The sequence below is a fragment of the Scylla paramamosain genome, chromosome 44, assembly GCF_035594125.1.
Source record: "Scylla paramamosain isolate STU-SP2022 chromosome 44, ASM3559412v1, whole genome shotgun sequence".
In the NCBI taxonomy this organism is placed as follows: Eukaryota; Metazoa; Arthropoda; class Malacostraca; order Decapoda; family Portunidae; genus Scylla; species Scylla paramamosain.
Window position 1 is genome coordinate 9143771 of NC_087194.1, and position 144179 is coordinate 9287949.

The 144179-nt window shown below is 40.1% G+C and overlaps 2 protein-coding genes, 1 long non-coding RNA gene and 1 pseudogene across 4 annotated transcripts; 2 read left to right on the plus strand and 2 right to left on the minus strand.

The window, feature by feature from the left end:
* Window positions 1-21339: 21339 nt before the first annotated feature.
* Window positions 21340-35087, minus strand: LOC135093867 (uncharacterized). 2 transcript variants are annotated; one of them, XM_063993456.1, is made up of 5 exons: window positions 33200-35087; window positions 33004-33099; window positions 32839-32922; window positions 32584-32747; window positions 21340-21991 (listed from the first exon to the last, which is right to left on the minus strand). In XM_063993456.1, the coding sequence occupies exons 1-5, from the start codon at window positions 33381-33383 to the stop codon at window positions 21875-21877; spliced, it is 645 nt and encodes a 214-aa protein (XP_063849526.1). In that variant the 5' UTR covers window positions 33384-35087; the 3' UTR covers window positions 21340-21874. The 2 variants fall into 2 exon arrangements, with proteins under 2 accessions (XP_063849526.1, XP_063849527.1); XM_063993457.1 differs by lacking the exons at window positions 32584-32747; window positions 32839-32922; window positions 33004-33099; window positions 33200-35087 and adding an exon at window positions 22153-22300 and having other exon boundaries at window positions 21342-21991.
* Window positions 35088-36367: 1280 nt separating this feature from the next.
* On the minus strand, window positions 36368-109559 carry LOC135093967 (glutamate receptor ionotropic, kainate 5-like). Its single transcript, XM_063993648.1, has 10 exons — window positions 109443-109559; window positions 100006-100106; window positions 89350-89440; window positions 84987-85145; window positions 80950-81032; window positions 77655-77779; window positions 55728-55942; window positions 38135-38296; window positions 36760-36763; window positions 36368-36576 (listed from the first exon to the last, which is right to left on the minus strand). Exons 1-10 carry the CDS (start codon window positions 109476-109478, stop codon window positions 36368-36370), a joined length of 1185 nt encoding a protein of 394 aa, XP_063849718.1. The 5' UTR covers window positions 109479-109559.
* Window positions 49978-54644, plus strand: LOC135093920 (uncharacterized). Its single transcript, XR_010263524.1, has 3 exons — window positions 49978-50080; window positions 50545-50679; window positions 54574-54644. It is a non-coding gene; the product is annotated as an uncharacterized LOC135093920 (long non-coding RNA).
* LOC135093940 (cytochrome c oxidase subunit 1-like) lies at window positions 50720-53635 on the plus strand (annotated as a pseudogene).
* Window positions 109560-144179: the final 34620 nt, after the last annotated feature.

Below are 144179 nucleotides of genomic sequence, written 5' to 3' on the forward strand. Positions count from 1 at the left end.
ATTCTACAGTAATGAGGTACGTGTTGGATATCAAAGAAGTCTTTATAGGATTTGATATTCTTAAGGACAGAACTGTTGGAGGTGTAATAGTGTATATTTAATAATTTGGATAGATACAGTTTTATTGAGAAACTTGTAGCACAGACGTATGTTGAGGCAATGGTGATGGCATCCCACTTCAATGGTGTTCAAGTTTAAGTAATAGAAAAGGCACCAGCAGCTTCATTTACTTACTGATATGCTCATAAGTTAAATCTCGTTCTCAGACAGCAAAATGCATACCTGAATGTACAAACTTTTTTTCAAAACCAGTGAGACACTTGCCTCATTCTTCCATCATTCTGTAAACGAACACAATTTCTTAATGAGATAGAGAGAAAACACATTCCAAAGGAAGCACCAACAAGATGGAGTTCGAATTCAAAACTAATCCAGACTATTGTACAATAACATGGTGACCTTTGCAAACTCTTCAAAAGTATGATTATTAATCCTATGTTGTGGGATCCAAGTGCTATATATATATATATATATATATATATATATATATATATATATATATATATATATATATATATATATATATATATATATATATATATATATATATATATATATATATATATATACACACACACACAATCAGTTACCTTCTTATCATCGAACTCAGGTATCAACTTCAAACTCCTCACCATCTGGCTTTCTACTGTATCTTCCTTAACTCCTTCTCCTCTCCTCAAGCCATGAAGTGAATTAACTTCATTCCTAGTCTTTTCCAACTCAAATATCCTATACTTTTCAGCCTCCTCCCTCTCATACATCATCGTCTTTTCGGCTTCAAGCAACCTTCTCCTTGGCCTCAAGTAGCCTCATCTCTTTTTCTTTCTCAGCTTAAAGTAATCTGGTCTTCTCGGACTTAAGCCTCTCGGCTTCTCTACCCTTCTCAGTTTTTAATATACTTTCCTCACCTTCTAATTCAAGTATTTTCAATTCTCTCTCCCTCTCTGACTAGCTCTCTTCTCATTTCCAAATTAAATATCATCCCCTCAGCATGCCCTCAGTCTGGGAGAAGCCACAAAGTCTTTGGGCAGGACTAACACGTCCATTTACGCCATGTGTGGGACTAGGTGTCCTCACACTAAACTGGGTTAAATCTACGCTGCCACTCCCAGCAGAGGCAGGGGACTCAGGTCGCGAGTCACCTCTGCTACCAGCCTTGTTCTCCATGGTTTACAATAAATGTGGGCACACGCAAGACAACGAAACAAACAACGAACTGTCTCCTCCCACGTGCCAACGAAACATCCAGCGATCCACAAATCCACAAATCCCTGCCTCTTCACAAAGCTGCCGCTCCTGGACTAGCTTTCCTAAACCACCTCCTGCGTGGACTCAGTGCAGTGTTCAAATATGGGTGTATAGGGTCCCTTGTGATTCCTGCAACAGATCATAACACCAGGTCACACTGATTGAGGTCGCCTGTCTGTTTTACCTACCTACAAACAAGGAATATACTCTAACAACACTTAGCACCCACAGCTGTGAAACGATCGGCAACCATGTCTAGGAAGAAAAGATTATAACAAGCAATAACACGTTTATAGTCAAGGTATAGCACCTCACTGGACAATCACCCTCAGCAACAAATCCACCGACTGTTCAACAGCGTGTTATAGCCTCAAGACTAGTAGTGTCGTTTACTGTCTCCTGGGCAGCAAACCTTATCAGGACCTGAAAAGTTAATTACTTAAGTCCTCTGCGGCTAAACAGCCTCAGCCAACAGTAGCATTTAACACAAAACAAGCTCACTATCGAGAGACATGACTAAAAACAAGTGCCCACGAACACAAAGGAGGGTCATTCACCGCTCACTGTGCAAGAGCTCGGCCTGCACACACACGCACCCAAGGAGTCACTTCTCTGGGTATGGAGTGTATTATACGCAACTACCCTCTCCGGAAGATTACTATGGAGACTCCTATTTTATATAAGTAGACTGGAGCGTATGGGTGGTAATGACTCACTTAAGGCAACTGACCCAGCTAACTCTTATCCAGTCTCATTCTCCGTCAGATATTAGTGCTCGTCTCAATACGTCTACTCTGTCTAAGCGCTAGGTAGTGATTGTGGGAAAGCGTGGCAAACACTCTCCCACTCTGCTACAAGGAGGGGTGGTACAAGGAAGCAAGAGGGGTGTGGCGACACACATACATACGCACACCCGCCCACACTCTTCTACCCGCGCTGTCTTTACATGAACAAAACACTTTATTTCTGAAAATTCTTATGATTAAACTAGGGGAGTAGATGAATACTGATTTCTTTATTGTCAACGGCATCTCTTGTACTAAAAACTGAACACTTAGATTCACTGGATAAGGGGAAGTCAGGAAATTTACGTGGGGAATATGAGTGATTGCACAGATAAATATCATTATAAAAGCTTCAACCTTGGTAGCTCCGTGTCCGGGACACGTCCAAGCCTTATCCCTAACCTCCCTTCTCTCTCTCTCTCTCTCTCTCTCTCTCTCTCTCTCTCTCTCTCTCTCTCTCTCTCTCTCTCTCTCTCTCTTATTCTTTTCTCATTCGTTCTTACTACTTTCTTCATTTTATACTCGTATCGCGTTATCTCGCTGCACACAACAAAAAAAAAAAAAAAAAAAAAAAAAATAAATAAATAAATATATATATATATATATATATATATATATATATATATATATATATATATATATATATATATATATATATATATATATATATATATATATATATATATATATATATATATATATATATATATATATATATATATATATATATATATATATATATATATATATATATATAGGTAAGAACTGTTTATGATAATCAGAACGATCTTTTTTTTTTTTTTTTTAATAAGTTCAGGCATGTTAGATGGATGATGTACTCCAGATTCTTTTACAGTAAATAAGTGGATATATATGTGCCTAATAAAGGCTTCTAAGCACTTCACATGGCAGGATATCTCTTAATATGTACAACATGACAGTGCTTCTTGAGTGTATATATATATATATATATATATATATATATATATATATATATATATATATATATATATATATATATATATATATATATATATATATATATATATATATATATATATACACACACACACACTCAAGAAGCACTGTCATGTTGTGCATATTAAGAGATATCCTGCCATGTGAAGTGCTTAGAAGTCTTTATTAGACACATATATATCCACTTATTTACTGTAAACAAATCTGGAGTACATCATCCATCTAACATGCTTGAACTTATTAAAAAAAAAGAAAAGATCGTTCTGATTATCATAAACAGTTCTTACCTTTTACACACCATCCCTCTCTTTAAAAACACACACACAAAAAAATAAACTTTAAACTCCAAAAAATAACTAAACTTTCAATTGCAAACTGTATGAACAAAAATCAGATTAGTGCCTCACTTCTTCCTCATCAACATCCCACACGGCATATAAAGACCAGTTCTGCCTTTCATCTAATCGCCATACTCTCTTCCGACACACCATAATGTATCTGTGACCTTCGATTTGAATTTTCCTTTCCCAGGATATCAAGAATGTTTAAAAAACAAACTTAATCATCATATGCTGGATTCTTATTCATTGTTATCTAATGAAATTCCCATTTTCTTCATTCTTATCTAACATCATCTTCCTTCTACTTCTTCCTTAATAAATAACCGATGTATTTTATCGTCACCCTATAGACATTGATTAATTTGTTTAATACTAGTTTCCTATGTTATTTAATTTGCTTTTCAGTATATTCTTTTTTCTTTATTCATTTTACTTTCTTCTTGTTATTTTTTCTTTATTGTTTATTGTTTATTATTTTGCTTAGTTTTCTTTATTTATTGTACACTGTATTCTACTGTTACAACTATTATATTTTCTAATTGGTGTTTACTGCTTTGTAATTTGCATATTCGTTATTTTATTAATATTATTGTATTATTAATATATTTTATTTATTTTTTTTATTTATTTTCTTTATAGAAGGGACACTAGCCAAGAGCAACAAAAATCCAATAAAAAAAGAAAAAAACCCACTGAGATGCCAGTCTCAGAAAAGGATCCAAAATAGTAGTCAAAAAATGAAGGATAAGTGTCTTGAAACCTCCCTCTTGAAGGAATTCATGTCAGAGGAAGGTAGAAATACAGAAGCAGGCAGGGAGCTCCAGAGTTTACCAGAAAAAGGGATAAATGATTAAGAATACTGGTTAATTTTTGCATTAGAGAGGTGGACAGAATAAGGGTGAGAGAAAGAAGAAAGTCTTGTGCAGCGAGGCCGCGGGAGGAGGGGAGTCATGCAGTTAACAAGATGAGAAGAGCAGTTAGCATGAAAATAGCGGTAGAAGACAGCTAGAGATGTAACATTGCGGCGATGAGAGAGAGACTGAAGACAGTCATTTAGAGAGGAGCTGATGAGACGCAAAGCTTTTGATTCTACCCTCTCTAGAAAAGATGTGAAGCATACTCCATACATGGACGGATATGGCCCTTGTACAGAGTAAGCAGCTTTGGGGGGGGGGGGGTGAGAAAAACTGGCGGAGACATCTCAAAACGCTGCTTTAGCTAGAGATGAGATGAGATGATGATAAGTTCACAGCACCGTCTGACCCAATGCTTTAGACCTCACTGGGAGTAATTATCGTTTCGGCAGGTGCCTACTGCCTCCTCCTTGCAGTCAATCAGGATTGAATACTGAGTCTTGGTCATATTCTTTTAGAGATTTTGGTGAAACTTTTGCTTTTGCCTTGGACACATCAAAAGCTTTTGATAGTCTGGCACAAAGCTTTGATTTCCAAACTATCCTCCTACGGCTTCTATCCTTCTCTCTGTAACTTAATCTCAAGTTTCCTTTCTGACCGTTCTATTGCTGCTGTGGTAGACGGTCACTGTTCTTTTAAATCTATTAACAGTGGTGTTCCTGAGGGTTCTGTTCTGTCACCCACTCTCTTTCTGTTATTCATAAATGATCTTTTAAACCAAACTTCTTGCCCTATCCACATCTACGCTGATGATACCACCCTATACTTTTTCCTCGTCTTTTCACAGACGTCCAGTCCTTGAGGAAGTAAACATTTCACACAGGGAAGCCACAGAAGACCTTACTTCTGATCTTTCTAAAATTTCTGATTTGGGTAGAGCAAACTTGGTATTGTTCAATGCCTCAAAAACTCAATTCCTCCATTTATCAACTCGACACAACCTTCCAGACAACTATCCCCTCTTCTTCAATGACACTTAACTGTTCCCATCTTCTACACTGAACATCCTCGATCTGTCATTTACTTATAATCTGAACTGGAAACTTCACATCTCATCTCTAGCTAAAACAGCTTCTATGAAGTTAGGCATTCTGAGACGTCTCCACCAGTTTTTCTCATCCCCCCAGATGCTAACTCTGTACAAGGGCCTTATCCGTCCATGTATGGAGTATGCTTAAAATGTCTGTGGGTTCTACTCACACCGCTCTTCTACACAGGGTGGAATCAAAAGATTTTAATCTCATCATCTCTCCTCTAACTGACTATCTTCAGCCTCTCTCATCGCCGCAATGTTGCATCTCTAGCTATCTTCTACTGCTATTTTCAAGCTAACTGCTCTTCTGATCCTGGTCTTCTGATCTTGCCTCCCCTCCTTCCGCGGCCTCGCTACACAAGACTTTCTTCTTTCTCTCACCCCTATTCTGTCCACCTCTCTAATGCAAGAGTTAACCAGTATTCTCAATCATTCGTCTCTTTCTCTTATAAACTCTGGAACTCCCTGCCTGCTTCTGTATTTCCACCTTCCTATGACTTGAAATCCTTCAAAAGGGAGGTTTCAAGACACTTATTCTTCAATTTTTGACTACCGCTTTGGGCTCTTTTATAGGACTGGCATCTCATTGGGCGTTTTTGTTTTTTATTGGATATTTTGCTGCCCGTGGCCAGTGTCCCTTCTACATAAAAAAAAAAAAAACTTTTTATTAACAGGCTGAATATAGGCAAATTTCCAGCAAGAAGGAGAGGTAGATGTTGACAGACAGAGCTGGAAGAGTTTGACTAGGCAAGTTGCAAGCACGAAGGCACAGTTTCAGAGAAAAATAGGAGGGACCCCATTAGGTCCATAAGCCTGCCGAGGGCGGAAGAGCGAGCGAGGGCGTGGAAAACATCATTGCGAAAAATTTTGATATGTAGCATGAAGTAGTCAGAGGGTGGAGGAGAATCGTCCAAGGTAGAGTTTTTAGCAGGGGTTTGAACGAAGAATTCAGCTTTAGAAATAGATGTGTTTGCAGTGGTGCCATCTGGTTGAAATAAAGGAGGGAAAGAAGAAGAAAATTTGTTGGAGATATTTTTGGTTAGATGCCAGAAGTCACGAGTTTTTGGCTAGTTGGAGAACAGACTTGTCATGGTTCCGGGCAGAAATATAAAGTGCATGAGAAGGCTTAAGTACCTTTTGTGGGCCACTTCTCTATCATATACAGCACGAGAACAAGCTGTGTTAAACCAAGGTTTGGAAGGTTTAGGTCGAGAAAAGAGTGAAAAATGTACGCCTCCATGCCAGACACTATCACTTCTTTTATGCGTTATACACAACGACGCGTGTATATATATATATATATATATATATATATATATATATATATATATATATATATATATATATATATATATATATATATATATATATATATATATATATATATATATATATATATATATATATATATATATATATATATATATATATATATATATATATATTAAAACATCTCATTTCTCACCATCACTTCTCACCATACACTAAGTAGAGTAGGGTCGCCCCTGTCAGTCATGGTGCCTTAAGAATATCCTCCATTCTTCTCTGTCCGCATACGCCTATACATCCACAATATGTTGCAATGTCTCTCCTCTTGCAGCCACTGTTTCATATATTCCCTCTCTCAATCACTGGCGTGGTCTTCCGGTGGGTCTCTTGCTGGCTAGAGTCTATTTGTAGTACTTCGCTTGTGCTTTGTTGTCACCCATGCACATGACATGTCCGTACAACCTTTATTAGGGTCTTTCAATAAAGCACATTATCGGTTCCACGTCCAAGTCATCTCTTATATCATCATGCCTTAGTCTATCTCTTCGTGCCACTCGCTTTATGACTCTGAACACCCTTTTCTCTGCTGCCTGCGCTTTGCTTTTCAGTCTTGTTAGCACCCAGCATTCACACCCGTATGTTAGTAATGGTGCCAGTATACTTTTGTAGGGTTATTACTCTGGGACATTTAAAAAGAGGGTACATTAGTCTGACATTGTGAATAGTTAGCTACACGATTATTTATTTCTAGCTCAGCGTTACATTTTTCATTAATCGTTACTCCTAGATATTTGAAGTTATTTACCAGTTCCAGTATAGCATTATCCAGTCTCTCTGCCTACCCACTATTATTACTTGAGTTTTCTCTTATTTATCTTCATACCAGCCCCCCGTAATTCTGAGTTCCATTTATTGAGTACCTCTTGTAGTTTTGTAACTGTTTTGGAGACTACAGCCACATCGTATATGCCAAACTCAGAGCCTCATCCTCCTGCACATGAATTTTCCTAATAATATTGTCCATGTATGTTATAAATAATAGGGAGGGATAACAACCCCACCCTTGTTTAATTCCTGCATCCACCTTGAATTATTTCTCTGTACCTTGAGACCTAACTGCACTCGTACATTGTCGTTACATATTGCTGATGGCACTTATCAATGGTGGCGGTACTTGGTATATTGGATCTCTCAGGGCATTCTAGAGTTTGTCTCTTGGCATGGTATCGAAACCCGTTTCATGGTAAACATCCTGAATTCGTCCTTTGCCTATTCCCAACTCTTTTCTATTATAATTTTCATAGTAAATATCAAATCAGTTACACCTCTGTTTGGTCTGAAAACATTGTAACATTCTTCCAGTCTCTCCTCTTGCAGCCACTGTTTCATATATTCCCTCTCTCAATCACTGGCGTGGTCTTCCGGTGGGTCTCTTGCTGGCTAGAGTCTATTTAACAACATTCCTAAGTCTCCTCTCAAAGATGCTTTCATAAAGTTTTCCGGTGTGAGAGAGAAGTGATATTCTTCGGTAGTTTTTACAACGACTTTTGTCTTCCTTTTTGTATATGGGACAGAGTATTGCTTTTCCCCAATCCTCAGATCCATTTCCTTCATTGCACGCTACCGAGAACAATCTTTGAAGCCAGCCAACCATGTCTTCACCTGCGTTTAGTAACTGAACTGGTATCTCACCATACCCTGGACTTTTACTTTTCTTCATATCTTTCAGTGCCGCTATTATCTCCCCTTCTGATCTCACTTTCGTTTATAACTTCCACAACGCACAGTGTAGCGCCGTAGGCGTTCTTCGGAGCAGCCGCAGGTCGGGATGTGATCCAACCTTCCTCCCTGCCCCTAACCAACTCCACCATTCAGTAACTAGTATAAGCGCAAAAAATAAATAAATAAATAAATAAATAATAATAAATAATAATGATAAATAATAAATAATAATGATAATAATAAATAATAATGAAAATAATAATTATATATATATATATATATATATATATATATATATATATATATATATATATATATATATATATATATATATATATATATATATATATATATATATATATATATATATATATATATATATATATATATATATATATATATATATATATATATATATATATATATATATATATATATATATATATATATATATATATATATATATATATATATATATATATATATATATATATATATCCTCAGTCTCAGGTCAGGGTTCCTAGTGAACGGACGTGTTTAGTGAGCAGTGACCTGACGCTAATATAGCTCGCTAGTGTAGACATGGCGCCTTGTGTTGCTGAGTCGACTGGTTGTGTTAGTTCTCCTGTTCTCGAGGCTTTCGTTGCGAAGGTCTCAGAGGTGGAGGCTGAGTTCCATCGAAGGATCTCGGAGGTGCAGGCTGAATTTCATGATAGGATCTCAGACCTGCAGGCTGAGTTCTATGAGAGGATCTCAGCACCTGTGGGAAGGTCGTGCCCCAACGTCACCTTACCTAGTAAGGCGACGGAGGAGCAGTGCGTCGCACTGCTCCTCCGAAGCAGTCCTCAGGGCAATTTGCGTGGAGACGAAGAATCCCTTCATTGTGCTGGAGGAAAGGAAGCAGAAGGAGGTGGACAGGGCGGGAGGAGGCAAGAAGGAGGGGGCAGATGCAGTTACCCTGCCGCAAGGTAGAATGCTTGTGTTTGGTGATAGTCAGGTTAGGCACTTAGATAGTGCGTTCTGTGCTAGGGATAAGAAGCGTAGGTCGAGAGTGTGTTTGCCAGGGGCCGGGATAGGGAAGGTAGCTGATAGGCTAAACACGTGCTTGGAAAAAAATGGGACCAAACACATTGTTTTTCTCAGTGCGGGAGGGAATGACCTTGGTAAGGTCAGGAGTGAGGAGCTTATCATGAGGTTTCGACAGGCTTTGGACAGGATTAGGGACAAGGGAGGGATCCCCGTGGTATGTGGTGTCTTGCCGAGGAGGGGAGTTGGTGCTGAGTGGCTGTCCAGGGCTATTACAGTGAATCTGCTCGCGAGTCATTGTAGGAGTAATGGATGGACGTTCATCGACAACTGGGACCTTTTCTATGGTAGGGACACCTTTTACGCCAGGGAAGGAGCGCATTTGTCACGCCAGGGTGTTCATGTTTTGGCCGAAACACTCGAGCGGAAGGTAACTGCACTCCAGCACTTTTTTCCTTAGTCGGGAGGGAAGAAGGGGTAGTGAGGAGAAGGCGAGAGGCAAATTAGTTAAATCTAGAAAGGTAGCTAGCTTAGGGATGGTGAGAAATAGCTTTAGTGTTTACTACACAAACTGTAGAAGTATTCTGAATAAAATAGACATGCTTAGAGGAATAGCGAGCGTAGAAAAATTTGATATCATTGCTTTAACTGAAATTTGGTTAGATATGTCAGGAAAAGTATTTAATCCAGAGGTTAAGATAGATGGGTATACAATGTTCTATAAAGATAGAGAAAACAGGAGAGGAGGAGGCGTCGCGTTATACGTTAGGGACACATTACAGTGTTGTATGAACAATAGAATTAAAACAGATAACAAAGCAGAGTCGATATGGATAGATATTAAGGAAGGATCGCAGTCAGTAGTACTAGGGGTAGTTTACAGACCACCGACCAGTACAGAGGAAATTAACACCTCACTGTGGCAGGAATTAAATAGAGCAGGCAGGTACAGTCAGGTACGAGTATGTGTGGTAGGAGATTTTAATTTTAGGAATATCGACTGGAGTCTGATTGTGGGTAACAAGGAAGCAGAGGAATTTAAGGTAGTTAATTTAAGGAATTTAAGGAATTAAGGTAATTCAGGATAATTTTTTAAAACAGGTAGTCGTAGAACCCACAAGGGGGAATAATATTCTAGATTTAATTCTTACTAACAGGGAGGAAGCAGTCACGCAGGTAGAGGTTGGAGGACAGCTCCACAGTGACAGTGACCATAGAGAAATTAGGTACAATTTAGAATGGGAAGAAACTGTTAGAAACAAAAGCACTAGTAAAATAGCTGACTTTAGGAGAGCAGATTTTGAAGAATTAAAAAGGTACCTCCAAGGAGTGGACTGACAAAGGATGCAGGGTGAGGTCAGGTCAGGAACGGAGTTCAGAGAGATAAGGCAGGATGAGAGAGGTGAGGTGAGGCTCCGGAAGGGAGGAGGAAAGAGGAAGGGGGGAGATAGGTGTTAGTATGTTGGAATGTCAGGTCATGCTGAAATGAGAGAGGTGAGGTCGAGGCGAGTAGATGAGGGAGTGGAGAGCATGGTAGGGGACGAGATGAGAGGATTAGGTGAAGTAAATGTAGATGAATTGTATAAATATTTCGTAGATAAAGTTCATACAGGTCAGTTAGCAAATATCCCGTATAGAACAATATCACAAAAAAATGACCCTAAATGGATGACTGCTAGGTTAAAGCATTATATAGGGCGTAAGAGAAGTATATATAAAAGATTAAAGGCAGGTGAAGAAGTTTTAAGGACACAATATAATGAATTAGTTAGAACAGTCAGGAAGTTAACGAGGAAAGCTAAGGACAATTATGAATTAAAGGTAGCCAGCCAGGCGAAGACGAACCCCAAGGGATTTTATCAGGTATACAGGACGAAGAATAAGGATACTGTAGGTCCATTAAAGGCAGCAGATGGGGAGCTGGTTAGTTCTGGGGAGGAGATTAGTAAACTTCTGAATGATTATTTTTTAACTGTCTACATCCAGGAAAACGTGCAGGATATGCCAGATAGTGAACAGGTGTTTAGAGCAGATGAGAATGAGAGGCTGACAGATATTTCCATAACTAGGGAGATAGTGGAACAGGAGATAGATAGGTTAAAAAAGTTCAAGTCACCAGGACCTGATGAAATATATCCCAGAGTACTTAAGGAATGTAAAGAGATTATTAGTGAGCCGTTAGTTTCTGTCTTTAGGAAATCACTGGAGTCGGGTGAGGTACCAGGAATGTGGAGGCAGGCTAATGTAGTACCCATCTTTGAGAAAGGAGATAAAACTTTAGCGTCTAATTATAGACCTGTCAGCTTAACTTGTAGGTAAAATGTTAGAGTCAATAATAGCGAGGAACATTAGGGAACATTTAGACAAAGATAACTTGATAAATCAGTCACAGCATGGCTTCACGAAGGGGAAGTCTTGCCTGACAAACTTGTTAAGTTTTTACAGTAAGGTATACGAGGCAGTAAATAATGATGATAGTTATGATATCTTATATCTGGACTTTAGTAAAGCATTTGACAAGGTACCCCATCAAAAGCTCCTGAGAAAAGTTAGGGCACACGGGATAGATGGGAAGGTGTTAGGCTGGATAGGGTCATGGCTTAGTGACAGGCGACAAAGAGTGGTAATAAACGGCTCGAAATCTGAGTGGGGTCATGTAATTAGTGGGGTGCCACAGGGATCAGTATTAGGGCCATTGTTATTTCTAATATATATCAATGACTTGGATAGTGGAATTAGTAGTGATGTTTAGTAAATTTGCGGATGACACAAAGATAGGTAGATTAATTAGGTCAGAATCGGATGCCATCGCCTTGCAGGCAGACTTAGATAGAATGAATGAATGGACGGATAGATGGCAAATGCAATTTAATATCAATAAATGCAAAGTGCTTAGCGTAGGTAGAGGAAACCCACACAATAGGTACACATTAAACAACCAAACTCTGGTAGGTACAGGGTACGAGAAAGATTTAGGAGTTATAGCTCTGAACTCCGTCTAGGAAAACAATGCATAGAAGCCAGAAACAAGGCAAATAGGGTACTAGGAATAAATTTTAGGAGTGCTAAAAGTAGAAGGCCGGAAGTAATATTAAAGTTATACTTGGCGCTGGTCAGACCTCATCTAGCCTACGCTGTGCAGTTCTGGTCCCCACATTACAGGAAAGATATAGGTCTATTAGAATCAGTACAGAGGAAAATGAATATATATATATATATATATATATATATATATATATATATATATATATATATATATATATATATATATATATATATATATATATATATATATATATATATATATATATATATATATATATATATATATATATATATATAGGCAAATTGTAAGTGATTCTTGGACGATGCATAACAGCCCGTGAATGTGTGTTTATCAGAGAAATCTGATGAAGCTATTATAGATCGTCGAATAGAGTCGAATGGGTGCGCAGGGTGAGACATGAGAATAGTCGCGGCTGACAACTATCAAGTAATCTTTACGGTGCAGGGTGTTCCTTCGCAGTGGGGACTTCTGCACCTTACACCACCCCACCACTTCCCGTGACCCATCTGCGACCTAACCCTTGCCTGAGTCCACCAGTCTTACCAACTGCCTCGACACTTACACGTCCTCCTTTATATCACCCCCACCACCCTCCAGTGACCCAGTTTGCGACCTGATCCCTGCCTGAGTCCGCTACCCTTATCATCCTCTTCCACCCACCTAGCAGCCACCTGACACCACATGCGATTCCTGCCTCTGCCTCGCCGTCCGCCCACCGCGACTGACAGTGCTGCTAAAGTGTGCCCCAGCCTCCAGGGTTTTCCTCCCACCGCCCACACCTGCAGGACCAACCCTGGCGTGGAGGTACCTCACACCACTAGGCTCATTTAATTTCTCTCAGTTTTCATTGTAAAACACTTCTACTTGTCATTCTAATTCACAACTTTAATACGAATATGTATATTTTCAACCTCAGAATAATTATTACTACTCCTACTACTACTACTACTAGTACTACTGCTACTACTACTGCTGCTTCTACTACTTCTACTACTACTACTATTACTACTACTACTACTACTACCACCACCACTACTATTACTACTACTATTATTGATATTATTATAATTATTATTATTATTATTATTATTATTATTATTATTATTATTATTATTATTATTATTATTATCATTATTATATTTCTTTATGTAGGAGGGGTATTTTTTTACGTAAGACTTTTTTTTTATGTAGAAGGGGCACCGACCTAAGGCAACAAAAAATAATAATAATAAAAAAAAAAGACCCACCGATGTGCCGGTCCCCGAAGTCAGTCGAAAGCGTTAGCCAAAAATACAGGATAAGTGACTTGAAACCTCCCTCTTGAAAGAGTTCAAATCATAGGAAGGTGGAAATACAGAAGTAGGCAGGGAGTTTACCAGAGTTTACCAGAGAAAGGGATGAATGAATGATAATCCTGGATAACTTGCATTAGAGAGCTGGACAGAATAGGGGTGAGAGAAAGAAGAGAGCTTTGTGCAGCGAGATCGCGGGAGGAGGGGAGACATGCAGTTAGCAAGATCAAAAGAGCAGTTGGCATGAAAGTAGCGGTAGAAGACAGCAGGTGATGCAACATTGCGGCGATGAGAAAGAAGCTGAAGACGAGGAGAGGAGAGAAGTTGATAAAAACGTAAAGCTCTTTATTCTAACGTGCCTAAAAGAGCGGTGTAAGTGGAATCCCCCATAGATGTGAAGCATACTCCATCCATGGACGGATAAGGCCCCTGTACACTGTACGGTTCAGAACACCTAACTTCATATAAACTGTTTTAGCTAGAGATGGGATGTGAAGTTTCCAATTCAGATTATAAGTAAAGGACAGACCGAGGATATTCACTGTAGTAGGGGGGACAGTTTAGTATCATTGTGTCATTGAAGAAGAAGGGATAGTTGCCTGGAAGGTTGTGTCGAGTTGATAGATGGAGGTATCGAGTTTTTGAAGTATTGAACAATACTAAATTTCCTGTAGCCCAAATTTTAAAGAGATGAGAAGTCAGGCGTTCTGTGGCTTTCCTGCGTCAACTATTTACTTCCTGAATGGTTTGACGTCTAGGAAAAGACGTGAAAAAACTGCAATATCATCAGCGTAAGACAGGATAGGACAAGAAGTTTGGTTTAGATCATTAATGAATAATAGGAAGAGAGTGGGTGACAGGACATAACCCTGAGGAACACCACTTTTAATAGATTTAGAGCAGTCACCGTCTATTATAGCAGCAATAGAATGGTCAGAAAGGAAACTTGAGATGAAGTTAAAGAGAAAAGGATAGAAGCCGTATTAGGGTAGTTTGGAAATCAACGCTACTACTACTACTACTACTACTACTACTACAACTACTACTACTACTACAACTACTACTACTACTATAACTACTACTACTACTACTACTACTACTACTACTACTACTACTACTACTACTACTACTACTACTACTACTACTACTGCAGCTGCTGCTGTTGCTGCTGTTGCTGCTCCTGCTGCTGCTACTACTACTGCTACTGCAGCTGCTGCTGTTGTTACTACAGGGCAGAGGTCTTACATACACTTTATCAAACTTAGTCTTGAGATGTGAACCCTTAGGGAAGGCAAGACTGAGGATTGCTGGTCCGAGGAATCCGCGGGATACTGTGTAGATTGTACACTTACCTGTCTGCAAATACGGGGGAAAAATGTTAAGTTGCCTCCTTAATGTAACTATTGCTTCAATCTAACTTTTTTAACGTAATAGCTCAACAATTGTTCTTCGACCTTATCTTCAATAATAAATAAAATATGTCAAAAGCTCTCTACGTCAAACTACCTCTAACAGGTTGTATTTAATACCGAAATGCACTGAAATGCACCCAAAAACTATCAAACGCACCGATATGGAACCGAAAATTACTGAAATGAACAGAAACGAAGCCAAAATCTAATGAAATTCACCCAAACTATCGAAAAAGTACCAACATGGAGCCAAAAACTAACAAAATGCGGCCAAAAACTACCGAAATACACACAAAACTACAGAAATGCACCGAAATATACCCAAAACTGCCGAAATGTACCGAAATGCAGCCAAAAACTAGTAAAATGCACCGAAATAAGAATATAAGAAATAAGGGAAGCTGCAAGAAGCGTCCAGGCTTACACGTGGCAGTCCCTGTATGAAATATACTTACCTATTTCCACCTATCATCCCCATCCATAAACCCGTCTAATCTTCTCTTAAAGCTTCCTAATGTCCTAGCACTAACATGATTAGAGTCCGTTCCACTCATCTACCACTCTATTTGACAACCAATTTCTTCCTATCTTCTTCCTAAACCTAAATTTTTCAAGCTTAAACCCGTTATTTCGTGTTCTACCCTGGTTGCTGATCCTAAGAATTTTGCTTACATCCCCCTTTTTATGACCCTTATACCACTTAAAGACTTCTATCAGGTCCCCTCTTAACCTGCATCTCTCTAAAGAATATAAATTTAACTGCTTCAACCTCGCCTTGTAAGGAATACTCCTCATCCCCTGTATCCTTTTAGTCATTCTCCTCTGTACTGATTCTAATAGACCTACGAGTATATCTTTCATGTAATGTGGGGACCAGATCTGCACAGCGTAGTCTAGATGAGGTCTGACCAGCGCCAAGTATAACTTTAATATTTTTTCCGGCCTTCCTTCTTCACCTGGTTGGCTACCTTTAATTCATAATTCCCCTTAACTTTCCTCGTTAACCTCTTGACTGTTCTAATTAATTCATTATATTGTGCCCTTAAAACTTCTTCACCTGCCCTTAGTCTCTTATATATATTTCTCTTCCGCCCTATATAATATTTTATATAGTCATCCATTTAGGATCATTTTTCTGTGATCTTATTGCCCTATAAGGGATATTTGCTAACTGATCTGTATGAACTTTATCTACGAAATATTTATACAACTCATCTACATTTACTTCACCTAATCCTCTCATTTCGGCTCCTACCATCCTCTTCACTCCCTCACCTACTCGCCTCGACATCACCTCTCCCATTTCAGCATGACCTGACATTCCAACATAATCACACTTATCTCCTTCTCCCTGTTTCCTCCGCCCCTTCCGGACACATTTTCCCTCCTCTTGTCTTACACCCTCACGCCTCACCTCATCCTGCCTTATCTCTGTCAACTCCGTCCCGGACCTGACCTCACCCTGCATCTGTTGCCAGTCAACTCCTTGGAGGTACCTTTTTAATTCCTCAAAATCTGTTATCCTAAAGTCAGGTATTTTACTAGTGTTTTTGCTTCTAAAAGTTTCTTCCCATTTTAAACTGTAATTTCCCTATGGTCACTGTTACCTAGCTGTTCTCCAACCTCTATCTGCGTGACTACTTCCTCCCTGTTAGTAAGAATTAAATATAGAATATTATTCCCCCCTTGTGGGTTCTATGACTACCTGTTTAAAAAAAAAATATTCTGAATTACCTTAAGAAATTCCTTTGTCTCCTTGTTACCCACCATCAGACTCCAGTCGATATTCCTAAAATTAAAATCTCCTACCACACATGCCTGACTTTACCTGCCTGTTCTGTTTATTTCCCGCCACAGTGAGGTGTTAATTTCCTTTGTACTGGTCGGTGGTCTGTACACTACTCCCAGTAGTAGCCAAAAAGCTGAAATTAACCGAAATGCAACCACAAACTGACAATATACAACGAAATGCAACCAAAAACTATTGGAATGCACCTAAATGCAGCCAAAATGACCAAAATGCATCGAAAGGTAGCCAAAAACTAGCGAATTACACCAAAATGGTGATCAAAACTACAAAAATGCACCAAAAACGCAGCAAAAAACTACCGAAATGCACCGAAATGTAAACAAAAATTACAGAAGTACACCGAAATAGAGACCAAAGTTACTGAAATAGATCTGAAGACACACCATAGGCATTTTTTACTACAGCCACACTCCACTAACCTAACCATTTCCCTATGAAGCTTAAATAAAATATATCGACAACCGAAATTAGATATTACTTTGTTTACTTCCTTGGAAAAAGGTTAGGTTTAGTTATGTTATGTGTCTGATTGTCTGCAGTCGCTGCTAGACGAACATTTGAAACAGCTCAAACTGCAATAAATGCATTGAATTATTTACTTCTTTATTTTGACCATTATGGTATTACATTGGGATGTTAACCCTTACCATTTAATTTATCCTTTTCGGAAAAAAAAAAAACTCATGCAGTACATAAGGAATTTTGTGCATTTTTTCACTATTAGTTTTGTTTATTGACATATATATTGTTATTTTCCCTCTAATCTTATTGCCACCTCTTGCTCAGTAACACTTTAGGCCAATCAAGATTGGCTTACCTTCTTAATAATTAAATGCTCCATTTCGGCTCGTTTCAATAGGTTGGGGGCTCTATTTCAGTACTCTTGGCCTCCATTTCGGTAGTTTTTCGTTGTATTCAGTGCATTTCGCTAGCTTTTGGCTATATTTCGTTGCATTTTGTCAGTTTTATGACTGCCTTTCGATGTATTTTGGTAGTTTTGGCTGCATTTCGGTGCATTTCTGTATGCTCTGGGTACATTTCGCTGGATTTCGGTAGTTTTTTGGCTACATTTTGGTGCATTTTGGTAATTCTTTCGGCTGTATTTCGGCGAATTTCGGTAGTTTTTGGATACATTAGTGCATTTTGGTAGTCTTGGCTGCATTCGATCCAATTCGGTAGTTTTTAAGTTCATTTCGTTGCATTTCGGTATTTTTTTGGCTGTATTTTCGTGCATTTCGGTAGTTTTGGGCTGCATTTTGGTGCATTTCGGTAGCTTTTGGCTGTCTTTTGTTAGTCCTTTCCATCGTTCCTTAGAACTGGTCAAATCGTTCTGTTCCTTGCCCACAGCAAATCTGTATTTGAGAAGGATCATCTCTCCAATTTTTAGGATTACCGATGTATGCTTTCGATTTCTAGACTTTTCCCGGCTTTTGAGTAGGTTCTCAAAGCGACGAATCTTAAGCTTGTACTTGATCACATATCTTTCCGATCGTTAGTATGGTTTTCGTGTAGGACAATGCATTGACGATCTTCTAGTTTTCCTTCACCCACACTTGCAGTTACACTTTGCAGTTACTTTAAACATATCAATAGCAAATGCTAGTTTGTCATTATTCTTAAATTTCTAAGCTTTGCTCTTGCGATTTCTGTCTTAAATAAATCTTAAATTTCCAAGCTTTGTTCCTGCATTTTCTGCTATTTCGTGCTAAAATAACTCCATTAAGGTGGGTCTTCTGGGTCGCTCCCTCTAGTTTATCTTTTCTTTTGAGATGTTTTATCTGTCCTTATATGGAGCTTGCCTCCCATGTACTCAAGTGTTCCCAACGTGGAGACGTGGCGGCGGGGCTTGAAACCTGATCGGTAGCGCCACCTTCTCTGATGGCTCGCCTATCACTGGAGGATCGATGTCCGTCGGCTCAGTGGACCATGCGCTCCCTCTTCTGCGCCGTATGACAACGATGTCATCAGCCAATTAAATATGTTAAGCTCAACGCATGCAGCATTACTGAGCACAGTAGTAAATAAGTATTTGGTTTTCCTCCGTTTTCCTCTTCAATGTATCATCTTCTGACGTTATTTCCAAGCTTAATGTTCTTAACGAACAACTGCTTGTTTTTCTCCTTCCCGTGGCCTCGCTGCACAAGACTTTTTATTTACTATGTCCACCTCTCGCATAAAAGAATTAGCCAATATATCCACTCTTCCATCTCTTTCATCGGTAAACCCTATAACTTTGCCTCTGTCTGTGTCTTTCCTTTCCTTCCATGTAACCTGTCTCACAAACTAAAAATACTAAAGCATTCTAAAAATCATGTTAGAATACGTTTGAGACTATTTATATCAATATTCTGGGGGCGGCAATTTTTTTTATTTATTTATTTATTTTCAGGTATTTTTTTTCTGTTTATATATATATATATATATATATATATATATATATATATATATATATATATATATATATATATATATATATATATATATATATATATATATGTATATATATATATATATATATATATATATATATATATATATATATATATATATATATATATATATATATATATATATATATATATATATATATATATATATATATATATATATATATATATATATATATATATATATATATATATATATATATATATATATATATATATATATATATATATATATATATATATATATATATATATATATATATATATATATATATATATATATATATATATATATATATATATATATATATATATATATATATATAAACTATCCACTAAAACTATCCACTGTATCTGACCCGCACAAGTGGTGGTCCACGCTGAAGTCAGTTGTCTTTGGTTTGCGACCATCTCTCCCTGCTCTGCTTTCTGATACTGGACAGCTGATCACAAGTCCAAAAGGCAAAGCTGATCTGCTGATGAAACACTTTGACTCCAAGCTCTGTCGAGCTCCAGCCCCCACCAGCGAGTTGCCTCCCGCCATGCCAGTCTTGACAAAACTGGCTTTTAGGTCTAAGGAAGTCATGAGACTACTTTTAGCACTCGACTCCCATGGCGGCACGGATCCGCAGTAGTTGGGAAATTGCCACCAGAGTCCCCATCCTGAAATGGCATGCCGCCCAGGTCGCCATTGCATGGCGACCTGGACGGCATGCCATTTCAGGATGTGGACCCTGTTGGCAATTACCCGGAGTGGCGATCCATTTCAGGATGGAGACCCTGACTGTAAATAGAGTGTTGGAGGATGGGAGAGGGAGGGAGGGGGGGGGGAGGGGGGGGAGGGGGAGGGGGGGAGGGGGATCCCACCCCCACCCCAGGAGCGACTCTGATGGCATGCCATATTGTGAGTGTGGGTTGATCAAGTTGCAATGGGGAAACCTGACAGCAATTTTCCGTAGACTTCAGTGGCAGTCCATGACAGGATGGAGATCCAGGCTTGGGAAAGGGAGGATGGCGATTCACGACGGCAACACCAAGGGGTGGGGGGGGGAGGGAGGGGGGAGGGACGGTGACGGCGACACTGACGGAGAGGTGGGGGGGCGTGCGTCCTTATCCTTCGGCGACGATGGAATGACTAAATGAATCAATGATGGTGGGTGGAAAATAATTGAGTGAAAGGAGGGGGGAGGGTGTGGACTGGCGGCCAGACGTGGAAGTCGCCACACACACGCGTGGCTAGGGGACTGTGACGGCAATGCCGTGTAGGTCGCCCTTTCACGTCCCCCCCCACCCCCAACCCACCCACCCAGGGGCGACTCTGACGGCAAGCCATATTGCGATGGTGATCCTGATAGCAATTTTCCATAGACCCATGCTTGGGAAGAGGGGGGTGATTCACGACGGCAAACACCAAGGGGGGGGGAGGGGGAAGGGGGGGGAAGCGGGACGGTGACGGCGACACTGACGGAGAGGTGGGGGGAGGCGTGCGTCCTTATCCTTCGGCGACGATGGAATGACTAAATGAATCAATGATGGTGGGTGGAAAATAATTGAGTGAAAAGGGGGTGGAGGGGGGAGGGGAGGTGGGGGTGGGGGGGGGGGACTGGCGGCCAGACGTGGCAGCCGCCCGCCACACACGCGTGATTAGGGGGACTCTGACGGCGCATGCCATAGAAGTCGCCCTTTCCCTTTCATTCACGGAATCCTGGAGGGTGGGGTGACTGAGTGTTGCCATCACGCGTTCCCTCCGACATCTCAATACATCCCCTATGGTCAAGGTCGTCGCGACAGCCTCACGAGGTTCCGTTACCTGTCCATCCTTTTTACCTGGAGAAAGCGTCTGTGACGGCCAGGGCGGAGCGGCGGCCTCTTCCACTTTCACCGACCGCCAGCGGCATGGCTGACGTAATACTTATGTCGGATGGCGGTCTTATTACTATCATTATTATTATTATTATTATTAATATTATTATTATTATTATTATTATTATTAGAAAGGTTATGCAGAGTCGATGGAACATTTTATTTTTATTAGGACAAATACAGCTCATTGCTTATTAGGGCAAATACATCTCTTTCATTCAAAACATTTGCGAATTGAAGGCGAAGAGATCATCGTCATCGCTGTCAATGACGGGCGTAGTTTTAATAACTCTAGGAACCAGCTTCTTACGAGGGGCGGCTGGAGCAACGGGGAGTTTTGGTGTGCTGTCGTCCTCTGGCGTGTTAGGGGGAATATTTTTTTTTTTTCTGTTTTCCTGCGACTTCTTCTTCACCTCCTGACCCTCTTTGCCGCCTACTGTCGACTCATCTGACCGTTGCGGCTGTGCTTCGGTCGGAGGTGGCATCAGCGACTCCTGAGGTGGCGGAATCGACTGCGATGTCGGCTGCTGCTGTTGCGACTCCTGTCCTGATGGAGCGTCAGGAGGTGGGCTGGCCGGCAGTGGCGACATGTCGTCATCACTAAAGATCAATTTCTTCTTTGCAGGTTCTGACATTTTCTCCACATTGACATCCTCATGGTCAGCACGGCTTCGCTTACCCCCAGCATCGCCCAGATAGATATCAAAGCGGAAAGAGATGCGTTCTGTAACAGACAAAAAAAAAAAAAAAAAAAAACGATGAGAACAATGGAAAAGTTTTTATTTCCCCTCCCACTCTCCCTCTTCTTATTCATTGGCAAAGAACGTTAATGTAATTTACAATGGTGAAGATGTCAGATGCCGTGCAAGGTAATGGCGTACTCACCCGCAGTTCTCAAGATGAAATGTTTGTTAGCTTGCTCCATTCTTGGAGATGAGGCTTCGACGTCCGACTGGGTTGAGAGGTGATGGCGAAGTGACGCTTATCCGTCAGCAATTACCCCATATTGACCCCCTTTCCCACCCCCACCCCACCCCCCAATCTACCTTATTACCGCTTTACAGATGTTACGACATCTCGCCCGGCTGCCGGCTGGGCAAAACGTAGGCATGCAATGCGGCATATTACGAAATATTACGTATGCCATACGAGTAATTTTTTTGTCATTATATAGATATTGATGCTTTTTGAAGGTGGCGTGAATAATGCACATTGCACGTTTTAATGTATGCCAACTCAGTAGAAGGCAAAAGAACATGCAATAAATGCCACACACGAGGGAATTCAACCCCTGAAGTCGATAATTTAATGTGCTAATTTTCATATGTGGACAAGTTTGCATAAAATGATGTAAGACAGCGGAATTGTATTTGGGATGCAAGTTATAGCTATCGTAATAGCCTATGGTCTGACTTTGAAAATTAAGATAAACAGTAATCCAGTGGCCCATGGTCTTTGAGTCACTCAATGTATTTAGAATGAAAACGCATGGCTTCACCTGTTTTCTGGCAAGATTTATCAGATCTGTCACATGGCGATGATCGTGACAGCCTAAAAAATAAACTCGATCGCCCAAGATGCCTGCTAGACCGGCCTGTATTTCACGTGCATTCATGACGGCTTATGCGCGGACAATGCAGCGAACGTGACGATAATGATCAATTTCTATGACGCCAGTAGTGTCGGCGAAAAACATTATGACGCGGTTGTGATTACGTCCCTTGGCAAACGACAGATTAATTCTTAGATTTCCTGATTTATCCAGAGGGATGGCATTGTGCACGTCCTCCGTCACAAAGTTAAAGAAACATACTGTCCGACCTTTATTGAATGCATCAAATGTTAGGGAATTACGCGTGTCCAATCCTAGTGACTCAAGGGTCGTGTAAAACAATTTTGACGCGTGATGCGGGAAAGAGCTGCGAACGTTATAAATGGTCGCCCCGTTCACGGTGATATGTACATGTGACAGATCGGCGTGTTGAAAATATAAACCATTCTTATCAATTACGCCTTGTAAGCTGTCCATATCAACTATTGCCATGGTCAAATTTTGAGGTATGATTTGCGCAAAAGGTAATTCGGCAATCAAAGACGTTTGATTGGCGGCTAACACATACGTTTTATTGAGCGTTCTATTAAAAGTGTATTGCATTGGATTTCGAGTCAAGGAGTTATTTAACGATTCTAAGGCGGGCGGATGTGGCGTGACGCGGTCAACCCATAACTTAGCCATCTCGAGCTTAAATTTGAAACTGCTGGCATCTTGGTGTGAATTAAGAATCCATGTTTTGTTAGCCAATTCTAATCGAATTCTCACATCAACAGAGTCAAGCAGATAAGCGTCCAGACTTGATATATCCGAAAACAAAGGCGCAGTCATCGAAATGCCGTGCGTTTTACAATCTTTCATCATTTGTTTCTCGTCTTTATTCCCTCCCGTGAAATAGTCTTCATCAAATTTATTGATTATGCCTTTTGATCCATCATAATCGCGATGGTAGAAGGCGACGCGACCGATAGAGTCAATTTTATCCTGAGGGATTGTTGTAATCATTTTAATGAAGGCGTGATAGTTGAACAAAGAGGATGACTCCACAAGCTGTTCGTTAAAATAACAAGCGCATGACTTAAACATCGTATTATTCAAACCATTACTAAAAACGACGTGATCGCCATCGTCTAGTGGCGCGCCGTCTGCCTTCGTCGCGCTAACTCGCAATTCTAGAGACAGCGTTGATAGATCCAAAAATTGCCCTGGAATACCAGGCAGTCTAAATTCAATGTAAGGATCGTTGATCCCCGCATGATTATTAGCATTTGCATCTAAATTAACGGGTAATACGTCCAACTTTCCCCTCGCAGCGACTGACGATTCGATGGTATGCAAGCGATTCACCCGCGGAAAGTTCTCACTCACGGCCGTCAGATAATTGCTCAGGGGGGTGGAGGTCGCTCCACCCTGCACATCCGGACCGTAATGAGTCATCTTTGCGACTAAGCTAAATATTGAAGATATCTGCTTTATAGCAAGTCTTTCTTTTCAGTTGCCTGGTTGGTGGTTTTCTCTTTTTTTTTTTTTTTCCGACTCCAACTTTCCTCTTTTTCATTACTCGTCCGCCTCGAACTATCCTTTCCCCCACACCCTTCACGGCTGCAACACCTCTATTTCTTAATGATTCGCGAAGTCGCTTCCCTTCTAAAACATCTGTTAATAAACCTTTTCCCATTTGGAGCGCTTCGGGTGCTACAGTGCGCATGAGAAAGGGAATTGCTCTTTTAGCAAAGCCACTCAAAACGGAAAATAGACCGCCACCTCTTCTTGAATGGGGTGGAATAAAAACCCGGATGTCGTCTAAGCCTCCACCTTTGCTTTGCGTAAAAAGCAAGTCGTATTCCGCTCGAGTGGGAGGTGTGAACGCTCTCGTCATGATGGTTGTCACGTCATGAATAAGACGTCGAGCATAATCACCGGCTATTTATTTCTGTCTGATATGCTGCTCCCGCCATGATCAAAATAAATAATAACGGTCACCCAATTAAGGAATACATTTATACTCGATTTGTCAAACACACATCAACTTTATTTTAAAATTTACATGATATAGTTATTCAGACTTCCTCACCAGAATAGTTTCAACTCCAAAAGGTTGAAGTCGCTGCGCCAGCCCTTCCACCATAGGCAGGTAATTATTCTTCCACTCATCCTGGCAGCGACCTCTACATCCCAGTCCTTCCGGGATAATAATTTGCTCTACTTCAGCGTTCGCCATGGCTAGCAGGGCAATCTTTTTCAGGCAATTCTGGAAGTGTTGACGTCGATTCACGCTTGTATCCATCTTGAGTCCTTCCACGTAAGGCAAATCCTTCGACGTCGCGATTGCCTGTCGCGCCTTCTCGTTTCCCTCGACGGCCTCGCCCCAACCATACTGAGTCACGCAGGCCACCAGGTGAGGGAGATTTACGCTTCCTGTGGGAGGCGCGTGGATAATGATACGTCCTGGGTCATCTCTCGTGTCTGCCGTGGCCCGATGAAGCGAGTAGAGTCTCTTTCTAGCTGCATGTGTATTCTCGTATGGGTAAATCGTTTTGAGATCCCGCGCAATCCCACTCGGTTCGGTGGAGACGGCATTTACTGAATAAATGATATAACAGCGGCGGTCGCGGAAGATGCCATCGGTCAGCTTGCCCTCGACCACCTTCATCTTGACGAGTAATTGGAGGGCTGATCCGCACGTTGAACCCTCTGTGAGGGGAGTGAGGGGGAAATGTGACATCGCAGACCTTTATTCGCACGTATTGGTCGATATTACACCTTCTGCGTAGTAGAATTTATTCATTCAAATTGACGCAGGTGTTATTTTTTTTTTCCTTTGTTGGTGGGAAGGGATGGAGGGTGGGGAACGTATTATTTATTAGGGGATGTGGGTTAGGGGGGGGTGAACCTTTTTTTGACCATAACCCTCATCAATTATCCATCCGTGGGCCTGCACCCCTGACGCGCCTAACACGTGCTCTCATGTATTATTGATGTACTTACTCGTTTACAGAGTAAGATGGGGAGCTTTCTCATTTAATATGCTTCCCAGATGTCACCGACCCCGCCACCTATCAGTTTACTTCGTTGAGTCGTATTTCTGATGGCATCCGCGGGGAGTTGCGCCATGCGAAGTAGCAGTGATAATAATGGACGCTTATCGGGTGAAAGTCTTTTCGCGGCCCCCTTTTCGTGACCGAGTACTCGTATGAGATCAAACACGCTTATGCCAGAAAATGGTGGAAGTAAGTTACCGCGCTCATCCCATGAAATCCCAGGTTTGCCCTCCAATAATTTCAAGAGAGATAAACCATATTCTCTAAAGGAAGGAGGCACGGCAACTCGAATCAAATCATCCAAGGGTGGATTGACAGGTGCGCGTGGTGGTGGCGTCACGCTGGCGGCGTCGGGGAGGGCGGCGGCCGGTAGCGGAAGTGAAGTTTTTTTTTTTTTCTTGACTTGTTTTGACGTGAATCGGTGCTGAGTTGCGCTGTCGGTCGGTTTAAACTTACACCTCTCGGCAACTGAGACGGGAACTAAACAATATTCTTTCATCTCTGTAGTAAACTTGTTATTGCCGACACGGCTATCGGGAGTAACGCGGCCAATATGTTACCACCTCGTTTGGAGATTAGAATCGCTTTCTTCTTGTACACGGGCGTCTTCTTCAAGGCTACAGTGCGAATATCACTCTTGAATTTTTTCAGGCGGTTAATGATGGTATCGTCGTCCGTCAGGCGTCTCTTCAAAAAGTTGGCGAATATTTCCGAGATGCAATTGACTTCGCGCTTATTCAAACTTTGCAAGACCTGCTTCCGCAATTTAGGGGTGACGTGCGAGAGGAGAAAAACCAAATCCTTGTACTTCAATATCAATGGTTTTTCCTCATCCATATCTTATACTAAGTCGTCCGCATCTATCCAGCTGTCAAATTTATCTGGGTACCCACGCCAGTGGACGAAGTACTTTCTCTTACCTCGCTCGACCTTCGATCGTAATATATCGACCTGGTAATGTGAGGGAAGAGAGGACTTGATTAATTCTTCCCTGTAGAAAGCGCCGGTCACGTCCTCCCCCGCCAAATCCCTTATGAAATAAATAGGGATTTTATGTGAGTAATCCACACGACTTATCTTAAAAAGCTCCTCGGTATTGTTGACGGTATAACCCTTATTGAATTTAAATTGCGTTCGGGAAGCACGTTGCAAGCGTACAATGTCTCCCACGTCTAATTTATGACTGACAACTTTCTTTCCCCTTGGCCGATTTAAATACATTCGTTTAAATTGCTTCCTGACTTGTGACAGCTCGCGGAGGTGGTGAACCTGAGCCGGCGTTTGGTTGCCGCCCAAACCGCGGTGTGGGGTGTGATTGTACGTATTTATTAGGGTGGGCAAGACGTTAATATACGTCAGTGTGTTGTTCTGCGTGAGATATTTATATATTTTTGTCTTTATGGTTCGGATGACCCTTTCTGCCAAACTCGCCTTTGTTTCACGCGAGTAATTGGAATACAAGGTAATACCTTTCAAAGTTAGATATTTTTTCACTGCTTGATTATAAAATTCGGATCCCTGATCGGTAAAAAGACGCGACACGCCTGTAAAACTCCCCGACTCTAGAACTTTTTTCAGCGCTTGCAGGCTACTGTGTCCGGATTTACTTGTCAGCGTTGCCACTTTCAAGTATCTGCTGAAAACGTCCAGGCAAAACATGATGTATCGGACGCCGCCATTGTGTCTGTGCAGCCTCGCAAAATCAGCCAAATCGCAAGTTAAAATGACGGACGGTTTAGGAGCGAGAATTTTTCGTCGCGGAAAACGTTTCAGTGTCGGCTTGTGAAGCGTATAAGTGCGGTTGCCCTGCAGAAATGCCCTCACATCGCGGAGTGTTAGATTCTTATCCCTTTTCTTCCCCTCTCTGTAGAGTGCTTGCACACCTCCTAAAGCCGCAGGATTCGTCATATCCCGGTAAAGTTCGTCCAAAACGGCATTCATAGCAGATAGACTTTCTCACAGGGTGGCTCATCCACAATATTCGTGCGCAGTTGAATTTCTTCGGGTGCGTTCGGGGATAAATCACACAACAAATAACCGTGATCTCGTCTAAGCACGACATTTTTATAAATTTCCACAAAGTGTTTGGCGCGCTCCCTTCCATAAAGTTGCCTGCCCAGACATTCAATTTGATATATATCTCTGTTTTTCATAAGAATGTAATGTGAGGCATTTAAAGTTATCGTTCTAGCATAATTTCCGGGGAAAAAGACATTCTGTGCTATCATTATAACTGACAAATTTTTATGTCTCCCTTTGGTGAAAGCCTCTGCTATCGTTTGAGAATTGCCAGCCGTGAGGAAATTGTCATCTAATATCAGGAGTGTGTGCGTTTGCGGGTCGGCGTATGGACTGTTATCATCCATCACGGGATCAATAATTTTCTCATGCACTTCGACCTTATCTTGAAAAGGGGAATTCTGCTGCAGCGAATGCGATGAGACGCCACAAATGATAATTCTGTTAAATCCATGCTGATATTTCTCTATAATTTTATTGCAGAGGTGTGTTTTGCCGGAATTTGTATAACCTGCAATAATTATGCGTGCAGGATATCTGAAGAGATTCAGCATCTCTTCGCTAAATGTCTTGTCCATGTTAAGTTCAGAGGGTTACTAAAAGACGCTACGATATGTTTACAGTATTTATTACTTAACCTTTATTTACATGGTCATGTAGGTAACAGCATAACTAACCTCCTAGCTGCATCCTCATCCCTGCCTTCTAATTATGACGTGGATCTCCCCCGACCCACACCTCTTCCTCATCCTCCCCCCCCCCCTCCCCCCTCTCCTTAACCTAAGTACAAATGTTCTTACATTACCTCCTCCTCCTCATCCTCCTTATCCCACGTGGACAGTACAAATGTCCTTACAGTACATGAACAATCTCCTCATTCCTCTCCTTAACTCCATACTCAAAACAAATGTTCTTACATTACATGAATGGCAGCTGCTGGCGGCCGCGGTCTCTCTCCACCCCTTAATTATGACGTGAATAATGTCATGGAAGGCCACTCCCGATCACGACACAACCCATCCTCCACCTCCCCCTCTTCCTTAGCCTACGTGGTCAGAGCAAATGTTTTTTTACATTACATGAAGGGCGTCTGCTAGCAGCTGCGTCCTCTCTTTCTCTACCCCTTAATCATGATGTGAATAATGCCGCGGAAAGTCTCTCCCGATCACGCCACAGACCACTCATTACCCCATCCTCCCCCTCTTCCTCCCCCTCTTCCTCCTCCTCCTCCTCCTCCTCCTCCTCCTCCTCTTCCTCATCCACATCCACCTCCCCCACATCCACCGCCACCTCCTCTTCCATCTCATTCTCCACATCTCTTTCCCGCGGATCATTGTCGGGGTGATAATACGCCCTTGAGGTATAGCCATCGACGTGAAAGCGCTTGTCGTCAAAATGTGACAACGTTCGCTTTCGCATACGAGTGGTACAAATTTGTCCTTTCACATTCCTGATATTATAGCAATCCACCATCCCACATGCGACATTATTAAGTGTTTCCCTATACTGCTGATGCAATATATTTTGCTGAAGGTGAGTTGGAATGCCTTTACCTCGAGATACTTGCTTGTCATCTTCCAACAGCAGCGAATACATCTTTGGCTTTAATATAATCGCCTCTTTGATGAGCGTGGATCCGGTTTCAGATTTCAACAAGCCTAGTTGACCCTTCCGCTCCCCATTAAAACACGGGTGATCTGAAGCAAAGTTACTGGTGTCGAGAAAATTTGCCATGGGTCCATGTTTCAGTTCATCATTTAAGTTTGTAGGTATGTGCAGACTGAAAATGAAACTGTCAGTATCTTCATAAGCTAATTTAGCTCTCTCCCCATAATTAGCTTTGATGACACGATACCAAAAGTTGTACATGTACTTCTTTGCCACTTCTAAAATATGGTATCCCAAGTAATTTGGCTGCCTGATTTTAATCGTGTTCTTACTGTTGACACATATGACTCGGTCCTCGCCTAATTGGTGGACCCTTTTAAAGGATGGATTTCTTGCATACTTCAGGAAAGACTTTCTTTTTGTCACTAATTTCTGCTGGAGGCCATACTTCACTTCAGATAACATGGATCTACCATAAACTGCGTTTGACATCAGTTTGCAAATGCGATTTTTAATGGCGCACGTCTCATTTTTACGCTGAGCGACGTTCCTTTCTATGAAAGGTTTCAGGTATGGAGCCTGTCTGAACCTATATATAGCATGAACACATTGTATTTCCAGTCCAAGTGAGAGTAAAAGTTGCAGCAATTCCAGACTGATGAGATGATCTTTCAGTCCCTTATGACTGGCCACGAGTTTACGATTTTTCCTCCCCAGCTTACGACCCTCAGCTTCTAACAGTCTTTTACTGTACGGCGAGATGTCATCTTCTGTAATAGTCATGTGTGCGAGGCACAGAGGGAACTCGTCCGTGATCCGAGCTACGTCGGGGGAAACGTCACAGCTGTCTAAATGCAGCCAGTAACCGACGTCGCCATCTGTCGCATGATTCTGGATGCCAACTTCAAAAAAATCATCCATCTCTGACTGAGAAAGCTTTTTGATGTCACCCATAGGCAGGGGGGAACACATAACGCTTGCATATAATGAATTATAGTCCAGATAGAACACATAGGTGCCGGGTCCACCGTCGGGTTCGTGGTTTGACTGCAGGTGTGGCCTGACGCAAGTTACAAAGCCTCCTCGTACATTTCTTTTGATCAGGTGATACATGTTAGGGTCGTAAGGTGGATCAAGTTGAACGCCTGTCGACTTTAAAAAAGCGTCATAAGCATAAGAAGACAGTGACACGTAATGTGACACGTCCAGCCCATAAAATTCATGCAGGTATGATCTATATTTGAGATATGTGTCGGCTAATAATCCCACATCAATCTCACAATACAGTCTTATGTAATCGCCTAAAGTGCGGCAGGATGTCATACTCCACACGCTTTGAGCGTGTTCATATTCTCCAGGTGGCAGAGCCTTCCCCTTGAGCGTGTCATAAAATGCCTCACGAGGTGGCAATTGTCGATCTTCTAAGCGGCCAAGGTCGGTGATGTACTCATAACAAAGAAACTGTCTTTGAGTGCAAATTACACGCCTTACATCCTCGGGGAGGTAATTCACCATTTCCTGGGCGTAACGCGTGCTATAGCCCGCCTGCACGTGACTCTGAGCGAGATGACCGAGGCCAGCATTCATAATGGAAAGCGTGTCTTGAAACTGCAATTCCTTAATCCTTACTTTCAATAAATGCGATTCTGACTTGGCAAGGATGTCCACGTGCGACTCTGGCAAGTGAAGGTCTTTTATGATTAAGGAGACGTCAAAGCTCATATTATGTGCCAGAGTGATGAGATATTTCCTCATGTCACGACACTGGAGGTTGCATCGCGCGCACAAAGCCCCCTTGTAATTATTTTGTGGTAATGAGTGGTCGTGATGTTTATGAGGTGGGGTTTTCACATTAAAGGGTTGATGGCAGAGCTCGCAGTGACGCTGACGTTTGAAGTGGGCTTCATCCTCCGCAGACATGCTAATTGGATAGCTAACTACACTTTCCTTGATGATTCCCCAAGCATTGGATAGGCTATCAATGAAATTATTCACGGGATCTTCACCGAAATAACTTCTCTTTTCCACGACATCTCCATGCCTATTGATGATGAGATACGAGTATCCAATTGGGTCATGTTCAGCTATCACACTCCTATTCTCCTTAGGTTTTATCATAGTTTCAAAATCAAAAAATGCTAAGTATGCAGGCTGATAGGTGTAGGCAAAATTTTTAAATTTTACTTTTTCACCGTCACCTGGAAAGAGAAGAGTTTGAGTGAAGTCGCAGTGACACTCGTGATCGCTCAAACTGACAGACTTGGGAACTGAGCTGAAACATACTTTGCAAAACTGATGACCCTCTGGGGTGGGACTGCTTCTCGTCAATTTCCGGTGCAGCTTCTCCACGTCTTTAATGAGCGTCATATGTTTTCCACCTAGTAAAAGGAGTGAGACTACAGTTTTATACTTCCGCGAGCCTTTTCTTGATAATGTTAAATAGTATATCTCACCGCTTTTTGTCAGTGTATAAACGTCCAGAGACAGACAATTTAACCTTTCTAACTGACTCAAGTTCTCCCAAGTCACTGGACTGCCTACTTTTCCGCGCGTGACGTATTTCTCTCCGCCATGCCGTCTCCGTAATATTTTTGGAATTCTTTTCCAAGGTACACCTCGAGCATGAAGTCTGAAAGCCGCCAAACACTGAATAACACAGGATGAATGTCGGCCATCAGGATTGAAAATTTCATTCCCTCCTCGCACGCCTCTAGGATAAGCAACATAATCTCCTATGCCACTACATGCGACATGCAAGCAATAGTTGATGAAAAAATTCTGTACTCTTGAAATGATAAAACCAGATCCTTCAGTCTCGCTGGTAAGGCTTTCCAGCCGACTGTTCAGCTGATGGATCCATAAATCAACAAGGTCAGGCACATCTTGATAGGTGATCAGTCGTGCTCTAAAAGCAATATGAATGACTCGATGTTCATCCTCGCCTAAGGTAGAGAATTTCACTAGTAACAGAGAAATGTGTGAAAATATTTTCAGGGTGGGGGGGAATGGCGAGCCGTGTGACGTGAAATATGATCTAATTTCCCGTATAAAGAACTCCCTGTATTCGATAAGTAGACCGAGTGGATCTCTGCTTACATGATCAGGTATGTCATATTGATGTCTGGTGAAGCTCCTCATAAAATTTTCCCTCGAGTCAATTAACCGCGGCTCTTCCGGCATCCCGCGCTCGTCAAGGTCTGCATCCGCCGACTCTCCTGCCATGCTGCGCTCATCGTGGTCCGCCTCCGCTTGTGGCGTGTCTGGGAAGAAAAAATAGAAGTAGCAGCGACAGTTTATTATTATTATTATTATTATTATTATTATTATTATTATTATTGAATTGATATTTACCTTGTGTAGGTAGTGAAGGACTTGAAGTCTCGGAAGAATTGAATACGTTCCCCGATAATCCACTCGGTCCCGGCCGTGGCGAGTCTTAAAAAAAAGAATATTAGTAGTGGCGGTGGCACCGTATTTATTGCTTTATTATTTGTAGTATTTTTTTTTTTTTCTCACCTCTTCCCCCGCCTCCGCGTGGGATGTCGCCTTGTGACGTCCGCCGACGTGGGCCTTCTACGCCGGCGTTCTGCTCAACCTCAATCGAGTGTGAGCCTGTACAGGAAGATGTGCTCAGAGCTCAAACTTGTAAAGATTGACAGTCATTTCATCTTTATTATTATACATTCCCGCCAAAATAAGTAATAATGCTTACCAGAAGAAGCAGGATTGCCAACTTCGCAGGTGTGTTCTGGCGGTGGATGTGGAAACAGAAGTCCACACCGCTCGCATAAATCACACTGGTCTTCCACACATGAGGGGCAGGATGGATTAGTGCGCCATCTCCCACACACTTCACATAAAATCCGCGCCTCTGCTGTTCCACAGTGAACACCCATTTTCTTTTCTTTTTTTTTCTATAACATTGTCAACACTTTGTCCCGGCCGCCATGCCGCGCGGGGAAACACTGAAGCTTCCCGCGCAGATGGTCGCGAGGCGCGTGCCTTGACTCGGAAGTAGGCAACACCTGCCTGTTTCATTATCCTCCACTCCACCCATTATCCCACCTTGATCGATTCTCTTCAAAATTTTACGTCCGAGACGCAAAGTTAACGTGGTCTTATATGTAACACGCAAGTAACACTGTTTTCCCCATCTTCAAACTGAATAGGTTTGCCTCTTTGATTAGCAATTTTGATGGCCACACTCTCTATAGTTGATGCAGAAAGTGGTTTATACGTAATTGAATTCGCACCTTTACTGGTGCTGTCGCCGGGGAGTGGTATGACGTCTAATATATTAACTAGTTGGTTGCCAAATCGCGAGGGGGAAATGATGTCGGTATAAACGTACATATAATCCGTCCCTGCATCAGCTCGCGGTACGTATTGAGCGAATAATTTTATGGGTGATGAGGAGGAAGCTTCGCTGGCGTCGGAAGATGAAATGCCGTCGCCAGATCTTTGAAAGTAGACGGTGTAGCGAAAATTTGGATTGAAACCCAGAATGTGAGCTATATGCGATGCAAATTTTATACTTATATCACTGTAAATACGATCGTCATTAGGAGGGACAATCGCGTTATTCACAACGACCCGCTCCAAGTCGCGGTCATAATAAATGATATCCGAGTAAGGGAAATAGATCTTAAAGGAGTCATTCAAGATTGCTTGAAGTTCTCTCACTATCTGTCCATTAATTGCCTTAGTTATGGCCGGTATGTTCTTATCGGTAAAATTGGAGATGATATTCCTTTCCGGTAGATAGGTATACATATTATATTCATACATATCAAAGTCTGACTGCTTAACCCGACCATAGAACGATATACTGGAATTTGGATCCCCTTCCGCAATGCAGTAGAAATATTTAGGGAATAAAATATTACACAGGCCGACTTCATAATCCCTGCCGGTGTCTAAATGAATGGGTAAGATTCTGTTTTCAAATTCTGTTGTTGTGTTGTTGGGAAATGACCTACCACCTGCAAGAGAAGATAGGTATACGTATATATCGTCACTATCTCTCAATGACATGTTTTTTAAACCCTGTCAACTAACAGACTGACTTTAAACTTTACCTTTTCATGACATATATACGTCGGCAGACTGGAGATTATGGCGGTACGGCGTGGATAGTCGCGACGACCTTGACCATAGGGGAATGTACTGAGATATCGGAGGGAGCACGTGTCGGCTATAATAATAATAATAATAGTAATAATAATAATAATAATAATAATAATAATAATAATAATAATGATAGTAATAAGACCGCCATCCGACATAAGTATTACGTCAGCCATGCCGCTGGTGGTCGGTGAAAGTGGAAGAGGCCGCCGCTCCGCCCTGGCCGTCACAGACGCTTTCTCCAGGTAAAAAGGATGGACAGGTAACGGAACCTCGTGAGGCTGTCGCGACGACCTTGACCATAGGGGATGTATTGAGATGTCGGAGGGAACGCGTGATGGCAACACTCAGTCACCCCACCCTCCAGGATTCCGTGAATGAAAGGGAAAGGGCGACTTCTATGGCATGCGCCGTCAGAGTCCCCCTAATCACGCGTGTGTGGCGGGCGGCTGCCACGTCTGGCCGCCAGTCCCCCCCCCACCCCCACCTCCCCTCCCCCCTCCACCCCCTTTTCACTCAATTATTTTCCACCCACCATCATTGATTCATTTAGTCATTCCATCGTCGCCGAAGGATAAGGACGCACGCCTCCCCCCACCTCTCCGTCAGTGTCGCCGTCACCGTCCCGCTTCCCCCCCCTTCCCCCTCCCCCCCCCTTGGTGTTTGCCGTCGTGAATCACCCCCCTCTTCCCAAGCATGGGTCTATGGAAAATTGCTATCAGGATCACCATCGCAATATGGCTTGCCGTCAGAGTCGCCCCTGGGTGGGTGGGTTGGGGGTGGGGGGGGACGTGAAAGGGCGACCTACACGGCATTGCCGTCACAGTCCCCTAGCCACGCGTGTGTGTGGCGACTTCCACGTCTGGCCGCCAGTCCACACCCTCCCCCCTCCTTTCACTCAATTATTTTCCACCCACCATCATTGATTCATTTAGTCATTCCATCGTCGCCGAAGGATAAGGACGCACGCCCCCCCACCTCTCCGTCAGTGTCGCCGTCACCGTCCCTCCCCCCTCCCTCCCCCCCCCACCCCTTGGTGTTGCCGTCGTGAATCGCCATCCTCCCTTTCCCAAGCCTGGATCTCCATCCTGTCATGGACTGCCACTGAAGTCTACGGAAAATTGCTGTCAGGTTTCCCCATTGCAACTTGATCAACCCACACTCACAATATGGCATGCCATCAGAGTCGCTCCTGGGGTGGGGGTGGGATCCCCCTCCCCCCCCTCCCCCTCCCCCCCCTCCCCCCCCTCCCTCCCTCTCCCATCCTCCAACACTCTATTTACAGTCAGGGTCTCCATCCTGAAATGGATCGCCACTCCGGGTAATTGCCAACAGGGTCCACATCCTGAAATGGCATGCCGTCCAGGTCGCCATGCAATGGCGACCTGGGCGGCATGCCATTTCAGGATGGGGACTCTGGTGGCAATTTCCCAACTACTATCCGCTTGGGATGTTTCCTATGTTTCTGAAGGAAACAGCTGCAGTTCTTGCTCCCAAACTGAGTGCAGTCTTCAGACGCCTAATCCTAACCGGTAGTTTCCCCATGTGCTGGAGAAATGCGAACATCACAGCGATCCCTAAAGGCTCTCCATCATCTGATGCCAGCAACTATAGACCAATCTCTATCACGCCGTTACTTTCTAAGATCTTTGAACATGTTATTTCTGATCGTCTCTCTCGTTACCTTGAACACTCTCATTTGATACCAGCTAATCAGTTTGCTTATCGGAAGAACTTAGGGACTACGGATGCGCTACTCACTATCTCTCATAAGATTCAGCAAGCTCTTGACTGTGGGCATGAAACAAGGGTAGTCCAACTTGATTTCTCTGCAGCTTTTGACCGAGTCAACCATGCCGGTCTTCTCAGGAAGCTGCAATCTTTTGGTGTCGGTGGCCCGGTACTGTCCATCTTGACTCAATTTTTGACCCACCGCACCCACCGTGTGTGCGTTGATAGTTGCTACAGTGACTGGTACAGCGTCCACTCAGGTGTTCCCCAGGGTAGCGTACTGGGACCTGTGCTGTTCAGTGTCTACACTTCCGATCTACTACAAATCACTAGCAATCCTATTTACGGATATGCAGATGATGTGACACTTGTTGCTACTGTTGAGTCACCGAATTCACGTCTTGATGTTAGTACATCCCTGAATGAGGATCTCAGACGTATATCTGACTGGTGTCGCACCTGGAACATGAAAATGAATGCATCAAAATCAAAATGCTTGTATATTTCACGCTCTCGCACGCTAAATCCCCTTCACGGCCCTCTGCTTGTTGATGGCGCGCCTCTGACGGTATGTGATGAGCTTGATATTTTGGGTGTCAGATTCGACTCAAAACTGTCTTTTGAACGGCACATCAGGCGTCTTGTCAGTTCTGCCTCGCAAAAGCTTGGCGTTGTGAGGAAGGCTTACCGGATTTTTGGTGACCAGTCTATCTCTGCCAGCTGCTTCCGGTGTTTTATTCTTCCACTGCTGGAGTATTGTGCTCCTGTGTGGTCTTCCGCAGCTGTGTCCCACCTCCGTCTCATTGACAGAGTTGTCTCCTCCGCTAGGTTCCTCTGTGGTGGCGAAGCAGCTTGGGATCTTGGTCACCGACGCAATGTCAGCAGTGTCTGCATGCTATATAAGATCCATGCCAACCAGCTTCACCCGCTGAATGCCTCCATCCCAAATGCATTTGTGCCCACCAGAAACACTCGACTTGCGTCAAATTCACATGCTTACAGCAGGTTAGGTGTCACACCAGTCAGTTTCAGCGAAGCTTTGTTCCTTGTGCTGTAAGACTTTGGAACATGCTTGACGAGGGCACATGCACTGCGAGTGATGTGCAAAAATTCAAGTCTGCTTCGAACAAAATCTTGAAGAGTCTAGTCAATTAAACTCTGGTTGCTTTTGCAGCTATACCTGTGATAAATTATGTAATTATACCTGTGATTTTATACCATCAAGTTTTAAGTAGTTATACTACATTTACTCGTGTTGTCTGACATATATTAAATAAGTCAGAATTGTTGATTTTTTTTGTTGAATTTTTTTGTGAGTTTTAATAATTCTCAGTTCGTTGAGGCGTTCTTTATAATTGTTTAACCTATTTTCTCCTCCTGCTCTGATTTCATCCTACTATTGTGCTAATTGCTTTTCCTTTCTTCTTTCTACGGTCAAGGTGGGTGGGGGTTGTCATCTGGCAACTTATAGCGCTTGCGCTCGTCCCACTCTGCCTTCTCCGTTATGTTTGATAATATATATATATATATATATATATATATATATATATATATATATATATATATATATATATATATATATATATATATATATATATATATATATATATATATATATATATATATATATATATATATATATATATATATATATATATATATATATATATATATATATATATATATATATATATATATATATATATATATATATATATATATGTGTGTGTGTGTGTGTGTGTGTGTGTGTGTGTGTGTGTGTGTGTGCTATGAGTTAGAACAGACTTACTTTCGAAAAATCAGCATGGATGGTTGAAAGCAATGCCTGATAGAAGACGATGAATGCCAGTTTGCCACTAAACAAATCTTTCACTGCCACTTGCGCTTGGTCATTGTAGTACACGTGAAGCTGGTCTCTTAACCGACCCAGGCTTGAGCTGTTGTCCGCTGCCTGATGGAAGACAGAAAGTATGCAAGCGCTCTCTCTCTCTCTCTCTCTCTCTCTCTCTCTCTCTCTCTCTCTCTCTCTCTCTCTCTCTCTCTCTCCCTCCTTATGTACAGATGGCTCCATGCTTTATGAAGCAGCCTTCTTACCTTTATTTTTAGCTAGGGTGACATGTCAATTCAAGGGATTTTAGCAGGTAAATGTCATTGGCCAGAAGTCGTGACGTGTAAATTAACCCACACTTTTCTTGACCGCACTCCATGGCCACCTCCCCATTTCAACTCCTTCCTTGTTTCTACATTTCTCATACCCCTTCCTATCTCCTCCATTTAAGCCTTCCATCTCTCTCTCTCTCTCTCTCTCTCTCTCTCTCTCTCTCTCTCTCTCTCTCTCTCTCTCTCTCTCTCTCTCTCTCTCTCTCTCTCTCTCTCTCTCTCTCTCTCTCTCTCTCTCTCTCTCTCTCTCTCTCTCTCTCTCTCTCTCTCTCTCTCTCTCTCTCTCTCTCTCTCTCTCTCTCTCTCTCTCTCTCTCTCTCTCTCTCTCTCTCTCTCTCTCTCTCTCTCTCTCTCTCTCTCTCTCTCTCTCTCTCTCTTGCAAGTGATAAGAGTTCAGAAATAAAAAAAAAGACTAAAACTCATGATATCTACAACTACTTTGTTGAAATTATATTGGTAGGACAGTTTCTTGTTGCTTTCTTCCCCTCGCTCTCAGGTAACTAATCCGTAAACCCAAGGGAAAGTTGTCCTACCAACACTACCCTTTCCATGCTCCAAGCTACGCTTCGTGGTGTGCGTGCGTGTGTATCTGTGTGTGTGTGTGTGTGTGTGTGTGTGTGTGTGTGTGTGTGTGTGTGTGTGTGTGTGTGTGTGTGTGTGTGTGTGTGTGTGTGTGTGTGTGTGTGTGTGTGTGTGTGTGTGTGTGTGTGTGTGTGTGTGTGTGTGTGTGTGTGTGTGTGTGTGTGTGTTTGTGTGTGTGTGTGTTATATACTGCCCTGAATGTGCAAGTTAAAAAAGTAAGTAGAGAGAGAGAGAGAGAGAGAGAGAGAGAGAAAAAAACGGACGGGTAGACAGAAGCAGGTGAAGATGGAGAAGCTATTCCAAGCAGGTGAAGATAGGGAAGCTCATTCATACATCGGCGAATTTGGATGGCGAACGCGTTGAGACTCCGCTGAGACTCGTTCGCAGGTGAGCTGCCTTGTGTTCACAGCGGGGTTGCCGTGCGTTTGCAACGGACTCGCAGCAGTCATCAGAGCGGGTGAGTCGCATCGCTTTCGCCAGGCGACGGCGAATGTTTTTGACTGTTCAAAACATTCGCAGGGGAGTCGCAGTACCTTCGTAACTGTGTCGTAGCACTGTTGCAGCATTCTCGCAACGGATTTGCAGTGGTGTAGCAGCAAGCTTGCCGAATTCGCAGCTCTGTCGCAGGGGATTCGCTATAGTAACAACCTCTTGTACGTGCCCTTCACACCTTTAAGTTCGGGACAGGCGACAATGAATTGATAATTCCCAGCAAATATGATCGTGCATCTCTCTCTCTCTCTCTCTCTCTCTCTCTCTCTCTCTCTCTCTCTCTCTCTCTCTCTCTCTCTCTCTCTCTCTCTCTCTCTCTCTCTCTCTCTCTCTCTCTCTCTCTCTCTCTCTCTCTCTCTCTCTCTCTCTCTCTCTCTCTCTCTCTCTCTCTCTCTCTCTCTCTCTCTCTCTCTCTCTCTCTCTCTCTCTCTCTCTCTCTCTCTCTCTCTCTCTCTCTCTCTCTCTCTCTCTCTCTCTCTCTTCAAACACACTCACTAGATATGAATCGGATGATCACATCCACATCCGCATACTTGGAACATCCGTATAATTTTTAACATCGACATCCGCAGTTCGGATTAAGGAAACATCCGCATCTGCATTTGTGATGAAATAAATATCTGCATCTGCATCCACGCCACACACAGAGGATGTGGAGGATGCATTTTATACATTATAGATTACAGAGTTTCCAGAGTTGAAGACAAATAATCAATGCATGTTTAGTAAATAATCTATTAAATTACACCTTTTATTAATTTCCTTTCAAAATAACACAACCTAATATGTCAAGATTTCTGCAGAAAGGAAGAATGTGGGAGAAAATCTTACATAGTGACTACATGTGTGTAATGTAAATATGTAAAAGTATGTATGTGTATACCGTGTATTAGTAATGTAAGTACTATTAGTAATATTGCAAAAGTAATTTAATATGAATCAGCCTTCTTGGCAAGGCGAGAGAGAGAGAGAGAGAGAGAGAGAGAGAGAGAGAGAGAGAGAGAGAGAGAATGTACGTAATAATAATAATAATAATAATAATAAACGGTTTATTATTTAGGCAGTTAACAAACTGAAAATGTACATAGGGGGTGGTGAAATACTTAACATTAATCCTAAAGGTAAGTCTAATTTAGAAGGAAGAATTTAGAAGATTGATGGGTCGCACCATGGTGGGAATTGCACTGAGTTTGTGTCGGTCCGTGCGCGGCGCCTTTAGGGGCGTTATCTTGTTGTGGTGTCTGATGGCACGGACCGGGCGAAGCGCGTCAGGCGGCAGCATGTTTCTGAGACGTGGATGATGCAGTAGTCCCCTTCCAAACTTCTTCAGAGCCTCTCGGTGCTTGTCGGATAGTCTGGACAGACTCAGGGTGTTCAGGGCTTCTTCATAGGTGGTGTATGCAGGGCCAAGGATGACCCTGCACGCCCTTTTCTGCACACTCTCTAGCTGTAGCTGTTGAGTGTGTGAGGGAGGAGGACCACGCTGGGGAGGCGTACATGAGTTTGGGAAGGATGAAGGTGAGGTACACCCCCTTTAACTCATCTGTCGGCGTCCCCAGCGACCTAAGTCTGTGCAGCATGTACAGCCTGTAGGTAGCTGATCTTACGGTGCTGGCGACATGCTGCTTCCAGGTCAGCTGGTCGTCCACCGTCACTCCGAGAAGCTTGGCACATCGGACCACCTGCAGGGGTGAGCTGGGCACTCCCCCAGGGGAGGGCAGGGGGCACTGGTACAGAGGAGGTACAGAAATGCATCACCACAGTTTTGCTGTGGTTGATGGTCATCCTGCTCTGCTCCGTCTACGTCTGCAGTCGCTCCAGAATTGCATGCAGTGGCGAGTAGTCCGAGTTCTTGGTGGAAACTGGGACGCCCACGGTGCAGTCGTCCACATACTTCCAGCGATGGGGAGTGTCAGTGAGGGCGTCATTAATGAGGAGGAGGAAGCATCTTGATCCCCTGGGGGACCCCACATGTCAGCTGTTGGAAATTAGAGACAGAGCCCTGATAGCGAACGGCCTGACGCCTACCTGTGAGGAAGTCGGCTAGCCACGCTACCAGGTTAGGAGGGAGACCCAGACTTACTGCCTTGCTGATGACAACAGTGTGATCAACAAGATCAAAGGCTTTTTGAAGTTCACAAAAACAACAGCTAGAGAGGTGTTTCGCTTGTCCAGGTGGCTGTGGATGAATTCAAGGAAGCTGGTCAGGTAATGGGAGGTGGAGGTGGCTTTAATATTTCCAAATTGTATGATATCCACGGTATTACAAATTTTGGTGTAGGCCAAGTGTGTATAACTAAAAATGTGTATGCGTGTGTGTGTGTGTGAATAATATAACGGTACACATACATTATGCATGTCTGTGTATGTAGACCGTACTCCCTCATAAAGCTCACAAGAAAGATTTCAGTGTGCCCTCCTTAATGTCATATTGTGTACAAAATGTGACTAAAAATATGAACTGGCAGGGCTGAGAACTTAACGCGCGTGTCGTTTTGTGGCATTAGCTGGTATGTGGTAGCGGGCATATGAAACAAAGGTGCCTATGAAAGGGATTTTTCAGTATGGAGGTGTAATTATTTCATAAAAATATTTATAAAACTTTAAAATTACAAAATGCAGTATTGTGCAACAAAAGCATTTTGAAGCTCGTTTACAAGGAGAGTTCACACAAATATGAAAAAAAATGTTTATTTAACGTCTCCTATACATATACAGTCGGCATTTAAAAAGTCGCAGCAGTCTCAGCGGAGTCGCCATCAAAATTCGCCAGTGTATGAACGGGGCTTAGGACCACACTTGGTATAATACCATTTATTTTCTTTGTCATTTAACTCATTATGTTCATTGCGTTCGCTGAAATTCTTTAAGAATTCATTAAAATCTCTCTCTCTCCTCTCTCTCTCTCTCTCTCTCTCTCTCTCTCTCTCTCTCTCTCTCTCTCTCTCTCTCTCTCTCTCTCTCTCCTCTCTCTCTCTCTCTCCTCTCTCTCTCTCTCTCCTCTCTCTCTCTCTTATCCATTCAGGACTGTATAAACGGTGTAACACACACACACACACACACACACACACACACACACACACACACGGAGAGAGAGAGAGAGAGAGAGAGAGAGAGAGAGAGAGAGAGAGAGAGAGAGAGAGAGAGAGAGAGAGAGAGATAGACACACAGACAAGCGCGTTTAATTTTTCCAGCACTCCCGTGATCGCTGCCGTGAAAGGCAGCTGGTCTTATCATCGAAACAATTCCCAGAAGACATAAGTGTGACCATTCACATCTCTTCCACCTCATGCATGTTTTCCTACTCTCTCTCTCTCTCTCTCTCTCTCTCTCTCTCTCTCTCTCTCTCTCTCTCTCTCTCTCTCTCTCTCTGGCCATGAGCACACCCAAGGGAGACCTATGGTTCCACCATCAATCTGACGGTACTTGTTTCCTCGAGGACAAGTAAAGGGGGTCCTCCACTGTGCAGCATTCGAGGAGTCAGCATAGTGCAATTTCATGGATGTCAAGTGTGGATGCAGAGTCTTTATGGTACACTTTGTCAATGTCGTAATTGATGGTGCGTTTGACTAGAACATTGGTAAAAAGTGATTCCACGTTAAGTGAGGCGATGTTACCGTCAGCAGTGTTGCTCTTAATGATGTATTTCAGTCCTAGGTGCCACATTTTGTCGAATGCCTTACTAACATCCCGGAGGACAAGATGGCATCTATAGCGAGAAGTTTGATGAAGTGACATTGATTTTGTTGCCACCGCGATGGCGGTCCTACAGCCGCGATGGATTTCCTACAACGAAACTGCCCAGGGTTGTATAGGCTGATTCCATCCAGATGGTCTTGGAGACTACTCGTGACGATCCTCTCGAATATCTTTCCCGGGATCTCCAGAAGGAAGATAAGGCGGTAACCGTTTAGGCGGGTGGAAATCTTCCCATACTTTAATACCATCCTCATCTCCGCTTTCTTTAAACCGTCAGGAAAGTAGCCTACAGACAGAGCAGCGTTGAATATCTCCCAGAACCTGTCCTTGGCTCCATATGGGAGCTTTGAGAGGATCCTCTTGTTGATCCCACTCTTGCCCGGAGAGGTGGCTTTGGTAGACCAGATGTCTGGTCCAGCTCTGGAGAGGATATCTGGCAATAAAGCTGGGAGTCCCCTCGCAGTCATGCCGGATCCGCCGCGTAGTACAGTGTCGTTCCCTGATGCGGCGTCCGATTTGATCCATGACGTCTTCGTTGTTGGCATTGTCTCCGTCCTCCTCCCGGAAAACGCGTTCCCAGGTGAAGGTGTGGAGCTGTGTTTTGTCTATGTTTGTGTAATGTCTATGTAATTGCACATCTATAAGGTAGAGGTCAGGAGCAGTCGATCGTCCGGAGAGGGGTCTTTTCCAGAACGGTCCTTGTGGCTGGCAGCTAAGCTAGTCAGCCTAGGACCCCAGTGGGTTTTGTAATCCTCTCGCCGGCTATTAGTAAACGTTAGTCTGAGTTGTGTGTATCTTCAGTAATTGTCAGGTGTCCAGCCTATCCTGTTTCTCTGATTCCTGAGACTGTTAAACTGTATTCTAGTCACTTGCATCTCGCCTAGTAGGTCGTGGTTGTGGGTCGAGTCTGTAGGAAGTCTCTGGAATGTATTGGTCAGCTGTCATTTTTACGCCACTGGTCCATGAAGGACGTCGTTTATTTCCTCAAGTGTGGCCTAGGAAACATCTGATAGGTTCGTCATCTATAGTCTGTTGTCGTTAATAAACAGTTCCCAGTCCGTCTTATGGAATGCGTGTGTCAGGCGTGTTGTTATGGGTATGGAGGATGTATAGATGTCTAGTATGATGGGTACATGCTTACTCGTAAGAGGTACTAGAGTGAGAGAGTAATGTAGAAAGTTGGTACGATTTTTGAGCACAATGTCTGGAGAGAAAGATGAAAGAGTGGAAAAATCAGGTCCTGTGCATCGTACTGTTTGATATCTCAGGTAGTCGGGTAGTTTACGTCCTGTCTGGTTTGTCATCGTTGTCCTTAGTGTCGGGTGTCGAGCGTTAAGATCCCAGCAAGGAATACTGGAATCTGTCATCGGAGAAATCATGAGAAGTCAGGGTGGGTTATATACGGTAGTCTTGAGGGGGGAAACAAGTCGTGGCTATCGTGAGTGGGCCGTCTGGAGACTATTACTATTGCAAAAGTCTCTGATAAGAAATCATCCTCAATCCTATATGTTATTTTCCTAATCGCGATAGCCACTCCGTCTATTTGTTCATTTGATAATTTTGTTGATATACTTTAAATCCTGGTATTTCTAGTCTGCCATCGTCCTTATGTCCGTGGCTGTTAATGAATATCACGTCTGGGTCAAACTGTTTATTTTTATTTATTTATTTATTCTTTGTAGGAAGGACACTGGACAAGGGCAACAAAAAATGATTTACAAAAAAGAGAGAAGGATAGAAGACATAGGAAGGTAGTTTGGAAATCAAAGCTTTGTGCCAGACTCTGTCAAAAGCTTTTGATATATCCAAGGCATCAGCAAACGTTTCACTAAAATCTTTAAAAGAGGATGACCAAGATTCAGTAAAGAAAGCCAGAAGATCACCAGTAGGAGGAGGCAGTGGACACCTGCCGAAACGATAATTACTCCCAGTGAGGTCTAATGCACTGTTCAGGGGGTGCTGTGAACTTATCATTAAACCCAGCTGTGACCTCACTGAACGTTTCCCTTTGCGTCTCACAACACAAGAGGGCAGTCACAGCCTGCCCTCTAAAGACAACTCTCTTCTTCCACACAAAACTACAAGCACCTAATAACACACACACTTCACTCAAAAAAATTTAAAATCATCATGGCAACTCGTACACCAGCCCCGGAGTCCCCATCTCAGGAGGGGACTATAAATGTCTCCAGGTAGGACTGCCTTTCTGTCGACGACCCCAAGTGTCTTGACATCCCCCTCAACATTTTCTTCATTAACTTCTGCAACATTCGCGATCTAAGATCTAATTTTCAATCTATAGAACACCACCTCTCCTCTTCTAAACCTCATCTTCTTTTCCTCACTGAAACTCAGGTGTCTGAGGCAACCGACAGTAGCCCCTGTTCCCTCCTACTTTTTCTATCCACATTTTCGATCCAAAACTGGATGCTACGTTTATTTGCGCAATGACTTAACCTGCTCTCGGGCCCACGCTCTTGAATCTTCTGAGTTTTCCACCATCTGGCTACGACTACAGAGTCACTCTGAAACTAAATTTATCTGTGCTGTATACCTCTCACCTAACTCCTCTGACTATAAAAAATTCTTTGACTACTTAACTTCCAAAGTGGAGCACATTCTGACCCTCTTCCCTTTTGCAGAGATCTCCATTCTTGGAGATTCAATGTTCACCACCAGGTTTGGCTTTCCTCTCCCTTCAGTGACCATCCTGGTGAACTAGCCTACAACTTTGCTATCCTCCACGACCTAGAGCATTGGTGCAACACCCTACTCGTATTCCTGACCGTCTTAGAGATACGCCCAACATTCTTGACCTTTTCCTGACCTCTAATCCTTCTGCTTATGCTGTCACCCTTTCTTCTCCGTTGGGCTCCTCCGATCACAATCTCATATCTATAGCTTGTCCTATCGCTCCAATCCTTCCTCAAGATCCCTCTAAACGAAGGTGACTCTGGCGTTTTGCCTCTGCTAGTTGGGGGGACCTGAGGAGATATTTTGCTGATTTTCCTTGGAATGACTACTGCTTCCATGTGAGAGACCCGTCTTTGTGTGCTGAGCGCATAACAGAGGTGATAGTGTCTGGCATGGAGGCGTACATTTCTCTCTTTTTCTCGTCCTAAACCTTCTAAACATTGGTTTAACACAGCTTATTCTCGTGCTATACATGATATAGAGGTGGCCCACAAAAGGTACTTAAGCCTTCCATCACCAGAATCTCATGCACTTTATATTTCTGCCCGGAACCATGCAAAGTCTGTTCTTCAACTAGTCAAAAACTCCTTCATTAACAGAAAGTGTCAAAACCTTTCAAGATCTAACTCCCCTCTTGATTTCTGGCATATTGCCAAAAATATCTCTAATAACTTTGCTTCTTCTTCTTTCCCTCCTCTATTTCAACCAGATGGCACCACTGCTATCACATCTATTTCTAAAGCTGAACTCAACGCTCAAACCTTTGCTACAAACTCTACCTTGGACGAATCAGGGTTTGTTCCTCCCTTTCCTCCATCCTCTGACTATTTCATGCCACCTATTAAAATTCTTCGCAATGATGTTTTCCATGCCCTCGCGGGCCTAAACCCTCGGAAGGCTTATGGACCTGATGGGGTCCCTCCTATTGTTCTCCGAAACTGTGCCTCCGTGCTTGCAACTTGCATAGTCAAACTCTTTCAGCTCTGTCTGTCTAATCCCTCAAAATACCGTCCTATTACTTTAATTTCTTGCCTATCTAAAGTTTTTGAATCTATCCTCAACAGGAAGATTCTTAAATATCTATCACTTCACAACCTTCTATCTGATCGCCAGTACGGGTTCCATCAAGGCCGCTCTACTGGTGATCTTCTGGCTTTCCTTACTGAGTCTTGGTCATCCTCTTTTAGAGATTTTGGTGAAACTTTCGCTATCAAAAGCTTTTGACAGAGTCTGGCATAAAGCTTTGATTTCCAAACTACCCTCCTACGGCTTCTATCCTTCTCTCTGTAACTTCATCTCAAGTTTCCTTTCTGACCGTTCTATTGCTGCTGTGGTAGACGGTCACTGTTCTTCTCCTAAATCTATTAACAGTGGTGTTCCTCAGGGTTATGTCCTGTCACCCACTCTCTTCTTATTATTCATTAATGATCTTCTAAACCAAACTTCTTGTCCTATCCACTCCTACGCTGATGATACCACCCTGCACTTTTCCCCGTCTTTTCATAGACGTCCAACCCTTCAGGAGGTAAACATATCACGCATGGAAGCCACAGAACGCTTGACTTCTGATCTTTCTAAAATTTCTGATTGGGGCAGAGCAAACTTGGTATTGTTCAATGCCTCAAAAACTCAATTCCTCCATCTATCAACTCGAGACAACCTTCCAGACAACTATCCCCTCTTCTTCAATGACACTCAACTGATCCCCTCTTCTACACTGAACATCCTCGGTCTGTCCTTTACTTATAATCTGAACTGGAAACTTCACATCTCATTTCTAGCTAAAACAGCTTCTATGAAGTTAGGTGTTCTGAGACGTCTCCGCCAGTTTTTCTCATCCCTCCCAGCTGCTAACTCTGTACAAGGGCCTTATCCGTCCATGTATGGAGTATGCTTCACATGTCTGGGGGGCTTCCACTCATACTGTTCTTCTAGACAGGGTGGAATCAACAGCTTTTCGTCTCATCAACTCGCCTCTTCTAACTGACTGCATGCCTCCCCTCCTTCCGCGGCCTTCCTGCACAAGACTTTCTTCTTTCTCTTACCCCTATTCTGTCCACCTCTCTAACGCAAGAGTTAACCAGTATTCTCAATCATTCATCCCTTTCTGTGGTAAACTCTGGAACTCCCTGACTGCTTCTCTATTTCCACCTTGCTATGACTTGAATTCCTTTTCAAGGCACTTATTCATCAATGTTTGGCTACTTTTTTTACCCTTTTATGGGACTGGCATTTTAGTGGGCATTTTTTTTATTGGATTTTTTGTTGCCCATACTGGCTATCAGATAGAAGGATGTGAAGTGATATGTTTAAGAATCTTCCTGTTGAGGATAGATTGAAAAACTTTAGATAGGCAGGAAATTAATGCAATAGGCCGGTAGTTTGAGGGTTTAGAACGGTCACCCTTTTTAGGAACAGGCTGAATGTAGGCAAACTTCCAGCAAGAAAGAAAGGTAGATGTTGACAGACAGAGCTAAAAGAGTTTGAGTAGGCAAGGTGCATGCCTAGTTACAGAGAAAAGATATGAGGGACCCCATCAGGTCGATAAGCCTTCCGAGGGTTTATGCCAATGAGGACATGGAAAACATCATTTATATAGGTAGCATGAAGTAGTCAGAGGGTGGAGGAGAGGAAGGAACAAGCCTTGAATCTTCCAAGGTAGAGTTTTTAGCAAAGGTTTAAGAGAAAAGTTCAGCTTTAGAAATAGATGTGTTTGCAGTGGTGTCATCTGGTTGAAATAAAAGAGGGAAAGAAGAAGAAGCAAAGTTATTGGAGATATTTTTGGCTAGATGCCAGAAGTCACGAGGGGAGTTAGATGTTGAAAGATTTTGACACTTTCTGTTAATGAAGGAGTTTTTGGCTAGTTGGAGAACAGACTTGGCATGGTTCTGGGCAGAAATATAAAGTGCATGAGATTCTGGTGATGAAAGGCTTAAATACCCTTTGTGCTGCACCTCTCTATCATGTACGAGTATAGCACGAGAACAAGCTGTGTTAAACCAAGGTTTGGAAAGTTTAGGTTGAAAATAAGAGTAAGGACTCCTCTATGCCATACACTATCACCTCTGTTATGCGCTTGGCACACAAAGACGAGCCTCTGACACGGAAGTAGTAGTCATTCCAAGGGATATCAGCAAAATACCTCCTCAGGTCTCCCCCAACTAGCATAGGCAAAACGCCAGAGGCACCTTCGCTCAGGGGGATCCAGAGGAGGGATCAGAGCGATAGGACAAGATACAGATATGAGATTGTGATCGGAGGAGCCCAACTGAGAAGAAAGGGTGACAGCATAAGCAGAAGGATTAAAGGTTAGGAAAAGGTCAAGAATATTTGGCGTATCTCCAAGACGGTCAGGAATACGTGTAACAAAGTTCGATCTTACATGAATCCTATTTCAAGACGATGTGTTGGATCACTCTAAGACGCCGTATCATTTCCTCGCCTGTCGGGCTCGTCGTTCTCGTTTCTCTCGCAGTAGATGTGCTGGGAGGGATCTGTTGTCAATGAATGCCCGCATCTGAGGGTCCACAAATATGCAGAGGTAGTCAAAGGGACCTTGGTGGTGCTTGATCCAGCATATAATCCTTGGGGTGTCCTCATCTCCAGCGACGTCGCTCACGTTCTTGCTCCCACTTTGCTGACGGCAGCTCCTCCTCCGAGTCCTCGAGTTCCACTTCATCCTAGTTAAAGGAAGTGTTGTCCTCTCTAACTGGGTCTAACTGTGTGTTGCTCTGAGTAGTCTCCGTGCATGTATTCTAGGGCGTGATGTCTTGCGTAATACTCTTTATTATAGCTGCTGAAGAAGCGTTCTGGAGCAATTTCACATCTGGTAATTTATTGTATCAATATCATTGTATTGTGATTATTATTTGTATATCTATTATATTGGCCAGTATTGCATTGTGATCATTATACTGACTATTTATTGTATTGGCCAGAGAGGCCTGGCACGTATGCGGTGCGCTTTTCGATAGCATTTATTTAACGGCTGGTAGTAGCGGTGACCAGCCTGGCTAGCTGGGAGGCAGTGCAGTAGTGAGAGGCATGGCAGCAGAACTTGCGCGGTGTCGGTGAGGGGTAGCTTTGTGGTTGTGCACCGTTATTCATGGTATGTATATAAGTTACTTCTTTGTGATGTATAGGAGATTACAATGTGATATCCATATACTGTATGTTCCCCGTTTAGCAGTGGCAATCGCTTAATTTACCGGTCAATGTGGTATATCTGACACCTGCTGGTGGTGGTTTGGTGGTTAAGTGCTTAGTTGTATATTGGGCTTGCACTGCCGGTGCAGTGGTGATTGTGTGATGACTGGACACTCGTGGAATGCTGGGATTCGATATGGCAACGGTGGGACCACTGAAGTGAGTGACATGTTTAAAAGTTGCCAATATTTCATGTGTGATAAATTTACATTGGATACTGCAATATTTCTTTTATTTATTGTGTACGTGTCTATTTTAGGTGTTGGGTTTATCAACTGTGGTGTTATTGTGGTGGATATGTTTGTTGTCAATGCCATGATTTATTATTTATTTACGTGCCGGCATTGATAAATTGGTAGATTACAGGTCGAAACGCTAAGACGAATAAAGCATCGTGGCTAGTGGTTCAACTTTGATTCCGCCAGTACTTTTCGACTTCAGTGACCATGGGTTGCAAGGAGAAATACAGCGCGTTGAAGAAGCGGAGAGCCATTGCCAAGGGTAAATGATCAAGGGTAATGATCAACAGAGAGAACAATATATGAGTATATCCAATTAATATATTCATACACCATAGTATAAAACAAAGAAAAAAAATAGAAAAAAAGTATATATTTTTTAATGCAAAGTTATATCTCTCGTAAAGCTTTAAAAAGCAAACATATTATATTAGAAAAGTATAATATGAAAGTAATCATTCTATAAATCTATAACTAAATTTAAAAAGAAGTAATCTCAAACTCCCCATCACCTCAACGCCCTCGAAAAGGGGCTTCGATGGGACCGTAGAGATTACTTATGATAAAGGGGCAAATAAAATTATAAAATAATTCTTTGTATATAGATACTCTTTATATATGTACTAGCCTCAAGCTTTTCAAATAATGTTTAAATAAACTAATATATAATTTTAAAAAGTATGTGCATATTATCTTTTATATATATATATATATATATATATATATATATATATATATATATATATATATATATATATATATATATATATATATATATATATATATATATATATATATATATATATATATATATATATATATATATATATATATATATTCACACAGATACATTCATGATAACTCATTATTTCTTCCAGTCTAAGCTTTAAATTAAATATACACAAATTTATTTCACTACACATATATATATATATATATATATATATATATATATATATATATATATATATATATATATATATATATATATATATTCACACAGATACATTCGTGATAACTCATTATTTCTTCCAGTCTAAGCTTTAAATTAAATATACACAAATTTATTTCACTACAGTTTTCTTTTTTTTTTTTTACTTTTCGCTTTTATTTTAACTTTTTAACTTTAGCTTAAATTTATTTTCATGTTAATATAGTGCCTGACTTTAAAGGATAACTTTGATAAAGCTAATAATGTATTTTTTATTCCTATATTATTTATAGTGGATTTACACCACTCCTTTAAAGATCAAAACTTTGTGCACTATACACAAACAAATAATACTTTAAAGATAAGCTAATAAAGTTAATGGGCTCATACCCCGTAAATGAAAGTCCAACCTTTCTCTTTTTAATCACCTTTCTATTTTCTTATTTCCTTTTTTTTTTTTTTTTATTGACCGTTACTTTTTTTTATTCATTTCTTATTCTTCTTGGTTTGGAGCTTGAATCGGTCTAGAATTAATTTTTTTACCTTTTATTCCTCTTATTGCAATCAAATTATGTCCATATTCAACAGAAGCTGCAATTAAGTATTTTTTTAATTCAAGCTATAGCATCAACAATTCTAATTATATCTAGTTCCATATATATGTATTCAACTGACTTTTCGTATATTCTTATTACCCTGTCTTTACTTTTAAAATTAGGAGCAGCTCCTTTTCATTTTTGGTTCCCTCAAGTCATTGAAGGTTTAACTTGACCCCAAGCCTTTATTATCTTAACAATTCAGAAAGTAGTCCCAATATTCTTAATTTCTTATTTAACTTATTCTTCGGACCTAATTTTATTAATTACCATTGCAGCTCTTCTTTCTTCTTTAATTGGAGATTAGGTGGTTTAAATATTACAAAATTACGTAAACTTATAGCCATCTCTTCAATTAATCATATATCTTGAATACTTATTGCTATGTCCATCAGTTATATAATATGATTAATTTACTTTTTATTCTACTCTTTTAGTTCAGGTTCTGTCATTATTTTACTCAACTCAACCCAATCTTCTTCAATTTTTTATTTAATAAACCAAAATAAAAGAAAAGCTATGCTTAACTTTTTTCTCCTCCTTTTCTAGGGTTTTCACCTAAATGAATTATAATTCAACTTCTTTCATCTAAAATAATAATCTTTTCTCTCCTAATCCTTCTGTTTTCAAGCCTTATCACTCTCCATTTCTACCTACATCATTTTATTCCTATGATTTTATTATCTTTCCCCTCATTTACTTCTTTTTTTTTAAATTAAACCTTTATCGATGTTTTTCTCCTCTTTTAGCTCTCTTTACTTTCATTAACATGTATGGTTTATGTCTTCCTATTCCATTTTCAATCTAGGATTTTAAGTTATATTAAACTAAAGGCCTTCAAAGCCTTAAGAAAAAAAAAATCCTTTTAAATCCTAAGTTCCAGTATCCAAACACATCTTTAGATTTGCAATCTAATATTATTTACATTTTACTATAGAACCTAATGAGAAAGTCTAAACTTGTTTTTAGATTTACAATCTAACGCCTATATTATTAAGCCATCTTATTATGATTCTTTTCTACAAATCATAAAGCCATTGGTACACTATATTTTATTTTTGGAGCATGATCTGGTATAGTAGGAACCTCATTAAGTTTAATTATCCGAGCTGAATTAGGACAACAAGGTACACTTATTGGTAACGATCAAATTTATAATGTAGTTACCGCACACGCTTTTGTTATAATTTTCCTTATAGTAATACCAATTGTAATTGGAGGATTTGGTAATTGACTTGTTCCCCTTATACTAGGAGCGCCTGATATAGCATTTCACCGAATAAATAATATAAGATTTTGACTTTTACTTCTCTCTTTAACTCTTCTGATAAGGGGAATAGTAGAAAGTTGGTACAGGTTGGACCGTTTATCCTCCTTTAGCGGCAGCTATTGCCCATGCAGGGGTCTCAGTTGACCTTGGTATTTTTTCCCTCCATCTCGTAGGTGTATCCTCAATTCTTGGAGCAGTTAACTTCATAACAACCGTTATTAATATACGATCCTTCGGAATAAGAATAGACCATATACCGTTATTTGTTTGATCGGTTTTTAATACCGCAATTTCCATGCTGTTATCTTTACCAGTTCTAGCAGGAGCAATTACTATGCTTTTAACTGACCGAAATCTTAATACGTCCCTTTTTTATCCTGCCGGGGGTGGAGACTCTGTACTATATCAACATTTGTTTTGAATTTTTGGTCATCCCGAAGTTTACATTCTTATTTTGCCAGCTTTCGGTATAATTTCACATATTGTTAGGCAAGAATCAGGAAAAAAAGGAATCATTTGGAACCCTAGGTATGATCTACACTATAATGGCCATTGGTATTTTAGGATTCATTATTTGAGCACACCATATATTCACAGTAGGAATGGATATTGATACACGAGCTTACTTTACATCAGCTACAATAATCATTGCTGTTCCGACAGGTATTAAAATTTTTAGATGACTTAGGACACTCCACGGAACGCAAATTAATTATAGACCCTCAATATTATGAGGTTTGGGCTTTATTTTCCTATTTACTGTCGGTGGTCTCACAGGTGTTGTTTTAGCCAATTCATCAATTGATATTATTCTTCATGACGCTTACTATGTTGTAGCCCATTTCCACTATGTCCTATGTATAGGAGATGTATTCGGTATTTTTGCAAGTATTGCCCACTGATTTCCACTTTTTAAAGGTTTATCTCTTAACCCTAAATGAATAAAAATAAATTTTTCCATCATATTTATTGGTGTAAACATTACCTTTTTTCCTCAGCACTTCCTAGGACTTAACAGTATACCTCGACGTTACTCCGAATACCCAGATGCTTACACCACAAGAAACATTGTTTCCTTTATTCTATAGGATCTATAGTTTCCCTTGTTGCTATATTAATTTTTATAGGAGTCGACATGATTTTAAAATTTTTGAGTGAAGGGTGTGTGTGTTATTAGGTGCTTGTAGTTTTGTGTGGAGAAAGAGAGTTGTCTTTAGAGGGCAGGCTGTGACTGCCCCCTTGTGTTGTGAGACACAAAGGCAAACGTTCAGTGAGGTCACAGCTGGGTTTAATGGTAAGTTCACAGCACCCCCTGAACAGTGCTTTAGACATCACTGAGAGTAATTATCGTTTCGGCAGGTGTCTACTGCCTCCTCCTATGGTCAAGAGAAGAGAATCTGTGCCGGGAACGAGGAACGTAGTTGCGGCTGAAAACTTCTCATATATATATATATATATATATATATATATATATATATATATATATATATATATATATATATATATATATATATATATATATATATATATATATATATATATATATATATATATATAAAGAAACATAGATCAGCCATTAAAGTGTTAAGAATAAAGATGGGATGCGTGTCAGTTTATCAGACATCCCCACACATTAGTAGCATTGCTGTCAGACAGATTGTCTTATATTGAATTGAAATATAAACATAGCTTGCAAGTTAAGCTTTCATTGTTGTTAAAATATGAGCCAACAATTTTGACAGCCTAATTACGTATTTTGCATTCTTAGCAGGCAAGTTAATTTTCCCTTTTTGTAAATATACGTACTCTGACTTTTTTTTTCTGTCATTTTGTATTGCCGTAATCTGATGACAATAAATACCACATCCAGCGATTTTTTTCTTATCTCTTACAAAAATTATGAAATGACACATATCTAATACCATCATCATATCTAATACCATCATCATATCTAATATCGAAAAGATGTTTCTAGAATATTCAAATGGATGGAAGGAGTCCTTGAAGCTTGAAAGGTTGAGAAAAAGTGGACTAACCAACCATGAAGAGTCCTGTTTAATTTTTAATTGTTGTCATGAAGTTGAATCTTCATCTCTCTCTCTCTCTCTCTCTCTCTCTCTCTCTCTCTCTCTCTCTCTCTCTCTCTCTCTCTCTCTCTCTCTCTCTCTCTCTCCTTGTATTTGATCGAAGATTTTCCGTTCTCACTTTCGCTTTTTGTTTGTTTAAAGCGAATGATGTTACCAGTAGAATTTAATGAACCTCCCCACAAGAACTTTATATTGATGTTAGTTTATAATGAAGTAAATCATGACAATGTCAGAGCTATCGAACTTTTCGTTCCAAGGCGAAGTTTTAACCGTATCTACGAGTATCTCTGAAACAAGGAATTGAGAAATTACGAGCAGCTATGACGGAGTGTGAACAAGAACACAGAGAACAGGGAATTAAGAAACTGTGGGCCGCTATGACGGAGTGTGAACAGAAAGACAGGAAACATCATATCAGTTACTTACCAATATTTGATGGTGAATCGCCGAACCTTTGAAGACAGCGGTAGTGATGCCAGAGTCGGCCAGTTCTTCTAGACTGTCGAAAGGGAGATTCACCTTGGGAATAATGAGCATCGCCTTCAAATTTGATCGATACACTGAGCCCAGCGTAAAGGCCACCAGGAGCCACAGGCCTGCTACGCCCCTCACCACACCTCGTGACATCTTCCACGACACACCTGCAGGTCGTTGCTATCATATATATATATATATATATATATATATATATATATATATATATATATATATATATATATATATATATATATATATATATATATATATATATATATATATATATATATATATATATATATATATATATATATATATATATATATATATATATATATATATATATATACCAGACTTATATACAGACTATATACATATATACACCAGACTTCCTTCTTCATTTATTGCAACGTTTCACCTTCACAAAAGGCATCATCAGGCAAAAAGGATTGATAATAATAAACACAAAGACAAATCATAAAATATCACATTATGTTAAGGACGAAAAACAAAGCAGTAACCAAAAGGGGGACAGGCAGGCAAGCAAAAAAAAAAAAAATGACAAAAAAGACTTACCGGCAGTAGCTTAAAATAACAAAGAAAAAATATCAACCAGAATAAAGGTATGAAGTAAAGAATAAAGAATAAAAGTATGTATGTGTGTTCTCACGTGTGGTGTAACTAGGACTAACAAAGAGTGCCGGTGTTTTTTTTTTTTTTTTATGTAGGAGGGACACCGGCCAAGGGCAAAAATAAAGAAAAAATATAAATAAAAAAATACCGAGATGCGGTCCCTGACCATGGTCCGAAGTAGTAGTAAAAAAAAAAAATTAAGGCTAAGTGTTTTGAAACCTCCTTCTTGAAGGAATTCAAGTCATAAGAAGGTGGAAATACAGAAACAGGCAGGGAGTTCAAGAGTTTACCAGAGAAAGGGATGAATGATTGAGAATACTGGTTAACTCTTGCATTAGAGAGATAGACAGAGTAGGGGGTGAGAGAAAGAAGAGTTTTGTGCAGCGAGGCCGCGGAAGGAGGGGAGGTATGCAGTTAGCAAGATTAGAAGAGCAGTCGGCATGAAAATAGCGGTAGAAGATAGCTAAAGATGCAACATTGCGGCAATGAGAAAGAGGCTGAAGACAATTAGTTTGAGAATTGATGACACGAAAAGCTTTTGATTCCACCGTGTCTAAAAGAGCGGTATGAGTGGAACCCTCTCCAGAGATGTGAAGCATACTCCATACATGGACGGATAAGGCCCTTGTACAGGTTAGCAGCTGGGGGTAGTGAGAAAAACTGGCAGAGACGTCTCAGAATACCTAACTTCATAGAAGCTGTTTTAGGTAGAGATGAGATATGGCTTACAGTTTAGATTTAAAGAAAAGGACAGACCAAGGATGTTCAGTGTATAAGAGGGGGACAGTTGAGTGTCATTGAAGAAGAAGAGATAGTTGTCTGGAAGATTGTGTCGAGTTGATAGATGGAGGAATTGAGTTTTTGAGGCATTGAACAATACCAAGTTTGCTCTGCCCCAATCAGAAATTTTAGAGAAATCAGAAGTCAGGCGTTCTGTGGTTTCCCTGCGTGAACCATTTACTTCCTGAAGGGTTGGACGTCTATGAAAATAACGGGGAGAAGTGCAGGGTGATATCATCGGCGTAGGAATGGCTAGAACAAGAACTTTGGTTTAGAAGGTAATTGATGAATAATAGAAAGAGAGTAGGTGAAAAGACAGACCCCTGAGGAGCACCACTTTTAATAGATTTAGGAGAAGAACAGTGAAGAACAGAATCTACCACAGCAGCAAGAGAACGGTCAGAAAGGAACCTTGAGATGAAGTTACACAAAGAAGGATAAAAGCTATAGGAGGGTAGTTTGGAAGTCAAAACTTTGTGCCAGACTCTATCGAAAGCTTTTGATATGTCTAAAGCAACAGCAAATGTTTCACCAAAATCTCTAAAAGAGGATGACCAAGACCAAATAAGGAAAGCCAGAAGATCACCAGTAGAGCGGCCTTGACGGAACCCATACTGGCGGTCTGATAGGTTAAGAAATTATAGATGTTTAAGAATCTTCCTGTTAAGGATAGATTCAAAAACTTTAGATAGGCAGGAAATCATAGCAATAGGACGGTAGTTTGAGGCATTAGAACAAACCCTTTTTAGGAACAGGCTGACCATAGGCAAATTTCCAGCAAGAAGGAAAGGTAGATGCTTTGACTAGTCAAGGTGCAAAGCACAGAGGTGCAGTTTCAAGTCCATAAGCCTTCCGAGGGTTTAGGCCAGCGAGGGCATGGAAAACATCATTGCGAAGAATTTTAATAGGTGGCATGAAGTAGTCAGAGGGTGGAGGAGAGGGAGGAACAAGTATGGTAGTTAATCTCTTTTAGATACTGTAGCTAAGATGGCCATAATAAGGCTTTACTATTGCCATCTTAGCTACACAATCAAAAAGAGATTCACTTCCATACACAACACCCAGTTCATATTTATTTTTACCAACACGTTTACTATTGCTTTTTTTTTTCTTTGATTCAAAGACAGTATTCCTAATGGACTTATCTCTAACATCATTTATGAATTTACTTGTTGGAGTAGCAAGGCTCGATATGCTGGAGAAACCAAGAGGAATCTAACACATAGAATCAGTGAACACAGAGGTACTTCAATAAGTACACAGAAACAGTTGGTTCACCCCCCCTCCTCTTCAGCAATAAGAACTCATTCACACACACATGATGACCCATTTTCAGAGAAAGGTTTTAGTGCACTACATAAAGCTGATGCACAAACAGGCACTAGAATACTGGAAGCTAATAACATTAAACATCTGGAACATGAAATAAATAACCAACTGTCTTCATCACAATTATATCTCTTACACACTTTGCTCGGAGCTTTGCAGTTCCGGGTTCGTAACTAACTCCGCTCCCACACCACCACTCTTTGTCAGTCCTCACCACACCAAACGCGAGAACACACAATCTTTGTCCATAGTTTCATGCCTTTATTCGGCTTGATTTTTTTTTTTTTTTGTCATTTTAAGCTACTGCCGATAGGTTATTTTGTGACTTTTTTTTTTTTTTACCCGCCTTTCCCCCTTTTGGTTACCGTTTTGTTTTTTGTCCCTATTGTAATGTGATATTTTATGATTTATCTTCATGCTTATTTTTATCAATGTTTTCAGCCTGATAATGTCTTCTGTGAAGGTGAAACGTTGCAATAAATGAGGAAGGAAGTCGGGTGTATCCCTGCTTATCTTATATATATATATATATATATATATATATATATATATATATATATATATATATATATATATATATATATATATATATATATATATATATATATATATATATATATATATATATATATATATATATATATATATATATATATATATATATATATATATATATATATATATATATATATATATATATATATATATATATATATATATATGCTAACCAAAACCAAATTTGGCGCTATGCACCATATCTACCTAGTATGCCGCTTCGCCACTACCCAAGTAGCGCAGCAGCATAACAAAGAACCGCAAAGAAACAAAGAACAGGCCCAGTAGCAATTCATTTTGAGAAAATATCGTAGTGAAGCTGGCTTGAGATTCCACGGCGTACGGACCTCCGCCAGTCAGCCTCTGAGAGGTATAGAGACGGGAAGGTCGTGGTGCATGGTGCAGAAAACCTGCTCCATTATATTAAGTCCACGAATAGGCAAACATATGTCTATGTTTTAAGCCAGCTATATTACTAAATTGTATGAATAAAGGCGTGTATAACCCGAGGAGGATGGGAGAAAGGAAAAAAAGGTGCATGAGAGAGAGAGAGCAAGAGAGAGAGAGAGAGAGAGAGAGAGAGAGAGAGAGAGAGAGAGAGAGAGAGAGAGAGAGAGAGAGAGAGAGAGAGAGAGAGAGAAAGCGTCTCATAACTCGGAGCTGCTGCTCCGAGTTATGAGACACCTGCTGGACTTTGGCTACATCCACTCCTAACTCCACGAATAGGCAAACAAACTTAGCTTATGCTTTTACAACAGCCCATCTTAATTAATTATATGAATAAAGGCGTGTATAATCCGACAAATAAAGGTATCAATATTTCCACAAACAATGTAATACTTACTTGATAAATGATGCCACGAGAGAGAGAGAGAGAGAGAGAGAGAGAGAGAGAGAGAGAGAGAGAGAGAGAGAGAGAGAGAGAGAGAGAGAGATCACTTTAACCTGGGTCGTACGCCTGGCATATTTGAGTCTTGTTTCGCAAAAGCCTCAAACCTATCACTTCTCAGTAGCATCACATCACCCATAACGCAAGGTGTGCTCTCTCTCTCTCTCTCTCTCTCTCTCTCTCTCTCTCTCTCTCTCTCTCTCGTGGCATCATTTATCAAGTAAGTATTACATTGTTTGCGGAAGTTATGATACCTTTATTTGTCGGATTATACACGCCTTTATTCATATAACCCTCATATTCATATAAAATAACTCTCTCTCTCGTGGTGTCATTTATCAAGTAAGTATTGCAATGTTTGCAGAACTTATGATACTTTTTTGTGTCGAAAAATTATGATGACGAGTTACGAGCAAAATGAATTACGAGCAGCCTTCTGCAAGGTATCTCGCTCGTAACTCGAGCATCCTCTCTGTGTGTGTGTGTGTGTGTGTGTGTGTGTGTATATATATATATATATATATATATATATATATATATATATATATATATATATATATATATATATATATATATATATATATATATATATATATATATATATATATATATGAAAAAAAAAGAAAACTAAGATAAAATAAAAAAAAACTGCAACATAGAAACTTAAAATACGCAGTCTGCATGATGATGAATACTTGACATCAGTAAAGGAACTGCAAGATTTGAAAGGTATCATTGCAGGCAAGAGAGATGACATGTTGTTGTTGTTGTTGTTGTTGTTGTTGTTGTTGTTGTTGTTATCATTATTATTATTATTATTATTATTATTATTATTATTATTATTATTATATTATTATTATTATTATTATTATTATTATTATTATTAGTAGTAGTAGTAGTAGTAGTAGTAGTAGTAGTAGTAGTAGTAGTAGTAGTATTTTATTTCTTCTTATTTTTCTTTTAATGTAAGAGGGTCAATGGCCAAGGAGAATAATAATAATAAAAAAGACCAAGTTAACCACCAGTTCTCAAAGCAAAGTCAAATAAAACGTTAGAGGATAAATATCTTGAAAATTCACTCTTGAAATTCAAGAGCTTAAATTATAGGAAGGTCGATATACAGGAGCAGGCAGGGAGTTCCAGACTTTACCAGAGAAAGGGATAAATTACAGAGAATACTGATTTACCGTTGCATTAGACAGATGGGTTGAAGAAAGTAGAAAGTCTTGTGCAATGACAACGCGAGAGGAGGGGAAACATTCATTTAGCAACAGCAGAAGAGCAGTTAGCATGAAAATAGCAGTAGGAGATACCAAGGGATACAACACTCGGGAGATAAGAGAGGAGGAAGACAGTCAGAGATAAGTTGATAACATGAAATGATTTTGATTCCACCATGTCTAAAACAATCATATTAATGTAACCCTCTATACATGGAGTGTGGGTGATGAGAACAAGGGCCAGCGAACACCTAACTTCATAGAAGCTGTTTTAGTTACCAGTCTTGATTAATTATCAATAATGGTGAGAGCAAGGATGGGGACAGTTGAGTGTGATTGGTAATAGGGTGTAATAAACTGGACGTTATAATATATATATATATATATATATATATATATATATATATATATATATATATATATATATATATATATATATATATATATATATATATATATATATATATATATATATATATATATATATATATATATATATATATATATATATACTATTATTATTATTACGACTAGATCCAGCCCCTCCAACAGCTGCCACTACTCTCTTAGGCTAATATCCTCTGTAAACCAGTGTGGGGTATTTTACCGCGTGAACCCAGTCCAGTTCACTGGTCGTATCCAGTTACAAGCCTCAGAAGTCGCCACCCTATTTCATTCAACCGCAGGAAAGATACAAAATAAAACGCCAACTTTTCACAATAGCTAAGAAAGAATTCGCCAATCCACGCGGTAGGGTTCAACAGACAAACCAGACGCTACAAAGATGAGGGTGCTGTATAGTACCCTGAGGGCTACCACCCACAGACAGGCCACCCACTGCCCAGCAGGATACTATATGATTATAGGCGTCTTCTATTTACAACACTGATCAGATCTAGATCATTGATCCGGATCTGGATCTGATCTGGATTCGCTCTGTGTAAAAAGAAGGCTTGTTGCCATTGCTGATCAAAACAATAACAAAGCAAGCATGTTGCTGATCAACTGTCACAAGAGGCAGACTGTTCATGCTCGCCACTCTTCTCTAAGGAAGTGTCAACGAGGACTGCAGCCTACTGTACATTTCCTAAGGAAGTTGGGGCGAGAAGGCCACCAAAGGGTCCCAGCCATATGCCTATCCAGGCAGCGCGAGACTGTTCTTGCTTGGCCATGAACGTTATATAATAAAGCTTCACACAAAGCTCGGTTCACACACAACATGCTAAAAGTACTCGCTGTGAAGAAGTACAGAATGGTAAAATGAGAAAATATTCGGACGTAAGGTGAAGCTAGCTTGGCCCTCGTGCTGACTCTATTGGCAACATTACTGAGACACTTCCAAAGCAGAGATGTATTATTTTCGACTGAACAAGTATTATCTTCCTCTGTCTCATCATATAATCGCTGGCAGAGGCGGTAATGACCACGTAGTTATAATCAGAAGCCATCAAACCAAGGCTTGGTGTGGCTTGTAGTATCTCCCTTGTGTCTGGCATCTGTCACCACTACTATTCACATTTTGTGCCCACAGCAGCATTCTGCCACAATTTATTACTATTCACTTTGTTTCTCTGATATATCAGTCATTTTCTTCTTGTGTATTCCCGTAAATATTTCCCCAGTAGATGCTGCTCAACCGATAATATGGGCGCCGCCAACAGCTTCAACAAGTGTCGTCCGCTATATAATCCACCTCCGGACACAGATCATCCAGATCATGATCTGAATTACTCAGATCAGGGTAAATCCGGATCAAGATGGAAACAGAACATGTGCCGCGCGGCTAAATTTGTGATCTGAAACAGATCACGGTAAACAGAAGACACCTTATGTTCAATCCCCTAACCCCCAACATACAAGGCTACCAGCCAAGGCCAGTCGCATTTGATGAAACAAAACACTCAAGACACAAGAGACTTCACATACAGGGAAGGGATGGCTGAAGACCTTTCACCTTCCCAGTCACAAAACTTTAGGACCCCCCCCCCCCCCAAAAAAAAAAAGGAAAAAAAAAGGAAAAGAAAAAGCCCAAATGAGGGAATGCTCGGTCCCATTCTAATGAGAGCGCCACACCTAAACCCTTCTTTTTGGGGATAATCGTATCTAGTTTGGTGGCCCTCAAGCCCTCTAATATACCCTTAAACCCACCAGCTCTACCAGGTACGTGCACGTCATCTGATATCTCGGCTCCGAATGAACTCCGGGACGCCGTGCGGGAAGAGGAATCACGTCGGGACCGACTATATGGTTAATACTATAATACGCTATCATGACTCTCTCTCTCTCTCTCTCTCTCTCTCTCTCTCTCTCTCTCTCTCTCTCTCTCTCTCTCTCTCTCTCTCTCTCTCCAATTTTTTTCCTCTATACCTTCTCTCTATCCTTTCTTCTGTTCTGTTCTTCTTTTTTTTTTTTCTTCTTCTTCTTCTTTTTCTTTTTCTTCTGTTAATAAGCGCCTCTCGTAACACGTCCCTCCCCGATCAGAAAATTTCGTAAGTTATATATATGCAATTTTTTTGCTATAAAGAACAAATTAAACTCACGTCTCTGTACACATGACTACGCAATTTACATTCATCATACTTTAACACATCATTGCAATTTACAGCATACCCATGGGTACACAAATTACAAAATCACAGAGAGCTCTACGACAACACAAAAACAGGGTTATCATAACAAGAATGACAAACAATGCCGTAACTTAACCCTTCTATAAAACACATTCAGTGCCGTTTCTTCCTTCTCCTTCTACTACTCATGCGAGACTCTTCTCTTCCTGTAAAACAGGACCTATACTGACCTCCACGGCGACGTTAGCGTGAGGACTTTTTCACGCAGGGAGTCTTATTCACACCATCTTTTCTCGAACAGCTACTGCTGCTCCAACGTCTACTGTGACTCTTACTTTTCCTCCTCCTTCTCATTCGTCTCTTATTTTTGCCTCTACCTTCACTATTGCTCAGTTTATTCTCACCCTTTCTCTCTTCACTGCACGACGAAACTCCTGTTCCTTCTTTTCTCAGCAACACCAGCATAAGAGTCTTCACTCTCAACGCGCCCACCAGATGCTGTAGTATCATAGTGCTTCAGCACATCACCGCCAGGTAATTCACCTCCTGACTGAATAGAACCTACTTTTGGGCCTCAAGGCAGGACCAACTATATGGTCCTTCCACTATTCGTCAACGGAGGACACTCTGCTTCCTCCTCCGGGACATCACTGCCAGCATCTCTACTCAGGCTTGCCCGCTTTTGGCTCCTTGGATCCTCCATATCACATCCATAAAATAAATAAACTAAAGGTACCACTTTCTTTGCAAAAAAATATGAACCTGCCTGTTCAAACAAAACTATATTTCTTTGGAGTGACACGGCACATCTTGTCCTCTGTCAGGTATAGCAATACTACTACAAGCCGCTTCTCCCGCTGACCATCCTATGAAATAGGAGTCACAGCAACGAGTTGATGACTGTTCCTTTTCATAAAGCAACAAAGCCATTCCCACATTCGGAACTCCCACACTTGGCCATCCAAACACAACAATCTCCGGATGTAAACCGAGCCTGGCCAAGGTACAGCTGGACCAACTCAACAGATCCCAACAACTGTTCCCGCGTGGAATCCACACTCCTCAGACCGACTCTTTGTCATCTACAGAAGGACAGGACCAAACATCACACACTGTATCACACAGGCCCACCACCTGACACTCATATCTAACTTGGCCGAACGAAGTCCTCAGCAACAATGTGAGTGCCTCACGAACAGCCGCACACACGAGCTCACCATTGCAAGCTTCACTCGACACTGCCTCTTGACGTCGCGCTGTAATATCAACGTCAGTCACATTACTCTCATAACTCACCCAGGAAGGAGGAATCGGGCTAGCAACACCCTATATCATTCCCATGCAAAGGGAAACAACACCAGCCATAACACGGTGGAGTGGAGCCCCGGTCAAAAGGCGATCCATCTGACAAACTCTGCAATACTCAACAAACACCAGCCCACCAAATAGTCCAAACACTAAGCCTCCACGTGCTAACTGCACCCATACTTCCTTTAATTCGGATGGCACAACAAATTGAAGCATCAAACTTCTATCCTTCTCTCTTCTCCAGTTATCCAAGATATTGCTATTCACTACAAACTGGGGCTCGGAGTGCGTATTGAAGCACACACCCTCCAACCATGGTGACAACTCCGCCTGAGAGCCACCTCCGGAGTCCTCCACAGGATGAGGCAAACCAGCAAACAAACTATCAAAACCCAACTATCCGGCTTCATCTTCGGCGACACTCCCAACCCAGGCATGGGCTTCCTGATGTGGCCCTACTCTGTTGCAGTCAGCCCCAGTAATATGACTCCAAGACAAACCCAACTCTGGCTAACCCAAATTCTTGCCAGCTGTGGGACAGTCTTCTGGGCAGTCTACCCCAACGGCAGATTGAAAATTTTATTTAAGGCCATGAATGTTGCAATTCATGAAGAAAAAGCTTGAGGAGGGTGCCAAGATATTTATGGTCGATACCAGAAGAGCAGTCCGACCAGGAGACATTTGTGGTCCCCTCCCCAGATGGGGACTCTGAGACTGGTGTAGGAGTCGCCATATTACTTAAGAATTTTGAGTGAAGTCTGTGCTTGTAATTAGGTGCATGTATTTTTTGTGTGAACGAAGAGGGTTGTCTTTAGAGGGTAGGCTGAGATTGATCCCTTTTGTTGTGAGACACAAAGAGAAACGTTCAGTGAGATCCCAGCTGGGTTATGATAAATTCACAGCACGCCCTGATCCAGTGCTTCAGACCTTACTGGGAGTTATTATCATTTCGGCAGGTGTTTATTGTCATCTTCTCTGTGGGTGGTAGTCCTCAGGGTATTATACTTTTATGTTTGTGGCATCTGTTCTGTCTGTTTCATCTTAGCACATGGCTTCGCGAGTCCTTTATCAGCTATTGTGAGAATTTAGCGTTTTATTTTGTGTATCTTTCTTGAGGTTGGATGAAACTGGGTGGCGACTTCTGTGACTTGTAACTGCATATGACCAATGAACTGGCCTGGTTTGGTTCACATTGTATTCAACCCTGCACTAGACTACAACGGATGGGAGCCTAGGGAAGATGACCTGGAGTAGTGGCAGTTATGAGAGGGGCTGGATCTGTTCGTAACAGAATTGGCAACTTCTCCTAACAGTTTAGTATTATTTGTTTTATTTATTTTCTGTGTATGTTTACATCCAGCCTAGACTATGGAAAGAAAGTCTGGTATCAGGGATGACTGATGATGTAAATATCCCACCTTTCTTCGAAGTGGCAGTGTAGATTTGACTCAATTTGGTGTCCGGAAACAAAGTCCTATAGATAGTGTCCGGAATCATCCTATCAGCACTGCTTATAATATTAGCAGAATCTCCCAGACAAAAGGAATGTCTGAGGAGATGATATTTAAATTAAAGATGAGGAGACTGGAGATTGAGAAGGAAGAGAATTAGAAATTGAGGCTAAGGCAACCAGTGAACTAGCCTCTATCTTTAACTGTCCATTACGATCTAGAACAACTTGTGCAACAACCTACTCATGTTCCTAACCGTCTTGGAAATACGCCCAAAATTCTTGACCTTTTCCTAACCTCTAATCCTTCTGCTTATGCTGTTACCCTATCTTCTCCGTTGGCCTCTTTCGATCACAATCTCATATCTGTATCTTGTCCTATCGTTCCAGTCCCTCCTCAGGATTCCCCTAAGCGGAGGTGACTCTGGCGTTTTGCCTCTGTTAGTTGGGGGACCTGAGGAGGTATTTTGCTGATTTTCCTAGGAATGACTACGGCTTCTGTGTCAAAGACCCATCTTTTGGCTCTTCTAACTGAGTCTTGGTCATCACCTTTTAGAGATTTTGGTGAAACTTTTGATAAAGTCTGGCACAAAGCTTTGATTTCCGAAATACCCTCGTATGGCTTCTATCCTTCTTTCTGTAACTTCATCACATGATTCCTTTCTGACCGTTCTTTTGTTGCCGTGGTAGACAGTCACTGTTCTCCTAAATCTATTAAGAGTGGTGTTACTCAGGGTTCTGTCCTGTCACCCATTGTCTTCCTACTATTCATGAATGATCTAAATCAGACTTCTTTTCCTATTAACTCTTAAGCTAATGATACCACCCTGCAGTTTTCCAAGTCTTTTAATAGACTTTTTAATAGACGTCCAATCTTCAGGAAACAAACATTCCACGCATGGAAGCCACAGAACCCGATTTCTGATCTCTATAAAATTTCTTATTGGGGCAGAGCAAACTAAGTTTTGTTCAGTGGCTCAAAAACTCAATTCTTTCGTCTATCGTTTTGACACAACATTCCACATAAGTATCCCTTCTTTTTTAATGGCACTCAATGCCCCCGCCCCGCTCTTCTACGCTGAATAACCTCGGTCTGTGCTTTACTTACTTTAGCTAAGACAATTTCTTTGAAGTTATGCATACTGAGTCATCTTCGCTGGTTTTTCTCATCCCGCAGCTGCTAACTCTGTACAAGCGCCTTATCCGGCCATGCATGGGGTATGCTTCACATGTATGGCGGAGTTCCGCTCATACCGCTCTTTTATATAGGGCGGAATCAAAAACTTATCGTCTTATCAACTCCTCTCCTCAAAGTAACTGTCTTTAGCCTCTTTCTCGTTGCCGCAATGTTGCATCTCTTACTATCTTCTACCGCTATTTTCATGCCGATTACTCTTCTTATCTTACTAGCTACATGCCTCTCCCCTTCCCGCGGCCTCGCTACACAATACTTTCGTCTTTCTCTCATCCCTGTTATGTCCAAATCTATGATGCAAGAGTTAATCATTATTCTCATTTGTTCATCCCTTTCTCTCATACACTCTGCAACTCCATGCCTGCTTCTTTATTTCCACCTTCCTATGACTTGAATTCTTTCAAAAGGAAGATTTCAAGACATTTACTCTGTAATCTATGACTACCGTTTTGACACTGTGGACCGGCACCTCAGGGAGGCATTTTTTGGGACATTACAGCATTTGGGCATTACAGAACCCTGATAACCTGGCAACCGTATTTCGTTCTATCCACATGAACTGATTTAAATAGTCTTGTAGAAAAGTGCGTCTGTATCTTCGCATGTTCTTAATTTTAGCCTTGTGCTTTGCCCGGGATGATTCTATATGTTGTGCGTGAATGCCTGTCTGCAGATCAACGAAGTGCAACGAATGGTTGACAATTTTGTGGTGACAGTTTGAATTATGAGCTATATTTCTGTAAGCCTACCCTAACCTAACCTAACTTTTAGTTTAAGTTAGGTTATTGAAATGTCTGGTACCGAAGTACCAAAGTGTTCATGTCAAGAACAAGGAACCCAATTTTTCTCATGCAAAAGAATAAAGAGCCCAATAATTTTCTTGTAAAGAATAGCGAACACTGCTGTGAGTGGTTCGTTAATCTTGACATGATTCTAACTTGTTTAAAGGCTGTGTCTTTTGGTTAAGATGATATGTTATCCGTATGCTAGCCCAATGTCTGTGACTCAAGGGGTTTTATATATATATATATATATATATATATATATATATATATATATATATATATATATATATATATATATATATATATATATATATATATATATATATATATATATATATATATATATATATATATATATATATATATATATATATATATATATATATATATATATATATATATATATATAAAACCCCTTGAGTCACAGACATTGGGCTAGCATACGGATAACATATCATCTTAACCAAAAGACACAGCCTTAACAGAAAATGTCAAAATCTTTCAAGATCTAACTCCCCTCGTGATTTCTGGCATCTATATATATGTCTATATATATATATATATATATATATATATATATATATATATATATATATATATATATATATATATATATATATATATATATATATATATATATATATATATATATATATATATATATATATATATATATATATATATATATATATAGATCTATATATAGATCTATATATAGATCTATATATAGATCTATATATATCTATATATATATATATATATATATATATATATATATATATATATATATATATATATATATATATATATATATATATATATATATATATATATATATATATATATATATATATATATATATATATATATATATATATAGATATATAGACATATATATAGATGCCAGAAATCACGAGGGGAGTTAGATCTTGAAAGATTTTGACATTTTCTGTTAATGAAGGAGTTTTTGGCTAGTTGGAGAACAGACTTGACATGGTTCCGGGCAGAAATATAAAGTGCATGAGATTCTGGTGATGGAAGGCTTAAGTACCTTTTGTGGGCCACCTCTCTATCATGTATAGCACGAGAACAAGCTGTGTTAAACCAAGGTTTAGAAGGTTTAGGACGAGAAAAAGAGTGAGGAATGTTTGCCTCCATGCCAGACACTATCACCTCTGATATGCGCTCAGCACACAAAGACGGGTCTCTGACATGGAAGCAGTAGTCATTCCAAGGAAAATCAGCAAAATACCTCCTCAGGTCCCCCCAACTAGAAGAGGCAAAACGCCAGAGGCACCTTCGCTTAGGGGGATCCTGAGGAGGGATTAGAGTGATAGGACAAGATAAAGATATGAGATTGTGATCGGAGGAGCCCAACGGAGAAGAAAGGGTGACAGCATAAGCAGAAGAATTAGAGGTCAGGAAAAGGTCAAGAATGTCAGGAATACGGGTAGGGTGTTGCACCAATTGCTCTAAGTCATGGAGGATAGCAAAGTTGTAGGCTAGTTCACCAGGATGGTCAGTGAAAGGAGAGGAAAGCCAAAGCTGGTGGTGAACATTGAAGTCTCCAAGAATGGAGATCTCTGCAAAAGGGAAGAGGGTCAGAATGTGCTCCACTTTGGAAATTAAGTAGTCAAAGAATTTCTTATAGTCAAAGGAGTTAGGTGAGAGGTATACAGCACAGATAAATTTAGTATGAGAGTGACTCTGTAGTCGTAGCCAGATGGTGGAAAACTCGGAAGATTCAAGAGCGTGGGCACGAGAGCAGGTTAAGTCATTGCGCACATAAACGCAGCATCCAGCTTTGGATCGAAAATGAGGATAGAGAAAGTAGGAGGGAACAGTTGCCTCAGACACCTGAGTTTCAGTGAGGAAAAGAAGATGAGGTTTAGAAGAGGAGAGGTGGTATTCTACAGATTGAAAATTAGATCTTAAACCGCGAATGTTACAGAAGTTAATGAAGAAAAAGTTGAGGGGGGGTGTCAAGACACTTAGGGTCGTCGACAGAAAGGCAGTCCGACCTGGGGACATTTATGGTCCCTTCCCCAGATGGGGACTCCGAGGCTGGTGTAGGAGTCGCCATGATGATTTTAACATTTTTGAGTGAAGGGTGTGTGTGTTATTAGGTGCTTGTAGTTTTGTGTGGAGGAAGAGAGTTGTCTTTAGAGGGCAGGCTGTGACTGCCTCCTTGTGTTGTGAGACACAAAGGGAAACGTTCAGTGAGGTCACAGCTGGCTTTAATGATAAGTTCACAGCACCCCCTGAACAGTGCTTTAGACCTCACTGGGAGTAATTATCGTTTCGGCAGGTGTCTACTGCCTCCTCCCACAAGGAGGTATGTTGTACCTTTAGAAACTTCTTGATTTCGTGTGGGTTTTGTTTATATTTTGGAGTTGAAAATGTGTTAATTGTAATCAGACTGCTGGGAAAGTTGTAGTTGTATCGAGTAATTTCTGGTTGAAATGCTTTGAGTTTTTGTGTGTGTGTGTCTATATATATATATATATATATATATATATATATATATATATATATATATATATATATATATATATATATATATATATATATATATATTTAAATAAATAAATAAATAAATATATATATATATATATATATATATATATATATATATATATATATAAATAAATAAATAAATAAATAAATATATATATATATATATATATATATATATATATATATATATATATATATATATATATATATATATATATATATATATATATATATATATATATATATATATATATATATATATATATATATATACATATATATATATATATATATATATATATATATATATATATATATATATATATATATATATATATATATATATATATATATATATATATATATATATATATATATATATATATATATATATATATATATATATATATATATATATATATTGTTCTGAAGTGTTTCTAGTTTTCCTATATCTTACTAGCTGATTCGTGCAAGTTCGTATTAATTGGCATGGTTTTCGTATGTATATATATATATATATATATATATATATATATATATATATATATATATATATATATATATATATATATATATATATATATATATATATATATATATATATATATATATATATATATATATATATATATATATATATATATATATATATATATATATATATATATATATATATATATATATATATATATATATATATATATATATATATATATATATATATATATATATATATATATATATATAAACTCCTTTGTGTTCATAGTATATGGGAATCTTTGATTGGTCGCGAACCTTAGTGCTTTGTTCTGAACTTTTTGAAGTAGATTAATTTGTGTTTTACTGAGGGCATGTGTTGGCATAGGTGGATATTCTATTATCGGAAGTATTAGTCTCGTAACAAGGTGTATCTTGATTTTTTTTCCGGCATGTTATATAATTTTTATAGCCTTTTTAGAGCAGTTAATGTTTTGTTTCTCCTGTCTTTAGTGTTGGATAGGTAACTATATGAACTAATTCTCAGGCCTAGACTTCTACCTATTTTCTGGAACTGTATATCTTCGTTGTCTATTGATAGAGGTAGTGGTTGCTTTGCACCTAAATGAACTGGGGTAAATTTTTGTATATTATTTTTTTATTTTTCATGTTTTTTTTATATTTGTTTATGTTGTTTATTTCTTTTTATGTACTTTTATTTAACATAGCCTTTGATTTACCCTTATATCCTGTTCTCTGGCTAATTTCATCGATATAGCAGATGTTTAAGTCCTTTATTGAATTAGGTAAATGTTTGGTAAATATGGTAAAGAGTGTTGGGGAAATGACGCTGTCCCGTACATCATATCCTAGGGGGAATGGAGGACCTGTGCAGTCTTTTTAAACAGTCACAGAGCAGTTTTTTCAATAATTATTGATAGTTCTATATGAAGTATTTTGTATTTCATGTTAATGTGCCAGACTCTGTCAAATGTTTTCGTTATATCTCATCACTGTCCTGCATAGTTTTTCGAGGTTGGGATATTACTAGACTTTTCTGGCTGGATTTTGCATGTTGATTTCAGAAATGTTATCCATTTTGCTCAGTCAGGTCAGAATTTTATGCTATAGCATTGTTAAGAAAATGCCTGGGCGGCAATTATTACATATTTAAAAAAAAAAAATAAATAAATAAAATATATATATATATATATATATATATATATATATATATATATATATATATATATATATATATATATATATATATATATATATATATATATATATATATATATATATATATATATATATATATATATATATATATATATATACTCGTATATATATATATACATATATATATCGTATACATGTCAACACATACAATATCAAATGGAAACGACTTAATGTTTAGTTAATATATGAATTCCTTTAAAATCATTTCCACACTTGTTTTTCTTTTTCTTATAGATTTTTGTATTTAACCATGAATCGAAAGTGCAAGAATGACTCAAATAGCTTTTGCTATGTGTGCGGTTGTGTAACAATGACCGACAAACAGTGCACCCTTATTCCCCTTGTGAAAAAAATTATATTATGCATACTTTGGAATAAAATTTGGGGATCAAGATAAAGCTTTTGCACCTCACATTTGCTGCAAAACATGTGGAAAACCTGCGGCGTTGGAGCAACAGGAAGAGTCGATGTCTACCATTTCTATGGTGTGGAGGGAAGGGAGAGATCATACCACGGACTGTTACTTTTGTATGACAAACCTTCAAGGTGAGTTACACAAATACATTCTCAGGTGAAATGCAGTGTGTTCATACATTCTTAAAATATGTAGCTTAATATGTTGTTATCTTGACACTAAATCTTTCGTGTTCATTCCAGGCATAAACAGAAAGAACAATCATCATGTTAAGTATCCAGACGTACCCTCAGCTATCAAATTAGTCCCTCATGGGCCAGGAATCCCAATTCCAACTCTACCAGAAAACAATATGGATATGCTACTTGATGATGATAACGACATTGAGGAAAAAAAATAAAAAATAGAACTGACGCATCTAATACATACTTATCGACAGCTGCAAAAGAGCCTATACCCCTCAGTCAGGCCGAGTTGAATGATTTAACAAGACATTTGGACTTCTCTAAAGAATCATCAAAACTTCTAGGATCGCGGCTTCATGAACACGGTGTCTTAGAACCAGGAACAACATTTGCCTGGTACCATAGCCATGATGAGAAATTTCGAGAGTTCTTCAGTTCTGACAAGGAAACATCATTGATGTATTGCAACAATATTAGCGAACTCATTGAAGCTATAGGTATATCATACATTCCGTCAGAATGGCGCCTCTTCACTGACTCATCAAACAGAAGCTTGAAAACAGTCTTGTTGCATCTGTTCCAGTGGGGTATTCAGTGCAGATGGCTGAGAACTAAAACAATATAGAGTATCTGTTAACGGCTCTGAAGTATCAACACCACAACTGGAAGACCTGTGGAGACTTGAAGGTAAATCAACGTACCAAACAACAGTTGCTTTCAAAATTCTACATTTGTTGACAGTTCTTCAAAAGGTAATTAAGTCTGCTGACATACATTGCTAAGAACTGTTACTGTTTTTGAAGAATAAAACTATCCAGTTAAACGTATGATTAATCTGTTTTCTTTCACAGGTTGTATCCATGGTACTTGGCCTACAAGGTGGCTACACTAAGAAGTTTCAGTGTTTCCTCTGTCTGTGGAATAGTTGAGCAGACAAGCAACACTACATCCAACGTGACTGGCCTGCAAGAAATGAACTTGCTCCTGGTTCTCATATTGTTGTTGCCCATGCCCTAGTGAATCCCCAGAACACTCTTCTTCCACCACTGCACATCAAGCTCGGACTGTTCAAAAACTTTGTAAAGGTACTAGACAAAAAAAATAACCAGGCTTTAAATTTTCTAAAAGAGAAATTTCCAGATGTCATTGAGGCAAAGGTGAATGCAAGTATTTTTGATGGCCCTCAGATCAGAGAGCTTTTCAAAGACCCCAAATCTGATTGCAGCATGAATGTAAATGAGAAAAAAAGCCTGGCATGGCTTTAAATCTATTGCCTCCGATTTTCTTGGTAACTACAGAAGTCCAGAATATGAACGAGTTGTGACCTACAAAGTTCTTGGTGCAAATTCAAAATCAAAATGCACTTCCTCAGCTCCCACCTCGAATATTTTCCGCAAAAGTGTGGTAATGTGAATGAGGAACAAGGAGAATTCCATCAAGATATCCGTGTAATGGAGGAGCGGTACCAGGGTCGCTGGGATATCATTATGCTCGCTGACTACTGTTTGTGTCTGAAACGAGATGCCCCAACCACCAAACACCGAAGAAAATCTCTGCGACAGCCTTTTATGCATGTGTGGCTGTTAAGTCAAATACGTAGTAGACACATTTGGGAACAATGTATTGTGGATAAATTTATTTTAAATGGCTTCGTTCTTCCTCATATATCTTTCTCCTCCTTGGTGTAGCTGTCTATATAGCTCTTTGATTATCTATGTCTCTTTTGTTGAAACCTTTGTTTAGTAGCACTTGTGTAGAGCGCTCTATTTCTTGATGGACTTGCTTCCACGTGCTACAATGAGCCCTTCTTATACACGCTGCGATGGTAGAATCCTTGTATCTTTGGGCCACTCGCTGTTCCCTTTCAGGCACGTGGCCAAGGCGCCAAGGTTTGTCGGTTTTACGTAAACGTCGGTCTTGAAGATTTCTTAGTCATGTCTTATTAGGATGTCCGGGAATGGTATTGCTCCGTTGATGTTGTGCTCGATGAAATTTAGCCCCAACGTCTGTTGCATGTAGCATCTTAGCTGTTCTATTTCTCCTTTTTTCGCGTTTTTTTTTTCTTTTTCTTTTTTTTTATGAAGATGTCGTCCATGCATTGGCAGGAGATCTCTGGTTTCTTGATTTTTTTTTTAAACTGTCTCTTCCACAAACCCCATAAAGTAGTTTGCTATTATGATATGACTTCGATCGGAGGACCCATAACAACACCATCAATTTGTCTATAACTTTTTTTTTTTTTTTTCCGCTGGGGTAAGTGAAGGGTGCCTCTTGGGTGCAGTATTCGAGGAGGTCACGGAGCGTTTTTTTTTTTCCAGAGATGTCTAGGGCAGTCGTGCTGTGTCGTGGTGTACACGATCAGCTATGTAGCTGATGGGACGTTTGTGAAGAGAAATACAAAACAAACATCAGGCCGTATTGACAAAGATTCTCAGCCTTCTGCTTACTTTGTGCTTACCTTTAAATCGTGCTCAAGGCTGGACTAAACATAAAACTTCAGTCCAATAGCAATGCAGTAAGAGAACAGTGACATGACAAAACAGTAGAATATTATACTTCTTCATTTCGCTTTAATATTGCAATAATTTTTTTCTTTTTTTTCCCGCGATTAACAACAACAAAACAATAAGGTATCACACTTCTTCCTTTCGCATTAATATTGCATTTTTTTTCTTTTCGGCGGTTAACAGCAGCAACAACAACAACAAAAATAATCATATATTTTTTTATTATTATTTATTCTTTTTCTAAGCCAATTAGATCCTGCGCAAGGCGAGAGTATTTTGTCTCATTGTTTACGACCTTCAGCCCGCGGGGCCGCGCCGCTCCCACTCAGCAGCTCATCCTTTCATGTACTTTTTCTTTTGTATGGAGATGATGACCTTTAAGGCCAGAAGGGCCAACACAGCAAACCCTGCCGGGCAGACTAGACTTTCCTTCCTCGCTTAGTCGCTCTGTGAAGAAAAAAAAAAAAGAAAAAAAAAACTAGCATGAGGGGCTTCACTGACAGCAGCACAAAAAAAAAAAAAAAAAAGAACACCCCTGCCGATTTACTCTAATATATAATAGTTCAGAGTGACTTACGGAGACTAATTCTTGAGGTGCCAGGGTCGGCTCCTTGACGGTCGGCCATCTTCACTTGCTTAGCCTTAAATACAAGGATGAACATGCTCCAAACCAGGCCTAACTTTAAGGCGCGGTAAGAACAAGATTAATTACGATTTGGGAAGTTAAGCATGACACCAGGCGTGACATTTACGTTCAGCCATATCCCTCTACTTAAACTATATTTATTAATATAGTTATATTAATTGTCTCCTCGCAATATATATATATATACTCGTATATATATATATATATATATATATATATATATATATATATATATATATATATATATATATATATATATATATATATATATATATATATATATATATATATATATATATATATATATATATATATATATATATATATATATATATATATATATATATATATATATATATATATATATATATATATATATATATATATATATATATATATATATATATATATATATATATATATATATATATATATATATATATATATATATATATATATATATATATATATATATATATATATATATATATATATATATAATTAGATTAATTAAATTAAAAGAAAAAAATAAATCCGTGTTTTTTTTTCTTCGGGCTGTTATTCTTTTTTTCTTTTTTCCAAGAATTTAATTTCTTTTAAACTTGAGTCATCTCAGTGGAAAACAACAATTATCAGAAATCAACTATGCAGACTTCCTGGCACCGCCAATGCTTCGGATCGGATAACCAACCTCCCGATGAATTTTGTTGATGTATCTTATATTTCGCGTTATTTTTGCGTAAATGTCGATGATTTGGAAAGTTGACCAAAGAAAGCGGCAGTTCATGGATGGAGATTGAAAGTTTGCCACGTTGCCTCATACCTAAATAACTTACAGCTCGCAATTTTGTTTACATAGAAATGCAGAGATAAGGTTTCCTATGAACTGCAGAAATAATATTTCCTATGAAAAGAAAGATACGTATAAATAATGTTTAAGACACTTTAATGTAATGTGAAGAGTCTGGAACACACATGGATAATTCTAGAGTTATATAACTTATTTTAGTATTTTAAGGGAAACTCAAATAATCCGGTAATTATCTAATCAATTACCTGTAAATATAGGCCAGATTGTTCCTACCTCTATATGCATGTGTAGCCATACCCTATGAGATAAGATTTAAAAGAAAAAAAGAAAAATTTAGATTTAGTTATAGATAAGATTAAGCTTACTTTGGGCAAGCAATGCACACCAGATCCAGAGAGCAGACCTCCTAAGTGTAACCAGGCAGCTTTCACTTGCCATTGAAATATCCGTGGTTTGTTCTATGGAATCATCCTCCAAAGTTGCACTGTTCCTGAGAGAGAAAAGTTCCATTCTTATATACTATATTATCACAACAATCCAAGCTTGATGTTAACATTTATGTGCACAGCTACCTAACTTACTCTCATGACCACCCTCCTGTATCTTCTGAATTTTCTACAATCTGGCTACGATTGCAGACTTACTCTCAAACAAAACTGATCTGTGTTACATATGACTATTCAACTTCTCTTTCTGAAAAAAAAAGAAAAAAAAATGACAGTTTAGCTTCTACGGTGGAGCACATCTTGCCCTTCCGCTATTTCCATTCTTGGAAACTTTAATGGTTACCACTCTTCACCGAAAAACCTAGTTAACTAGTCTTCCAACTTTACTGTCATCCACGACTTTGGGCAACTGGTGCAACATCCTATTCGTATTTCTTACCGAACTGGAGATACACATTACATTCTTTTTTCTAACCTCTATTCATTCTGCTTATGGTGTCACTTTGTGTTCGGCTCCTCCGATCACAACCTCATGTACTTGTACTGTTGCTTCAGTTCCTCCTTAGGATGCCCGAAAGAGGTGCCTATGGCGCTTTGTTTCTGCTAATTGAGGGGAGCTGAGGAGGTGTTATTCTGATTTTCCTTTGAATGACTACTGCTTCCGTTTCAGAGATGTGTGTGTGCTTTACGTCTAACATATGTGACAATGTAGTGCATGGAGGTGTACATTCTTTCTATCCTCCTAAACTTTCCAAACCTTAAGTTAACTCTGCCTTTTCTCGTGCTATATATGATAGAGAGGTAGCTCACGGAATTTCAGTCTTCCAATAACTGAATCACATGCGTTTTATGTGTTTACTCAAAATCATACCAAGACTATTTTCCAACTAGCCCAAATCTCATTCATCAACAGAAAATTTCAAACATTTTCTCAATCTAATTCCCGTCGAGACTTGTGCTTCTAGTCGAACACCAATTTTTTTTCATCCTCCCCTGTTCTATTTCAATTTGATAGCACCACTTCCCTCTCATCTCTAAAGCTCAACTGAAACCTTTGCTAAAAACTGTTTACCATGCTGTCGCTGGCTTTAACCATCGAAAGGTTTATGGACTTGATGAGGTTCTTCCTATTGTTCTTCGAAACTGTGCTTGCATACTTGCACCTTGCCTAGTCAAGCTCTACCAAGTATGTTTGTTAACATCTTCCTTTCCTTCTTCCTGGGAGTTTTTCTACGTCCAGCCTGTTTCTAAAAAATAAATATTTACGGTTCTAATGCCTCAACTACAGTCCTTTTGCTTCAATTTCTGACTCGAATATATCGTCAGCAGGAAAAAAGTGGGTAACAGGATGGAACACTGTCAATAGACTTAGAAGAACAGGAACCATCTACCACAGCAGCGATTCAACGATCACGAAAGGAAACTTGATATGGAATGACAGAGAGAAGAGTATGAGCTGTAGGATGGCAGTTTCAAAATTAAAGCTTTGTGCCAGAAAGTTTCACCAAAATCTCTAAAAGTGGATGACCAAGGCTCATTTAGGAAAACCAGAAGATCACCAGCGGAGCTGACGGAACCCAAACTGGCAATCAGATATAAGGCTGTGATGTGATAGATGTTTAAGAATCCTCCTATTCAAAATAAATTTAAAAACATTAGAAGGGCAGGAAGTCAAAGCAATATGAGGGAAGTTTGGGTGATTAGATTGGTCACCTTTTTAGGAAAAGGCTGGATGTAGGCAAACCTTCACCTAGAAGAAAAGGTTGATAGACAGAGTTGGTAGAATTTGACTAATATATATATATATATATATATATATATATATATATATATATATATATATATATATATATATATATATATATATATATATATATATATATATATATATATATATATATATATATATATATATATATGAAGGACACTGGCCAAGGGCAACAAAAAAAACAATAAAAAAAATGCCCAGAGAAATGCAAGTCCCATAAAAGGGTCAAGGCAGTAGTAAAAAAAATAATGAATAACTGTCTTGAAACCTCCCTCTTGAAGGATTTCAAGTCATAGGAAGGTGGAAATACAGAAGCAGGCAGGGAGTTCCAGAGTTTACCAGAGAAAGAGATGAATGATTGAGAATACTGGTTAACTCTTGCGTTAGAGAGGTGGACAGAATAGGGGTGAGAGAAAGAAGAAAGTCTTGTGCAGCGAGGCCGCGGGAGGAGGGGAGGCATGCAGTTAGCGAGATCAGAAGAGCAGTTAGCATGAAAATAGTGGTAGAAGACAGCTAGAGATGCAACATTGCGGCGATGAGAGAGAGGCTGAAGATAGTCAGTTAGATGAGAGAAGTAGATGAGACGAAAGGCTTTTGATTCCACCCTGTCTAGAAGAGCAGTATGAGTGAAACCCCCTCAGACATGTGAAGCATACTCCATACATGGATGGATAAGGCCCTTGTACAGAGTTAGCAGCTGGGGGGTTGAGAAAAACTGGCGGAGACCTCTCAGAACACCTAACTTCATAGAAGCTGTTTTAGCTAGAGATGAGATGTGAAGTTTCCAGTTCAGATTATAAGTAAAGGACAGACCGAGGATGTTCAGTGTAGAAGAGGGGGACAGTTGAGTGTCATTGAAGAAGAGGGGATAGTTGTGTCGAATTGATAGAAGGAGGAATTGAGTTTTTGAGGCATTGAACAATACCAAGTTTACTCTGCCCCAATCAGAAATTTTAGAAAGATCAGAAGTCAAGCGTTCTGTGGCTTCCCTGCGTGAAATGTTTACCTCCTGAAAGGTTGGACGTCTATTTGTATATATATATATATATATATATATATATATATATATATATATATATATATATATATATATATATATATATATATATATATATATATATATATACATATATATATATACTTGCCATCACCACCAGACTTTTGTATGAGAAAAAAAATATATATATATATCTTGCATTAGTTTTATCCATTTGGCTGTAAGGACATTTAACTATAATTGCCCGGTCTTGGAGATAATGTCAAACAAAAACAAAAAAAAATACCGGAATATATCTATTACGTGAGTGAACCCTGCAAAAAAAAACACGTCTTCTGTGAAGTAAGTGGCTTTCCTATAAATAAGTCTTCTTATATATCGTCATTTCTCATTAAAATGTGTTACACCTGTTACAGGGAGAATGACTTTTCAAAATTAATCACACGGACTTGTACAGGTAAAGGTAGCTGAGCTGCACAGCGATGATAGTTGCCAGCACCAGGACTGAAGTAGCGAGCACCAACAGCCACACCTGAGGAAAATTACTTGTCTTAGCTCCTCACTTCCCCTCTTTCTCTCTCTCTCTCTCTCTCTCTCTCTCTCTCTCTCTCTCTCTCTCTCTCTCTCTCTCTCTCTCTCTCTCTCTCTCTCTCTCTACACACACACACAAACACACACACACACACACACACACACACACACACACACACACACACACACACACACACACACACACACACACACACACACACACACACACACACACAGACCACACAACACAATACACCACACCACCTCACACGCCACACTGTACCACACGCCACACAACACACAACACACCACAACACACCACACACACCACACCACACACCACAACACAACACAACACGACACAACACACAACAACGCAACACAACACACACACACACACACACACACACACACACACACACACACACACACACACACACACACACACACACACACACATCACACAAAACACACACACATCAAACAAAATACACATCACACCCACACACAAACACAAATCACACAACACACGCAACACACAACACACGCAACACACAACACACAACACACAACACACACATCCCACACAACCCACACCTCACCACAGCACACCACACACCACACACCACCACATAACACACACGCCACACATTCACACATAACACACACACACACACACACACACACACACACACACACACACACACACACACACACACACTCAACGCACACACACACACACACACACACACACACACACACACACACACACACACACACACACACACATCACACAAAACAGACACACATCAAACAAAATACACACACACACACACACACACACACACACACACACACACACACACACACACACACACACACACACACACACACACACATACACACACACACACATACACACACACACACACACACACACACACACACACACACACACACACACACACGCAAACAACATACATCACATACACACACACACACACACACACACACACACACACACACACACACACACACAAACACACACAGACAGACACACACACACACACACACACACACACACACACACACACACACACACACACACACACACACACACACACACACACACACACACACAACACACACAACACACTCAACGTCTTAGAACCCACAAGGGGGAATAATATTCTAGATTTAATGCTTACTAACAGGGAGGAAACAGTCACGCAGGACAGCTAGGTAACAGTGACTATAGGGAAATTTAAAATGGGAAGAGAATTTTAGTAGCAAAAACACTAGTAAAATACTTGAATTTAGGAGAGCAGATTTTGAGGAATTAAAAAGGTACCTCCAAGGAGTTGACTGGCAACGGATGCAGGGTGAGGTCATGTCCGGGACGGAGTTGAGAGAGATAAGGCAAGATGAGAGAGGTGAGGTGAGGTGTGAGGGTGTAGGACAAGAGGAGGGAAGATGTGTCCGGAAGGGGCAAAGGAGAGAGGGAGAAGATAGGTGTGAGTATGTTGGAATGTCAGGTCATGCTGAAATGAGAGAGGTGAGGTCGAGTCAAGTAGATGAGGGAGTGGAGAGGATGGTAGGAACCGAGATGAGGGGATTAGGTGAACTAAATGAAGATGAATTGTATAAATATTTCGTAGATAAAGTTCATAGAGGTCAGTTAGCAAATATCCCGTATAGGGCAATAAGATCATAGAAAAAAATTACCCTAAATGGATGACTACTAGGTTAAAGCATTATATAGGGTGTAAGAGAAGTATATATAAGAGATTAAGGGCAGGTGAAGAAGTTTTAAGGTCACAATATAATGAATTAGTTAGAACAGTCAGGAAGTTAACAAGGAAAGCTAAGGGCAATTATGAATTAAAGGTAGCCAGCCAGGCGAAGACGGACCCCAAGGGATTTTATCAGGTATAAAGGACGAAGAATAAGGATACTATAGGTCCATTAAAGGCAGCAGATGGGGAGCTGGTTAGTTCTAGAAAGGAGATCAGTAAAATTCTGAGTGAATATTTTTTAATTGTCTTCACCGAGGAAAACATGCATGATATACCAGATAGTGAACAGATGTTTAGAGCAGATGGGAATGAGAAGCTGACAGATATTTCCATAACCAAGGAGATAGTGGAAGAGGAGATAAATGGCCTAAAAAAGTTCAAGACACCAGAACCAAATGAAATATATCCCAGAATACTTAAGGAATGCAAAGAAGTTATTAGTGAGCCTTTAGGAAATCACTTGAGTCTTTAGTAAGTCTTTAGGAAATCACTTGAGTCAGGTGAGGTACCAGTAATGTGGAGGCAGGCTAATGTAGTACCCATCTTTAAGAAAGGAGATAAAACTTTAGCGTCTAACTATAGATCTGTCAGCTTAACTTCAGTTGTAGGTAAAATATTAGAGTCAATAATGGCGAGGAACATTAGAGAACATTTAGACAAACATAACTTGATAAATCAGTCACAGCATGGCTTCACGAAGGGGAAGTCTTGCCTGACAAATTTGTTAAGTTTTTACATTAAAGTGTACGAGGCAGTAGATAGTGGTGATAGTTACGATATCTTATATCTGGACTTTAGTAAAGCATTTGATAAGGTACCCCATCAAAGGCTCCTGAGAAAGGTTAGGGCACACGGGATAGATGGGAAGGTGTTAGGCTAGATAGGGTCATGACTTACCGACAGGCGACAGAAAGTTGTAATAAACGGATCGAAATCCGAGTGAGGTATTGTAATTAGTGGGGTGCCACAGGGATCAATATTAGGGCCATTGTTATTTCTAATATATATCAATGACTTGGATAGTGGAACTAGTAGTGATGTTAGTAAATTTGCGGATGACAGAAAGATAGGTAGATTAATTAGGTCAGAATCGGATGCCATCGCCTTGCAGATAGATTTAGATAGGATGAATGAATGGACGGACAAATGACAAATGATATTTAATATCAATAAATGCAAAGTACTTAGCGTAGGTAGAGGAAACCCACACAGTAGGTACACATTAAACAACCAAACTCTGGTAGGTACAGAGTACGAGAAAGATTTAGGAGTTATAGTTAGCTCTGAACTCCGTCTAGGAAAACAATGCATAGAGGACAGAAACAAGGCAAATAGGGTACTAGGATTAATTTTTAGGAGTGTTAAAAGTAGAAGGCCGGAAGTAATATTAAAGGTATATTTGGCGCTGGTCAGATCTCATCTAGACTACGCTGTGCAGTTCTGGTCCCCACATTGCAGGAAGGATATAGGTCTATTAGAATCAGTACAGAGGAGAATGATTAAAAGGATACAGGAGAAGAGGAATATTCCTTACGAGGCGAGACTGAAGTTGTTAAATTTACATTCTATAGAGAGACATAGGTTAAGAGGGAACCTGATAGAAGTCTTTAAGTGGTATAAGGGTTATAACAAGGTGGATGTAAGCAAAAATCTTAGGATCAGCAACCAGGGTAAAACAAGAAATAACCGGCTTGAAAAATTTAGGTTTAGGAAGGAGATAGGAAAAAATAGAGTGGTTGATGAGTGGAACGGACTCAGTAATTATGTAGTTAGTGCTAGGAGATTAGAGAGCTTTTAGAAAAGATTAGACAGGTTTATGGATGGGGATGATAGATGGAAATGGGTAGGTATATTTCATACAAGGACTGCCACGTGTAAGCCTGGTCGCTTCTTGCAGCTTCCCTTATTTCTTATGTTCTTATGTTCTTATGTTGACACACACACACACACACACACACACACACACACACACACACACACACACACACACACACGTGTATGCGCGCACGCGCACGCGTGTACGCGCGCATACACCACACAACACACACGCATATACACTCACAGAGAGAGAGAGAGAGAGAGAGAGAGAGAGAGAGAGAGAGAGAGAGAGAGAGAGAGAGAGAGAGAGAGAGAACGCCAAACAATCTGTGTTATCTTACCGAAAATGTGTAAGGTCGGATGAATCCTACTATGTTGGGGACGACACCTGGCCGGACGTAGGCGGCGGTCATCTCATCCAGGTAGATGTGTTCACTGAAGTCTACAACCCAGTACCTTTCTGGCGACAGTGCGAACAATGTCCCGGCGAAATCTACATTCTGAAAATTATACTGAGTTAACATTAATTACTACATAGTATGCACTGCAAGTGAGAAGGACGAACAATGAGGCACATGCGTGCCACTATCACCGCTTGCCTTAAATCGTGTTCGCTTTGTACAGTCTCTGGGGCATTACTCTAGGGCACACGAAGTTAGGGATACTAATTCGAAAAAAAAAAAATAAGTTTGGAAATGATCGTGATATGATTATCGAACGCCGGAATGGGATATGGAGTCACGAAGGAGGCCGCGAAAAAATAAATAAATAAATAATGATAATAATAATAATAATAATTATAAATAAATAGATAATTGATCTCAAATAATCCATCTTTCTGGACAAAAGCGAGACAGTTGAACAAATTCTTGATTGTCTGTACAGTCGTCCGTGCTGCCTTTCTAAGGCAAATATTTGAGTGTTGTGATGGCGGACTTCTTCTAATGAAGGATGTTCGTAATGACTCGGAAATATCGGCTAACACATTGTTGGGATGTTGACGGAATGCTGACTATTGAGCAACACACAGCAATTTCTAGGAATGTTTAAGGGCAAAATATCCTTCTGAAAAAAAATCTCGGTAAATTCGGCCACAACTGGCAAGGCTTCCACCAAGACAAACGGGAGGACCGTAAGAAGGCCATCGAAAAGCGCCTTGGCATCTGTTGGTCATTTATTTACAGTCTTGTGGACGGTTTGCGACTATCTGTATGACTGTCAAGGCCGTCTGCGACGGTTGGTTAATTGGCGAAAAGAGTCGTGGTTGTCGTGGACATGACGTCCGTTCGAAGAATGAACGGTGACACTTATTTTGACACTAGATACAACTGCTGATGTGCTGACAATTACTATGAGGAATTTTTCAGACAAGAGACGATCGATCGTTTGCAATTAAAGCAGTCAATATCAAAACAGGAAAATAAAACATCCTCTCATTTTTGGAGCGTGAAAGTTGATTTGTCAAATCCAAAAGTTGTGGGGCATTGTGGTCCAGAGTTCACGGTGTGAACAAGTTTTTATGGATGAAATAGGAAGAGACAAAATCCTGTTCAGCGAGGCCGCGGGAGGAGGAAGAGCATGCAATTAGCAAGGCCAAAAGGTAAATTAGGATGAGAATAACGATATAAGATAGTAAGAAATGTAACGGGGCAGAAGAAAATCCTGCACAAAATTAGCAGCTGGCGGAAGTAAAAAAAAAAAAAATGTCATAACACCTACTAGGTATGGGCGAGAGACGAAATGTGAAGTTTCCATTTAAAATTTTAGTAAAAAACAGACAGAGGATATTCCTTGCAAAAGGGAGGTACAGTTGAGTTTCGCAAAAGAAGAGGGAATAGTTATCTAGTAGGCTGAATGGAGTCGATAGCGGAAGAATAGTGTTTTGGGCTACTGAACATCACTCAACTTACTCAACCCCAACAAGAAATTTTTGAAGGTTTAAACGTCAGGCGTTCTGTGATATCTCTGCATATATTGTTCAATTCCTAAAGAGATGAATATCTCGAAAAGGACGTAGAAAAGTGGTGGATTGTACATAAGCGTACCTATTTAACTATTTAGATTTGTAAAGAATAATAAAATGACTCGCCTTTCTTCAACTTGTGTATATAAATTGTATAAACTAATAATTTAGTACACTTAAGCCATAACACCTGCAGTGTGCTTACCCATAAACTAAAAACTAAAACAAATAATTGACCGCTCGACCACTAACGTTGCTGCTCCTGAAGTTCTACCTCTGGTACTCATTACCTGCTAGATTACCTTTGGAAGTTCCTCCTGTCGTCACCCTGCCTTCTGGTGACTCAACAGGTATATGCTATCTGTGTCGGTGAAAACAACGACTGGTGCAGGTAATATATATATATATATATATATATATATATATATATATATATATATATATATATATATATATATATATATATATATATATATATATATATATATATATATATATATATATATAATCATCACTCAGCTGTTTTGAAGGCCGCTCGGACTCGCTCCCCCTCCTCCTTTGCTTCGATGGTACCATGTAGCATTTTACAGGAGTACTTTTAATCATCGAAATAATGTTGTCGTGTAATGCTTATCGATAAATTACATGGTTTTTAATACCATTTATCTTTTTATAAGATATTGTAATATTCCATAGATTGCAAAAAAATAAGATTAAACCATTCGAAATTTGACCAAATGGCACCTCCGAGGCTGTGACAGTGCAACCGTCTGTCCGTCACCTCATAGCTACACGCAGGACACACCCGCGAGTCCCATACATTTTCTACTTCTCTGACTGTTAAACAAACCCTAAAAATGCATGTGTATTGAACATTTACTACTTAGAATTACACGTTCTTTCACTCCCCTCAGTATTTGCAGAAACTATGAATAGATAGATAGATAGAGTCTGGCACAAAGCTTTGATTTCAAAGCTACTCTCCTATGGCTTCTGTCTTTCTCTCTGTAACTCCATCTCAAATTTCGTTTCTGATCGTTGCATTGCTAATGTGGTAGACGGTCATTGTTCTTCTAAATCTTTTAACAATGATCTTCCTCAGGGTACTGTACTGCCACCCACTCTCTTCCTAGTAATCATTAATGATCTTCTAAATCGAAACTCTTGTCTTATCCACTCTTATACTGATGATACCATTCTGCACTTTTCTATATCTTTTCATAGACGTCCAACCCTCCAAGAAGTAAATAGTTCACGCAGGAAAGCCACAGAATCCCTGACTTATGAACTTTCAAAAATTTCTGATTGAGGCAGAGCAAAATTAGAATATTCCAATGCTTCAAAAACTCAATTTCTCCATCTTTCAACTCGACACAATCTTCCAGACAACTATCTCCCTTTTATACACTGAACATTCACATTTCATCTCTTCACATTTCAACTTATATGAACTTAACCGTTCTGAGTCGTCTCCGCCTGTTTTTCTTATCCTTTTCGCATCTCTGTTCACCTCTCTAATGCAAGAGTTAACCAGTATTCTCAAATCATTCATTCCTTTCTGTGGTAAACTCTAGAATTCCCAGCCTGCTTCTGTATTTCTTCCTTACAGTGACTTGAGTTCTTTCAAGAGGGAGGCTTCAGGACACTTATCTTGTGATTTTTCACTACCGCTTTTGATTCTGTTCGGGGCCGGTTCCTCAGTGGTCCTTTTTTTTTTTTTTGTTATAGTTTTATTACCCTTGGCCACCCCCTCCTACATAAAAGGTGGTGTGGATCACCACGTTCGCTACGAGAAATCATAGCAGCGTCTCCTCGCCAGTCTCTTCACTTTTCTCCTGAAGATGGTCCAGACAGGACCGAAAGACATTTCGAGAACGGAATGGACTTTGGCTCACTTTTACAAAGCCTTCACCCTGACAAACGCATCCTTGTGCGGAAAATACAAAAGATCTTCAATAAAAAAAATAATGCTCGAGTTTCTGTAGACTTCAACAGTATATATATATATATATATATATATATATATATATATATATATATATATATATATATATATATATATATATATATATATATATATATATATATATTTAATAAATTATATAAACTTGGAGAGAGAGAGAGAGAGAGAGAGAGAGAGAGAGAGAGAGAGAGAGAGAATCTGTTCACACGAGGCGTTTCCACTCGCGCGGTTGTCATCTCAATGAATGAATGAGATGAATGAGGATGAATGAGGTCATTCATCTCGTGATCGAGTGACTACTGTCTCCGCTCTTCACGTGAAGTGCATGCAGAAGATTGGCGATCTTGCTTGTCTCGCCAACAAATAATGAGAAAAGTCATCATGAAATTGCTGTGTTTGTCGCATCGTGTGTTCGGCTCCATACAAATACATATACCTCGAATCGCTCAGAAATCACGCGAGCACAAAGGATATCTCGACTCTCGCGTTTGTTCAAGCGAGAAACGACTACATATGTGGGAACGTTCCCCCACACACTCCCATTGACTCCCATTCGCGCTACTAAAAACGCACGATTGAAATCACCTCTTGAGTCATATATATATATATATATATATATATATATATATATATATATATATATATATATATATATATATATATATATATATATATATATATATATATATATATATATATTCTGATAGTATAGTATAAATTTAAAAAATGCTCCATGTAAACCAAACGAAACACTTGAGCTATGAGAAACGCTGTGTACTTGTTGGTGCAGTTGGCCAAGTATTCCCGTCCAGGAACCATTCGGCAGACGGTGACCATAAGTTCGCAGTTCAGATCTTGTGAATCTGAAACTGAAGGATAACAAAGCATTAATAATCTAATAATATATAAACTTCCGAAAGTTGTATCATCATCATCAACAGTACCAGTTCTATAAACATCTTTAATCTATGGTTTCCCAACAAGTAGGATCAGACATGACATGAAAATGATTTAAAAGTTCCTGAGTGAAGGGTAACTAACATTCTACATTGTGGACCGAACTCATCTGTGCGTGTGTGTGTGTGTCTGTGTGTGTGTGTGTGTGTGTGTGTGTGTGTGTGTGTGTGTGTGTGTGTGTGTGTGTGTGAGGAACAGATTGAGCAGAACCCTTATCTTCATTATTGCGCGACGTTTCGCCATATGCACATAGAATTTTTAAGCTTGTAGAGAGAGAGAGAGAGAGAGAGAGAGAGAGAGAGAGAGAGAGAGAGAGAGAGAGAGAGAGAGAGAGAGAGAGAGAGAGATACAAGGAAGAGAAGTACTCCAGGCCTTATGATCCATATAAGGGAGTACTGAAAGAGACTGAAACAAGTTAGAAACACATGTCCAGGGGAGATCGATTCTACAACCTAGGCAGCACCTTGTCGAGTCGGGTCTTGAACTGCTCTACAGTCACTATTGACGACATCTGAGGGAAGCGCATTCCAACGATTGCAGATTTTGTGGGAAAAAGAAGTTCCCACAAAAATCTCTGTTGTAACGCTTCAGTTCAAGTTTGTAGCCATTGTTACGAGTACGCCCCTCACTCAGCTGGAACAAGCACCTGTATTCCACGTTGTCGAAACCTCGAAATATCTTAAATACCTCCAAGAGCTGACCACGAAGCCTTCTGGTCTCCAGTGAGAAGAGGTTCAACTCCTTCAGGCGATCTGTATAACACATGTGTCTAAGCTCAGTAATCAGTTTGGTGGCCCTGGCCTGTACTCTCTCCAGTCTTGTGATGTCTTTACGGTAAGAAGGACTCCAAAACTGAACTGCATACTCCAAATGTAGACGGACGGAGTTGTACATTCATGATACTATTTCTTTGCTCCGATATCCAAACTGTCTCTTTATGTAGCCTAAAAGTTTCTGAGCCTTCTTCGCTACAGCTATATACTGCTTCGAGAACTTGAGGTCATTGGTAATAACTACACCCAATTCTTTCTCCGAGTCAGTGCTCTCCAGAGCCTTTCCCTTAAGAAAGTAGTCAGCTTGGGGGTTGCGGTACCCACTGTGCACTCAGTGACCCACTCACCCACTGACCACTCTCCCAGCTTTTAGAGATCAAACTGAAGTTGTTCTACTTTCTCCGGAGTCGAAACGTCTGATCCTAGCTTCGTGTCATCGGCGAACTTAGAGATTCTGGAGACAATTCCTTCATCTATGTCATTAAAGTATATGATGAATAGCAGTGGACCAAGAACAGATCCCTGAGGATCTCCGCTCGTAACCAGAGCCCACCCAGAAGCCTGAGAGTTAGTCACCACCCTCTGTCTTCTCTCCCTTAACCAGTTTTCTATCCAATGACTTATTTCACCCTGAATACCTAACGCACAGACTTTCAGCATTAATCGCTTGAAGGGTACCTTATCAAAGGCCTTCTGAAAATCCATATACACTACGTCTATTGCCTTACACCTGTCATGCTCAGTGAACACCTCGTGAAAGAACTCGAGCAAGTTCGTGAGAACTTGCGATAAACGATGCCACCGAAAGCCATGTTGAGAATTTTTAAATAAACTGTTACCATCTAGATGACCAGCTAGTTTATCTATAATTATAATCTGCAGGAGTTTTCCTACCACTGACGTCAGACTGACTGGTCGGTAGTTTCTGGGTTTGCTAGTATCGCCCTTCTTGAATTGAGGAGTAACATTAGCTTCCCTCTAGTCTTGGGAAACGACACTTGTTTCAAGAGCTTTGTTAAAGATAGTCATGAGATGAGGAAAGATTTCGTTCGGATTTTCTTCATTACTCTCGGCAGAAATCCATCAGTTCCCGGAGCTTTGTAGCTATCTAGATTGTCTATCTTCTTAGAAACCTCTTCTACTGTGCATCTAATAGAGTTTATACTACCACCCTGATAGACTACACCTGGCTCTGGGTCGTAATGATCGTTTTCTACAGTAAAAACTGACGAAAAGTATTCGTTCAACAGGGTTGCATTTTCCTCATCAGAGGAACACAGAGTCCCGTTGTCGCTCTCCATAGGGCCAGTCCTCCTGGAGATTGGTTTTCGACTATTAACTTCACTGAAAAACTCCTTGGGGTTCTTCTTATAGAACCGCGCTATCCTTAACTCCTAACTTAACTTAACTTAAGCTGGTTATACCCTCCAAAGTTACCAGTCACTTTTGCTCGTTGGTACACCGTCCTCTTTCGCCTTATGCCCCGTTCGAGTAAATGGCTGAGCCGTTTCGGTTTCCTAGAAGCCCCACGAATAAATTTCAGAGGAACGAAAATAACCTGCATCTGCATGAAATCATCTTTAAAATACTCCAAATTGATTCCACGTCGGCTGCCTCTTCTCTCTTTAGGTCCTGTAAAGCAGAACGGAGACCGGGGAAGTCTGCCCTTCGAAAATCAAGTTTCACAGTTTCACATACGCCGACGACTGCACACTCTCCCGCTCCAACTGCCGCCTCGACAGTCAGCATGCCGTCACTGAGCTGAACAGGCAGCTCGGACTGGTGGAGCAGTAGGGAAAGATGTGGCAGGTTAACTTCGCTCCTGAGAAGACGCAGGTGATGGTTATCTCGCGGTCCCCAGATGCCTTACACGCAGTCTCAGGACAGCTGCGTTTTGGAGACAAGAGCCTACAACTCCAGGATTACATCAAGATCCTGGGGGTGTTTGTGGACCGCGGCCTACGCCTCGATCACCACATCGCTGTCATCACCTGCCAGACTTCTCTCCAAGTCACTGCCCTGCGTAGGATGGCAAACACCCTCGACCCACGAGGCATCCTCAAGCTATACAGGGGACAGATACGCCCATGCATGGAGTAAGGTGTCCTGTCTTGATTGTCGAGCGTCGCCACCCACATGCAGAGACTGGATGCTGTGCAGCCTTGCATAAATATATTTCATTATTCTGTATTATTACCTTAATATTAATTATGTTTAGTGTTATTCCCTATAAATACTACTATCATAGGCTTTTTAAATAATTCCATATTCAACGTTGAATTTTAAGCCTTTCTGTAAATATTTGTGTAAATAGAGAAAAGAGAGAGAGAGAGAGAGAGAGAGAGAGAGAGAGAGAGAGAGAGAGAGAGAGAGAGAGAGAGAGAGAGAGAGAGAGAGAGAAAGGGGGAAGGACGTATCACAGAAGCTCTGTGTGTATTGTATTAATAAGCCCTATCAGACATGTGGCATAAAAAGGCATATGAGATGTCATCAAGGCCTGGTGACGAATCACTGCATAATGATAGAGCCGTCTTTAGCTCTGAGATGGAAACGAGGACATTATAACATTCACCACGAGCGGAAGCACGAAATTCCAAATGGCGACGATGGTGTGCCATAGAAGTAGGATCCTTCCAGGAAACACTCGGAAAGTAATCGGTGAATACTCCACCAGCCATCATGGGATCACCCACCATCTCATCAGAATGTGACAAGACAGGAGGGAAAGGAGGCGAGAAGTTCCCAGAGATCTTTCGGACTCTGCTCCATACCAGTGTGAGTGGGATCTTAGCTGTAATGGAGGAGACATGGTCTTTCCAAGATGTTCGATGTGCAGTCTTTAACACCCGTTGAGCCTGACTCCACGCCCGTCGGAAGGCGTCCATGGACTTGGGGGTCCGCACGATGTCGGCGGAGACGAGAGAAGGCAGCATGCTTCGCTCACACAGCAGCAGAGGAATCACCGTTCCACCAAGGGAGCAGATGTTTGAGAAAACGATCAGTCGTCTGAAGGACGGAGTGGATAGCAGCAAATTGTAAAATACCAGTAAAATATGTCCCAGTCTTATCAGATCTCTCAAACTCAGATATAAACGATTAGGTAAAGTGATTTTTGTAAGTGAGTTTAGTATAAAGCTGCCAATCTGTCCTATCTATGCCCCAACGGGAGAGAGGAGACCGTGGTTCAGGCTCTACCGATTCCAATATAATAAGAAAGTGGTCGCTGCCATGCAGATCAGGCAAAACCTGCCAATTTAAATCTAAAAGGGTAATAGGAGAAATGAGAGAAATACCAAGGACTGTAAAAAATACCAGTTTAGCTGTAAAAGTGTGTTGTATCCCGCGAATTTAAAATTGCTTCTTCAACTTGAATAAAAGAACTTTCAAAATAGGATATTTTCATTTGAGAATGTAAGACTACTATTTAGCAATACTCAACAACACACTAACCAAGGTATTGCAGGTTCAGAAGAGAAAACTGAATCTGCACACGAATCCTTAGTCAAGGATTTTTTTTTTGTTGTGGGGCGGCCATCTTTACAGTGGAAGCATCTGTCAATAGTTACACGCAGTTTATGATACAAATGTGCTTTTTTCTCTCTTCCGTATGACACATTTCATTGTTAATATTTTCTAGGACCAATTCGTGAATACGGAGACTTATCCCCTATCGAATCTGGTGCCATTGATTAACTGAAATTCTCTGTTACCTATCACATAACCATGATCTCAGCAAGATAGGACTTTCTCACGTGTCCCAGGTCCCTAACCTTGCTCAGGGTAGCTTATTAGGAAGTGAAATTATAAATGTTTATATTAACAACAAATTTATGATATAGTTAAAATAATGAAAAATAAAAATGCAAAAACATAAACAGAATAAGGGAAGAAACAGCGAAAAATGAATAGCTACAAATCAAGAGAGTAGGTAATGAATGCATTAATTTCAAGTAAACTCTGAAACCCCCTACCTGCTTCTGTATTTTCATCTTCCTATGACGTGAACTCTTTCAAGACACTTATCCTGTAATGTTTTGCCTACCTCTTTAGACTGTGTTTGGGGACCGGCACCTCAGTGGAACTTTTTTTTTTTTTTGCATTAGTCTTGTTACCCTTGGCCGGTGCTCCCCCTGCATAAAAAAAAAAAAAAATATGGGATACTGGTCCCACTAATCCAGAAGAGTACGTCTGGGGTTGTTCGTTTCGTACACCTAGATACCTGACGTTGTTCGTTGTGTGCCCAAAACACTAACCTCAATGACCCATATATTTCGTGTTGTTCGTTATGTGCCCAAGGCACTGAAACCTAGGCCCCACGACCTAGTGTTGATCATTGTGTCTTCCTCACTTGCCTCCATGTTCTTCTGATTAATAATATATTATTAGTAACATAATTAAAATAAATAGTATTCAAAAGACCAGCCTGCTCCATAAATGTTAGGGCATCATGTCCCGAAAAAAAAAAAACCCTCTTTCCAAGTATGAACGAGATATGGAAAGTTCCATCTTTAATGCGAGCGACAACGGGAGATCTCACCACCGCAGGTCCACCATACTAGGACACTGGTAGAGCGTGCCACACTGGAAGGGGATCTAAGCAATAATCATAGTATGGTTGTGTTTTCAAGGACATTAGGTAGCCATGTGTGAGACCTGTGTGCCCCATCCGGAAACCACCAGTGCAGTCTCTCAGCGGACTGTCCACCGTCCACAGACGGACAGCAAAAGATATTATCTTCCCCATCTTAGTGGTGCCAACTTACAGCCTCCCACATGCTTCTACCTAATGGTAAGAAGTGCCACCATAAGTATGGAGTACAAGTCATGAAATGGAACGAAACTGGAGGGAGAAAAACGGGTCGCTACCTCTTTAGCTAGCCAATTGGCATTATCATTCCCCGAGACTCCGACCTGTGCTGGGACCCAGTAAAGCCCATAGTGGTAGCCTCTACGTTGGAGAAGGTATAGCAGTTCAAAAAAATTATGAAAGGAGAGAGTCGCTACTAAATTGTAAAAGACGAAACAAATTAAAAATCATTCTTAAAGCTAGGGGAGGAGGCAGTAGACACCGAAACGATAATTACTCCCAGTGAGGTCTAAAGCACTGTTCAGGGGGTGCTGTGAACTTATCATTAAACCCAGCAGTGACCTCACTGAACGTTTCCCTTTGTGTCTCACAACACAAGGGGGCAGTCACAGCCTGCCCTCTAAAGACAACTCTCTTCCTCCACACAAAACCATAAGCAACTAATAACACACACCCTTCACTCAAAATTTTTAAAATCATAATGGCGACTCCTACACCAGCCTCGGAGTCCCCATATGGGGAGGAGACCATAAATGTCCCCAGGTTGGACTTCCTTTCTGTCGACGACCCTAAGTGTCTTGACACCCCCATCAACTTTTTCTTCATTAACTTCTGTAACATTCGCGGTCTAAGATCTAATTTTCAATCTGTAGAACACCACCTCTCCTCTTCTAAACCTCATCTTCTTTTTCTCACTGAAACTCAGGTGTCTGAGGCAACTGACAGTAGCCCCTTTTCTTTTCCCTCCTACTTTCTCTATCCTCATTTTTTATCCAAAGCTGGATGCTGCGTTTATGTGCGCAGTGACTTAACCTGCCCTCGTGCCCACGCTCTTGAATCTTCCGAGTTTTCTACAATTAGCCAGAAATATATCTAAGAACTTCTTCTTTCCCTCCTGTATTTCAACTAGATGGCACCACTGCTATCACATCTATTTCTAAAGCTGAACTCTTCGCTCAAACCTTTGCTAAAAACTCTACCTTGAACGATTCTGGGCTTGTCCCTCCCTCTCTTCAACCCTCTGACTATTTCATGCCACCTATTAGAATTCTTCGTAATGATGTTTTCCATGCCCTTGCTGGCCAAAACCCTCGGAAGGCTTATGGACCTGATGGGATCCGTCCTATTATTCTCCGAAAATGTGTCTCCGTGCTTGCACCTTGCCTAGTCAAACTGTTTCAGCTCTGTCTGTCAACATCTACCTTTCCTTCTTGCTGGAAGTTTGCCTACATTCAGCCTGTTCCTAAGAAGGGTGACCGTTCTAATCCCTCAAACTACCGTCCTTTATTGCTTTAATTTCCTGCCTATCTAAGGTTTTTGAATCTATCCACAACAGGAAGTTTCTTAAACATCTATCACTTCACAACCTTTTATCTGATCGCCAGTATGGGTTCCGTCAAGGCTGCTCTACTGGTGATCTTCTGGCTTTCCTTACTGAGTCTTGGTCATCCTCTTTTAGTGATTTTGGTGAAACTTTTGCTGTTGCTTCGGACATATGAAAAGCTTTTGATAGAGTCTGGCACAAAGCTTTGATTTCCAAACTACCTTCCTACTGCTACTATCCTTCTCTCTGTAATTTCATTTCAAGTTTCCTTTCTGACCGTTGTATTCCTGCTGTGGTAGACGGTCACTGTTCTTCTCCTAAATCTATTAACAGTGGTGTTCCTCAGGGTTCTGTCATGTCACCAACTCTCTTTTTATTATTCATTAATGATCTACACCAAACTTCTTGTCCTATCCACTCCTACGCTGATGATACCACCCTGCACTTTTCCACGTCTTTTCATAGACGTTCAACCCTTCAGGAAGTAAACATTTCACATAGGGAAGCCACAGAACGCTTGACTTCTGATCTTTCTAAAATTTCTGACTGGAGCAGAGCAAACTTGATATTGTTCAATGCCTCAAAAACTAAATTCCTCCATCTATCAACTCGACACATCCTTCCAGACAACTATCCCCTCTTCTTCAATGACACTCAACTGTCCCCCTCTTCTACACTGAACATCTTCGGTCTGTCCTTTACTTATAATCTGAACTGGAAATTTCACATCTCATCTCTAGCTAAAACAGCATCTATGAAGTTAGGTGTTCTGAGACGTCTCCGCCAGTTTTTCTCACCCCCCAGCTGCTAACTCTGTACAAGGGCCTTATCCGTCCATGTATGGATTATGCTTCACATGTCTGGGGGGTTCCACTCATACTGGTCTTCTAGACAGGGTGGAATCAAAAGTTTTTCGTCTCATCAACTCCTGTCCTCTAACTGACTGTCTTCAGCCTTACTCTCACCACCGCAATGTTGCATCTCTAGGTGTCTTCTACCGCTATTTTCATGCTAACTGCTCTTCTGATCTTGGTAACTGCATGCCTCTCCTCCTCCCGCGCAATCGCTGCACAAGACTTTCTTCTTTCTCTCACCCCTATTCTTTCCACCTCTCTAATACCAGTATTCTCAATCATTCATCCCTTTCTCTTGTAAACTCTGGAACTCCCTGCCTGCTTCTGTATTCCGACCTTCCTATGACTTGAATTCCTTTAAGAGGGAGGTTTAAAAACAATTAATCATCAATTTTTTACTACTGCTTTGCCCTTTTATGGGACTGGCATTTCAGTGAGGATTTTTTTTTATTGGATTTTTGTTGCCCTTGGCCAGTGTCCATCCTACATGAAAAAAATGAAATAAAAATAAATATATGAAAAGCATCACTACCGTGGTGGCCTTGCTCTAAGTTAAGCACAATATCCAAAAGGAGCGGGACGAGTTGTCTCCCACCATTGTCTCTTGGAGACACGCTAGAGAGAAATGTGACAGGAGACTCAGCTCGTCTTGTGAGGTATGGAGGCCACGAGAATTCAGCTGAAGGAACCTCAACAGTGTTACTTTGAGGGGTTTCCAGGGAAGCTTTAGAGAGGAGCTTCTCTTTCCTAGCTTAAAGTGGTACCTTACTCGAAAATCAAGACAGATATTCCTTGGCTGGTTGTGAAACCGGAAACCAGAGATTGAACACTTAGTGCAATAATGGGAACCTACACACTGGTCTGTGAAAAGCTGCCCTCCCCAAAGAGGGAGATAGCCAAGACAAGGCACATAACTTTTACATTCACACTTATTTATACCAATCCGATGAAGAGAAGAGAAGAGAATGTAATAATAATGATAATTATAATAATGATAATAATAATAATAATAATAATAATAGTAATAATAATAATAATAATAATAATAATAATAATAATAATAATAATAATAATAATAATAATAATAATAATAATAAAAATGAAGGTAGAAATCTGGTATACTTTAGATATTGCTACGAAAGAAGAATGATGACAGTGATAACATTTTATGCATAAATTAATTTATGTATGTCCACCGCTATAGTCAGTTCATTTAAGCTAGATCCCTGGCGCCTCGATGGGTTTGTAAACTCGCACCTGATTGCCTGCACTGTTCTTTCGCTAGCATTCGCGTCAAACCACATTTTGCATGCTCCAATGAGAAATTGTGGGTAATATTTTTGACTACTTTATAAGTACCGTCCCAGTTGTTTGGTGTTTAACTTCAGTCTGCCTCCACACGCCACGCTGTGTCGCACCGCCGTGGTGGTTGCGGCGATTGATATGCTGTGTTTTCAATATGTGGAGGTATACTTGCATTCTGATCATACAATCTTGTTCACGAGATCTTTTTTATGTAATGTAAAGTTATATTTCAGCATTCAATGAACAACTGTTAAAAATAGCGTGCGTGAGTAAAACATATTATAAATATTTTTATTTTTAACATCTACACAGCTCAACACCTCGTAATAACATTTCCTTTTTGTTTTGTCAAGTTTTTACAATACATCTTGATTCTACAGTCACTGTTGAACCTGATGGTGTCAACCAAAACTGGCTATCCCGTATATATGTTACAGTCAATACCTGAATCCAGACAATTTGTAAAGTGACTTATTTTTTCAGGCAATTTGTGAACTGCCTGGTTAGGTTAGGTTAGGTTAGGTTAGGTTAGGTTAGGTTAGGTTAGGTTAGGTTAGGTTAGGTTAGGTTAGGTTATAACCTAACCTAACCTAACCTAACCTAACCTAACCTAACCTAACCTAACCTAACCTAACCTAACCTAACCAGGCAGTTCACAAATTGCCTGAAAAAATAAGTCACTTTACAAATTGTCTGGATTCAGGTATTGACTGTAACATATATATATATATATATACGAGTATATATATATATATATATATATATATATATATATATATATATATATATATATATATATATATATATATATATATATATATATATATATATATATATATATATATATATATATATATATATATATATATATATATATATATAAGTGAATAATGGCATATAATATAGAAATATTTCTTACTCGAGCATGCAAAATGTCACTTGAAGCAAGTGCTAGCAAGAGTGCAGCGCAGCCAATGAAGTGCGAGCTTATAAATCTGCCTAGGCGCCAGAAATCTAGCTTAAGTGAACGGACTATAGTGGCGAGGTCGAACAATGCAATGGCGCGTGAGTGTGTGTTTGTGTGTCCGTCTTTATTACAATATGAGTTTTTAAGGTCAGGACGAAGGCTGGCACTGCCATTGATAAAAACGGAGCGGTACAAGAAAACTTTTGTCCCCAGCAGTATTGTGATTTTTAACCATTTTTACTCGTAGAAACTCTTTTAATGCTTTTTTTGTGACACACTTTTATTTATATATAGTACTTCTGGAGCCTGTTTTTTTTTTTTTTTTTTTTTTTTTTTTTTTTTTTTTTTGCCAAAAAGAATTTCACATGTATGCATATATGTATAACAATGTGACCAATAAATTATCTTATCTTATCTTATCTTATCTTATCTTATAAATATACTCACCAGAGGCCGAGATGTTGCGCCAGGATGTGTAAGACAGTGACCACCGGGCCACTAAAGCGGTAGTTGCCTGGCTTTCCTGTGATGGACACTGCATTTCCAAACTGTTGATAAAATATATATATATATATATATATATATATATATATATATATATATATATATATATATATATATATATATATATATATATATATATATATATATATATATATATATATATATATATATATATATATATATATATATATATATATATTCTAACCATGAGCTCATCAAATCATGAATGTTTGCATGAACTTGTTTTGGTGTGAATGTATACTAATGTTTTATATATTTTTTTGTAAGTTGCCTTAGGAGGTTAAAGTGATATGCTTATTATGGAGTTCTCAAATCAGAAAATTACTAAAGAAATAGAATTCATTGCCATTGGATTATGCAGAAGGCACGTCTCGCCACAATCAAAGTAATCCAAGGAGGGGGACAAGGGGGATGTTACATCCATCTCGTTGATCATCCCCGTCGCTTTTCTTTCCATTGTTTATTATATCTTCAAAATACAAGTTGCAGAAGCTACACACCAAATTAAATACTTTCTAGCCATAAAACCTATAAACGGAAGACCGCTTATAAAAAAAAAAAATTACCCCAGTGTTTTCTGTCATATTATAATTTTATCTATAATTTCACACGAAAGCCGGTATTTGTGTTGCTATCTCACTATTCTCTGTAATTCTTGGCTACCCCTGTGACTTAATAAAGGAATTTGTACGGATATCCCTGTCATGTGTTTCTCAGATTCATCAAGCCATAAATAAATAAATATATAAATATATAACTAAAAAAAAAAAAAACCGCAGAGAATTAAGCCATATTACACTACACTTGGAGTATGAGCATTCTATAAATTCCGAATGAGACATGGCACAGACCCAATTCCATCTTCCTTCCAATATATATATATATATATATATATATATATATATATATATATATATATATATATATATATATATATATATATATATATATATATATATATATATATATATATATATACCACTGAGATGCCAGTCCCATAAAAGGGTCCAAAGCGTTAGTCAAAAATTGAAGGATGAGTGTCCTGAAACCTCCCTCTTGAAGGAATTTAAATCATAGAAAGCTGGAAATACAGAAGCAGGCAGGGAATTCCAGAGTTTACCAGAGAAAGGAATGAATGATTGAGAATACTGGTTAACTCTTGCATTAGAGAGGTGGACTGAATAGTGGTGAGAGAAAGAAGAAAGTCTTGTGCAGCGAGGCCGCAGGAGGAGGAGAGGCATGCAGTTAGCAAGGTCAGAAGAGCAATTAGCATGAAAATAGTGGTAGAAGACAACTAGAGATGCAACAATGCGGCGATGAGAGAGAGGCTGAAGACTGTCAGTTAGAGGAGAGGAATTGATGATAGGAAAAGCTTTGGATTCCACCCTGTCTAGAACAGCGAAGAACAGACATGTCAAGCATACTCCATATATGGACGGATAAGACCCTTGTACAGAGTTAACAAGGGGGGAGGGGGATGTTGAGAAAAACTGGCGGAGACGTCTCAGAACGCATAACTTCATAAAAGCTGTTTTAGCTGGAGATGAATTCTGATGTTTCCAGTTCAGATTATAAGGAGAGGACAGACCGAGGATGTTGAGTGTAGAGGAGGGGGACAGTGAAGTGTCATTGAAGGTGAGGGGATAGTTATTTGGAAGGTTGTGTACAGCTGACAGATGGAGGAATTGAGTTTTTTAGGCATTGAACAATACCAAGTTTACTCTGCCCCAATCCGAAATTTTAGAAAGATCAGAAGTCAGGCGTTCTGTGGCTTCCCTGCGTGATATGTTTAGTTCCTGAAAAGTTGGACATCTATGAAAAGACGTGGAAGAGTGCAGGGTGGTATCATCAGCGTAGTAGTGGATAGGAAAAGAAGTTTGGTTTAGAAGGTCATTGATGAATAATAAGAAGAGAGTGGGTGACAGGACAGAACCCTGAGGAACACCACTGTTAACAGATTTAGGAGAAGAACAGTGAACATCTCCCACAGCAGCAATAGAACGGTCAGAAATGAAACTTTAGATGAAGCTACAGAGAGAAGGATAGAAGCCGTAGGAAGATAGTTTAGAAATCAAAGCTTTGTGCCAGACTCTATCACAAGCTTTTTGTAAGGGAGAGGAAAGACATGACAAGAACGTAATTACAACCTCTAATTCATCTGCTTTTTCATTTCCTTCCATGGACACGTGAGTCATGATCCATCATATTAAAAAATAAAATTGTTTAACTGTAAGTAAAAACAGAATTGTAAGTAAAAACGTAATTCAAATTTTATCCAGATAGGGATACATATAATGTTTAAATGAATATTATCTTCCCACCTATTGTGGATGAAGTACGTGAAAAGCAGACTTACGCAGAACACACATACAGACATCTCTTTACCACCTTCTTCCTGATATTCAATCTGATTTGATATTGATTGGAACCTTCCACTAATAAATGTCATACCATTTTTTTTCTTCGGTCATATCAATAGAGCAATGTAACGTGTTTTTTTCAGATATGTAGAAGTTTGGTCAATTATTACACAATGAATACATAAGTAAGTAAATTAAGTAATTAAATAAAAACAAAATATTAAGGAAACAGAGCATTCAAAAACATTGCAGGAAGAAAATGAAGCCAAGCGTTGCCCAAAAAAAAATAAATAAATAAATAAATAACCTGTATGGGGACTCCAACATGGATCACAGAAAGTAACAGAAGTTCACCACAGCAACATATCACGTAAACATGCCAAATGAGTGAAAAAAACAAAAAAACAAATATGACCAAATCAATATGCCACAACAAGTATGCAACATAGACCTCGTAATATAGACACCTTATAGAAACACATAAACGTAATCCCAAACACCTCACAGCCATAGCATAACATGACGAAAATACAAACCTCCCTAAACACCACACGTGAACAAATAAACAACTTACTTCATTGGCCTAAGGCATATTCGCCCCAGTCACTGCACGTCGGGGGGGTTCCAGTTGTTCCCAGCAGTCTAATCATGACAAGTAATAACTGCACACCACTACCTCCCAACTAATCCGTCACCCATCAGAATCAAAACACACATCCGTGCCAAACATGGCACATCCGAGCAAACACTGGCGTCCCGCCATGTGTCGGTAACATCAAAGGGTGTTACAGGGTGAAATTACACAGTAGTCGGGACGTGTGTTCGACGCGTTTCAACTGGCTATAACAAATCTGCTCCAAAATCAATATCAGGATGTTAGGATACGTTGGAACTGTGAACCTTGTGACCACCATGGCTAAGTGAAATGAAGATATTTTAATTACTGTCCTTCAGTTTGTTAGGTTTTATGATAAGAAGAAAGTATTGTGGGGTGCGAAATAAGCAAGCCATTTTCATAAAATTCATAGCAATGATGCCTGGTTAGACCTCACAGATGCGAGTAATTCCCGACTACTGTATTCCATTTTTTTTATAGTATTATTGTGAATGCCATCATCTTTTTTTTTCTATTTTTCACTTCATAATAATGCATTTTAAATATATGCAGCAGCTGAAACAGGTAAACTGTGAGCGAAGTAGGTCCCATGAAACTTCATGACGTGATTCAACATTTCCACACTTGTTGCGCGCATTTTCGTCGTGTAACACAGCCTTGTTACGATAAAGTGTTTTGTTCGTGTGTATCCGGTTTTACGAGGTACCGTACACAATGGTATTTTTTTTTTTGAGCGATGGAGTTCCATTACAATGATCTGTTCGCAGATGTATTCCTCTTTATACTATTTTTTTTTTGGGGGGGGGGGCGACGGAGTTTTATGGCATTATATTAACGTTTTCGCATCCGACTTAAAGCTAAGCCAATGGTTTCAAAACTTTTTCAGCTTGTTTAACTCAGTTTAACATGCTACATTTGGCGTGTTACCTCTTTCACAAAATGTAATAGTGAGTAAATTATTAATTATTACACTGTACAGCGCAATACACAAACAAACCCTCGGCCGATGCTTAGAGAAAAACTGACTGTGAAATGTTTCCAAACTTTTTTAAAAGTTCATACACCCCTCCGTAGCTTCTGAGAGATCCATGAACCCTCGCACCTAGGACAATTAATAAAATAAAATAAAATAAATATACAAATAAATAAATAATAAATAAATAAATAAATAAAAATTTACATTTTCCTTGGTTTTAAAACTGATAATATAGAATATATTAGTATTGGGTCACTATTTTAAACATAGATAATTGTTATAGTGGTGTTAAATGTATAATAAAACAAAATATCACATTTAAAAACTGCGAGGCGCGAGTTACAACTGAAATACATTCATTGCACCATTCACAATTTTATTCCTAGAATATCTTTTCCCACTTCACATTCTTAAGTATATACACCGGCCATGTCATGCATGTACTATATGTTCCATAGCACACAATTTCATTACTGAAACATTATATATGAGTACTGTGTATTCATATAATGACAATACCATGTACATGTTACACTAAATACCACACTTCCTACAACATTTGCTTTCTATTGCGCACTCATATACAATAGCTACATCACGTGCGTGTGTCATACCATACAATGTTTTTTTTTTTTTTCTTTATTGTCCTGTCATCCCTTCATCACCCGAGAAAAACAAAATGTTACTCTCAAGGGATAATATATATATATATATATATATATATATATATATATATATATATATATATATATATATATATATATATATATATATATATATATATATATATATATATATATATATATATATATACTGCCTCCTGGAGAAGGCATAATTACGATAATTACTCCAAGTGAGGTCTAATGCACTGTTCAGGGGGTGCTGTGAATTTATCATTAAACTCAACTGTGACCTCACTGAACGTTTCCCTTTGTGTCTCACAACACAAGGGGGCAGTCACAGCCTGTCCTCTAAAGACAACTTTCTTCCTCCACACAAAACTACAAGAACCTAATAACACACACACCCTTCACTCAAGAAATTTTAAAATCATCATGGCGACTCATCTGGGGAGGGGACCATAAATGTCCCCAGGTCGGACAGCCTTTCTGTCGACGACCCTAAGTGTCTTGACAACCCCCTCAACTTTTTCTTCATTAACTTCTGCAACATTCGCCGTCTAACATCTAATTTTCAATCTGTAGAACACCGCCTCTTCTCTTCTAAACCTCATCTTCTTTTCCTCACTGAAACTCAGGTGTCTGAGGCAACTGACAGTAACCCCTTTTCTGTTCCCTCCTACTTTCTCTATCCTCATTTTCGATCCAAAGCTGGATGTTGCCTTTATGACTTGCGCAATGACAATCTGTTCTCGTGCCCACGCTCTTGAATCTTCCGAGTTTTCCACAATCTGGCTACGACTACAGAGTCACTTTCAAACTAAATTTATCTGTGTTTTATACCTGTCACCTAACTCCTCTGAATATAAAAAATTCTTTGACTACTTAACTTCCAAAATGGAACACATTCTGATTCTCATCCCATTTGCAAAGATCTCCATTCATGGAGACTTCAATGTTCACCACCAGCTATGGCTTTCCTCTCCTTTCACTAACCATCCTGGTGGACTAGCCTTCAACAATTGGTGCAACACCCTATTCGGATTCCTGACTGTCTTGGAGATACGCCCAACATTCTTGACCTTTTCCTGACCTCTAATCTTTCTGCTTATGATGTCATCCTTTCTTCTCTGTTGGGCTCCTCCGATCACAATCTCATCTCTGTATCTTGTCCTATAGCTTAAATCTCTCCTCAGGATCCCCCTAAGCGAAGGTGCCTCTGGCATTTCGCCTCTGCTAGTTGGGTGGACCTGAGGAGATATTTTGCTAATTTTCCTTGGAATGACTACTGCTTTCGTGTCAGAGACACGGGAGTAATTATCGTTTCTGCAGGTGTCTACTGCCTCCTTCTGTTAAAGAGGAGGAAATAATTATTTCAACCAATCCGTTAGAAAAACAACTACAACCCTTTTTAAAAACCACAAAACAAAACTTTCCAGCCATATCCTGCACTGCAGGTACTCCTAGCAATCTCACAGTAAGTAACCCCCAAGCCAGATCTAACACAACAAGCTATCCTAACAACTCAGCAGCAAGCGACCTCATCTATAGCTTTAAGAAAATCAGAGACAGAATTTCTAATGCAATGTCTCCTATTCCAGTGAAACCTCAACTAATATCCCTCCTCAGTAAATTAGTCCCTTCCCAGGATCTAAAGCAAGACAAGAAACTGCAGTAGGAAGAAAAAGAGGAAAGTATACCTACTGATACCTCTGAAAAAAAAAAAAAGAGCAGTCCTATGAAGGTAAGCAAGTCATGTTAAAGCTAAATATAGAAGTAGCAGAAGACCGACCTAAGTATCGCAAACCAAAACAGATGCGCAGGATCTTCTAGCTGCAGAGCTTAGTCAGTCCCCTGACATCTCCGAATAGGACTGTGAAAATGAGGACAAATTTTGTAGATAAGCCTCCTGAAGAAGGGGACTTTCTTTTCTTGCAAACGATCCAATAAAGGATAGCAAAGTACTTTATGTCGGAAAACTGATCGGGGACGTAGATGATAAGAATGGATTTCAAGTTTCCTTTTTAATAAAATTAACGAAAGTTTTTGATGATTAGGATGAGTGAGTTAAGGCTAGGTTGTATAAATAAATTTACCTGATTTTTAAGCGGACCAGAATTAGGCTAAGCACCCTGTAGTCTATAAGTCTGAGGCGTATGAGTACTTAGCTGGAACCTTTGGAGGAATGGCAGCCAGTAGTTGTAGTAGGCTGAGTGAAAAGGTGAAAGAACGCGGTGAAATGTTCGTTATGGTAGATGGGGTGTAACTAACTTGCTGCATATGAGGCGGACTGGCAACAGTTTTGTTCCGGGAATTCTGGTCGCCTCGATTCGGATCCCCATTAGTTCATCCGCTTGGTAAGGTGGATTCTTAGCCTCAATTGATATTATTACCCACCACTATGAAATATCCTGTTGAAATGAAAGTTCCGACAAAGGAAGGGAAACTTTTTTTCTTTCGAAATATTAAATATGAAAGAACTGTCCAAGGGCCGTCTGTTATTGGAGCGCTACCAAAACTTGTTCCTCAAAGGATCAAAACGTGGCAGGGATACTACAACTTTTTTTTTTTTTTTTTTTTTGCTAGCTACAATATGTGTTAAAAAGAAGTCTCAGTCTAACAAGTCAGATATGTTTCGTTTGCAGGCAGCGAATTATGCAACTTAGTATATCTTCTTTATTGTCAAAACATCTCGCCACTAATTGTGAAAAAGAGGGAGGGGGGAAATTATCCAGAGAAATTTAGGTGGTTTAGTTGATTATTCATTTGTTATTATATAAATTTAAATAATAAACATACTGGAATAATTATGAAGAGGTGAATTTCGCCGATTATGTGTTTGTGTGTGTGTGTGTGTGTGTATATATATATATATATATATATATATATATATATATATATATATATATATATATATATATATATATATATATATATATATATATATATATATATATATATATATATATATATATATATATATATATATATATATATATATATATATATATATATATATATATATATATATATATATATATATATATAGCACATGAATAGAAAATGAGGAAGCGTTATCCATAATTTAAAAAAAAATCAAATTCTTTTCAGAATTTTTCTACCAAGAAGTTAGTTTTGTACTTGCACAATAAAATGCCGTAGAAATATATATATATATATATATATATATATATATATATATATATATATATATATATATATATATATATATATATATATATATATATATATATATATATATATATATATATATATATATATATATATATATATTAGGTTATCCAGCGTATTATTATCATTATTATTTATTTTATTTATTTATTTATTTATTTATTTTTATTTATTTATTTATTTATTTTTTTTTTTTTAAGTTATGATAAGTAATTCTAGTGTCCGAACTATGCCACGTTTGTGACTGAACCATAGGTAACGATGGTTCAGACAATTTAGAAGCTTGTGTTTCATCATGGACTCCTAAATATTGAAAATAGTTACGCATGTGATATTTACAAAATAGGGAACCACATGATGACCAAATATTTTGAGATTCACAGAGAAAGGGACGAATGATTGAGAATGCTGGTTTACTCTTGCATTAAAGAGGTGGACAGAATAGGAGTGAGAGGCCACGGAAGGAGGGGAGGCATGCGGTTAACAAGATCTGAAGAGCAATTAGCACGAAAATAGCGTAGAAAATAGCAAGGTATGCAACACTACGGCAAGTTCACAAGACGAGAAAGCTTTTTTAATTCGCCCTGTCTAAAAAAGCAGTATGGCACAAGAGCAGGTTAAGTCGTTGCGCACATAGACGTAACATCCAGCCTTGGATTGAACATGAGGATAGAGAAAGTAGGAGGAAACAGAAAAGGGATTACTGTCAGTTGCCTCAGACACCTGCGTTTCGGTGAGAAAAGAGGTGGTTTGGTACAGATTGAAAATTATATCTAAGACTCGAATGTTGCAGAAGTTAATGAAGAAAAAGTTGATGGGGTGTCAAGACACTTAGGGTCGGTGCCAGAAGAGCAGTCCGACCAGTGGACATTTTTTATCCCTTACCGTGGTGTAGAAGTCTCTGTAATGAATATATAGTTTTTAGTAAAGGGTGTGTATGTAATTAGGTGCATGTCGTTAGATGAGTTGTCTTTGGAGGACACACTGTGACAGCCCCTTGTATTATGAAACGTTTAGTTTCATTGTATTAAGGAAACGTTTAGTGACATCGTAGCTGGGTTATTCATAAGTTCACAGCACCCCTTGATTCAGAGTTTGAGACCACAGTTACGGGAATTGAATAGTGTTTCCTTCACATAATCGTACATAATACTGCAGCTCATTTTTTTTTCTAAATATGCTTAAGGAAAAGTGGCTTATCATCACCGCTTTCCTGCTAGCAAAAATGACAAAGATTTCATCGAACTAAAGGGAAAATGACACTGTCTTAAAAGATCGTCAGTGGAACGTCCTTTATCTATATTAGCGATTACATGCAAGATTGAGAGCAAATTGATTCTTTCGAATATTGTTTAATGGATAAGATCGGACACCCTTGTTAGGAACAGTACAATGTAGGCACACTTAGCAATAACAAAGTGCAGGTGTTAGTAGACAGTCTGAAGAGCTTGATCAAGCAAGAAATCATTACAATTTTCATATTAAGTGAATTATTGGTTTCTTCGATGCCTTTAAAAATAATAATTTTTGTAAATAAAAAAAAAATTGCCAACGTTCAAATCTTAGGCTAACAATACATTGTTACCTTCTTTTACCTCTTCCATCACCACATCGAGGCATTTTGCAGCCATATGAAGTGCTTCTGGCTGATCTCCACCTCAGCACGACCGTTTATTGGATAAGGTACGGGAAGGCTGTCATCCAGAACAGAAAGATAGTAATTATATCAGGCAAAACTATAACATATTCTACCGCTGACATTCTTGATATCGCTGACTGGTGGAGCAGCAGCATCTTGCGCGTGCCTCATCTAGGGAAAGGTCAGAATATCCTTTTATAATTATTATTATTATTATTATTATTATTATTATTATTATTATTATTATTATTATTATTATTATTATTATTATTATTATTTTATTGTTATTATTTATTATTATTATCATTATTATTATTACTATTACTATTATTATTACTATTATTTATGTATTTTCTAATTGATAAAATATAATATTTTTATTATTATCATCATCATCATCATTATTATTATTATTATTATTATTATTATTATTATTATTATTATTATTATTATTATTATTATTATTATTACTATTTATTTATCAATTTGTTTATTTGTTTATTTATTCATTTTTGTGGTACTACACAATTAGAAATAATGGGGCCTCAACTAGGCCCTTCAACTCGGACTGCCGTTTCTTTTTTCTCCTGCTCCTCCTCCCGTCTCTGGTACTACAACAGGACCTGTGGTCTCCCTTGCTACACTAGTGTGCAAGCTTTCTTCTGTAAGACATCATATTGAGATCTCTCTTCCAGCAGCCATAACTGCGCCAACTCTGCCTATGACTGGTCACTCCTCCGTCGTCTCCTCGGTTCTCTGTCTTCACTACTTCTCCATCTACTCTCACCTCTCCTCTCTCTACTACACAGCGTACTGCCTCTGTATCACCATGCAACAATGACATGCCTGCCTCCTTGCAACACACAATGACCACACCAGGGACCGTAGTCTCCTGGTGCATCATCATCACGGTAGGGCCAGGCAAAATACTTCCCAGCCAAATAAAACTCTCGCTCAGGCTTTTATTGCCTACAATGTCACTCCTGCTTGTCCGCTCCCGGCTCCGTGGGGCCTCCATGCAACACCCATATAACTGGCAAAATAAAACTGCAACTTTCTTGGCAAAACTAAGAGGGGCCATCTGGCCGCTCTTAACAAAAAATTCTTCCCGGATGTGACTCAACCAAGCCTGCGTCTCACTGCAAAACAATCTGCACTTCTTCCGCCAGTCCCTTTATGACAAATATCGTCACAGCGAACTGACTGCTGCTCCTTTCCAGGACGCAGCACACACATCCCTGCAAACGGAGCCAAACAAACACACGTGGCCGTCACAAAACTAAAAACCCCGGCTCCAACATGAGTCCGGCCAAAGTGCCCCTGGGTCAGCCCCACTGGTCCCAGCAACTACTCCCATGTGCAAACCCTTCTCATCATACCCGATACTTTGTTGCTTCCAGGAAGCCGACATCCATCAACACATACTACATATCTCGCGCCCAGCACGACAATCATCAACAACTCGGCCACAGGCAGCCCCCAACAACACGGAAGGAAGAAGCATGCAACACACTATCACCGGCAGCCTTACTCACCGTTGCCTCCCGACACCGCGCCGTAACGCTTGCGTCGATAACATCATCACGACTCACCCTGGAAGGAGGAACCGGACGAGCAACATTACAAACAATCCCAACACCAGGGCAAACAACACTAGCCAAAGTACACCAGATGACAAGAGGCTTGCCAGGCTTGCCAACCTGACCTGCGCGGTTAGGCTCAACAAACGTGGCCACACCCAACCTGCAAAACCGCGCCAAACGCTCCCAAGTCAACCTGACTCCAAAACGGCCAAGCACCAGGCCGCTATGTGCTTCTAACACACGTACCTCCTTAATTGCGGATGGCACATCAAAATAGAGCAGCAAACCTCTGTCCTCCTCTCTTTGCTATTTACAATATGGTTGCTCTCAACATACGATGCCCGACCCTCGGCTTCCTTGTCATCCACTCTTCCCTTAACAAGTAGTGGGGCAGCACACACACGAGAGGCAGAGCCCTCCTTAACTATACTGACAGCTGTAGACGCAGCTGTCAGAACGAGTAACTCACCACGTGAGCAAACATCCACCATGTCCGGTCCCGGCAGGGGAGCAGCCTGCTCCCACCCTCCGGTGCACCCCGCAGGGGAGGAAACTCCCACCTCCCCAGCAGAGTCAGGAGTCTCCCCGCCCTCGCCAGCAACCCCTGTCACACCAGACACAACTAGCTGGGACCCGGACTGAGTACCAGCACCTACAACCTCAACAGGAGGCGACAACTCCGCTTGAGTGCCACCTCCGAGAGGCTGCGCAGGGTGAGGCAAACCGTCATACTAACAACCTAAATCCAACATTCCAGCCTCACCCTCGGCAACAGTCTCACCAAAGTTAGGTACTTTTTGCAGCGTGTCTGCAATTGTGTAATCAATCAGCCCCAGTACACTCACTCAAAGACAAGTCCAACTCTGATTCTTCAAAACCCTTACCAGCAACGGGACAGGCCTATAGGCACTCTGCTCCCATTGCAGCATCAAGACAAACATTACACTTCTTTTGTGGTGGCCCTGCCTTATTGCACTCGATCCCTGGAGTTACAGATCCAGCGGCCACCTCGCTTTAGGGCAGTCAGCAACATCAGCAGCCTCTACATCCGGGTCGGCATCCGTGGGTGGGGACTGCACCCAGACCCTTCCATCTGCCAGATGCAAGGAAGATTCCCAGAAGGAAAATCAACATCCGACACTGGCAGGTCCTCCGCTAGTGCCACCAGCGCCTCCGCGGTCACTAGTATGCATGAAAGCTTCACATCTGCCATAGCAAAGCTCTCCACGGCGCCAATTCCCCGGCACCACACAGATTGGAGACAACTCTCCTTCCAGTCACTTTCCTGCACAGGGGCGACTAATATGCGGCTGTCACTCAAAACTGGAACGGGGTATATAACTCCATCAATCTTAACTGTGCCCTTACATGAAAATGGACGGCACCATTCTAATTCGGACCTCACAGGGGAGGGTGAGGTATCAACAGATGAGGAGGCGGCCACAACGGCCTTTCCACCCTCACAACCAAATACATCCCAGATCTTGTCACTCTGCTGGTCGCGAACCTGGGACACAATCAAAGCCACTGGCTTCTGGGGCGTCTTAAAAGCTGTGGCGGTTATTAATTTTCGACCAGTCCAGTCCAGTGTTCTTCCAATAATGACATATGGGCTACATGCTATAACTCCCAGTCTTCCTCCGTCAAGGGCTGGTTAGAAACTTATTGCCAACAGGGCCAACTCGCCTGGACTTATAACCGAAGCCCTTCCTATATCGTGGACTGCAGATTAACTGGCGCCGGCCGCGGCACCAGACTCAACATCACTGGGCCCGCCGGACGTACCACGAATCTACTGTGGCGCAGGCCGATGTGCCAACGCGTGGTCATCCGGCCATGTCGCTGTCTCCTTTTCGGCCACGTTAAATAAACTCTTCCAGTACCATGAGTTCCTTTAACTTACCGTAAGAGGTGGCCTGCTCGCTAGCAATCCATTTCTCGAATGTCTCCTCCAGATAGCGAGCACCTCTTCTTTCCTCCACGGAACTGCAGCCTGTACGCCTCCAGCCGCAGCTCATAAGCTCTCAGGATGTCAGTCTTAAACTTCTAATAATTCTCCAAACCCTCTACTGACATCCTATCATAGACTTCCAAAAGCTTACCCTTCAACATTGACCACAAGACCATCCCATCTCTCCTGAGGCCAGTGAAATTCGGAGGCCTTCTTTTCAAATGGACTGATCGGTTACGTTTTTTTTTTTTTTTTTTTTAACGAACTCGGGTACCAACGTCAAACTCATCACCATGTGGCTTTCTAATGCATCCTCCTTCATTCGTCCTCCTCTCTAGCCATAAGGGGAATTGACTTCAATCCTAGTCTTCTTCAACTCATATACCCTATTCTTTTCAGCTTCTTATCATGCATCTTCGCCTCCTTCTCCGTCTCAAGTAATCTTATTTCTTTTTTCTCGGGTTTTAGCCTCCTGGCTTCTCTAGCCTCCTCATTCTTTGGTCTCCTTTCCTTGGCTTCAGTTTCCAAGTGGAGCCTTTTCAATTTTCTTTCCTTCTCTCTAGCCGCCTAGCCTCTTCCATCTCCATTCTTCTCATTTCCAACTTGAATCTCATCTCCTCAGACATACCTACGGTCTGAGAGATACCGCCAACGCTGTGGGCAGGGCTAACACGTCCGTGGACGCTATGCGTAGGACTAGGTGTCCTCACACCGAACTGGGCTAAATCCATGATGCCGCTTCCAGCAGAGGCAACTGACTCAGGTCGCGAGTCACCCCGGCTACCAACCTTCCCCTTCATGGCTTACAATGAATGTGGGCACACACAAGACAATGAAGCAAACAAACAACTGTCTCCCCCCCACGTGGCGACGAAACGTCCAGCTATCCTGGCGAAGTCACTAGTTTCTGTTACGACCTCAGTTCCCAGTTCCCTCTCAGAGCTGCTGCACCTGGACTAGCTTCCCCCCTAGTCACTTTCTATGTGACTGGGTGCAGGGCTTAATATCAGTTACAAGGCTCATTTTGGAATCATGCACCCTTCCTAACAAAGTTCGTAACGCCAGATCACAGTAATGTGGTTGCAAGTCTGTTTTTCCCACCGAATGACAAGGGAAATCCTCTAACAACAATTAACTACCACAGCTGTGAAAGGATCGACAACCAGGTCTAGTAAGAAACAGTTATAACATGCAATAACACATATACGGTCGAAGTATAACACCCCGCTGGATTACCACCCTCATTTACGCTGTCCAACAGCATGTTAAAGCCTCAAGCCGAATAGTGTCGCTTACTGCCTCCAGGACGGCAGGCCCTGTCTGGACCTAAGGAGGGAGTAAAGTTCATTACACAACCAATTACTTAAGTCTTCTGTAAGTCTAGCACCCTCCAGGAACCTGACGCAGTAGCATTTAACAGTAAAGAAGCTCACTAACAAGAGACAACTAACTAACAACGCTCTGGCAGGATACTATGGAGACTCCTATTCTATATAGGTCGGCCTGACGCAGTAGCATTTAACACTAAACAGACTCGCTAAGAAGAGACACGTCTACAAACGAGTGCTCACGAACACATATGAGAGTCATTCACCTTTCACTGTACAACAGCTCACGCAATTTCACGCAGGGAAGCCACAAAACGCATGACTTCTGATCTTTCTGAAATTTTTGAGTGGGGGCAGAGCAAACTTGGTATATTTCAATGGCTCAAAAACTCAATTCCTCTATCAACTTGACACCACCTTTCAGACAACTATCCCCTCTTCTTCAAAGACACTCAACTGTGCTCCTCATCTATACTGAAATCCTCGGTATATTCTTTTCTTATAATCTAAACTGGAAACTTCACATCTCATCTCTAGTTAAAACAACTTCTATAAAGTTGGGCGCTTTGAGACGTCTTCGCCAGTTTTTCTCACCCTTTCCGTTGCTAACTCTGTGCAGGGGCCTTAACCGCCCATGTATGAAGTATGTTTCACATGTCTAGTGGGGTTCCAGTCATACCGCTCTTCTAGACAGGGTAAAATCAAAAGCTTATCGTCTCATCAAGTCTCACTTGATGAGACTCATCAAGTCATCAACTGACTCTCTTCAGCCTCTTTTTCATCGCCTGAATGTTGCCTCTCTTGCTATCTTCTACGGCTGTTTTCATGCTAACTGCTCTTCTGATCTTGCTAAATGCATGACTCTCCTCCTTCCACGGTTTTACAACACAAAACTTTCTATTTTCTTTTACCTCTATTTTGTCCACCTCTTTAATGCAAGAGTTAAACTGTTCTCAATTAATCAACCCTTTCTCTGGTAAACTCTGCAACTCCCTGCCTGTTTCTGTATTTCCACTTTCTTTTGACGTGAATTCTCTCAAGAGTAAGGTTTCAAGATACTTATCCTTTAATTTTTTTTTTTTTTTTTACTACCACTTTGGACCTTGTTAGGGGACCGTTATCTCAGTGGACTTTTTTTTTATTGATTTTTTGTTGTTCTTGGCCGGTGTCCCTCCTACATAAAAAAATAAATAAATAAATAAAAATAAAATAAAATGTTACAACCCCAGCTCCCACCCCTCTCACAGCTTCCTTTAACTTGGCTAGCTTCCCTTGATTACCACCTACGTAACCTAATGTGGGGTCCAAATGCAGGTCTACAGAGTCCTGGTCTTTTACAACCCTTAAACAGATGGTCGTAACACTAGGTTCAGCCCACCCCTCATGGCTGACACTACCTCGGATCACCGTAACTAAACTGTCCCTTTTGTAACCTAGTGAAGGACACCTACACAGGATCCTTCTAGATTCCTATTGTGTCTTAAACAATGAAATCGCCACTCCGTCCTGACCTAAACACGCAGAAAGGATTAACAGTCGCCTTAGTAGACACTGAATACATAGACATGCTAGGGAAAGAATAGTAGAATCACTGTCTAGGAAGCACAGCTATGACAAAGGACAAAACGGCTATGAGGATTGTAATATGCTATGAGCTACCGCCGTCACAAAACAACAAAATCACCCACACTCATATTACCCCCTGGTGAACAATACCGTCTGCAGCCTCCCGGAGAACAGACCCATACTCCCAGAAATGGTAAGGCCCCAGGAGGGAGTATATGCTGCAGGAAAAATAAATAAATAAATAAATTATATATATATATATATATATATATATATATATATATATATATATATATATATATATATATATATATATATATATATATATATATATATATATATATATATATATATATATATATATATATATATATAATCCTCTGGGTTCAAAGCCCTTAAAATAACTCTGAATCCAAGTAACATTTGATGGCGCAACATACACCAACACAGGACAATAAACAAGCGAGTTAAGGGAACTTATCATTATCACTAGTCTAAAATGGCACTCCACACTCATTCACAACAATTGACTGACTGGTGACAAAGTGAGTGGTGTTACATATTTAAATCTACAGGGGCGGTGCTGCCGCTAACTCATGCATATAATACTAACTACCAAGCGCCCTCTAAACTAGTTGATATAGCCCTATACCGTGCCTATGCTCTCTCATCGCTCGCCATGTCAGCCTCATTTGCCTGTAACCAATCAACTAAACAAAGAAGAGACTTCACCAAGCCACGCTCCCTAGCATGTGTGAGGCGCATGACAAAAGACAAAGGGGAGGGATAAGCGAAAGGACAAGGGTGTGACGCATAGCCACCGGCCTCGTTCTACTCATACAAGCAGCAATGACATTTTATTAATCTTGGTTGGTGCATTTACCTGAAGGGGCTGGTTGCAATCTGTGTCATGATGTACACAAATTTCTGTTTTTCTATCTGGTTGTGCTTTTAGTATGAAACTATAAAAGGCAGTGTGGGAAATAAGAAAATAAGTCTGACCACTGGATGGCCACAGAAAATTTGACTTTTCTCTCGCTCTCTTCTTCTTCTTCTTCTTCTTCTTCTTCTTCTTCTTCTTCTTCTTTTTCTTCTCTCTCTCTCTCTCTCTCTCTCTCTCTCTCTCTCTCTCTCTCTCTCTCTCTCTCTCTCTCTCTCTCTCTCTCTCTCTCTCTCTCTCTCTCTCTCTCTCTCTCTCTCTCTCTCTCTCTCTTTTCTCATCATCTTTCTCCCTCCCACTATACTCTTCTTTAATAATCTACAGAGCACATACGAGCTCTTTCCCAACCAAAAAAATTCTAAAGTTACAGAAACTTACGAAACACCACATACAACAATAAACTCGAGAACACGTACATGATTATTCAGAGCAATTCACATCATACTTAAACAGGAGCGCATACAAATTACAAACACAGGGAAAACTACAACAGTAACATAAACAATTATCATAATAAGAGACAACAGGGCTCCAACTTGTCCCTTCATATTCAAACTACTGTTCCCTCTTCCTCTAACCTCTCCCTCGAGATCTGTCTCTGGCTTTTGTACAGGATCTCTCCTGCTACATTTTTTTTTTATATAGGAGGCACACCGGCAAAGGGAATAAAAAAAAAAAAAATAATAATAATAAAAAAGCCCACTGAGATGCCGGACACTGAATAGGGTTCGAAGCGATGGTCAAAAAATAGAAGGATAAGTGACTTGACCCCTCTCTCTTGAAAGAGTCCAAAGCATGGGAAGATGGAAATATAGAAGCAGATAGTGAGTTCCAGAGTTTTAACAGAGAAAAGGATGAATGATTGAGAATACTCGTTAACTCTTGCATTGGAGAGGTGGACAAAATAGGGATGAGAGAAAATCTTATGCAGCGAGGCCGTGGGAGGAGGGAAGACTTCCAGTTAGAAAGATCAGAGGAGCAATTGGCATGAAAATAGAGGTAGAAGATAGCTAGAGATACGACACTGCTGCGATGAAAAAAAGAAGCTGAAGGCAGTCAGTTAGAGGAGTTGATAAGACGAAAAGCTTTTGATTCCACCCTATTTAAAAGAGCGGTATGAGTGGAAACCGCCCCCCCTCTCGACATGTGAAGCATACTCCATACATGGACGGATAAGGCCCCTGTACATAATTAACAGCTGGAACGGTAAGAAAAACTGGCGGAGACGTCTCAGAACGCCTAACTTCATAGAAGAGATGAGATGTGAAATTTCCAGTTTAGATTATAAGAAAAGAACAGAACTGATGTGGTTCAGTGCAGAAGAGGGGGCCACATGAGTGTCACTGAATAAGAGGAGAAAGTTGTCTGAAAGGTTGTGTTCAGTTGATAGATGGAAGAATTAAGTTTTTGAGGCATTGAACCAAGTTTGCTTTGCCCCAGTCAGAAATTTTAGAGAGATCAGAAGTTAGGCGTTCTACTTGAACTGTTTACTTTTTGAAGGGTTAGACGTTTATGAAAAGACGTGGAAAAGTGCAGGGTGGTATCATCAGCATAGGAAAGGATAGGCCAAGAAGTTTGGTTTAGAAGATCATTGATGAATAATAAGAAGACAATGGGTGACAGGATAGAACGCAGAGGAACACCACTGTTAATAGATTTAGGAGAAGAACAGTGACCGTCTACCACAGCAGCACCAAAACGGTCATAAGGGAAACTTGGAATGAAGTTATAGAGAGAAGGATAGAATCCGTAAGATAGTAGTTTGGAGATCAAAGCTTTGTGCCAGACTCTGTCAAAAGCTTTTGATATGTCTAAGGCAACAGCAAAGGTTTCACCAAAAACTCTAAAATAGGATTACCAAGACTCAGTAAGGAAAGACATAAGATTATCAGTAGAGCGGCTTTAACAGAACCCATACTGGAAATCAGATAGAAGGTTGTGAAGTGATTGATGTTTAAGAATCTTCCAGTTGAGGATAGATTAAAAAAAAAACTTTAGATGGCCAGGAAATTAAAACAATAGGACGGTAGTTTAAGGGATCAGAACGGTCACCCTTTTTATGAACAGGCTGAATGTAGGCAAATTTCCAGTAAGATGGAAATGCAGATGTTGACAAAGATGACTAGGCACAGAGGCGCAGTTTCGAAGAATAATAGGAGGAAACCCATCAGGTCAATAAGCCTTCTGTGGGTTTAGGAAAGCGAGGGCATGGAAAACATTTTTGCAAAAATTTTAGTAGGTAGCATGAAGTAGTCAGAGAGTGGAGGAGAGGGAGGAACAAGCCCTGAATCGTCCAAGGTAGAGTTTTTAGCAAAGGTTTGAGCGAAGAGTTCAGCTTTAGAGATAGATATAATAGCAGTGGTGCCATCTGGTTGAAAAAAAAGAGGGATAGGAGAAGAAACAAAGTAATTGGAGATGTTTTTGGCTAGATGCCAGAAATCATAAAGGGAGTTAGATCTTGAAAAATTTAGACACTTTCTATTAATGGAGTTTTTGGCTAATTGGAGAACAGACTTAGCATGGTTCCGGGCAGAAATATAAAGTGCATGATATGGAAGCCTCAAGCACATTTTGTGGGCCATCTCTCTATCATGTATAGCATGGGAACAGGCTGTGTTAAACCATGGTTTGGAAGGTTTAGGTCGAGAAAAAGAGTGAGAAATGTACGCCCTCATGACAGACACTATCACTTCTGTTATACGCTCGGAACACAGAGATGGATCTCAGTCACGGAAGCAATAGTCATTCCAAGGAAATCAGGCAAATACTTCCTCAGGTCCCACCAATTAGCAAAGGCAAAACGCTAGAGGCACTTCCACTTAGGGGGATCCTGAGGAGGGATTGGAGCGATACGACAAAATAAAGATATGAGATTATGATCGGAGGAGCCCAAAGGAGAAGAGAGGGTAACAACATAAGCAGAAGATTTTGAGGCTAGGAAAAGGTCAAGAATGTTGGGGGTATCTCCAAGACTGTCAGAAACGGTCGAGTACGTTGTTGCACCAGTTACTCTAGCCCGTGAAGGATAGCAAAGGTGAAGGCTAGTTCACCACGATGGTCATTGAAGGGGAAGAAAAGCCAAAGCTGGTGGTGAGCATTGAAGCCTGCAAGAATGGAGATCTCCGCAGATGGGAAGAGAGAATGTGCTCCACTTTGGAAGTTAAGCAGTCAAAGAATTTCTTAGAATCATAGGAGTTAGGTGAGAGATATACTGCACAAATAAATTTAATTTGAGAGTGATTATGTGGCTTTAGGTAGATGGTAGAAAGCTAAGAAGATTCAAGAGGGTGGGCACGAGAGCATGTTAAATCATTGCGTACATAAACGCAACATCCAGCTTTGGACTGAAAATGAGGATAGAGAAAGAATGAGAGAAGAGAAAAGGGGTTACTGTAGTAGTCAAAGAATTTCCTACAGTCAGAGGTATTAGGTGAGAGGTATACAGCACGGAAATTTGGTTTGAGAGTGACTCTGTAGTCGTAGTCAGATGGTAGAAAACTCGAAAGATTCAAAAGCGTGGGCACGAGAGGAAGTTAAGGCGTTGCGCACATAAACGCAGCATCCAGCTTTGGATTGAAAATGGCGATAGAAAAAGTAAGAGGGAACAGAAAATCAGCTACTGTCAGTTGCCTCAGACATCTGTGTTTCAGTGACGAATAAATGAGGTTTAGTATAGAAGAGGAGATGTTCTACAGATTGAAAATTCGAAATAAGATCGCGAATGTTGCATAAGTTAATGGAAAAAATAGTTGAGAGGGGTGTGAAGACACTTAGGGTTGATACCAGTAGTGCAGTCTAACCTGGGGACATTTGTGGTCCCTCCCCAGATGGAACTCCAAGGCTGATGTAGGAGTCGCCATAATAATTTTAAATTTTGAGTGAAGAGTGTGTGCTTAATTACGTGCTTGTAGTTTTGTGTGAAGGAATAGAGTTGTCTTTAGAGGGCAGGCTGTGACTGCCTCCTTGTATTGAGAAACACAAAGAGAAACGTTCAGTGAGATCACAGCTGGGTTTAATGATATGCTCACAGTACCCCCTGATCTAGTGCTTTAGATCTCACCTTTAGTGTTTTAGACCTTTAGACCTTTTGGCAGGTTCCTACTGCCTCCTCGCTCAAAAAGCATAGTACTCTCTCCTTCGGGCCTTCACTGCCCATAATTTCACTCCAATTTCCTCCGCTTCGGGCTCCTCAGAGCTCTCATGTCATACCCATAAAAGGAATCAAATAAACGTGCCACTTCTTCCGCAAAAATAAGAAGAGTCCTCTGGTCACTGTTAATAAAACAAAATAGTACTTCTGAGGTGTAACACGATCAAACCTGTCTTTCAATGTCAGGTACAACAATACTATCACTCTGCATTCCTCCTACCGACCACCCGATGACACAGGAATCACTCCAACGAGCTAACAACTTCTTTCCAGGCTCCAACATGAACCCTGTCAACGTGCACCTGGGCCAGCTCCTCTAGTCCCCCGCAACTGATCCCGTGTACAATCCTCTCTCATCATACCCAATTCGTTGTCGCTTCGGGGTAGACCACATCCATCATCACATATCTTCTTACTGGGGCTCACCAACTGACAGCTAAGTAGAGGCATACAAAGGACAACGAAACGAACAAGCAACTGGCCCCAAACATGGCTACGAAGCTTGCAATTCTCCTGGCAAGATCGCTAATTTCTGTTACGACTCCAGATTCAATCCTTCTCACAGCTGCCTTTAATTTGGTTAACTTCCTAGACTGCCATTTACGTGATATAGTGCGGGGACCAACTGCAGGTCTATAGGGTCCTTCTGGTTTCTTGCATCCCTTAAACAGACGATCGTAACACCAGGTTCAGCCCATCTCATAGCTGCCACTACCCCAGGTCAGCCTACCTAAACTGCCTCCTTCCAAACAACTATCCCCTCTTCTTCAGTGACACTCAACTGTCTCCCTCTTCTAGACTGAATATATTCTATCTGTCCTGTACTTAAAATCTAAAAGTGGAAACTCCACATCTCATCTCTAGTTAAAACAGCTTCTATGAAGTTAGTCGTTCTGAGAAGTCTTCGCCAGTTTTCTCACCCTTCCACATATGCTTCACATATCTGGTGGGATTCTGCTCTTCCAGGCAGGATGGAATAAAAAAAAAACTTATCGTCTCATCAACTCCTCTCCTCTAACTGACTGTATTTAGCCTCTTTCTCATCGCCAGAATGTTGCATGTCTTGCTATCTTCTACCGGTATTTTCATGCTAACTGCTCTTCTGATCCTGCTCCCCTCCTCACGCGGCCTCGCTGCACAAGACATTCTTCTTTCTCTCACCCCTTTTCTGTCCACCTCTCTAATACAAGAGTTAACCAGTATTCTCATACATTCATTCATTCCTTTCTCTAGTAAACTCTGGAACGCCCTGCCTGCTTCTGTATTTCCACCTTCCTATGACTTGAGTTCTTTCAAGAGCAAGGTTTCAAGGCACTTATCCTTCAATTTTTGACTACCGCTTTGATAGATAGAGGAATTGAGTTTTTGAGGCATTGAACAATACCAAGTTTGCTCTGCCCCAATCAGAAATTTCAGAAAGATCAGAAGTCAAGCGTTCTGTGGCTTCCCTGCGTGAAATGTTTACTTCCTGAAGGGTTGGAAGTCTATAAAAACACGTGGAAAAGTGCAGGGTGGTATCATTTGCATAGGAGGTGATAGGACAAATAGTGTGATTCAGAAGGTCATTGATGAATAAGAGAAGAGTGGGTGACAGGACAGAACCCTGAGGAACGCCACTGTTAATAGATTTAGGAGAAGAACAGTGACCGTCTACCACAGCAGCAATAGAACAGTCAGAAAGGAAACTTGAGATGAAATTACAGAGAGAAGGATAGAAGCCATAGGAAGGTAGTTTGGAGATCAAAGTTTTGTGCCAGACTCTAAAAGCCTTTGATATATCCAAGGCAACAGCAGAAGTTTCACCAAAATCTCTAAAAGAGGATGACTAAGACTCAGTAAGAAAATCCAGAAGATCACAAGTAGAGTGGCCTTGACGGAACCCATATTGGCGATCAGATAGAAGATTGTGAAGTGTTTAAGAATCTTTCTGTTCAGGATAGATTCAAAAACTTTAGATTGGCAGGAAATTAAAGCAATATAATGGTAGTTTGAGGGATTAGAACGGTCATTCTTTTTAGGAACAGGCTGAATGTAGGCACACTTCCAGCAAAAAGGAAAGGTAGATGTTGACAGACAGAGCTGAAAGAGTTTGACTAGGCAAGGTGCAAACACGGAGGCACATTTTCGGAGGACAATAGGAGGGACCCCATCAGGTTCATAAGCCTTTCGAGGGTTTAGGCCAGCAAGGGCATGGAAAACATCATTGGGAAGAATTTTAATACGTGGCATGAAGTAGTCAGAGGGTGGAACAAGCCCAGAATCTTCCAAGGTAGAGTTTTTAGCAAAGGTTTGAGCGAAGAGTTCAGCTTTAGAAATAGATGTGATAGCAGTGGTGCCATCTGGATGAAATAAAGGAGGGAAAGAAGAAGAAGCAAAGTTATTGGAAATATTTTTTGGCTAGATGCCAGAAGTCACGAGGGGAGTTAGATCTTGAAAGGTTTTGACACTTTCTGTTAATGAGGGAATTTTTGGCTAGTTGGAGAATAGACTTGGTATGATTCCGGGCAGATATATAAGGTGCATGAGATTCTGGTGATGGAACGCTTAAGTACCTTTTGTGGGCCACCTCTCTATCATGTATAGCACGACAACAAGCTGTGTTAAACCAAGGTTTGGAAGGTTTACATCGAGAAAAAGAGTGAGGAATGTACTCCTCCATGCCAGACACTATCACCTCTGTTATGCACTCAGCACATAAAGACGGGTCTCTGACACGGAAGCAGTAGTCATTCCAAGGAAAATCAGCAAAATACCTCCTTAGGTCCCCCCAACCAACAGACGCAAAACGCCAGAAGCACCTCCGCTTAGGGGGATCCTGTGGAGGGATTGGAGCGATAACAACATACAAACATAAGAAATAAAGGAATCTGCAAGATGCGACCAGGCTTACACGTGGCAGTCTCTGTATGAAATATACTTACCTATTTCCACCTATCATCCCCATCCATAAACCGGTCTAATCTTCTCTTAAGGCTCCTTAATGTTTTAACATAGGACAAGATACAGATATGAGATTGTGATCAGAGGAGCGCAACGGAGAAGAGAGGGTGACAGCATAAGCAGAAGGATTAGAGATCAGGAAAAGGTCAAGAATGTTCGGCTTATCTCCAAGAATGTCAGGAATACGAGTAGGGAGGGTGTTACACCAGTAGCTCTAGATCGTGGAGGATAGCAAAGTTAAAGGCTAGTTTACCAGGATGGTCAGTGAAGGGAGAGGAAAGCTAAAGCTGGTGGTGAACATTGAAGTCTCCAAGAATGGAAATCTCTGCAAAAGGGAAGAGAGTCAGAATGTGCTCCACTTTAGAAGTTTAGTCAAAGAATTTCTTATAGTCAGAGGAGTTAGGTGAGTGGTATACAGCACAGATAAATTTAGTTTGAGAATGACTCTGTAGTCGTAGCCAGATAGTGGAAAAGTCGGAGGTTTCAAGAGCGTGAGCACGAGAGCATGTTAAGTCATTGCGCACATAAATGCAACATCCAGCTTTGGATTGAAAATGAGGATAGAGAAAGTAGGAGGGAACAGAAAAGGGACTACTGTCAGTTGCCTTAGACACCTGAGGAAAAGAAGATGAGGTTTTAGAAGACGTGTGATGGTGTTGTAGAGATCGAAAAATTAGATATTAGAAAGCGAATGTTGCACAAGTTAATGAAGAAAAAGCTGAGGGGGGTGTCAAGACACTTAGGGTTCTTGTCAGAAGGACAATCCGACCTGGGGACATTTGTGGGCCAATTCCAGATGGGAATTCCGAGACTGGTGTAGGAATCGCCATGATAATTTTGAAATTTTGAGTGAAGGGTGTGTGTGTTATTAGGTGCTTGTAGTTTTATGTGGAGGAAGAGAGTTGTCTTTAGAGGGCAGGCTGTGACTGCCCCATTGTGTTGTGAGACACAAAGGAAAACGTTCAGTGAGGTCATAATAACTGGGTTTAATAATATGTTCACTGCATCCCCTGAACAGTGCTTTAGACCTCACTGGCAATTGCCTAGCGTCTCCTCCTGCTATAATATGTTAGTAGTACACCATACCATTTCTGGAATGAAAAAGATTTATGACTATCACTGAATTACATACACTAGACATGTACATTTATCAGGAAATTAGTGAAAATATAATAGTGTTCTGTTATTTAAATGTATTTTCTATGCCATAATTCATAGCAAACATTGTCACAAAAATACATTATATTGCATGAAAAATATAATTCACTACATACGTCAAAGACCACATATAAGGCAAAATCCAGAAAATCCTTTTCTTTACACAAAATAATACTTATACACTTCTTTGGCACAGAAAACATCACAAAACACATAATTTTGGTAGATGTTCATAATAATAAATAACTTGTTAATGAAATAAAAACATTAATGTTTCTCTTGATTGCTTCTATGGCATAATTCGTAGCAGTTACAAAATGCATTATATTGGAAGAAAAATATAACTCACCACCTAGGTCAAAGACCATATTTATGGCAAAATCAATAAAATTCACTTCTGGACACAAGATAATACCAATACACTTTTTTTTTTTTTAGCAATGTAAACATCACAAAACACAAAATTTTGGTATATTAATTTGTTAATTAAATTGAAATATATTAAAATTCCTCAAAATTGCTTCTTAAAAAAAAAAAGACCTGCATATACATCATTACTGCTCTAAATGACAAAAAAAATGACAACACAATGAGCCACAGACGTCTTGAAGTGGTGCATTCTGGGAGACTGGGTAACCCGCGCTGAACATAAAAGGAGCAAACTACAAGAATGGAAAAATCTCAGGTAGTTCTAAGTAAATAGAGGGAGTTTCACGTTTCTTTTGATATAGTACACAAAGGAATAACATACATCACCTTCAATTTCAGTGAGAAATGTTTATTATTAAGTCATTAGGAGGGCAAAATATATCGGCCTTTCGGCTTCCAATCAGATTACTGTGATGTTCACTCAGAACATTTCCAAACAAAATCAGATTTCTTCACTACTTTTTAAGAAGATTCTGTTCTCAGGTATGGGTAAATCAGCTCTTTCTGTAGCTATGTTTGGAAGGGAAACGCTAAATTCACCGTAGTAAATCAGAAATTACATAAACTTTGTAATATTATGAACTGTAAAGTATCGTATCTGTGAGTAACTTTTGGGACAATTTATGTTAATGGGTCGTTGGTGGTGGTTATTAGGGCTGCCACGTAGGCAGGAGTGACGTCAGCAACCGGGGCGGCAGCGAGTGACTAGAGTGAGGCAAGGTGGTCCGCCTGAAGACGAGAACACGTCAGACACCTTGCCACCACAACATCTGCCACCTGTTCGCTGCCCTGCTGCCAGTACTCGTCCATAGCTGTGTTGTGACCCGTGTATTCCTTCTGTAAGTATCTTGTTAAGTAAAGAGAAAAAAGGAACATTTCTTTCCCTGCTGCCTCATGTAATTATATAATTATTATATAATTATTTATTTTATTTTTCAAGTTGCTAAATTTTATGTAATTTCTGATTTGCTGAAGCAAATCTTGTATTTTCCTTCCATAGTTAAAAAAAAGGAGTTGATTTACCCATATCTATATATGTATATATATATATATATATATATATATATATATATATATATATATATATATATATATATATATATATATATATATATATATATATATATATATATATATATATATATATATATATATATATATATATATACACATAGAGTCACATACTCATCTAACAACATATAATAGATAATCAGATACTGTGTGGAGATGTTATGAATGAACGTCACATTGGTCTGACAGAAAGCAAAGGACTGACATATTTTGGCCTGAAAATTATTTATTAGTGAACATTTCTCACCAAATTACATGTAGATTTGTGTGAGTCATCAATTTGTACAGTTTCAAAAGAAATGTAAACTTTATTTGGGGGGGATTACTCAGAAGAACGAAACTGAGAGCCGGTACAGACATACGTACTAAGTTGCCTTGGCATAGGCCTCTCCCAAACACTTCTAATCATTTCTACAGTGTGAGCTGCTTTTGTGTGTTTGGGCGAGGCCTATGCCCTGCAGTGGAATGTTCCAGATTAATAATGATGAGGAACAAGTAACAATACCAAAGGGTAAAGTAAAGGAAATTTTGTGGGTAGCTCTATATGTTTCCCCATTCACTGCCAACTGTAGATAGTGAACTGTGTATTTTATCAAAGTTGGTGGTTCTAAGGTGATAAATAGCAGCTCACTATTTCTAATAATGATTTTCCTACAAACGTATTACATCACTGTCAAATATGTGAAAAGAGGCTTCTTTCAGTTTTCTATAAAAATAAGTAATACTAGTAATAATAATGATAATATTCCAATTATGACATTTAAATAACATGGTACTTTGACGAGATGAAGACTCTTCTTGACTGCACTGACTATCCGTATCACTTCCTCTCTTTTTTTCCAAAGCATCGATCTCCTGCATTTTTCAGATATGTTATCATGGCCCTGCCTATCTCTGTCTCATCATTTACCGATTCAGCCTTCTTTACCAAAACATCTGAAAACCACATTTTATCTGATCAACATACCATTCACCATACCATTCACATAAACACAACATTTGTACTTTCTCATGCGACAATTGTGGCGCCACCCTGCTGAAGTGAGGTGAGCGACATCCGGGTCGAAACTGAGTTGTCGCTTTCATCGAATAGTCCAACACAAGCTCTGTTATGACGTACCGGACATATTCTGAAAACCAAAATGATAAGTTTATAAAGGCGAAATTAATAAAAAGAATCTAACTTTTTTTTCTCACAGACCGCACGACAAAATGTTTCGTGCTGGAGAGAGACAAGCGCCCAAAAAAGGTGACGGGACCATTCAGCGCGTAAGCGGGTTCAACATGGGGAGGCCGTGTGCTCGGAAGCCGTGCTGCTGGTAAAAAGGTGCCAATTACGACCGAGTGATGTCTGAAAAAAGGAAAGAAAATAAATAATTAAACAAATAGCAACTAATTAAATATACACACGTCAAATTGTAACCAAAACGGAGTCTACTTGGACATATCAAAAGCCTTTGATAGAGTCTGGCACAAAGCTTTGATTTCCAAACTACCCTCCTACGGTTTCTATCCTTCTCTCTGTAACTTCATCTCAAGTTTCCTTTCTGACCGTTCTATTGCTGCTGTAGTAGACGGTCACTGTTCTTCTCCTAAATCTATTAACAGTGGTGTTCCTCAGGGTTCTGTCCTGTCACCCACTCTCTTCTTATTATTCATTAATGATCTTCTAAACCAAACTTCTTGTCCTATCCACTCTTATGCTGATGATACCACCCTGCACTTTTCCACGTCTTTTCATAGACGTCCAACCCTTCAGGAGGTAAACATATCACGCAGGGAAGCCACAGAACGCCTGACTTCTGATCTTTCTAAAATTTCTGATTGGGGCAAAGCAAACTTGGTATTGTTCAATGCCTCAAAAACTCAATTCCTCCATCTATCAACTCGACACAATCTTCCAGACAACTATCCCCTCTTCTTCAATGACACTCAACTGTCCCCCTCTTCTACACTGAACATCCTCGGTCTGTCCTTTACTTATAATCTGAACTGGAAACTTCACATCTCATCTCTAGCTAAAACAGCTTCTATGAAGTTAGGTGTTCTGAGACGTCTCCGCCAGTTTTTCTCACCCCCCCAGCTGCTAACTCTGTACAAGGGCCTTATCCGTCCATGTATGGAGTATGCTTCACATGTCTGGGGGGGTTCCACTCATACTGCTGTTCTAGACAGGGTGGAATCAAAAGCTTTTCGTCTCATCAACTCCTCTCCTCTAACTGACTGTCTTCAGCCTCTCTCTCACCGCCGCAATGTTGCATCTCTAGCTGTCTTCTACCGCTATTTTCATGCTAACTGCTCTTCTGATCTTGCTAACTGCATGCCTCCCCTCTTTCCGCGGCCTCGCTGCACAAGACTTTCTTCTTTCTCTCACTCCTATTCTGTCCACCTCTCTAACGCAAGAGTTAACCAGTATTCTCAATCATTCATCCCTTTCTCTGGTAAACTCTGGAACTCCTTGCCTGCTTCTGTATTTCCACCTTCCTATGACTTGAATTCCTTCAAGAGGGAGGTTTCAAGACACTTATCCACCAATTTTTGACCACTGCTTTGACCCTTTTAAGGGACTGGCATTTCAGTGGGCATTTTTTTTTTATTAGATTTTTGTTGCCCTTGGCCAGTATCCTTCCTACATAAAAAAAAAAAAAAAAAAATACAATCGTAAAATACAACAAGCCCGCCACCTTCAGTAGTCTTCTTCTGTACTTCAGTTTCATATATTTTTTTTTTTTCACTCCAGCATTCTTGGTTCCCTCCCTTGTCTATCCCCGCTAAACCTTTTTCAGCACGTAAGATTATGGTGAATCATCACCTCTTTGCCAATACGAGTGCGGCTGAATGCCTCTCCTGTCCCCACTCTGAAGCATCAGTCCTCCCGCGTCGATATTATCGATCGGAAGGTTCCTTTGCTTTCGACTTTATATATATATATATATATATATATATATATATATATATATATATATATATATATATATATATATATATATATATATATATATATATATATATATATATATATATATATATATGTATATATATATATATATATATATATATATATATATATATATATATATATATATATATATATATATATATATATATATATATATATATATATATATATATATATATATATATATATATATATATATATATATATATATATATATATATATATATATCATTAAAGAGGTTCCTGAGAGTGAGATGAACTGCCCATACCCTATTTTCTACCTTCCTCATCGCCCAGTTATCCGGAAGGTCAGCACCACAAGTAAAGTAAGACCTGTCTTTGATGCATCTCCTGTGAGCTATAGCGGTACTTCATTAAATTACTGTCTTGAGTCTGGTCCCTCTCTTAGCCCACTGCTGGTAGAAGTACTTATGAGATTTAGAAGGTGGAAAGTTGCCTTTTGCTGATATAACAAAAGCTATCCTCCAGATTAACGTTACGAAGGAGGACATAGATGTTCACAGATTTTTTGGAACATTAATGGTAACATTCGCACCATGAGATTTGTTAGAGTTCCCTTTGGAAACAAACGTAATCCGTTTCTCTTGAATGCAACTCTTAAACATCATCTTAAAGGTTTTCCTGATTCTGAAGTAGTTGCGGAACTAAATGATAATATGTATGTTGATGACTGGTTGTCAGGAGCTGACAGTGCAGAGGAAACCTTTGTTAAGTTTAATGAAGCACGGTCAGTGTTGTCCAAGGCCAGTATGTCCCTTTCTAAATGGAGCTCAAACTGCAGACCTTTAATAAACAAATTTAGTTAAAACTTAGAGCCCAGTATGCATGCAGAAACAAAGATTCTTGGTTTACAGTGGTGCTTGACTAAGGATAGTTTTTCATTTGGCTCTTTAGATTTGGGGAATCATGAGGTGGCATCTATAAAGAGATCAGTTCTCAGAGTCATCAGTAAAGTATTTGATCCACTCGGCATCATATGTCGAGTCACAATGATAGCAAAAACTCTTTTTCAAGATATTTGGAGACTTAGCTTTCTTGGGATGAGACCTTTCCCGCAGAGTTGCTATTCCAGTTTCAAAGATGGGTTCAGAATATCAAGGTCCTTAATTCATGGCAAGTTAATCGTTGTTACTTTCCAAAACTTTCATTGAAAACTCTTTCAGATGTAGAACTACATGCCTTTGGATATGCCTTCGAAAAGGGGTATGGTGCCTGCGTGTACTTGAGAGTTCCTAATACTGATTGGTCCTTTAAAGTATCTTTAGTTATCTCCAGTGGTTGGGTAGCTCCTATTAAGAGAATGTCTGTGCCGAGATTGGAGTTAATGGGTGCTCTGTTTTGTGCTAACTTGTCAGCATTTGTTAAGACTGCTCTTCACCTAACTGATGTACAAATGTATTGTTGGACTGATTCTAAGGTAGCATTATCCTGGATAATAGGAGCTACTAATAGATGGAAAACCTTTGTGGCAAAGAGTCACTGAAATTCAGAGTTTGACACCCCCAGTTCAGTGGCATCATAGTCCTGGGAAGGATAATCCCGCCGATCTTATTTCCAGAAGTGCTTTTGCTGAGGACCTTATTTCCTGTACTTTCTGGCTGAATGGACACTCTCACTCTGTGTCCTTGCTACAGGATGGGGTACCAGCAACATTGTCTATCCCTGATGAACTATTTTCTGACAGCGGACTAGTGGCTTGTTTATCCGCGGAGTTTACACCGGCGGAGATTGACTTCTCCCGCTGGGGCCATTTTTACAAAGGCTCTCAAATGTTTTGCTTGGGTAACAAGGTTTGTCAACAATTGTAAACCTCATGCTGTTAAACGTACTGGCCCGTTGTCTTATACGGAGTTAGATCAAGCTAAGACCAAACTATTATTTTGTGTTCAGAGAGAGAAGTATAGCCAGGAGATCACGGCTTTAACACTTGACCAATCCCTCCCTAGGAGTTCTGCTATCAGTAAATTCAATCCCTTTTTGGATGAAAATGGCCTTTTGAGAAGTAAGGGTCGGCTGGACCAGGCTGATATAAGTTATGAAAGCAAGTATCCTTTAATTATTCTATCAAGTCATATAGCCAAATTACTAGTCAGTTTCCAACGTACATTTCTAAAACATGCTGGTGTTTCTACTTTGCTCTCAACATTAAGAATTCGTTACTTAATTGTTGGATTGCGAAACGTTGCTAAAACGGTGTGCCGAGAGTGTATTACTTGTCGTAGATATCACTCCCAAGCTTGTTGTCAACCTGTAGCTCCTCTCTCAGAACTGAGAGTCAACTCTGTCTCTCCTTTCACAGTAACAGGTGTGGATTATGCAGGACCCTTGTTTTGCATAAATTTTCCATTTAAGAAGCTGTACAATTTACTCTTTACTTGAGGAGTTGTCCGTGCACTACACTTAAGGCTGTCTGATTCAATGTTTCATGATAATTGGCTACTTGCTTTTCGTAGGTTTTCTGCTAGGAGAGGTCTTCCATCAGTCACTTACTCTGACAATGCTAAAACTTTTATTAGTATGCCCGATCAGATGCAACAGTTTTTTGGTTCCCTTGTCCCTCAATGGAAGTTCGTTGTAGCCCATGCTTCATGGTGGGGACGTTGGTGGGGAGATTAGTTAGATCTGTCAAATTAGCTCTCAGGAAAACTCTTGGAAGGAAGTGTCTCACTAGATGTGAGCTGGAGACTACTTTACACGAGATTGAGGCTTGTATAAACTCGAGACATTTAACTTCTACTACAGAGGATCCTAATTCTTTAAACCCTTTAACCCCTTCTCATTTTTTGATTGGGCGTACAGCTGGATTTCAAACAGAACTTGCAGAACGTGAAAATTACCAGCTTCCCAAGGTGTCATCTAAAGATCTCTGTGAGCATGAAAGCTTGAGGCAACAGCAACTTGATAGGTTTACTACTATTAAATTTACCCCCCACCATCACAGGTTTTGTGCCCAGATGTAACTTGGAGAAGGGATCTGTTGTATTGATTCGGGATGATAAGTCTCCTCGTTTACGATGGCCTCTTGGGGTTGTTGTAGAGCTATTCCCTGGTAAGGATGGGGTCATCCGAAGTGTTAATGTTAAAACAAAGGGTGTAATTTGTAGGTCATTGTAAAGACTACATAACTTGGAGATTTCATCTGCAGGGGGATGTTACTACAGATGATCCTCATGACACCACACCATTAACAGATATCTCCCCTGCATATGCTCAGGATTCTAGATATGCTCACTCCACTACACAATCGTCAACTTATGTATCACGTACAGGACGGACTGTGAAACTCTCTGATAAGTTGGATTTATGATTTCTATTTCTTCAGAGAGGGGCGTCTCACATGATATGTTTTGATTTATAATGTATATTGTGTATAGGGATTCTTTTTGGGTTCTTGAGATAAGATTATAAGATTGAATCTGCAGTTGCATTATAATGTTCTTATTAGTTCTTAATGTACTCCTATGGTGGGGAAAATGTTGGCGCCAGATTAAGTATGTAAGAGTATCCCTCGTGAACGGGAACAGATGAAAACGGGGATTTATGCTCAAAGGGATAAATAGGGAGAATGGGATTTCTGTAATGTTCTTTTACATGTTGATGTTTTGCTACCAACTTGGGCTTCTAGATTAAATTGTTATACTTGTATGTGAATGTTACTCCGGTACTCCGGGTATTAAAATTTGAGGTATTTATTTGCCACCTTGCCACGTCAGCTGACGAAAGGTTTGTCACGGGTAACCTGCTCACATTAAATTAGTTCACCGCTGTCAGCCACGGTATTTGCACCTCACCTTCCACCCTGCTCCATCAATTTTGGCTTCGCCGTGTTCCTCCATCGGCTGTTGTTTTGTGGGAGGAATAACACTGACTGTTCTACTGCTGCTGTTGTAGACGGTCACTGTTCTCCTAAATCTATTATCAGTGGTGTTCCTCAGGGTTCTGTCCTGTCACCCACTCTCTTCTTATTATTCATTAATGATCTTCTACACCAAACTTATTGTCACATCCACTCCTACGCTGATGATACCACCCTGCACTTTTCCACGTCTTTTCATAGACGTCCAACCCTTCAGGAGGTATACATTTCACGCAGGGAAGCCACAGAGCGCCTGACTTCTGATCTTTCTAAAATTTCTGTTTGGGGCAGAGGAAACTTGGTATTGTTCAATGCCTCAAAAACTCAATTCCTCCATCTATCAACTCGACACATCCTTCCAGACAACAATCCCCTCTTCTTCAATGACACTCAACTGTCCCCCTTTTCTACACTAAACATCCTCGGTCTGTCCTTTACTTACAATCTGAACTGGAAACTTCACATCTCATCTCTAGCTAAAACAGCTTTTATGAAGTTAGGTTTTCTGAGACGTCTCCGCCAGGTTTTCTCACCCCTCCCAGCTGCTAACTCTGTACAGGGACCTTATCCGTCCATGTATGGAGTATGCTTTACATGTCTGGAGGGGTTCCACTCATACCGCTCTTCTAGACAAGGTGGAATCAGAGGCTTTTTGTCTCATCAACTCCTCTCCTCTAACTGACTGTCTTCAGCCTCTCTCTCTCATCGCCGCAATATCGCATCTCTAGCTATCTTCTACCGCTATTTTCATGCTAACTGCTCTTCTGATCTTGCTAGCTGCATGCCTCCCCTCCTCCCGAGGCCTCGCTACATAAGACTTTCTTCTTCCTTTCACCACTATTCTGTTCACCTCCCTAATGCAAAAGTTAAACAGTATTCTCAGTCATTCATCCCTTTCTCTGGTAAACTCTGGAACTCCTTGTTTGCGTCTGTATTTTCACCTTCCTATGACTTGAATTCTTTCAAGAGGGAGGCTTTAAGACACTTATCCTTCAATTTTTGACTACCGCTTTGGACCCTTTTCTGGAATTGGCATCTCAGTAGTTTTTTTATTTTTGTTTTTTTATTATTGGATTTTTGTTGTCCTTTGCCAGTGTCCCTCCTACATAAAAAAAAAAAATGGACAATTAGTTCCGTCATTTTTTTTTTTTTTTTATGATTTATGACGCGTACTAATCGTGATGACGCGGATGTACTCCTTAGAATTATGGACCCAGGTCCGTAGGTTGTTGGATTTTTCTATAGTCAACATGTATATAGGAGACGTTTAAGTAATTGTACCAAACTAACCTTCAAACCAAACTGGCTAACATTAACATTCACAAGGGCACTGGCACTGACATGAGATGTGATAATCACAGTGCCGATGGAAATGCTCAAGAATGCCTTCTTAAAGTTTTCATTAAATTTGTGAACTTCAACTCGAACATAGATAAAATCATCTTCTGAAATATTCAGTATTATCTGCATTGCCCCTAGAAGTGTGCATAAAATACATGAGATTCCGTAACAGACTAAAGACAGTCGGTTAAAGGGAGGAACAGATGACACGAAATAGAATCCACCCTATGATTGGAACCCACCACACATGAGATGCATACTCCACACAGAAACGAATAAATCCCCTACATAGAGCAACCAGTTAGGGGTAGGTGAAAAAAAAAATGGCGGAGACGAAACATAACTTCTTAAAAAACTGTTAGTAAGGGAAGAGATATGAACTTTCCAGTTAAAAGTTTTAGTATAGTCTGAAAATGTCTGGTGTAGAAGGGGAAAGTTGAAGTGTCGTTTAAGTAGAGGGGATAGTTGTGTGGAAGATTATTTCGAGTAGATAGGTTAGGATTGGTTAGGTTAGGATGATTTGATTAAAGTTAGTTTTGTTCGTTAGGTTAGCTTGACCTAACCTAACCTTAAAATAGTTTATTTAGGTTAAGTTAGTTTACATATTTGTGAAAATGAAACCATTTTCTTCTGGTAGATTTCGGTCTATTTTGTTTTAATCTGCTTTTCGTTTTTATCGAAAATCATTATTTTCCGAGGATTTTAGATAGGAAGGATGTAAAAAATAAAAGCAAATAATGATTTGTTGGAAATCAAGCAGGTTAGTTTATAATAGGCCGAAAACTACCAGAAAAAAAAGTTTTATTCGGGAAAGAGATTGATGAAAGCGAAATTTTTACCCGACTTCATTATGAATATACATAAAAGTAGTTTAAGTTAAGGTATGTCCGTTCGTTGGCGTTCCATGTCCGCCAACATCTCGGAGCGTTCTTGCCTGCTAATTTACTTATGCCGCACCATATTTAACCAAGAAAAATAGTCTCTCGAAATGAGCAGGCTAAGGATATCATAACCATAAGTAACCTGATCACATCTGAAAAACGACACAGGTTTGATACAAAAGAAAAAAAAAACATTTACGGTACCTCGACTCCTTGTTTTTTCCTACCTGTAATTATAGAATTACCCAGGTGGAACCCATGATATGAAGGGATTCATCATATTGTTCCTTGTCTTTTTTTTTTTTTTTTCAGGACAGCCAGCCGTTCCCATCCAATACCCCATCTATAACCTCCCACAAACACGCACACAACATGATATCCCCCTAACCATGTGATACGTCTACATAAACTATTCTGTTAGGTTTCGGCAGGGTTAAGTAAAAGAAAGTGCTTTTTGTGTTTGTCTGTGGGGGAATATGGATGAGGCCATTTGATGAGAACGGTAGGCGGTGTTCTGGAAAACAGGTTAGATAAGGCACAAGATGATGAGCGCCTTCCTGTCATGGGTTACATATGGCTAATTGTATAACATCACTTCTCTGAACACTTTAGTAGCTGTGTAGAATAGCTACTCGTACATGACGTAGGTTAATGTTAGGTTGGATTTAGATAGAAATGCCCTTTACAATATGTGGCTAAGAGATTGCTATGCGTGAGTTAGTCCTATTGTTCGTGGTTTTTACCAGCTCGGCTAATATTAGGCTAGGTTTAGTAAAAAAACAAATAAATAAAAATAAATAAATAACGACGCGGTTATCTTAGCACCGCCGGGTGCCATCTTGGCGACGGCCCATATGCATTATGTTTGATTTTACGGTAAGTACTGGACATAATTACACAATTTTTGTCATAAAGCTTTACCCATCAGTGTTATGGGTGCTTTATCCCATAATTTCCCAGATTCATAGCCCTCCCCACCACCACTTACTTCACTTTGTGTGAACTTTATTATGGCATATCAACGCTATCATGAGTGATTTTTTTTTTTTTTCAAGTGACAGTGCTGTCCCAGTGCAATTAGACTAATGAAATCATTAGTGACCCTTAAATAAATGCATTCTTATTGTTAGTTCATTTCCGGCGTCCTGTAGCGATCATACACAATTATCAACTTTTTGACTATGTTAATAGTTTAGCCAAGGCACTTGAGGTGATGTAAGCCTTCCTGTTCTCCTTCTCAGGAAGGTGCAGGTGAGGCTGAGGACGGTGCATCGTCGTGATGGATGAACGTCTTCCGCCGCGAGGAGGATGGCCAGGCCAAAGATGGTGATGTTCAGGGTTTGGAGTTGGCTGCGCAGTGTTAACCGGAGGGAGTGGAAATGCAGACACTGCAGCTGAAAATCAACAGCTCGTTTAACCGTTTGGCACCAAGGACAGTGAGGGGCCTGGGAGATACGCACGTGGTGTAGGTTTACAGTAGGGTACTGCGCACGTCTCTTGGCCCCAAAGTAACACATGCTGACATATCTAAAAAAAAAAAGATTTTATGTCAAATAGGTGAATATTTCATATAACCTCGTTTTATTTAATTATTGATGAAATTTAGTACATTAGATAATCATAAAAAAAAATACTATTTTCTTTCCTAAATAAGAAGAACAAAAAATAATAATAATACACGACTTCTATCAAACAAAGCTTGGATATCCACTGTTTCTAAAAGAACAGATGTTATGCCAAAGTGGTAAACATATTACATTTAACCTCCTTTTTATTTAAGTATTGATGAAATTTAGTACATTAGATTATAAAAAAATGGTAGTACTATTCTCTTTTCTAATATATATATATATATATATATATATATATATATATATATATATATATATATATATATATATATATATATATATATATATATATATATATATATATATATATATATATATATGCCGGTGCTATGTCATTTATGTTGGCTCAACTATAAACCAATCTATACACACCTATAAATTATACACATAAACCGAGATAGGATATCCACTGTTTTCCAAGGCTGGAAACAAAACATTGTTATTATACTGGCTCTGCGCAATCCATAATTCATATGAATTGGTGTATTTCCTTAATCTTCCAGATACGGTCTGATGCACCTGTGTTTGCTATCGTAGTGAGCCACCCCTTGTAATTGCTAATGATACAGCTGCTAATATATCTAAGGAGGGTTCTGTCGTTCAGTGACGTGTCAACGAACTACTTGCCAAAGCAGGAGTGGATGGCGAGTAGAGGGTAGGGCAGTGTTGGCAAGTAATAATAATGTTGTGAATAGTCGGCAGAGAGAAGGACGGAGGTTTGATGCTCCATTTTATTGTGCCATTCGCGATTAAAGGAGGCACGGGTGGAGGTAACACATAGCGGCCTGGTGTTTGGCCGTTTTAGATTCGAGGTGATGCAGGGGCAGTTGAGGTAGTTTTGGTGATCGGATGTGGCCAGGTTTGTTGGGTGTAACCGCATTAGTCAGGTTGGCAAGCCTCATTACCTCTTGTCAGGGCCCCCTCTCCCTCGAGTTATATTGAGTATTATTTCCTCTGGTGTGGGGATTGTGAATGATTGCTCGTTCGATTTCTCTTTCCTGGAAGACGACTCTTCACCTCATGAAAGTGTCGTAAATGTCATAATTGGAATATTATTATTATTATTATTATTATTATTATTATTATTATTATTATTTATTATTATTATTATTATTATTATTATTATCATTGTTATTATTATTATTATTATTATTATTATTATTATTATTATTATTATTATTATTATTATTATTATTATTATTATTATAGAAAACTGAAAGAAACCTTTTTTTTCACATATTTCACAGTGATGTAATATTTTTGAAGGAAAATCATTATTGGAAGTAGTGAGCTCCCATATATCACCACACACTTTGATAAAATACACAGTTCACTATCTACAGTTGGCAGTGAATGGAGAAACATATAGAGCTACCCACAAAATTTCCATTACTTTACCCTTTGGTATTGTTACTTGTTCATCATCATTTTTAATCTGGAACATTCCACTGCAGGACATAGTCCTCGCCAAACACTTAAAAGCAGATCACACTGTAGAAATGATTAGAAGTGTTTGGGAGAGGCCGATGTCAAGGCAAATTTGTACGTATGTCTGTACCTGCTCGGAGTTTCGTTCTTCTAAGTAACCAAAAGTGCTTTACGTTTCTTTTGAAACTGTACACAAATTAATAACTCACACAAACCTACATGTAATTTTGGCAACAAATGTTCACTACTGAATGATTTAGAAGCCAAAATATGTCAGCCCTTCGCTTCCTATCATTATGGCGTTCATTCATAACATCTCCATACAGTATCTGATAATATATATATATATATATATATATATATATATATATATATATATATATATATATATATATATATATATATATATATATATATATATATATATATATATATATATATATATATATATATATATATATATATATATATATATATATATATATATATATATATATATATATATATATATATATATATATATATATATATATATATATATATATATATATATAAGAAAATGACCGTGTACTGCCAGTTATGGCATCCTATGAGGCAATTACTCCCCTAATTAGAATTGTGATCCCTTTGGAGGAAGAATTGCTTTATAGGATGCCATAATTAGCAATGCACTTTTCTGGTTAACAATTATAATAACAAATTGCTTCTCTCAATATTCGTGGGCTTCCTTTTGAGGAGGAAAGCTACTATATCGACTGCTATACTATGCTAGTACTACATCTACCCAATGTAGTGGACACTGGATGACAATGGATTACCAGCACAGGAAGTGAATAGAAATACAATTTTTAAACTACATTGGTATTAAGGTTTGTACCAGTATTGGGCCAACACATGTTTATAATGGACACTTGAACAGTACCGGATGACACACATTGGCCAGCAATGGTTCTGATGTGTGCCCATTAAGAGCCCAGTGTACAAACGGAAAATGGAAATATACTGGTCCAATATAAGAAAGTAAGTTTGCTAGCACTGGGCCACTAGTAGCCAACATAGGTTCAATACAATATGTCTGTGTTTGCTGGGAATCTGGTCCTAGCAAAGGGGCAGCCTGCTTCCTACCTCCAGTACACTCCATAAAGGAGGAAACTCCCACCTACCTCAGCAGAGTTTGGAATCTTCCCACCGTTGTCAGTGACCCCTAACCTAACAGACACAACACAATGGGGCGCGGACTGAGTACCAGTGCCCACAGCTTCCATTCCAAGTGACAACTCCGACAGGCTCCACAGAGTGAGACATACCATCAAACAAACAATCTAAACACAACACTCCAGTCTCACCCTCAGCAACACTCCCACCAAAGTCATGTGCCTCTTACGGTGGCTCTGCGGCTGTGCAGTCAGCCTCAGCACAATGACACATCTTTGCCTCCTTCTTCATCTCAAGTAACCTCAGGTCTTTCTATTGCTAAAGTAATCTTGCCTTCTCCTCGGCTTCAAATCTCTTGGCTTCCCTTTCGGCTTCAAACTTCCTGGCTTCTCTAATCTCCTCATTCTTTAATCTCCTTTCTTCGGCTTCCAATTGCAACCTTCTTAATTATTTCTCCCTCTCAGTTTCTAGCTCCATTCTCCTCAATTCCAGTTTCAACGCCATCTTTTCAGACATGCTATCTGTCTGGAAAAATCTCCCAACACTATGTGCAGGATTTACACATCCATGGGCACTGTAAGTGAGACTGTGTCCTCACGCCAAACTGGATCAAATCTACACTGCCACTTCCGGCTGAGGCATGAGACTCGGGTCGTGAGCCACTCCTGCTACCAACCTATTCCATAGCGTAAGCTGAATGCGGGCAAACAAAGGACAGCGAAACGAACAAGCAACTGTCTCCCCAACATGGCTACGAAGCTTCCAGCGATTCTGGCGAAGTCGCTAATTTCTGTTATGACAACAAATCTCGCCAACCTCTTGGCGAGATTTATGTGAGAGGTTATGACAACCTATCACGGCTGCTTTCATCTGCGCGAGCCTCCCTAAGTTACCATCTACGCATCTCAGTGCAGGGCGCAATTATGGGTTACAAGGTCCTTCTGGTTTCTTACACCGTTTAAACAAATGGTAACAACACCAGGCTCCGCTCCTCTTCTTGGCTGCCATTACCAGGGTCAGCTTTCCTGCACTACCTACTATGCAGAGTAATGCGGAGCTCACATCCACCTGCACAGAGTCCTTTAGGCCTCCTGTGGTGAATTACACAATTGAGGTCGTCAGCCTGTTTGATCTACACGCAAGTGAACACCACGACTGAAAGGCACTCAGACAACTTTTTTTTTTTTTATGTAGGAGGAACACTGGCTAAGAGCAATAAAAATCCAATAAAAAAATGCCCACTGAAATGCCAGTCCCATAAAAGGGCCAAAGCAGTAGTTAAAAACTGATGGATAAGTGTCTTGAAACCTCCCTCTTGAAGGAATTCAAGTCATAGGAAGGTGGAAATACAGGAGCAGGCAGGGAGTTCCAGAGTTTACCAGAGAAAGGGATGAATGAATGAGAATATTGGTTAACTCTTGCGTTAGAAAGGTGGACAGAATAGGAGTGAGAGAAAGAAGAAAGTCTTGTGCAGCAAGGCCGCAGGGGGAGGGGAGGCATGCAGTTAGCGAGATCAGAAGAGCAGTTAGCATGAAAATAACGGTAGAAGACAGCTAGAGATGCAACATTGCGGGGATGGGAGAAAGGCTGAAGACAGTCAGTTAGAGGAGAGGAGTTGATGAGACGAAAAGCTTTTGATTCCACCCTGTCTAGAAGAGCAGTATGAGTGGAACACCCCCCCCCCCAAAAAAAAAAAAAAACATGTGAAGCATATTCCATACATGGACGGATAAGGCCCTTGTACAGAGTTAGCAGCTGGGGGGGTTGAGAAAAACTGGTGGAGACGTCTCAGAACACCTAACTTCATAGAAGCTGTTTTAGCTAGAGATGGGATGTGAAATTTAAATTTCAGATTATAAGTAAAGGACAGACCGAGGATGTTCAGTGTAGAAGAGGGGGACAGTTGAGTGTCATTGAAGAAGAGGTGATAGCTGCCTGGAAGGCTGCGTTGAGTTAATAGATGGAAGAATTGAGTTTTTGAGACACTGAACAATACCAAATTTGCTCTGCCCCAATCACAAATTTTAGAAAGATCAGATGTCAAGCGTTCTTTGGCCTCCCTGCGTGAAATGTTTACCTCCTGAAGGGTTGGACGTCTATGAAAAGGCGTGGAAAAGTGCAGGGTGGTATCATCAGCGTAGGAATGGATATGACAATAAGTTTGGTTTAGAAGATCATTAATGAATAAGAAGAAGAGAGCGGGTGACAGGACCGTCTACCACAACAGCAATAGAACGGTCAGAAAGGAAACTTGAGATGAAGTTACAGAGAGAAGGATAGAAGCCGTAGGAGGGTAGTTTGGAAATCAAAGCTTTGTGCCAGACTTTTTGCCAGAGCTTTTGATATGTCCAAGGCAACAGCAAAAGTTTCACCAAAATCTCTAAAAGAGGATGACAAAGACTCAGTAAGGAAAGCCAGAAGATCAGTAGAGTGGCCTTGACGGAACCCATACTGGCGATCAGATAGAAGGTTGTGAAGTGATAGATGTTTAAGAATCTTCCTGTTGAGGATAGATTAAAAAACTTTAGATAGGCAGGAAATTAAAACAATAGGACGGTAGTTTGAGGAATTAGAACGGTCACCCTTTTTGGGAACAGGCTGAATGTAGGCAAACTTCCAGCAAGAAGGAAAGGTAGATGTTGAAAGACAGAGCTGAAACAGTTTGACTTGGCAAGGTGCAAGCACGGAGGCACAGTTTCGGAGAAGAATAGGAGGGACCCCATCAGGTCCATAAGCCTTCCGAGGGTTTAGGCCAGCAAGGGCATGGAAAACATCATTGCGAAGAATTTTAATAGGTGCATGAAGTAGTCAGAGGGTGGAGGAGAGGGAGGAACAAGACCGTTCAAGGTAGAGTTTTTAGCAAAGGTTTGAGAGAAGATTTCATCTTTAGAAATAGATGTGATAGCAGTGGTGCCATCTGGTTGAAATAAAGGAGGGAAAGAAGAAGAAGCAAAGTTATTGGAAATATTTTTGGCTAGATGCCAGAAGTCACGAGGGGAGTTATATCTTGAAAGGTCTTGACACTTTCTGGTAATGAAGGAGATTTTGGCTAGTTGGAGAACTGACTTGGCATGGTTCCGGGCAGAAATATAAAGTGCATGATATTCTCGTGAAGGAAGGCTTAAGTACCTTTTGTGGGCCACCTCTCTATCATGTATAGCACAAGAACAAGCTGTGTTAAAGCAAGGTTTGGAAGGTTTAGGTCGAGAAAAAAGAGTGAGGAATGTACGCCTCCATGCCAGACACTATCACCTCTGTTATGCGCTCAGCACACAAACACGGGTCTCTGACACGGAAGCAGTAGTCATTCCAAGGGAAATCAGTAAAATACCTCCTCAAGTCCCCCAAGTAGCAGAGGCAAAACGCCAGAGGCAACTTCACTTAGGGGGATTCCGAGGAGGAATTGGAGCGATAGGACAAGATACAGGGATGAGATTGTGATCGGAGGAGCTCAACAGAGAAGAAAGGGTGACAGCATAAGCAGGATTAGAGGTCAGGAAAAGGTGAAGAATGTTGAGCGTATCTCCAAGACGGTCAGGAATATGAGTATGGTGTTGCACCAATTGCTCTAGGTCATGGAGGATAGCAAAGTTGAAGGGTAGTTCACCAGAATGGTCAGTGAAGAGAGAGGAAAGCCAAAACTGGTGGTGAACATTGAAGTCTCCAAGAATAGAGATCGCTGCAAAAGGGAAGAGGGTCAGAATGTGCTCCACTTTGGAAGTTAAGTAGTCAAAGAATTTCTTATAGTCTGACGAGTTAGGTGAGAGATATACAGCACAGATAAATTTAGTTTGAGAGTGAATCTGTAGTCGTAGCCAGATGGTGGAAAACTCGAAAGATTCAAGAGTGTGGGCACGGGAGCAGGTTAAGTCATTGCGCACATAAGCGCAACATCCAGCTTTGGATCGAAAATGAGGATAGAGAAAGTAGGAGGGAACAGAAAAGTGGCTACTGTCAGTTGCCTCAGACACCTGAGTTTCGGTGAGGAAAAGAAGATGAGGTTTAGAAGAGGAGAGGTGGTGTTCTACAGATTGAAAAATAGATCTTAGACCATGAATGTTGCAGAAATTAATGAAGAAAAAGTTGAGGGGGATGTCAAGATACTTAGGGTCGTCGACAGAAAGGCAGTCCGACCTGGGGACATTTATGGTCCCATCCCCAGATGGGGACTCCGAGGCTGGTGTAGGAGTTGCCATGATAATTTTGAAATTTTTGAGTGAAGGGTGTGTGTGTTATTAGGTGCTTGTAGTTTTGTGTGGAGGAAGAGAGTTGTCTTTAGAGGGCAGCCCGTGACTGCCCCCTTGT

Excerpts from the sequence above, each read along its gene's own strand:
- LOC135093867 (XM_063993456.1), bottom strand. The coding sequence starts at position 33,383 with ATGGGTGTTCACTGTGGAACAGCAGAGGCGCGGATTTTATGTGAAGTG. Across the intron at positions 33,100-33,199 it reads TGGCAATCCTGCTTCTTCTG|GCTCACACTCGATTGAGGTT; the intron begins GTAAGCATTATT and ends CTTCCTGTACAG. Across the intron at positions 21,992-32,583 it reads AATATGACATACCTGATCAT|AACGCATCTCTTTCCGCTTT; the intron begins GTAAGCAGAGAT and ends TGTCTGTTACAG.
- LOC135093967 (XM_063993648.1), bottom strand. The coding sequence starts at position 109,478 with ATGGCTGCAAAATGCCTCGATGTGGTGATGGAAGAG. Across the intron at positions 100,107-109,442 it reads TCGATGTGGTGATGGAAGAG|TTTGGAAATGCAGTGTCCAT; the intron begins GTAAAAGAAGGT and ends TTTTATCAACAG. Across the intron at positions 81,033-84,986 it reads TCCGACCTTACACATTTTCG|GTGTGGCTGTTGGTGCTCGC; the intron begins GTAAGATAACAC and ends AATTTTCCTCAG.